We start from the raw sequence: 131,937 nt of genomic DNA, 5'->3' as shown, positions 1-131,937 counted from the left end.
GGAGACTCAGGATTGATGAGCAGCTAGAATTCTCCATCAGACAAGATTGGGATAACATTCTTCTCCCCAAAGTCCATTAATTGGTCTCAGTTCCCAGACTGTTGTTAAAAGAGCAGGGGATGGTACAGAGTGGTAAACATAGCCCACCAATTCAAGATGACTTCATATTTATCATTAAATGAGAACATATCAAATAATATGGCCTTATCTTTGGTGAACTAGAGTAATGAGAAAATAAAACTTATCCTATAACATAATGTACCAAATATATTGATAATACAAATTCAATTCTGATTTCTCAGCATGCAAGTGTGTGTTGTTTTTTTTTTTGTATGTTTCAAAATGTGAAAAGCACCACAGAGTCCAAAAAGGAGCTATAAACAACCAATGGTTGTCAAGGAAGATAGACCTCATTTGTCACCACAAACTCTATGGAAGAAGAGGAGTACAGACAATGTAGGAGAGGGCATCCCCTGTCTGCATCCCCTACGGGTTTCATAAGGGTCATGAGCACTTTTTTTACACCGCAGGAGATCAGGTACACTAGAGGCTACCTGGAAATCCTCTTTTATTTTACCTGACATCCCCTGGTGAGCTTAAAAGAGGATGAGACATTTTGTTGCTACATCTTCAGCTTGTTTTCAAGACAAAGGCTGGCAAAGTTGTAGAATTACAACCATGTGCATGCCTTTATCTTAATTTGCCAAAGCGAGGCAGGAGACTACGATTTCTGAAGAAGATATGATGTCATTTCACTTTCATTTTGGTCAATTTCCATCAAAATAAATAGATAAATAATTGCTGGTTTCACTCTTGGACTTCTACATGCACCCTTCCACAAACTCTATTTCACAATTAATTGTTGTGGGGAGCATCCGGCATGCTGTAGAATCAACCTGTGTAATGCAGTGCAGTCATGCAGGATGATCTGCGGTGGGCTGGATGGGTTTTCGGGGAGTCTCATAGTCTCACACTGACACTATGAGAGACTGGGATGGATAGCAAAAAAGAATTAGATCCTATTAGTTTCATGTTTCTTTAAGTGTGTGCCCATGTATGTGAGTGAGTGTGTGTGTACCTCTGACTCAGTCTGCCTCCCAGCAGTCCCCCCTACTAAACAGAACCACATTTCACCAAGCAATCTGGCTACAGTGAAAGCACACCACTGTCTGGAGTGTATTGTACTTTCAGAGCCTGGGGAAATACTTTTACTTTCCCTCCCTTCCCCTCTTTCTTGCTCTGTCTCTCGCTTGTTTCCGATCTCTTTCTTTTCAGCACGTACATTTGTAAACACATATATAAACACTCGCAGACATGCCATATGTCAACCTTAGATAAATACATGTTGCTCAAAGAGCAGGCTTACTAGATGACTAAACAGTGAGTGCTTTCATTGTTGCTCGTCTTTTCTCGTGAGGGTTTTTAAAGCGCAGGGAAAAAAAACAAAAACTGGTTTGCCTCAGGACATACTGGCACAAACACTGTTTATGCATTCTAATGACAAGAAACTGTCTCTTTCATTGTCTTTTCACAAATGAAAAATGGTCTCAGTAAGACTCGTGGTCGATGTTGTAGTAATTGAATGGGGCATGATGACAAAAGCAAGGTATTTGTGTGTCCGGTCCAGGATGAGCTGAAATGTGGGGGCTCGGTCAGTGGTGCAGTATCGAGCTTGGGGTCTCTCCTGTAGCTCACGTGCAAAGAAAATGACAAGCCAGTACAAAAGCTGTACATTGCCCTCACATGAACACACACTTACACTCTTTCACATTTCTACGCAAGCATACAAAAAAAACCCGCCCACCCTCAACATCCTAACCCTTACTCATATCCCATGTTATCTTTTCTAATCTCTATGGCTATCTGGTGGACGGATAAGTTAAAGTATCTCCTTGTCTTTTTCAAGACAGTCTGCAAAGTCAAATTAGCCATTTTCTTCCCTGCTCTTGTGCATTTGTTGAATTCTTGAAGCGATGCCTTATTTTCCCCTGCGCTAAACAAACCAACCAGGAGAGTCTACCAGTGCCTGATCGGGGCTTCAGAATGTCATTCGCTCAGCCAGGAGAGTCGTCACTGAGCTAAATCACTTCCATGACAGACTCCCGTCGGGGAGAGATTCATGGCCAGAATTAGTCATGCTGTACTGCTGCACATAGGGGTGAACCGGTGCATATCTGGGTCATAAGAGGCTGGACAAAGCTCAGGAAGTTTATTTTAAAGAAGTGTATGTTAAAGGATATGATTTGATTCTATACAATATTTGTGTTTTTTAAGCCTTTTTTTGGGATGGAGGGCTATATATCCTCCTCTGTGATTTGATATATAGCACAGGCAAAGGTCATTGTTCCCATAGGCATTATCTGTTTTAGTCCTGTCCAGAGGAAGGTTTGGGACAGACACATAAAAATTCTTTTCAACGTCACTCTTGACCATTCTAGAAAAGCTACATTATTGATACAGAGGTTGTTGGGAGGTTTAAAAGGTGCAGTAACTGTTATTTGCTTTGTCAAAAGTTTGAAGGAAGGTTCTCCATAGGCTATGGACATTTTGTAAATCACATGTTTATTTACAGCGGTGATGAAACATTGCCCTTTTACTTTTGTAGAAACCACGAATACGTATAATCTCTCAAGTAACTTAGTCAAAAAAGCCTGGTGTCTCTCTCAGTTTGTGACACTGTGAGGCGAGCATGCAGGCTTTCAAATCGCTGTGCTTTACACCAAAACATATTTTCCTAAATCTACATAGTAGTTTTCATCTTCTTGTCTAAACCAAACCAAACAGGAAGTAAAAACATCATGAGAAAAACTGTTACAGATAGGATTAAGAAAGGACTCAAACCAAGTTATCCAAGGAAAAATGGGGGAAAAGTCTCTCAGCAGACCTAAACCTTGATTTCCTAGTTTCGCCTCAGCATTTCAAGTTTTCCAGCTGCCTCTTTTCCAACCTCAAACTGTGCACTTGTTGGACAATGCCAGAGCTTTTTCGCTGAGAAAGACAGACATTATTCAAATTCATGGCTGAGAACCATTGAGATTGGGTGTAAATGCATAAAATAGTAGGGACAGGACTGCAAAGCCGAGGACAAACCAAAGAAGTGATGCTTCACATTTAGCTAGAAGCTTGCCAGGAGGAAAAAAATTGCCACTGGATCTCTGAAATCAGCATTGCATTACAGTACATCCACACTTTATAAATAAATACCAGACTTAATTATATGTTTGTACTGCACAAGAGAGAAAAGCAAAAAACACCAAAGGTTTAAATGATCAAAATATCTCTATAAAACCAGATTATTTTGGGAGTTCCAATATCAAATGTAGAAATATTTAGTGTCACTGGCCTTTTAAAGCCCTCAAAAATAAGACAACTCTAGAATTCCTGTTGTTTTAAGTGCATCCATGACTGTCATAGTTCACATTTTCCATGCTGGATTTACGCTCCCTGTTTCTTTAGCTTGTATTCTGTTCTGGCAAAAGCAAAATTGAAGGTCATGCGAGCCTGGAGTGTGCATACACAACTGTGCATGTGTGGTTGTGGTAAGTTGGAGCTGAGGCTTTAGAGGTTGGCTTCATAGTGTCATCATGGTCTTGGGGTTTGTGGTTGGAGCCTGTGGGGTCAGGGTGGAGTGTGACTGACTTTAGATTATCCCAGCTGGGAATCCTGTGGTCCACTTGTGGTTTTCCTTGCATGAATAAAATATGATCACTACACCTCATACATACACAGACACACTAACAAACATGTCCTCCTAGCTCTTCCTCCATCATTCTTTCCAAGGCAAGTGTTTCTTGCCTCACTTTACCTGGAGCATCACTTTTTTCAGAGCTTGACTCACGCAGCTGTGCTGTTCCTGTGATGTAGCGGGAGAGGAATGTACAGCTTTAAAGTCTAACTCGGGCATAGACAAAAGATGTCAGTGGTCAAGGCGTATAAGAATATGTGATCTCATAAAACAGCACACAAACACGTCAGTGCCTTTGCAAGGGTAGGCTACAGATGATGATGAGAAGGAAGGAAGACCTGCCTCACATCTCTCCAGCCTACTTTGTGGGAACCAAGGAAGGAAGAGGCGAGTATACACGTGATGTTACTCCCCAGTGATAAAGCACATTGTAGCTCTGCACAGTTTGCTTGGCCATGGTATCATGTCTCTTAAAACATAGAGTGAAGAGAGGAATGGAGAGAGGCTGATATGTGGCTGAATCTTGGAAGTCTTTAGTTTCAGTGTGCCATGGGGTAAAACTTTCCGGTAAAACTTTCCAAAAGACAGAGGTTGTAGTCACAAAAAAAAAAAAAAATTACAAGAGAAAAAAATATATATGTATAAAATATAAATATAGTAGAGTCCAAGAGAGCGGAAAGAATCCTCAGCCTGCTTGCTAACTGTTAAAGGAGCTAATGGCTTTCAGATGTGTGCAACGTCTTTTGTATTTTCAAAGGAGCATAAAACATTCTCTCTCAGAGGAATCCGAACAACGGCTGGAATTCAGCGCCTGAAAATTCACAACAGCACTTAAAAGTATTGCTTATCTCATGTTCGCTCATGCATCAGGCGTTATGTGTTTTACATTCACAAACGGGCCTCTGTTTCTCTGGAAAAAAAAAAAATCTTTAATTTTTGTGATCAATAGTGTTCCGTAAAGTTGATGTTTTCTCTTTGTGAGTGCTGCAGTGGCTGCAAGGGGCTGGGCGGGGGTTGTGCTCTCTATTTCCTGTTCAAACCTTGGGGGAGCTGGGACTGGGACGAGGTGAGGTCATTTCTTGTTCCAACTGTAAAGTTGACTGAAAAGGGAAGGGGGTGGTGGTGGTGGTGTGCTGCAGCTTTTCTGTCTATTCTCAGAAACTTGGATATTATGACTGCCCTGGACCAGACCGAGGGCTCCATTTCAAGACAGTTTATTTCACTATTGTACCATCATTTCGGTACAATTCTTTTTTCCTCAATGTACATCATCGCAGCCTCAAGGCAAAAGTCTGACATTTTTGGAAATATGTTTATGTACTTACTGGCAGTGAGTTACTTTCCTATCAGCCTGTTCAATAAAGCGTAAGGCTGCAATCAGCAGGAAATATCTGCCAGCTACCAAGTGGCACTTGGTATCTATCACTATCTATTTTTTCAAGACATACAATGTTATGTTTTGTAGGAATGATGTTCATGGCTGTTTCTCAGCTGGTAACCTGAAAGTTCATGGATGAGGTGAGATCATTTCTTACTTATCAAGCCACTGTCAAAGACTCAATCGACTTCTCATCTACCCTGAATAGTTTAAACAGATAAATCAGAGAAGCCTCATGAGATTAAAGAAATGTTATATGATCATAGGATCTTGAATAAGAGCAACTGTTCTTCTTTTTCTTCTTCTTGGCTCTTTGTTCTCGATCTTTCAACTCTTGATGAAAGGTAAAAAAATGTAATTCAAGAACCAAGAGACAGATGAAGTCCAGTTGCCCTTATTCATTCTCTTAGGGTTATCATGGCCTGGATGAGGGGGAGTCTACACCAAGATCTCTTACGTGCTCCTCCTGAAGGCTTTAAAGTTGCATTTATCTTCTCGTTTGATTTCCTTTCACAGACACAAAGTCCCAGCAGGATGGACTGATGGAGACTGTGATATGGGCTAATATGATGGTATGATGGTAATATGTGAAATAATCAGGAAATTACATTTTTAAAACAAATTTCCCAGTGTTTTGCAGTGCTTCTTATATTTCATGCCAGTGTCACATTTTTTTAGTCTTTGGTTGGAACATGGTAACGATCATATGATAGACATTTTGAATGGGTCCATCTTGCCTTCTTGAGGAACCTGAAAATTCTGAGCTCATGTTTTATTTGATCTGGCAGAATACATCCAACTAATTTCCTGGCTGGCCACTCTCGGCAATCCATCTATTATGGAGCAGGGTTTGATTTAACTTCCAGACTAATAATTTGCATTTGGGAATTTGTTTGGCAATGCCAAAACGAAATATGTGATTTTTTCTTTAACATAACTAAGTCATTCTGATGCCTAAGCAAACAGTGGGTGAAAAAAAAGGGGGGGGGGGGTAAAAATAAACCAAAAGTGTGTAAAAATAATGGTCCCACACTCTCAAGTTCTCTCAAGTTCTTAGTATCAGCCTGGAAATACTACCATACGTCACTTTTTTCCATGAACAAGTAGCTACCAGAAAAACATGGAAATACATGTACAAGGAAATTAACACTGGACAACGTTTTGCAGCTTTTACACAAAGTGAAACTCGCAGATTTGAAAGACCCAGTTATTTTCAACATAACCCTTTTTCCAATGTCCTTAGTGTGCATCAACTTTTCATACTTGTAAATCAAATGTGTTTTTGACAAGGAAGCTGTCCAAATTGAGGCGTGGGCCTGCCAAATAACTCATATCACTAAAACAAAAGAAAAAAAAGAAAAATTAAGCCGAGTCATGCTTGTCCCTTTCTCAATCTCGACTTTCTTAGGGAGAGTGAATGGGCATGAGAGGGGTAGGAAGTGGTGCTCGGCTGATGTGTATAAACTCTTTGATTTGTACAGACTTCCTCACGTCCTCTAAATGTTCGCACTTAAGCATACCATAAATGTGTCTTTTCCATTCCAGCTGAGGACAAATTTGCCCCACACCAAGTTTGATTCAAATTTACAGGGTAGCCTCGTGTTTCAGAAGTTTTAAAGACATGCTGAAATTCTTAAAAGGGAAGATTTATTCACGTATTATTCAGACTCAATGACTGCTTTCTTATGTGTTGTAGCCCCAGGGGTTTGTTCTGTGATTAAATGTTGTAATTGGCCTTGTTAATACCGTGGAACTTATCCTTTCTTACCTCATTTCCTTTAGAAATTGATGATTTTCTACATCTGTCAGAAACAGCTGTTGACAGAAATGATTTAAACTGCTCCAATCAACTGCAATGGGTTCCCTGGGGAAAAGCATGGAATGATAGCTTTAGCAAGAACAAGAGCCAAACAAAAGTTTAAAAACAAAACTCCATTTGAGAAAAAGCGAGTCAAAATGTGGTTCATCGAGTGGCTGCATTGCAATGGGTTGTGTTACTTTAAACAAGCCCTTTTTCTTCAAATGCATACATGAATACGTCTGACCTACTTGTGAACATACATGTAACCCTGGTGTAAATCCACTACAAGTCACGGTAAATACTTTTAACAACCTAAACAGTTAGGATTTCATTTTTCCCCACAGTTCACATAAATCCTTGAACAATGGGGTAAAGAAGAAAACAAATGTTTTCTGGGCATTATTTAGTTTAATGTCCCAACATTCCAGCACTAATCTGCTTACATTTCATGTGCTTGTTACTGCTCTAGTGTCTGGTCAGTAATATTACCATAAACAGCTGTCAGGAAGGGGAATTACTGAGGGACGGCAATTTAGCACAATGGTGCCACAAATAATTTTATATAACAGGTGATTTTACATCATATATTCCTATATCTCTCTGTTAACCACCAAATAATCCCAGTATGTTACAATCAGCTGCAGATAATGCATTTTTCTTATTTTGAAAACAATGGTAAATAAAAAGGGGGAAACCAACAAACTATATCAAGAGATCAAGTTGCCTATATAATTGTAAATTATCACTTACATAGATAACAACATTGGGTCCACATCTTTAAAACTTTAGCTGGTAGCTTAACCCAAAAATTTAAAAGAACTTCAGTCTAAATACACCATCTTGTCACACCATAAGAGCGTGTTTGTTCCATCTGAATTCCTCACATCTTTCAAGCATGTTTCAATCTGAGTCAGCATAATGTTTATCTGTAAAGGTATGATGACCATGTGCAGAACAGTGGAAGATAGCTGCAGCAAACGTGATCTTAAAAGCCAAAGGTTAGAGGATTTCATTTTTTGTTTCCTTCTAACTCACCAAGCCAATTTATAGTATATTACTGATCATGAGTTATCATTTAAATCAACCAGATAGAGGAACAGTTCGGCCTCACCTCACTGCGACATGGTAACAATCATCTGGATGTCCATGTGGGCATGCTTGCACCCGTGCTTGTGCATGTGGATGTGTCTGTGCTTACACACATACTGTAGAAGTACAAGTGTTCATCCGTGTGTTTTCAGTTTGTGTAATGGAAAAGCCACAAAATCCTCTTTATGAGTGTGAAGCTCGTGAACTCTTTCCTCTTGTAACGCAGGTGTACAGGACAAATAGGAGAACAGGACATCCAACTAATAATCAGCCGACTGCCTGGCCTGCTCTACTGCTGCACTGTGCTCATAAGATGTTTGGAAAAAAGAATAAAAGATCCAACTTTCCTTTCGGCATTCCTTCCATCTTTTATTCATCCCTATGGTCCTTCCGTCTGATGTCTCATCCTCATGTCTTGTTTGACTGCAAGTTTTTTTTTCACTGGGAATCTCAAAATATGGAGGAAGGGTAGATCTATAATGTAAAAGACTGAAAGATTATTTTGTGCTTCGGTAAAAGAAACTAGCATCTACAGTAAAAGTTCTAATAAAAGATATAAAGAAAATGACACGTCCTCTTTATGGGAAACTGACGTTATGCCTGTCTATCAATGCAAGCAAATCTTGTTGACTGTCTGTGACACATTTGCTTCGGGTCAAACTTTCATCGCCATAAGACATGCATATGTTGTGAGGTCTATTAAAGCTGCATATCAATGGACCACCCAGGATGTTCCCACAAACCAACAAGGAGGGGGGAGCTCGAGTAAAAACACAGAGTCAAGCATATGTACAGACAAGAGGGAAGATCTGAGTCAGTTTTCACACTCTGAAACACTTACATACACAAATGGTCCCATCGCATGTTTGTTTGCACAGACATAAAACACAATACAAAGATACAGCCACTACCGCATAGGTATGTCAGAGGGTTTGTTTCGGTTGAAAGCATCAGATGACATGCTGGGTTTTACACATCATAAAACTAACCCCCAGTTTTGTCTGTCCCTGCCTTGCTCTTTGTGTAATCAGTCAAAGTTGAAAAAAAGTATTGTTTTGAAGCACAAATCCACAAGTCTATAGCCAAGTTTATGAAAATGCCTCAGCATTTTTACTTTTATACTGCAAGGTTTCCCTTTGTTTTATACAGGTAATTATATGAAGAGCTACTTTAAAGTCTTCAGACCCGTAAAATCAAAAGCACCGTCATGTTTGTCTATTTAGCATGAAGATACAACCAGGAAGCTTAGCACAGTTTAGGATAAAGATTTAAAAAGACAGGCAAACATCTAAACAACCAGTCTGTCTGGAAGTGTAAAAATGTTCCAGAATAATCCTTATTGTTTTCACATTCGGCTGAAGCCACTGTCCCTTAGGTGTAGGTTTGCAACTTAAAGACAGTTCTTATTTTCCACTAAATTAATATATTAATTTATAAATGAAAAAAAATGTAGTGTAATGATGCTTCTTATAGTTTCCTGTATTGATTCTGCAGCGATAGCAAGAAGAAACATTTATTTCAACTACAAAACTCTGTTGTCTTGTTCAAGCTATAGTTGCTAGTAAAGAGGGGAATTACAAGCAAAACCTCAGTGCTCACATAACGTATTTAAAACCTGATTTCCCTAAAATATTAAGAAACTGTAGAAGCTGTAGATGTAAAAAGTGCAAATATTTGGTCCTGTGAAATTTTGTTTGTGACAAATAGGCTCATGTGCTACATTTGAATTTGATTTGAATTTCATATTCGTGCAATTTTTGTTTTTTGAAACCAAATATTTTCCAATGGGTGACAGGTCTGGGCTGCCGTCAGGTCAGTTCAGCATCTGGACTTATTTTTACTGCGAAGCCATGCTGCTGCAATTCATGCTGCATGTGGTTTGGTGTTGTCTCGCAGGTATAAACAAAGCCTTAACTGAAAAAAACACATCAACGTTACCCATGTCACATACACTGATGTCCCTCCATACCATCACAGATGATGAGTTTCTAGATTGTGAAAACATGCCAGAGTCTTCCTTTCCTCATCAACCAGGAGGATGCAATTCTTTTGAAAATAATGTCTGATTTGAACTTATTAGACGACAGAACAGTTTTTCCTCTTCACCTCAATTCATCTGAAATGAGCTTGGGCCCAAAGAAAGCAGCGACACCAACAAGTTACATAAACAATTTGCTTTGCAGTCCTTCCCAGAGCAATACATTTCTCCCTATCTTTTGCCTCTGAAAGCCTCAACCACTCTGATTTCACATTTTATATCAAATCATGTTATTCACCTGTTGTCAGTTAAACTAATTAGTTGTGAGTTGCTCCACCGGATGTTTTTGGCTTTGCACAACTTCACCAGTCTTTTATTGCCTTTGAAGAATATTGCTGACGCTAAATTTGAAATGAGCTCATTTTTTTTTTATTTTCCTTTGAATAAAGGTTTGATGGCTTTCATATTGTGCTTCCAAATTCTGTTTTTGATTGCATTTTAGACAGGATTTGGCCTTTTGGGGGCACAGAGTTGTGAATGAAACCTCACTCAGGAATGTTCATTCTTGTGCGTATCAATTTCAAGTATCAGTATAAGTTGGTCATACCCGGCCTTAAATGTGTTTCCTCTGCATTGACAAGTGTGATCCTGCTCAGCAGGGCCATAGCTGCTTCTCACTCCACCGGAGCTCTGACGCAGGCCACTTTGAAGTGTCAAGGGCCCCCCAAACAGAGAAAGCTGGTCTGTTGGTGCACATGCAGACAGAGCCTTGGGGGTAAGAGGGGAGGGGCTGTCAGGATGAAAGACAGTGCTGTGGCAGTCCAGCTGTTTGCTCTGCCAGCCCAACACTAAGGGACTGGAAGAGTCAATATTTGGTGCTTTGTGTGTCTGGTTAAGTCAGACTATGAACTCTTCAAAGAGCCTGTGAGGTGGCTAAACTGCCACTTCATCATTTTTGTGGTTCTTTGAATTTTTCCCTTCTCCAACACTTTTGAAACCGATATTTCATACTAAGTAAACCTGGTCAGTTACCCAAGATTTCCCGTAATGTTCATTTCGAGTAAAAGGGTCACAGACATGACAGTGGAGGTGTGTGGTCTTGTTGAGGAAGTGTGTGTGCGGCTTTCTATAACGTTGGTCTGCAGCATCTGGGACCACTTGGAGGTTGGTGGTTTGATTGTGCTCTGAAGATTCAGAAGGCCTTGATTAGCTTATTCTACATTTCTTCTGTATCGCCAATTGTAATAAAGGCTATGCCCAGAGGTACTGCCCAGATATTGGAGAGATACTTCGATAACTTCATTCTTTGACATCTTTGTGAAAAGGGAGTTCCTCGTTTGGCTTTCCAACAAGTTCAGTCAACTGATAGAGAACCAAGTGTGAAAAAGAGGAGTGTCCTTATCACTTGGGTCTGCATATGATTGTGATTAGCGCACACACTTTGAGGAGGGGTGGGGGACAGATCCTGAACAAAATGGGAAATGGTTCATCCTTCAATTTAAGGCACACACCACTGTTTAGAATGGTCTGTAATAAATTAGGCATTATGTTACAGTTAGAAGCCAAACGGTTATGTTTTAAGGATCGTGGATATGTGTGAGAGATCACCATTATCAGAGGACGAGTTTGAGGAATGTGACTCCCACTGTCAGTCCTCTCCCCAGCCTGTCCATCTTCATTATGCCCATACCTTCATACTGGTCATGTGATTTACAGCTACAGACCCCAACTCTGGAGATATAGGGCAAATTCCTGAATGGGATCAGAGAAGAGTTACACCCAGCAGGGGTCAGGAGCCTTGAAGGCAAGTGGGATGGTGCAAGGGAAAGGGAGAGGAGAGGAGCAGATAAGCTAAAACTGGTCTGAAGAAAATGGAAACCTATTGTATATTCCCGGATTCATCTTAGATGTTGCACGGTGCTGCAAGCATTAGATTCAATGATCTTTTTGTAGGTTAAAGCTGCTGTTATCATGATTTTTATGATAGCAGTGTATAAAATGACAATGTGAAACTAATGTGACATCACTAAAGAGCAGATAAGCCTTGTTAGCAACTAACACATCATTTAGCAGCTTGTAGAGCCTGATATATGCTTAAACATCTGGTAGAGACCAAACCAGAGCTAAACAGTCAAAACTGAAATAGGTGACCTTCAATGAAAGCTAATGTCACTGCTTGATGTGCAAAACAACTGCTTGCTGACAAGTTTGCTGAGTAAACCAATTCTTCTCACAGCGGTTTCTGAAATAGCTGCAATTTCCAATCCATTGATTGAAAACATGGTAACATTTTTTTCATATTTTTCTCTAAATAAAGTATACAAACTTTTAAACACATTTGGCGTGTTGGGTCAATTTCAGCTATTTTGAACTATTACGTTGCCTTTGTGAACAGATGAATTACCAACACCGACATCCAACAAACATTAGCCTCTTATGGCTGAGGCAGTAAAGCATTCATTACCTAATAACATGATTGGCTGTTTGATTATCACCTTATGAACTTGCCAATGAAGCCATTGCACAGAACAGGTACTCCAGATCGGCATAAGAGTCTTGAGAAAAGATTTTAAAAAGCCTTTAAACTATTTTACATTTGGTTAGCTACCAAGTCAGAGGTTATGGTCACAGTTAGGATGGTAGAGCAGTAATTTATCCATATTAAGTACCTACTGACAAACAAAAGAGCTTTGAAAGACAAAACACACAATTCAAATTTCCGCTCCCTGTAGATTTAAGGTGTTTTGCATGTCTATGACAACAATCAAAGACTATCAAATAATTGGGGAAGACAGACTATAAACCAATGAAAGGTGAACAAAATAATACAGAACAAGGGAGCAACCCCACAGACACAAGAGTCACTTCCAAGTCCAGGGTTTTCTCTGAGACGTGTGAGGTTTTACTGTGTTTAAAAACTCTCAGTTCTTGTTGACACAAGACCTCAGCAGAGGTTTGAGGCCAGTTCAGAGAAACAACCAGCTGTGCAACCCGGTGACTGTGGGGTTATACAGCTGTCACTGTGCTCAGATTTAGATTAGATATAATACTGTTCATGTATACAGCTGTGCTTAAACAGTTGTGTCTAAATCCACTTAGCGTTGTAGATTAATATTTGTTTTAAAGTATACCAAACAGGTTGTTAAGCGTGCACATATATGAAAAGTGCGTTCTTTAAGGTGATATAATGTATGCTCTGTGGGGGTATCTGTAATTATAATTTACAGCAGAAGTGGGGCTGGTTTTTGGCAACATTGTTGGAAATGACATAGTCTTACTCTTGTCTGCCTTATTTTGGCCCTTTATGGTAAGTCTAACCAACAAATTAAGTTGAAATTTATCATTTAAATTAATCAAATTGGAAAGCCTGATTTGAATTTGAGCCCCATCGTCAACAAATGAAAGGAACCCACTCTGTGCCTCAATAAAAAGCTGTAACTGTTCATAATTAAAAAGGGAATTAATAGTGGAAAAGTAGGGAAAGCCTGGAAGGCACAAGTCACTGGACTGTTTTATTATTTTCTCAAAAAGCTGGAGGATGTGCATATAATTGGAGTGGATCTAAAAATCCAAAGTTGTGATAAATGGTTTTTAAAAATAGGGGAAAAAGTATTAACATAAAGCTGAAACTCTTTCTTGGCTCCCTGGTGTGCAACTGGAGACAGCTACAGCTTCAGCTGGCGAGTTTCACATCTATTGCGAGGCTGCGTGTGATGCCAAGTATTCACTGGCGTGGTGCGCTGAGCAAATTTAGCCAAGACTGCTGAAAGTTATTGTGTATGGACATCGCTATCCAAAGTTCCACATTTATAAGTTGTAGCTTGCAACACCATCACGATTTTAATTTAGTTTGTCCAAAGTGCGATATTTCTTGAAACCTAAACATCATTTTAGGATCTATGATGTTTATCCTGCTCACAAGTAAAGAAACATTCAACATTTAAGACACAGAATACCACAGGAGCCACACCCTCTTGCCAGCAGGGCTATGAAAACAGCACAATAGGTCTGTAAGAGCTTCAAAACATTCCTGCCTGTTGCTGCTGATGCTTGATAAAAGTTCTGCTCTGCAGTGATCATTCTTTTCTCAGAGAGAGGTCAGTGCACAACAATGTATTGACAACATAGTCATTATCCGCAAGAACAAAGAGCTTTGCTTGTAACATGAGATAATGTAAAAGCCAGAGCTTGTAATTGCTTCTAACCACTTCAAAACTTGAACAAGTGCGGTGGTGGAAAAACAATCAAAGTAGCATCTGGTGATAAGACGCTGCGGAGATAGGTGGCGTGTCTGTTGTGGGAATGATGACGGCAGATAATGGTAATCACATGATGGTGAGCTTTATTTGCATGATAATAATGAGGGAAAGCCAAATACGATAAGTTACCACAGTTCTCAGGTGGCCTACAGTGCTCCTCAGAGCACGTAGCAGCAGTAAGTTACAGCAGTTTTTCCACTGGCCTCCCAACACCCCGTCCTCCTCCGCCCATCACCCCATATGCCCCTGAGCCACCCAGACTGGGCTTTTCCTCCTGTTACCCTGTTCCTGAACACTGGGAAGGAAGTCAGCCAAATATGATACATCTGTGCAGACTGGCGGTACGATAATGATAATCATTACCGAAATGAGGATGAGATGAGAGATGAGAAGCTGTGAGTAATTTGATGATGTCACTGGAAGACAATGAGAAGCTGAGGCAGGGAGAGGCAGATGTGCGCGTCCTGACCTGTAAAGCAGAGGGACGCGGCCAAGGGCAGCCAGATGAAGGGAGACCCACAAGACTGAAGCGGAGGTTATCAAAGGGAGCTATCTATGCAAAGTTTTTAAATGTTTGTTCAAACACTAATGTAGTCCGTGTGAAGTCTGGGGCCACGTCAGCTGTTGACAGACATGTTACAGAATGAAAAGAGGGGAAAGGTAAAGAGAGCTGAGAGCATAAGAAATGTACAGAAGTTAAAGGTCAAATTTATCATTGTAAGTAATGACAAATCTGAAAGTCCCGGGCTCCAGTATTAGCGTTTCAGTCTTTGTTGTTTTAAAATACACATGAACACAGAGGAACTGTTCAATGATAAGGCTGAATGGGTGACCGGCTTTCCATGGAATGGAAAAACAACAGTTCATTTCTTACATTTTCCTTGTGGCGTCAAATCCTGATGTAGCCTATTCATTGTTGTTAAGTAACTGTAAAAAACACACACACACATCAAAGAGCCATGCATTTGCTCATTGATGTTGTAGATAGTTTAGCTGTAAGAGTTTTATAGAGCAGTGATACATCCATTCAAGTTGCCTCTCGTTAGAAAAGTGCTGGACCTCCTCGCATTTGTTTGTTTTTTTTAATCGGAGAAAGTTACTCCTAACTACTTTTAAACTGAAAACATAAAGATATACAGTATTCTTGAAATGGGGTGTTACAGGCTGAAGGTTACTGAGCCAAACCGGTTTGTGGGCTCAAAAAGAAAAATTGCTGTCTGAGGATAGAAGCGATTCTCAAATGTAATGGGAAACTGTTTACAAAAAGAAAAAACGTAGAATAACTTTAACCCAAAAAATGTGGTTAAAATGTAAGTAATGTATAAATGAACATGTGTCTATTTCATGTCAGACATTGTTCTTTTGTGCTTACAGAACAAACATTCCTGATCTTTCTTCCAATTGAAATGACACCGACCAACAAATCAAGAGATCTTAACATATAAATAATAACAGGAATAATTATGGACAAAAATGAGCAGCTGAAGAAATGGAGAAACAACAATTTCTGAGGAATGCCATAAAAAACAGACCTTTACCTGTGAACATGCGACCTTTAACCTGAACAAAAGTAGCTAAGCACCAGGTATGTGCAATAGGAGGTCATTAGTGAGGTGTACCGTTACCTGGGAAAGAAGAGGCTAACAGCAATAATTTTACAGCTCAACTTCACCTGGTTTCTCTTTTCAGAAGCTTTAAAGTTGGTGAGAGGCCATCCCAAGCAGAATTTACAGTTTCCAAACATCAAACACTTAGGAAAGCTAATTAGTTCCGATATAGCCAGGTTTTGAGTCAACTTTTTCATTTATTCTCTTTCCTTTACTGTTCTTTTTAAAAAACCATGGTTCAAATTATGCAGAACAATTTTGGATGGTTGAATGTTTTCCTGAGGAAAGAGGTAACATTATTTACTTTTGCTCCAGAATCAAGAGCACATCTGCTAATCAAGATTCAACAAAGGATTAAGTTCAATGAAACTAAATCAGTCTGTAGGGATTGCTGTTCATTTGCATCAACCTACTTTTCTGATCACAATATCTAAAAATGGTGTCCTTTTATTGTCAAACGATGATGTCAGCACTCAGCCTTGGTTGGTTTTCCTGGAGGAGAAGTCTTTTGACCTGTGGGTCTCATAAATACTTCCAGGCTGAAGCCATGAGAAATTGACCCCCAGCCTGACGCCACCGATGACATAGCCTCCATCTGACTTGAAGTTTGCCTGTTAATTGAAGCTGTAAACAGGTGGGTGAAAGAGACTTTGTAGCTGACTTCATACTTGACATTCAAACTTCTTCACTCACACAAGCTTGATGGTCTTTGCCCCCCTTAAAGAAAGAAAAAAATTACTTTTACCTCCCATAATGATACACATCTGTTCTCAGACACACAAATACACGTGATGTGATAAACATCCATACAGCTTGGGGTTGAGTGGATCTGGAGTGATCTTTCAAAATTGTTGCCTCCGCGAGCTAAACTCGTTAAAATCAACAATGCTTCCATTATTCTCTGCATACGCAATTCTCCTGAAAACAATTATCAGGGCAAGTTAAGTCAGTAATATATAAGTTATAGGGAACCTCTTGGATGGCTATTCAAACTTTTATATCGGAATTTTTACAGAGAAGTTCAAATAAAAGAATAGATTTAATCTGAAGTTCATAACCTAAATATAAGAAACTGAAAAGTGTTTCCAAAGGAGGTATCTGTGTTCTTTTTCATCCTATAAGATGGTGCATTTGTTGATGTCTTTTCTTGATATAAAATACCCACAGACAGTTTTCAATGATTTACATCTCACTGGCAATGTTGAGAGTTTGACGGAAATCTCCTGTTGGTTTAAGATTAGAGCTGTTTGGCTCTTGCCACATTTCTATGGATACGATCTTTAAACTGTGAGAAACAGTATTCGTGTGCATGTTTTTACGAACAATAAAAGGGAAAAGTAAACACAGTGGGACTGTGAACAGTTTCAAAAATGGTTACCATGTTTTCCAAAACCAAAAACTTTGCATTCTGGTTAGGTAAAACAACACAGAGACCTTTTTTTTTTTTAAAATAGAATGTGTATTTTGGGGATGTGGTGCTTTGACAGTTGGAGCTTGGTTCTTTTTTTCCTGAAGAGACTGCGGTTAGCTTTAAACTGTTAAAACCGTTTATTGTGATTGAGTTCTATTCCATCGGTCCTCTGAGGATGTTGCAATATCTGGCGCCCTCTGCTGGGTCAAAGTTGTGTCAGTTAGTACTAGAAAGAGGTCAAACATTGCTCTCAGAGGAGACTCAAGAATCATAATTTTTACTGTGTGCCTGCAGCTGTTAATTTAGCCTTGTCTCATATAAATAGTCTGTTAAGCACTGTTGTTTTTAGAGCTTAGAGCTGCACAATAAACTAGCCTCACTGTGGGGGTCCGGGGGACAACTGACGCCAAGAACAACAGGCAAAAGAATGAGTAACAACAGTGGAGAGAATAAAGAATTCTCCTAAAAGGAAATTAATGGAGAGATAGATGGGAAGAGATAAAGGAGGGTGGAAATAGGATTAAGCTATCAGAGTTACTTCCACAATCCTCCACTGGGAAATGAAAACAGAGGCTTGTTTGTGTCGGCAGCCACAATATGCCAATATTCAAAAGAAGAAGAAAAAAAAACTCACAGAGGGAAAGAGAAGGAGATGGCTGGGAGTGTCAAAGTTCAGAGAAACCAGAGGATAAATGAGAGATCAAAAGAGCTTGTGCTGAGCTCTTTCCCTGGCTGAAACTTGACTGTATCCCAGCCAGGCCTCGAGCAGCTCAGCCCAGCTCAGCCAGGCTCAGGGCTGCCACCGCTGCTGCCGTTATTAAGCACTGGTTTCCTGTGCACATTCCTCCTGGCTGTGTTGTTGTTGGACTAGACAGAGGGGTGCACAGCTGAGAACCTCTGCTTTCTAATGGATATTTTACGTGTTGCGACGTTGTGCCATGCAGGAAGTGTGGCTTAGCGGATGGCAATCTCAGGCTTGTCTATCTGTCACCCCCAGAAGTGGCCCAGTTATGATAAACATGATGAACAGCCCAAATGTTATGAATGATAAATATTTTGTGAGCCTGACCCAGACTAAATATCCTAAGCTGTGCCTGACTTGGGTTATGGGTTAGTGTGATGGGCCCGATTTTGTCTATGGCTAGTTTTGAGGAACCTGGATATAACCCACATGTATTCAGATGGGCTTGACATAAATTATGGCACATGCAGCATGTCATAAACAGAGCCTGACTTGGGATACTCTATATGTTGTCTGGGCCTAATGAGCCATGGCCGAGCTGGACATGGTTTATAGCTAGTTTTGCTTTGGCCAGACAGGGCCTGAGTGTGACAAAACAGGTTTAACTTGGAAGGGCTATCCTGGCAATCAGAGCTGGTTTTAATGAGATGAAGTAGTCATGACTAATGTTAAAGTACAATACGAGATTACAGGCGAAACTAATCTAAAAACTCCTTTCACAGAAAGATTTTGACTACATTGCATTTGATTCCTTATTTATACTTTATTTTGTCAATTTTGTATTTTGCATTAGAGGAGAGGAGAATGCAGGATGGGAGAAGACAGTTCATTCAAACTCAAATTAAGTTAGTAGTTATTATCATTGATGAATTTCAAGCACTTTAGCAGCTCTGCAGGGTTTCCGCATCTCTGTCTAGAGACTAACTTACAGATCATTATACCAGTCATGTAGGAGTTACTGTATCCAACACACTCAAACACCTGATCTTATACAGGCTTGTATGGGCATGTACACGTCTAAATAAAAACATGATCTCATTTTAAAGTCAACTTTCAGTCCATTTTGTTACATTTTTGCATGGTTAAAATGTTGCAGGTGTTTCTGTTTAAATCAGTTACCTTCTTTTCTCTTCAGAAGTGCAATTGAATTAACTGAAAAAAAGTACTTTATTTATCCCAAAGGGAAGTTAATGTGTGTGTGGATGTTTAGTTTGCGCCATCCTGACAAAGTTAATATTGTGACATAATAATGTTTCCCAGATTTGATAAGGCCTTACAATAAAGACATTTCTAAATCATATGGCAATCGGGTAAAAAGAGAAGGTGCATGTGCACCTATCATTTAAAGCTGCCATCGGCAGGTTTTCAAAATTCCGAGTCTAAAGTCGGAAAATTCAAACTGATACAACTTTCAGGTCCCTCCCCCAACCTCTAACAAGCTCCTAACCGCCCCCCAAACCCCTCCCCCTCTGTGGACGAGATTGTGCATGTGAGTTCACACCAGTGTGGGCGCACACAAGCTGGGGCAGACTCACGCTCAGCAGCGTGTGCACAAGCTGTGATTGACAGGTAGGATTCCTCCCCCCTAACGTGATTGGTTAAAAACAGCCGGGAGCGCTCGGTTTTTGCAAGCACGATTACAGGCTTCAGAGGGAGCCACAGAATTCGGGATTTTTCCTAAACAGCCTATTTAATATTCTACTTCCAGAATCCCATGACAGTTCAAGCTAATATGACTAAAAAGAAGTTGCAGACGGCAGCTTTAAGTGGTGTCCCAGTGTGAGCCATTAGGAAACAGGATGGCAAGCAAGCATGAGGAGATGAAAAGCAATAGTTATGGTATGTGAAAATCACAACAGTTGGCCAACTCAAAAATAACAATAACGAAACCCTCCCAAGTCAGGGGAAATATCTGCATCCTCAATTTAGAGACAATGTCACAGTAATACGGTCATGTCTATCAGCCAAAGGGCTGTTGTAAAACTCTTCCAAGCAAAGGCAACTCATAAATGACTCGTAATCCTGAAAATGTTTCAAGATACGATTTACTATCCACTGCAATGAATGCATGTATTTGAGTGTTCACGCAACATTTCAGCACACAGTTGACTTCTTGCAGGAACGGTCGTAAATATCTTAAGAATTCCAGAAGTGCAGACAGAAAAATCTCTTTATCTCTCCTCTGTCACGACCGTATCATCAGTCACATGTCCTGTCAGCATTATTCTGGCCTCGTGCTCAGGCTCACATGCTTACATGTGAGCAGGTCATACAAAAGCAAGAACTAATACATCTGTTTAAAGATTGCACGAACAGCTGGTGATTCTTAGACTTGATTGATGAGAGCAACTGAGTGTGAGCTCGTGAGTGCAGGTGGAGATGTCTTCTTGAGCCCTACACTGGAAATTTGTATTGAGTGAAATCCAGTAAAGGTTCAGCTCTTGAGGTGGTAGTTACATGAGTCGAACTGTACTCACAGATCTAAGGTTACAGTAAATATCCTTCTTTTATTTTCCTCAAGGCTCTGCCCTCTATCCTTCATTTAGAGCAGAAAATGCGACGGAAGTTAGAGATGGAAATGCTTGTTGATCAAGACTTTAACCTCCATCGTCTGGAATAACCTTCTTATCTTATTACTTAAAGGGGTTAAACTGCATTCACTGTGCACCTCTCTGTGAGCGGCCTGAGCGATTGTATACATGACACCAGACTACACTTGTATCATATGGTCATATTATATTTGTGTGAGAAAAGGCAGAATTTGGGGGATATCTTCAGATGAAATTTGACCCTTTCGAATGTTTGTACTTACACAAACAGCTACTGGGTGGAGTGTTCTTCCCTGAGGCTTTTCTCTTTCAGTGGGAACTTTGCTGGAGTATGACTGGTTTGAAAGGCAGCGTCATGCGAGCATACCTGTCTTATCAGCTTTTCTGAACGCAACCACTCATTGATGAACGTTATCAGGGACAGGATGTACCCACACATTGCATTTCTTTTTTCGACAGCTTCTATATCCTGGGTCCAAACTGTGCAGAGGCAGCCAGCTGTGAATCAGGAGATAGACCGAGCTGTCCACTAATCTGTAGATCGGTGGTTGGATTCCTGCATTCTCTTGTCCATATAGTGAAGTGTTCCTTGGTAAGGCCAGTGCATGAGAATGTGTGTGCATAGATTACAAAGTGTTGGCTGAAAAAGTATGTGTGTGTGTGTGTGTGTGTGTGTGTGTGTATATGAGAGGATGAATATCACTTTTTTTTAGTGTAAAGTGCTTTGGGTTGTCAATAAGAATTAAAATACTTAGTAAATTTGACAAATGCACTTCATTAAAATGAAAATGTCTGAATTACTCTATGATCATGACAATGACATACAATAAACCATATTACTTCTTAAACTCTGTGGAAAGGTGGCTCACTATCAGTGGCTTATGTTGACAAGTGGTTTAAAGATATATTATCATAATACTGTAATGAATTAGTTCTGCTGTTCTCAAGTAATTGTCTCTACCAACTGTTAAAGAAAGAATATTTAAGCTAAATTACAGCAATATTCTTCAGCCCTCCGCTTTGTACATCTTTTGTGCTCTGTAAGGCGGTGCTATGAAGTCTTTTACAAAGCCATCCTTGATGAGAGCACCACCTCCTCTATTTTCTTGCACTGTGCTTGTTTCCTTTTTCTCACCTTTGGAAGTGGAACAAGAGGAAAGTAGGACATAATTCAGGCTCCTTCGGTTTTCTCCAGAAATTTCCAATGTATTGCTGAGTGCTAACGATGAGTCAGGCACAGTTAAACTCTCCATGACTGGTTCAAATTGTTACTGAATGTTTAATTTGACAATAGGTTTTCTTCTGGCTGATAATGATGTAAATATGTGACCAGAGATGGTTTTGTTTGTTTGTTTATAGTATTTCTAAAATAAGATTTAAAAAAGAAAGACATTTCCAAAAGCATTCTTATATTTTCTGCTACGTTCAAGTGGGAAAGCCTTTACTTGTCATCACAGCAAATAAACAAGTTAGATGATTGCTAACAAGCTTTGTCTTCAGTGGAATTTTGGACAACTTCTGGTTTGACGTTGTTTGCAAATCTTGATTGCCATGTTGTATGGTCCATTGCTGCCCAAGGGCAATTTTTTTCTGCTGACTGTCTCATGTTTTCTGCAGGATATCAACGTTGCCTTGTTTCTCCTGATGCTGTTTTTATGTTTGTTTGTTTGTTTCTTTTTACAATACTGCTTGGACCAGTGGCTGGAAAAAACATTTTAAAAATCAAGCCAAAATTCAAGACATTCCAACCACTGCATGCCTAAAGTGTTCTATGGATTGTGCACTTCGTCTCCCTTTCACATAAAAAAAAAATCCTTTCTAATCATATTCATGGGTAATATCCTGGTGGTGACTCTCGGACTTTCTTTGTAAAAGAAGAAAACATTAGGACTGCAGAGGAAAACAGTGGGCAAAGATAACTGTAGCCTATATGTTTGTTTGGCTCCGGAATATTTTTGGCAATTTAGGCTTTGAATGTGGATTCACTTCTTCACTTCTTCAATGTGACTTCTGCTTTTAAAAGTGAAATTTCTCTCCCGATTATCGATATGATCAGAGCAAACAGAAAGTCAAAACAAAACAGACTGTCTCGTGCAGATGACTGAAGTGATTATTATCTCCCATTGACGCCACGCCGTAGCGCATTGACATATATTTGAGTTTATCGCCATATTTTGTCTGAAAAGTTATGACGGTTACTTGTTTATCTTGAGCTCTGTGACGTGTAAAACCCAGTGATGTGATGTGATGTGATGTGATGTGATGTGATGTGATGTGATGTGATGATGATGATGATGATGATGTGATGATGATGATGCCAGCCTCTCTCCGCCCTCGGCAGGGTGCGTCAAACAGGCTCCTCCTCCTACTCCTCTCCCACTTGTACAGTTGTACATTTCCCATCCTCACCACAGGAACCCGGACAGGTAAGCACCATATTTATCGGCAATATTCTGTTACAGCCCATCCATACTGTTTGTAAAAATCAATCACTGTGATTAAAAAAGTGCGATGTCTGCCGATGGGGCTGTTCGGCTGTAGGATGTGAGAGGTGGGCTTTCTCCTGTGCGCAGACCGACTGCTTTAAATCACCACTGATGATATGATGTTTGCCTTTTTTTCTTTCTTAATATTTCATCTGATGTATTCATTTTCATGGAGAGCCAGCGTGTCTGCTGAAGGTGCTTCGCTGTTGTCCATATTGTGTTGCGGTTTGTCTTGCCTGCGAGCTGCCATGGGGCTCCGACATGAGCGCTCGTGCTGTAGGCTACCGCTACAGCCAGATCAATATGTCAGTGAGTCTATGTGGAGAAACATTTAAACCCAAAACCACAGTCTGCACACGTATTTACAGGTCGGATCGAAGCAATTGTATTTGTCTGGATTTGTTTGTGTTTCTATAAATATGGATATCTTTGCATGTGCGTGCGCGCGAGCACATCAGACTGCTTTCCGCAGGTCTTGCTTGAGTGCATGGGCAGACTCATGCCTTCTTTTAATCTTGTTGGTCGGTTTGCTGTTGAGTTGTAATAACATGGTTGTTGTTTTGTTGTGGTCGTTGCTGTTTATTTGTCCGACCAGTCAGCTGATTTAGAGAAACTTCATCTGCAACCAATTTGCTCCTTTTCTTAACAAAGTTTTTGTAGATCAAGTGTTAATGAAATTGCTGTGTAACAACCGCAGTGGTGCACAGTTTACCCTGTGGTTGTGCCTTCAAATCATGGCGACATGTTCATATGCAGGCTTGTATTCTTTCTTTTAAAATCTCAGATTGGCATGAATGTGAAACACACATCAGTGTTTTGGCAAGGTGTGTCCAAGCAAAATACAGAACATTGTTCTCCTCTTTCTCTCTCTTCCTCTTCTGTTCAGGATGGAGGCCCTGTTAAATGAGTGGCTGTGGCAGGAGGAGTACTGGCTTCCTCCTGGTGCCCGCTGGAAGGACATTGAGATGAAGCAGAGTGAGGGGCATATTCCTCTACCCAGGGATCTCATCTACACCTTGCCACTGGCCTTTGCCTTTATAGCCCTAAGATATGTCTTTGAGAGGTGAGTGACACTTTTGGATAATTAAATCACTGATGCAAAATCATTAGGGTGTCAATGCTTGTTTGAGGCTACCAACTGTCATCTTCAATGCTATTTGATAAAAGAGACTTTATGAGGGTTACGGTAACAGTTTTCTTTTAATTTTCCGTTTGACTTGCTGTGGTCATGCTGGTTGCCTGTTATGCTGGGTGTGTTGCTCAGGGATAATGCCTCCTCCACCCGGTAAGTGTTAAGTGCTCTGTTTATAAAGAGGGTGTAGATCAGACATGCAGCGAGAGATCTTGAGTAGAAAGTTTTAGCTGCTGACATTGCTAAAGGCCTTCAGGGTCCAGCTTTATAAAACCATGATTGAAGTGGTCAATTTGCACTATATCGAGTGAACTTTCTCATGCGGAACAGCTACTGATGTTGTGCTGATTCACTTTACTTTGTAAATAAAAGCCTGCGCTGGAGAAACCCGCAGGGAGCTGTCAGGGTGAAAAGACTTCAGAGATTTAATGTAAATTCCCTCCAGCGCTTATTAAGCAAGACTGCTGATGCACTTGGAGATTTCTTGGAAAAGGTCTAAAGACTTCCCCAATTCAGGCTTATCGTTTTTACAATGCTAATACATTTATTGGCTGATAATTAACAACAAACATGTCTTACAGGGTTGATCCACAGGATGTGTGTTTTATCATAGATATGTAGTTGACAGGTAGTTCGTCTCAGAAACCACTGGACCACATGATCATAATGAACGGTCTGTTTAGACTGCAGCACCATGCTCAAGTTTTGGAGGTAGTTTGTAATCACAGGTGTATCACATATCCACTAATGCCAGTGACGTTATCAAGATTTCTGGTTCTTGCTGGGAACTAATGTTGTTTGTTGTAAGAGAACCCGTTTTTGTTTGATTGCTGTAATATTTATCAATTAATGAGACGCAAAATTTCTCTTATCAGTAAAGGGTTGAGCGGTCCCCTTGCTGATTGGATAATATTTCAGAATCCTTAAAAACTACGTTTAACTGACTATTGAGGCAATTCAGAAACCCGGATAAGGTGAATTGTTTAATCAATTAGGACAAACAACTCAATGATCAAAGACACTGAGCAGTTCCAATTCTCTGTATTATGTAGGCAGTAAATGGAAAGGAAAATAAATAGCTGCATTTTCCCAAGTGAAACTTAATAATATTGGGGCAAGACTGCAAGTTGATGCTCGAACACAAGGCTACTGTAAGTAAGGTATTTATGAGCAGTAACATCAGCTGTATAAGAGGCAGCCATGCGTGAGAGTTTAATGTAAGCTCAATACCAGCATGCCTCTGTGTAGTCTTGGTTGTTGTGATGGACAGTTTGAGGTATTGCCTGTGTCCCAGCACATGTTTGTCAGCTCGCGAGGAAGAAGGTGTATCTTCTTTTGATCAGCTCTTGCCGCAGCTGTTTCCCGTGTTCAGGTAGCAGATTGCGAGTGTGTTTGCATGTTCGGGGTTCCTGTAACCAGAGACTGTGTGTGTCTCTGTGTAAAGCCACAGTGACCTTCTCATTCTCTCTGATCTCTTTCCCCATTTTTTGATGATTATCTTTGGGATAGAGTTACACACGTGGTCATAGATGTGTGCACACACACACACACATTTACCAAAACATCTCACCCATGCTTGCTCACTCACATTGTTCTCTTTTTCTGTCACTCTGTCTGTCTCCTCTCTGTAACACACATACAGATCAAGTGTCTTTTGATGCCATATCAGCTAATGACAAAGATTATCTGGCCAAATGACACAATACACCCACATGAGCAGCTCTGCAAGCTGTCAGGGCCTGCATAATGAGCTATCTTATTTCCATCTTCTGTACTGTACTGAGTTCAAACAGCTCATTGGACAGCTGATGATGACATCTCACATTAATTCACCTTGTTGTTCTACCAGTGCAACCGTTTTGAAATTACTTCTCGTATTCCTCCTCTCTCCTGCTGTTTGTCTCCTCAGGCTCATCGCTGTCCCTTTAAGCAAATACTTAGGTGTCAAGGATCGCATTCGGATTCGAGCCCCATCTATACCAAAGCTGGAAGCCTTCTACAAACAGAACAGTCGACAACCATCACAAGTTTGTATTCCCTCTCCTCCTAATTCAAAGTTGATACTCAGAAAAACACCAGATCTGATAGCGCTTCATTTGAAAATAATGATAATTCTGATTAAAAACTATTGGTTTATTGACGGGCTTGTCACAGCAAGAAGATTCCCATTTCGAAACTCAGCTGGGGTCTTGCATTTTCTCCCCATGCATACTTGGGTTCTCTTATGGTACTCCAACTTTCTCCCAGAGTCCCAAATGTTAGTTTGAACTTACTTTTCGGTGACAGTTGGAGGAAATAACATTGTGTCTGGCAGAAGCTCTCTGTGCCAAACTAGTGCATAGATGTGCTGCAGTGTAAATGCAAATGGGTGTTCTCACCGTTAGGTTCCGGCTTGGGACACTTGTTTGTAAAAATCAGGAGGACACAAATTTAAGAGCCACTAACATAAAAATGCAGAAAACAGAAACATATACTGTAGAAAGTGAAATGATAAAAAGGTTCTGTTACTTTTTTTTTTTTTCAACATACAGTGTTATGTGTGTTGGGTGTGGTCTCATCATAGGGGAAAGCACATTTATGTTTTTTTTTTGTGAGAACAAGGAACTGTTTGAAATGCGGGAAGTCCCCGAGGATGAGTACATACAGTACAGCAAAGATTTTCAAATGCTATGTAGAAAGTAAATCATGCATTAACTGGATCTGGCTCCATTTTTCATTGCACAATCACTGAAAAGGTTACTTAGAGCAAATATGATTAAGTCAGGTGTAACATTTGGAAGGTTTAATTTCTGTTGCAACATATTCAGTGCATTTTTTTATTTCTTTTGACAAAATGTTCCTTTCTGCTTAGCATCTTACCTTCTACTGGTTAAATTTATGGAGATTCTTCAGGCATACGTTTCATTAAAAAAAATCCCCGGGCTTACAAGGACTTATTTGCAAACCTATTTCCATGTGGGCTGGAAAAACAGCCAGGGTCTTTGTTGTTCTGCCATGTGAATCGCAGGCCACAAACTCACTTTACATGGAAGCTGCAGGAACTTTTTTTGCACAGGTCACCGTTGGAATAATGTATTACCCTCCTAATGGTGTCCCATTATATCATTTGATGCAACATGAGTAATTTTGTAGCCAAATTTTAAAAAAATGGGTACGTGTTGCTGTTTTTGCTTCAACTCAGAAGAACAAACTCTGCAGCAAGTGCAAGGGCCTCTCAACTGTACCAGAAGCCTGTGTAAAGTATTCGGTTGCAGGAAGAGAGAGAAGGAACCATCACACTAACAGTATTCTTATTACAGAGTCATCAACAGATCGCTAATTGTTGGATTAAGCACATCTGTTATTGCAGAGGCACTCCTTATTGGCATGACAAGTCTGAAACTCGTTCAGTTTTGCTGTAATCATAACTGTCAGGTAGAGCAGCAAGGAGCTGAAGAAATCATGTTTGAAATGTTGTGTTTATTCGTTCATGTGTTTCTACTGTATTATCTGTGCAATACATCACTGCCTAATGTGCAATATCAATCTGATTCTCCTACCTTGGCAACACACTCATATAGAACTGTACTTCTTATCGTGTTTTTATATAACTGGGCATTTTATTACTGTGTGCGTTTTTCCTGTTTTACTTTGCTAGCACTAGTTGCGTATGCTAATATATCGTCATTGTGTGTACGTACACGTGTGCAGTTGTAACTTGAGCAATTTCCTCCAGGATCAATAAAGTTTTCTGATTCGGATTCGGATTCTGATATTTACTGCGTATGTGTACTCAGAGTGAAGGGGTGAGCTTGGGGAAGCAGTGTGGGCTCTCGCAAAGAAAGATCCAGACCTGGTTCAGACACAGAAGGAACCAGGACCGGCCTAGCAACACCAAAAAGTTCTGCGAGGCATCGTGAGTTTCTTGTACTTTTCTTTTTAAAATTTTTGAACGTAACATAAACACAAAGTACAGAAACACAGTGGTTTGTGCAGAGCAGAATTTGCTACCTCCTGTTTGTTACATGAGGAAACTAGTGCTGCTACTTATGCTGTCACAGGTGTGCAAAATGCTTTTTAGTAATCACAAAGAGGTGAAAGTTGTTCTAATACTTTTTCTACATGTTGCTCTTTTTTGCTGAAACTGGATTTAAAAGCAAATGTTAACTTTCAGGCTAATTCTTAAAATCATGCTGTACAGCTAACAACAACTTTTTGTCTGTTTCTTCCGATCACTGAACAATTTGCCAATTTCATTGAGACATCTAACTGATGATGCTGTTTATTTGTGTCTGTGCAGTTGGCGGTTTGTGTTCTACCTTATAGCTTTCACAGCGGGGCTCGGCTCGCTAATCAATGTAAGTGTATTCTTCAAATTCTTCTGCTAACAGAAAATCTTGGGCTTGCATTGAATAACACATATAGATTATTTATGTTGTATAATATACGAGAATATTAAAGGTATGATTGTTGATTTAAGTGGGAGGTTTAATTTCCTTCGATATCACTATAGATGCATTGTGGATTGTAAATGAGGTTTAGGTGATATCCAGACCAGGACATGTTTCATCAAATGACTGTTTCCTGGATCTTTCAGACTCCGTGGTTCTGGGATCACAGAGAGTGCTGGCGGGGTTATCCCAAACAGGTGAGTTGGAGATGGAATGATTGAAATATGTCTTTGTTGATAAAAACTTTTCTTTTAGTTCATCATCAGCAGCATTGAGTTACAAATTCTGTCCATCTTGCAATATGAATTACAATGAAAACGCCTCACTGCATGACAGTAACATTTTAAAACTGTTGACAGTGAAGCTGTCAAAAACTTTAGGGGGTTGTATAAACCGCTCAAAAATGTTTGTAGCTGGCCAGTAAACGTTTCAGCAATTCAGACACAAAAACTTGTCCTCCGTGAATGTGCAGTTTATCAATTCACTCTAGCGGTCAGCACTATCGGATAAAAGTGCGAGGGCACAGTCGTGAGTGTGATTGTGCATGTTTGCCTCTATATGGGCCGACAAAAGGCAGTAGATTTGTTCAAGGTGTTTCCAGCCCCTCATCAAAGGTCGGCTGAGATAGATGGATCTACCGGCAACGAGAATGTGAAGCTGATGTCGCACCATTTCGAAATTTGGGTGATCTGCATAATAATTTTGTTGTGAGGGTCCTGCGTTCAATGAGGTCTTCTCTTGTATGCTGGGAGTCTTCATGCTTACCTTAAAGGTTGTATTTTCATGCACAGCGTGTAAGACTAACCTCGAAAATAATTTCTCAGTTCACTTCTTTTCAATTTAATCAACTGTGAACTCGATCTGTGTGTTGAAAAACAGAAAACATGTTTTTACAAAGTCAACGAATAATGCCATTCTTCATTATCAGTAATGCAACTGATTTAATCCAACGCTATGACTCAATGAAATAAACAGAGCGACATCATTTGTATTTTTTTGGCAAAAAAAAAAGGGGGCATCCAAATCTGAAGAAGATCCAAAACAACACCCGGTTGAAAATTAGCAGATCTCTGCTACAGAACTGTTCCTGAGCTTTCAGGGATTTGTAACTTTTAAACTCATGAAGGGAATCTACTCAAATGAAAAACATAGTTTGCAATGTGTAGCGCATCAACATTAGAAGTCCAGTCCTCTGCATGAATGTTGTTGGTCTTGCTTAGGTCATTCAAATACCTTGTCATTCAGTGTCTCCCGCTAAGGTTCCTCATCTTTCTGTTTTGCCGTGAAATTTTCCCCCTACCTTCACCACCAGATTAGAACATTTTTAACAAACTTCAGAAAAAAATTGGAAGAACGCAACAGATAATCAGGTAACCATAGTAAAAGCACAGATAAAAGAGGGCTGCCCTCACAAGATACATGCAACACAGCGTGACGTACCTTCACTTTCCCTATTTCTCACGTTCTCAGTTGTCCATTTTGTGCCTCTTTTCTGCCAGTGACTAGGAAATTGATCTCTAATGATGTCACCGCTCCTAAAAAGCACCCAGAGGAGTGAGGAGCTTTGCCGGGAAGAGCTCTGAAGGTGGATGTAGATTTGTACCCTTTGCCGTATTTTCAACAGCACCAGCATAAACCATGAACTGAACTGAAAATAAAATGATATCAGTTGGCATGAACATTGTTAATGCTTATCGGACAGAGATAATGAAATAAAGTGGTAAGCTGGAACAAAACAATGGAGAAATGATGCAGCTATGTCAGAAATCATATTCGATCGACATCTGTTTAAATTCCAGTGAAAGAAGATTACACTTAGATTTTGATACTTTGATGTTACATACTACCTGCATACAATAGGAAGATTCTTACTGGCTGCAGCAGTTTTTAAATTTGACGTGCGGAGACAGAAGAGACAGAAGAGACAGAACAGACCATAACTGTTTGTGTGACCAAAGAAACGTTTTAAAAAATCTCACTTTTGATCCATAGAACCTGTGATTAGCATTTTCCAGTCACATTTTCTATGAAAATCTCTATATTTAAAAACAAAAAACACTAATAACGAAATGAGAATTAAGGTCATTTTTCAAAAATCAGTCTGAGCAGGTCTCTGCTCTGTGGAACTCATGCAGTATTGATTTGCAAAATCCAACTTTTTAATGGGTAAAGAAGAATTTGCCTTTGATGCTCTTTTGATTTATACCCCAGATTGGTCAGCACACCCCTCCTAATTGTTTAATTTTGTCTCCATTTCTTCACTTCCTTTACAGCTAAGCTGCTTTTGTATGTCTAGAGTTTTTTTTATACCCTCAGCTTGAAGAGTTAATATCTCTGCAGTGTTGATGACAGCTTGGTATGCCTGCATGGCAGTATTCCCCCCCTGGAAACCAGCCTTCCTTGTGGGATCACTGCCAAGACAGCTCTCTGTATCAGCAGCTTGACCGATAACAGCTTTTGCAAGCCACGCTGCATCTGACTGTGCTTTCTTTTCTAAAACCTTGTGGCGAGAAAGGATGTGTTTTTATGGGTTAAATACTTCAGTCCACTTCCTGCCATTGTGTCGCTGCAAACCTTGAATGTTGTCTGTTCAGAAAGTGTTTTCATTTGAGACAGTGCATTAAGACACGTCCTCTTTTTCAGAGAAGGGTGGGAGTTATGTTGATACATATATTAGCGCATACTCTAAGCAGGAATGTGATGTCGTTTTCATACGAACACTGAATTATTTCAGCTTTATTTCTATACTTTTTCACATACAGATCATTCAGCTGAGCTGCAAATGCTCGGCAGTGGGGAATCCTGGGTAGTTTAAGGACAAAGGAGTCTTTTTGGGGTCCCATTACTTCCAACCCCCACCATCAACTATCCAGATCTTTCTCAGCAAACACTTGAGGTCAAAGTCAGTGTGGAATATCAGTTAGTTCTAATGTTTTAGCTCTTGAACAGCTTCGAGTTGAGCAACACATACTGTACCCTATTTGCAAAGCTGTGTCTGGAGCAGTATCACCAATGTTTGTTGAGCTTTGTTGCCTGTAAATGCTTCCACAGTATGATTTCCACTGACTGCACACATAAACTGGTGTTTGAAATGCCACTGTTTTCACACTGATTATTAATGTTTACTCACTGCCACTCTCTTCCTCTCATTCTTCAGTCTGTAGCTGATGCTCATTACTGGTATTACATCTTGGAGCTGAGTTTCTATTTGTCCCTGCTACTGTGTGTTTCTGTGGATGTCAAGCGCAAAGTGAGTATGAGCTTGACCAATGATTTTTTGTTGTTGTTGTTGTGTAAAGTTTCGCTTTTTCTCCAGACCATTTGAATTTTGAACAGATTATGGGCTGGATTATCTGCTGATACATCGTAACAATGCATTTTTGCTGGTTTTAGAGTGGATGGTTGGAGATTTTAGAGTTTCAGAACGGATTAGCACAGATTTTATATTCACTGAAATTAAAATTAAAAGAGTTTGACTCAGAAATGTAAGCTAATCAGTTACATTTAGCTGACTGCTGCCAGATAAATGTTTTCCTGAGAGTTTTCTTCAGTCTGTAGAAAAACAACTAAGGTGGTTTTGTGTTATTTCAAACTATAGACAATCTGTGCCAATGTGCTTTACCTGACCTTGGATGAAAGTGACCATCAATGAAGCAGGTAAGTTGTCCTTAAAAGTCTACAACTTTTTCTTTTTCTGTGTATGTGTTACAGGATTTCAAGGAGCAGGTGGTTCATCATATCGCCACCATCTTTCTCATCGGTTTCTCCTATTGCACTAACTTTGTGAGAGTTGGCACGTTTGTGATGCTGGTGCATGATTCTTCTGACTTCCTCCTCGAGGTAAAGCACCTCGCCTGATTTCAAATGGCAGTTGACTGACAGCAATGACGTTTTTCCTTCTTTCCCCCTTTTCCTGAACAATGTGGCAGAAATTTTCACAAATCTGATCTTTCATTTGTAAACTCAAGCAAAAGGAAGGAGGAAATTCTAAATCCATAATTAAGATGCAGAAAGTTGTTCAAATGTCAAAAGTGAAAGTTTCCTCATGCTTCCACAAATATGAAGCATCTGGTGTGTAATGAGCAAAACACGGAAGCCTTAAGGTAATAGTAAAAATCCCCTAAAAATATCCTTTGTGTCTGTAAAAGTATCACCTGCTAGTCAAAACAATTATTATTGGTGTCATGGAGCTGATTTTCCTGGTTCTAACATGTCACTGATAGCATCTGTAATTCAAGGGTGTGATTGTCGTTTCCGAGCCAAGGAACATGTAAAGCTGGTCATGTAACCTCAGGCACGGCCTCTGATAAAGAGTCATAATGGTATGACGACGGTGTTGTTTTCGGCAATTAACTGATTTTGTCCTCATTTCAGAGCGTAGGCAATCTATGAACTATGGATTTTTTTTATCAGTGCCTGGGGTGAATGTTTAGTTTTAATATTAACAAAAACAACAGTAACATAACTCTGTTTATTCCGCCATCTTCCTTCAGCTACCAGCCTTGGACAGGAAAGACTAAGCATTTAGTAACTCACAGCCTGCTTCTTTGGGAAATCTACCTACATCACCAAATACGACAACACATGTAAATACAAGAGGAAAATAAAGTTAGAACCTTAAACGTCTAGGAGATCAACACAAGCTAAGAATATAGTAGTAACTGGATGCAGCGCTGGTTCTGTGAATACACTTTGCTGAAACAGAAATTTGTTTCAGTTTATTGACTAATATTGTTTTGAAAATTATGTTTTTTGATTTTATATATATCTTTTTTGATGAGTCTGTCCTCTGATTGTGTTGCTTTGCATCATCTGAGGGGATGCGCAAGAGCATCTGCATTTGTTTATGATCCACGAGAAACGCCATCTCTTTGAAAAGACAATTGGTGAAACTCTCCAATCACAGACTAGGTTTTCTGAAGCTGGATAGTGCCAAGAGGAGGTGCGGAAGCAATATTAGGCTGTAGTATTGCTATAAAAAAATGGTGCTGCTAGTTTAGATATAGAATGGTTCCATTACCTTATCACAGGACTGAACCTGAGTTATTTGGATATTCTTTCATCATTTCTTTTTTTAATTTTTTTTGGTTTGGGGAATCAAATATTCATTAGTTTGTAATTTGAAAATAAATGCCACCTCATCTTAGGTGTCCATCCATACTTTAGGTCACAGCAGTATATGCCATGCTTCCATTTAGCACTCTGCTGTCAACTAAACAACTTTTCAGACCCCTTTAGTGACATTTCCATCAGAAAGTCCCTAGTGGCAGTCTCACAGCCTTCTGCACAATTGGACGCAATGTCTTCTATCAGCAGAGTCTTGCAGTTGTTCCTCTCTTTACCCGGTGTTCAGTAGCAGCACAAAGAATCTACAATCAGCAACTGTAAAATGGGCTGATTGCAAATGTGCCATATAACTGATGCGATTTTTTAATTTGGAATTTTTGGAATTGCACAAGGTCTAATTTCTAATGCGATGGTGATTTTAGTGTTTTTTTCTGACTTCAATAGTTTCACAGTAGCACAGCAATTTTTGGTCAAGTTTGAAAGCTTGCATTTCCTCTGAGCATTTCTGAATCTTAAGCCCACTGAAGATTTTCTGATGCAGCACAAACATGAACTCTTTGTGTTTCAAATAAAGCTTCGGATTAGTGCGTTACATCGCTGTCATACTGAGGCTTGATTGCGAAAGGGCCTCTCTGCCAACAGAGGCACTACTGTATGACGTCGATGTTACATCATGAAGTAATTCGTGCCTATTGGGTGCACTGAAAACGGACAAGTGGCGTGAGCCTGAACACAAACATACACAAAATGTTTTTACGGTGAGGTGCAGGTCTTTATTCTTTTGCAGCTGTAGTTTGAGTTGTACTTTTGCGTTTTGAGGTATCTTACAGTTTATGATGCAGATGTGCCCGAAGTATAATGAGGATTCCCACACATACAAGGACAGATGGACAGTAAAACTAAGATGACAAACTTTGAGGACTATACACACTCAACACCTTTTTCATGAAAATAACATGCAATATTATTTGTTTTTGCTGCCAAATTGGTTTTGGAGCAGTTGTGCTTTTTTAATGATCACATAATATTGGTTAAATTAAAAAGATAAGAAAGTAGCTTTGGATGGAGAAAACTGAGAAAGATAACATGCAGTAAAGTTCACTGCAGTATAGTCGTAAAGTAACTTGCCCAACACAAAAATTATTTAGTTTCCTTTGAAACCTCTTGAGTTGCAATATTCCTAAAGAAAATCATGTTATGGCACCAAAAATGTATCGCCAGCCCCAGCTTCATATACTGTCAGGATACATTTGCAGCGAGCGGAATTATCATGTACCTAAAAGATTTTTGGTTCTGTTCCAGTAATATTCACTGGGTTCTTCCTTAATGCTTGTCTCAGAACAGCTTCTTCTTTCTTTCCAGTTACTAATTTAAGTATAACGTGGACACAGTTTAGTGTATCCTAAGTATGGTCAATATTTTTTGCAAATTGCAAAAACTAAAAATTATTTTCATTTTACCCTTTTTCCCGGCCAGTCTGCCAAGATGTTTCATTATGCAGAGTGGACGAGGACGTGTGACTCGCTGTTTGTCGTCTTCGCTCTGGTCTTCCTGGTTACAAGACTGGTGGTGTTTCCTTGCAGGTATGTTGGCTTTAGACCAATTAATACGATACTACAACGTTATTCATGTGTGCCGGCTAAAACAAGTTAGCAGCATGAAACTTTAGCACATAAACTAGATTTTAAGCAATTCAGAAAGCAGAGAACGGTCACGATGCACAATGAGCGAAAACAAGCAATCTGCATCCTTAGGAGCTTTAATGCTGTGCTTTATAAGTGTGCAGAACTGAGGAAACACCTCAGTAACAGACCATGTTCCCATTACTGTTTTCCAGAGTGGTCCACTCAACCCTGGTGGTATCTCTCGAATACTTCCAGCCTTTCTTTGGTTATTTTTTCTTCAATGCTCTGCTGTTCGTGCTACAAGCGCTACACATCTTCTGGGCCTACCTCATCCTCCGCATGGTCTACAAGTTTGTCTTCCTGGGCAAGGTGAGTATTGTTAAACTAGCAAATGACAGAGGAGGAGGTACAGAAGTGATCTTAACCTGTACATTCCACCCACAGGTTGAGCGTGATGAACGCAGTGATGAGGAGAGTGAGGTGGATTACAATGAAGAAGAAGATGAACCTGAGGAAGAAGGGGATGAGTGCAACTGGGAGCATAGGAAGGGGACAATCAACTCCAAACTGGCATCACTGGCTAACAACTGTGTCCTGAACAACCTGACCAACCAGAGGAATATAAACAGCAGAATGCCTAAAGCTAGATAGTGGAGCAGCTCCCCACATACATCCACCAGGCTCCACTGGAAAAAATAGTTTAATCCCCTGAAGATAATCTCATTTCTGCCATATGATACATACATAAGGATCTGTGTGCATCCAACATGGTTCATTGATGATTTCAGGTCAGGGTAGGTCTGCATCCTGCTTTTCTTAAAAAATAAAAATAGGGCATACAAGCACAGATGATTGTAGATTTTCACAACCAGTGTGCGATTAGGAGGTAACACTGTTTTACCACCTGTAAATGTAAAAGTAAATCTGGCTAAAAAAGGAGACAATGAGATGTCTTTCATGTCTAATTGTAGTTTGTGCAGATTTTGTATTTATGCTGCTTGTTGTCATGGTGTTGCAACAACTTTTTTGTAAATAACCAAGGAGAGAAATTGCTTTATTCCTTTTCATTCATTCTCAAAGCTTTATTGTTCATTGTACATAGATTATTTAAAAACATTGATTGTAGTGATATTTTAGATTATTTTTATGAATATTTAACTTAAGAAGTCGTCTTAATTTTGTAATTTGCGTCAGAGTTCAAAATGCTACTGCTGAAACCTCATTAGACATATAAAGTTAGATTTTTCAGTTCAGTCCTATGTCTGAGGTTTGCTTCCTGTAAGAGATATGGCGCCACCTAGTGTACAAAGAAGTACTTGTACCATTTTTGAAAGGATGATGCCTTTATCAAAAACTCTACTGCTCCTAGAAATATGAATCTGAACCATATTTGTGTGTTTTGTGTCTTTTTCCTACTTGTTTTATAACTGTGACAGGCAGTGGGATTTTCTCAAGGAGGTTTTTCTTATATGGCGATTCACAGGACTTTTCTTTTGTGCCTTAGGCTGCTGTTTTTACACTATTTTGTCAAAAGCTTTCAGTATGAAGTCTGTGTGGAAGTGCATTACCTTTACTGAACAAACACATGGGAAATGCTGCAACATGACTTGTGCCGGCAGTCACAGAGTAAGCCACGAATAGGCATTTGTGAGATATTTTTAGATAGTGGACATAACTGCTTTAGGTCTCAGAGTCTCTGTGACACTTCGTGACCAGAGAATCTGTGATTTTCATAAAAGTTGATGGCATATTTTGACATGAATAGACTGGCTTTGTGTAATTCACTGGGAACACAAGACATGTATTTGTCTTGAGCACTGGAGCACAATGAAGAAACATGAGTCAGTGTCTCTACAGCAGCAGAAAACATATATTCTGCAAATCTGTATGTGTCTGCTATCAGTATGCACACATACAACATCTGCTGGTTTGCTACTTAAAGTTGTATGTCATAGGAGCACAAAAAGTATTCATATGTATGTATATGGAACTTCAAATGCAAAGGGCTGATCCACTGAATGGCACACTTAGAGACCCATTTTTTTGTTTATAGTTATAAAAAGCAGAAGAAATGTTCCGTGAAAGTTACATTTGACTGTTCTTCACTGAGTACATGTGGGTGTCTTGTTTATTGTGCGGCCTGTTGAAAGGTTTTAATAAATGACGCTTATCTAATAAATTAGCACTTGACTTCTTGATAATGTGTGAAAGAGATCCACTTTTAAAGGGAAGCCTCTCATCTTTGAATTTCACTCAAATGAAGTGCTCTGTTTGTTGCATCTCTAATGCACATAAACACAAATAGACCTGTAGAAGACATTCATTCAGACACATGACATTATGGGACCATTTTCATAGTGACACATCCTCTGAGGGGCACAGGGCAGGGAATTGCATCATCTATCTCAATGCAAGTGTCTATGTAAGGGTCCAGCAGCATCATGTTTGGGAATGCTTTGTTAATCTTTCTCTCACTGACCAGGTAGATTTGACCGGTGACTGTGGTGCAACCACAGAAGAACTTCCTGTCCAGATTTTCCTCTTCTAGCACAGTCCACTCATCTGTCTCTACGTCAAAACGAAGGGCTTGGCCTCCAAACAGGTAGATGGCACCGTTGAATTCAGTGGCAACCAGGTCATATCTTAGAGAGAGTTTCAAAAAATTGTATAATTTTCTGTTTAATTCTTAACCATTATTCTGTCACCATTTCACTTTGACAAAGTCAGAAAAACAAACTAAGGAGTCTTTACATTTCTGAAGATTCACTCACCGTGGAAATGGAGAATAGGAGACCACATCCCATTGATCTTCCTCCACCACATACCTCTGAATTCCAGGATACACCTCCCCATTTTCATCCAGGCCACACGCTACGTAGATGCACGACCCCAGAGCAGCAGTGGCTGCCCTCTCCACTGCCCAGACCATGGGGCTCACTTCCTCCCAACCCTCCTCTGACCCCAGGACCAGCTTCTCCACGTCACCCACAAGGCCTTCATCCATACAGCCTCCCAGAACATATAGTGCTGAATCTAGTCCTATGGAACAGTGGCTGTGTCTAGACTTCTGCAGGTCTGGCCCATCCACCCAACGCTGGTTCCCACATTCGTATATCCTGACCCAATCCACACAGAACCACAGCACGTCCCTAAAGTAGCCGCCTGTCACAACCACATTGTCTCCTAAACAATGAGAAAATAAATAAGATGCTTGGTCAAAAGATGTAAGACTATTCTAATAAATGGTTGGTTTTATATGAATTCATATTCAATTTCATAATAAAGACTGATGAAATCTTGCATAAGCAATTTACAGACATTCAGCTCCTTAATCGATATCATTTTCATTCCTATTCTTATCACAATTAAGACACACAAACATTACCTACTGCTGCTACAGAGTACTGAGTTAAATTCTTCCTCTGCAGAGGTGGACAGCTCTGCCATCGGCCACTCAGAGGGTGAAACTGATACAGTGCCTGTTGTTCCTGATCATGAGGCCCACCAAGGACATAGAGGGCCTCTCTGGCCCTGGTCCTCGTCATTGATCTGCCCACTGACCAAGATGCTGGGAAATGTTCATTTATCTTGACGATGAGCCTGGCTCTGGGATCAGAGCTTGTTATTCTGCTCAAAAGTTGTGTGATAAATGGTAAAGAGAGAGACTCAGGCCTCACCAGTTCTATGAGCTCCAGGAAATGTTCCTCTCGTTTAGGGTCAAACGATACCCAGTGTAGGGTGGCCTCCAGGGCCACATCATCTTTATGAATGGCCAGGTCATCACTGGCAAGTAGATCTGCTATTGTCTCCTTAGAGATGGACAAGAAATCTTCTTCAGCTGAGACTGCAGGGAAGTGTGTGAGCACCACCTGTCGTGCTGCAGAATACAGCTGAGCGAAGCCCAGCTGCCAGGCATAGGCCATCATTCCCAAACAGTTACTGAGGTGGAGCTCACGCTCAAGGAACTTGCAGCACAGCAATCTGGCTCGCTCCAGTTGTAAAAAGTCTGCTGTCTCAAGTATCCCCAGAACATTTTCCTTGTCCAAGGCAAGGCTGCATGACCTGCTGTATTCCATCAAGACTTTGAAATGTTGCAGGCCCACACCTTTGATCTCCACTTGCTTTTTGTTGGTCTCCACACCACAGCCAAAGAAAAGAGCCCTGAAGTAAGGACTCTGGAGGGCCAGATGTTGGCGGTTGACAAAAAAGCTCTCTCCTTCGACTAGTAAGATTGTATCAGGGATTAGTTCAGACTCAGAGTCCTCCACTTCTAAAGCAGATTCATCCTCGTCCATTTTGTTCACTGGCTCAGAGAGAAGTGTCAATCTACAGCCCTGAAGTGTCAGTTCAGTCTCAGCTCTACAGGCCATGTCACAGCAAACAGTCACACCAAATGTCCTCTGCCCAGTCCCACTTCTGGTTTACAACACACCAGCTCATGTGCAGCCTGAGTGTATTAATAGAATCGCGCTCTGACTTGCAAAACGCAGCAAGGAGAAAACGGTGAGTTCGGAAGGTGACCTATTTAAATCACCAGGATGCTAGGACATTATCAAACTAAAGAGCATTCAACTAAAAAGCAACACTAAACTTTCATACTTTAAATAAGCATTTTTTAAGTGATGACATCAGCTACGTGCGCTCAATGATTTGATTGGAAGAACGCTTCTCGGGTCATAGTTAAACTTCCGGGTCACACAGCGAACATGGCGGTGAGTTCGTAGTGTGTTACCCTCCATTCAAACATCTTTTGTACTGTTGTACCCAGTAACACTATCAATGTTATTGATGGGCACTAACGGTGACCCAGGCTGGGGAATATTTTTACTTCAAAGTTAAAGAAGGTGTTTTTGTTGTACATTTGCTAACTTGGTTAGCAAGGCGAAGCTAAGCTCCAGCTAAGTTTTGTTTGTGAGCGGTGAGCTTGCATGTGACATAAAAACAACATGCCGCTTTCTGTTTGCAGGATAAAGAAAAGAAGAAGAAGGAGAGCATCTTTGACTTGTCCAAATACATCGACAAGCCGATTCGTGTGAAGTTTCAAGGAGGACGAGAAGGTATGTGGATTAAGGGTGCTAGTAGGCTAATGCTAACCAGTTTAGGCAGTGGATGTAATAACCGTAGCCTATGTACAGTTCCTGAATTGGTCAGAATTTGTGCAAACTTGACACTGTTTTTCCCTCTCAGCCAGCGGTGTCCTGAAAGGGTTTGACCCTCTGTTAAACCTGGTGCTGGACGGAACAATCGAGTATATGCGTGGTAAGTGGATATTTATTATAATATTTTCTGTAATAAATGTTGGGGATATTTCTCAAATTCAACTTCGAGGATAAGTAAAAAACTTTGTCTGTGTATTTGAAACAAATCAAATCTCATCAAGTTTTTATTGGAATATTGCTTAAAGTTTTCTAAATTAAGAAATAGATCAAAGGCTACATTTCCACTTCACCTTATTAGAAAAAAGTATTTTAGTGATCTGATCCCCCCCAAACCATTTCTTAATAATTATTTTTCTTCTATTTGAAATGAGAATTTGATTTGAAAGCAACAAGACCCATACACAAGAGTGAAGGAATCTTAAGTGAAGGACTGATTTAAGATGGGTTGCTGTTTGTGTGCTGTCTGTTTAAAACGGCCCTATTTGATTTGAGGGCTTTTTCTTTCTTTTTTTTCTTTTTTTTTTTTTTTAAACAGACACAATTGCAAAATTTTGTTTAGTATTGATTACACTGATGCGCCTGACATTTTCAGCGCTATTTTACATACCAAATGTTTGTCAGTCCACAAATAAAATGCAACAAAACTCGTTGCCCTGCACTTAAAAGCGATCATCACACAGTAGAGTCGCATAATGAATGATGTAAGTCGCTGCATGATGTGACGCACCTGGAAAGGGAGTAACATCAGTCCAGATGTGTAGGGGTGATAACACTCTTGGGTAGAAGCTGTTTCTCAGCGTGGAGGTGCAGAATTGTAGAGCTCTGTAGCACTTTCCAGATGGTGTGGGTTTCATCTCTCAGGGTGTTGTTGTCTTAGTGGGAAAGAAAAATTATGAGTGCTTTGATCTATCTGCTGAACAACTCCACTCTCAGAACAGCTTTTTTTTTTTTTTTAAATATTTCAAATTATTATATTAAATATTTATTTGAAGGGGCTTTTGTGAAATAGTAAGCTACTAGTTACCCTTTCTCTTCCCCTCCGCGGCATTTTAAAATGTCGCTTAACACAAAAGGAGCATCGTGTGGGTTTCATTTTCCGAGTTCAAAGTTAAGAAATTGACTGAAGGATGTTAGCAAGAGGCGCTATAGGCTACATTACACGTGGCTGTAATAAACGGAGGAAGACAAAGAGATGGCTTACCAGAGACAAAACCTTGGAAAGAAGACACCCAAAACAATGAAAGTCTTTTTGCATGACATACAAACGTAAACCCCTCGTGCCTCTTTGTGTCCAGATCCAGATGATCAGCTGAAGCTGACGGAGGACACCAGGCAGCTGGGGCTGGTGGTCTGCAGAGGAACCTCTGTGGTGCTAATCTGTCCTCAGGATGGCATGGAGGCTATACCAAACCCCTTCGTACAGCAGCAAGACGGCTAACTGACAGGCTGCTAAGTGATGCGTAAATGATTTATTTTTTTTTTTTTTTCCTCCATCTTTTGTGCTGTTTTACTTTTTGTTTTAATACTTGCAGTACAGTTATTGTTCATACAACAAAGCTGTTGTCTTGAGTTAAGAATCATGAGCAAAATAATGTTCAAATGCTCTTCAACTTTATTTCTGTCCGTGGGGGGCAAATTGTGCAGATTTGTGTTGTAAAGAGCCTGTATGTTTAGGAAGTGTTAATTCCATTTTTCTTTTTATCTATAAGTAAACTTTTTATTGTTCTTTCTTTTGTTTCTTTCTTTTTATAAGAAAATAAAGGGAAAATCCTGTTTATGATGCGTCTTGTGTTTGTTTTTGTTTCCTCTTCTGTGGCAGTACACTGATCTGTGGATGCAGAACTTACCGCTAAGTTAATAAACGGTTAATTAAAACAGTTTAACATATTTATGCATGAATCCCGAGTGAAACAGGCCAGCTGCTTGTTGACTGTCCACTTGCCCCTCTAGTGTGATTATATGTTCCTCTGCAGCCCTGAGTCCATGCTGTGTCGGCCAAAAAGAGTGACGGCCATTGGAAGCCCCTCACAGACGTCGCATCCACCTGCTGGTTGGAAACGATGGGCCATGTAAGCAGCCTGTGATCTGTTGACGGATCACTGGACTGGATACAGCACCATCCTTTTTTAAAAAAAAAAAAAAAATTATGCAGTAACAGACAAATCTGTTATCTTTGAAAGTGTTAGAAGGGATAAAGGGAGTTTCTGTGTTTAGAAGATGAGCAGTTTAAGCCCGTCTGTACACTCAAAAAGAGTCAACTGTGGAATTAACTGCTTTAAGTCAGAGGTACACTAGACAGGGTGGGGAAATTTTGTAACTGCTTATTTAGATTGTTTGTTTGGGGTGTGGGGGGTTGAGGCTGGAAGATTGAATTGTGGCATAGGTTTAACACTGATCATTTCTATTTTGATGAGGATGGATCAAAGTGGTTTAAGATGAGAGGCTGTTGTTAAAACACGAGACATGGACACCATTTTCCTCGAGAGTACCTCATCACATGCCACCAGTTTACCTGAAAATAAACAGATTTGTTGGTATTGAATAAATTCCAAAGAAGCTGAAATCCTGATGAAAGGACTGATGGTTTATCAGGTGTTGTGAGCTCAGGATCTAAAGGCAGGATTACAGGAGGCTTCGCCCCTCCTCTGCTGCTCAGTCACTGTGTCAATGAAGCCCGCAACCCGTTGGACGGAGCGCAGGGCTCCACTGAGTACCATGCAGATATTTTGATGCACCTTTTTTTTAATCATCACATTCTAATGAAATGACAGATTAGCGGGTGTTTGATGTTTGCCTGGAGACTAAAGGAGTTCTCAGATGACAGGAGAAACGCCTGTGCACACCGGGGTGTGACCAAAGGGCTCAAGGCGGATGGAGTTAGAGTAGGCCGGGGGTTTCTAAGGCTAAAGTGAACCTCTTAAAGCAAACAGAAAGGGTGAGTACCAGCGGGACGGACGCGGCACGCCCCTGAGCAGGTGAAACAAATAGCGGACCCTTTGGCCGCCTCGCCTCGTCTTCCAGCCGTGTGTCTGCTGCCGTGCGCTCCGTGAACCGTGGAGTGTAGTCAGCGTCGGTGTTCAGAGCAATGAGTGAGGAAAGAGGTAAGCGCGGCTGCTTAGTTCGGAGCATAAAGTCTGTTTGGTTTATCTCTGCACAGACTGATGCCTCTGGAGTCACCGTACTTAGAGTAACACCCTTGGCATTCAGCTGTGCGTAAAACGTAAGAAAAGTTATGTTGTGACCTTTTCTTTTCTCCAAAACTGGTTTGTGATTGCTGAGCATCATGGCCTCCTTGGTGTCTTTTACGCACAACCAAAAGCAACCTCAGTCTACTGCGCGGAATTGTTGCTGATGTTTTTAAGCCTAATCCCTTTAATATGTGCATTAACTTCTATACAGCACGGATTATTTCCCTCCACAATGCTCTGCATCGACATGCTTTTAGTAACTTTTTCCCCCCTTTTTTCCCCAACTGTGTGCATCTTAAATTACTACCATGTATAATTAGGGGGTTCACGGTTCAACGTGACAGAACATTTGAGTCTTTTCTGATTACATTAATAGAAATAATACATTTAATCTTATTCAAACTGAAGTGTAACTTTTTGTGTAATGTAGTGCCTAATATATAATGTGTTTCTTTTCCACACACTTTGTGTTCTACCACGACTAACAATACATGATTTTACTGCGGGGGGAGCCCTGACCTGTTGGAGCACATTCATTTTTACTTTTAAATCATCCTCCAAAAAAGGTAGCATAGATTATGTTTATTTTTTCACTGCTGAGGTGTAGATATGCAAAAAAAAAGACCAATTAACCAATTTTGTCTCAGCACTAAAGTAAATACACTTTACTTTAATTTTAATTGCCTTTGCATAAGGAATTAGTTATTATATCGGGACATGTCTTTTCTAATCCATTATACAGGCAAACTGAAAGTAAAAGGAACTTTGCATTGCACATAAAATATTCAATTTGTCCACATCTAATATTCTCTGCATTAAAACTTTTTTACAAAAAGTATGTTTTTTATACAAAAAAAAGTATGTTTATTGGTAACTAATATAGTGAACAGAGACCATTATTTGATTATGCTCGTTTAAATGTAATTATTTATATCATGGAAATATTTGAATAAGTAAGTTTGTCAATGCAAACTAATCGGCTCAATGGCAACAGGCGATTTTCCCAGCAGCAATTGAAAATTGACATTTAATGCTTAGTTTGATCTTTTTTTAAAGAAAAGAAATGTAATGATATTTGATGAGTGTAGAACTGAATTTAAATAATTATATAATTATAGCTGTTTTTAGTACTATTTACATCTACAAACTGCACAGGTCATCCTCCTCATCCTTTACCACAAGACACACAGTGAACGATTAGTGTTTTCTGTATGCTGGAGTTATTTTCTATATGCTTGAGGAGAGAGCGGGGGGGGGAGGGGGGGGTGTTTAGTTAGTTTTAGTATGCCTTTTTACTGCTGGATGTCACTACATTATGCAAATAGGTCTTTCAATTAAGGCTGCATCTTTTTTTTTTTTACATGTTTGATGTTGCAGAGTGGCTTCAAGATTTTTTTTAATGACTCACAGATCATTTTGTGTGTCAAGCATTATGAGACTTGGGACAGTTGATTGTGAGCTGTGAGGTCAGTGCTGTTATTCTAACATGGACATGAAGAAGGATGGCGGAGGAGGAGAAGGGTCCTGGTCGTCTTCAGGGGCGTCGCCTGCTCCCTCCAGCTCCAACTGCTACAGGAGCACCCTCGTAGTCTGCCTCCTCTTCTCCCTTATCATAGGCATCTTTGTAGGCCTTGTTATAGGTGAGTCTGTGCACAGTAATGTGACATTCACAACAAAATCACATTTTTTAAGCAGAAGTTATAACGGTGCATAATTTATTTTTTTTTAGATAATTTAAACAACTATGTAAAGTCCATTTTTAAACAAATCAAGCAAACTTCTGTTTCCATACTTTTTACAGAAACTTTCTTTGAGCGTTAATACTTTCCCTGTTTTTTTTTTGCCAGCATATCTCGTGCAGGAGCCGCATTATTTCATGGAGACAGTGGAGCTGAAAGGCCTGAAGTATAGCACTGCTCTGCAGAATGAGAACTCTGGTTTCTCCATTTTACTTTCCTCAGTTATAACGTCCAAGGTGAGCGCTGAATTGCAACACTGGGAAATTACAATATATCCCTGAAAACAAATGTTAAACTAAATTCTTCTGGTCTTTTAGGTCAAAGATACCTTCACTGCTTCATCTGTCTCACATCACTATGATGGTTGCACGATTGTTGCCTATGGGTAGGTGAGCGCTGAAGCGAGGTCATTTACCCAAGAGATGTGTCTGGTGAATGAAACGCAACATCATCTGTTTTTCCTGTCTCCCCAGTAACATTAATGGTGACGTGATGGTAACATTTAGACTGGTCTTCACGGTGTCTAAAATCCAGCAGTATTCAGACAACTTTGTTCGAGACCTACTAAGAGCAGGACTCAGCTCAGTAATGCATGGGAAACCAATGGAGGTGCCAGGGTTTGGACAGATCAACGCTATCTTCTTATTAGGTAGAAAACTGTGCTTGCAGCATTTGGCTAACTGGAAAAAATGCCCTTCCAAAAATAAGTAAGAAAAACAACAAATACAAGATGTTTTTGCTTGAAATAAGCAAACAAATCTGCCAATGGAACTAGTGAAAATTGGCTTGTTAAGATTTTTTAAAATAAAATGTGATATTTAGGACTTTTGAGTTAAAAGTAATCTTGAAATTAGCTTAAAAACCTCTTCGAAAAAGAAAAGCTTGTTTCATATGAAATATGACTCAAAACACGACTTTTTCACTTAACAAGATATTCAAGATGTAGTGTATTAAAACAAGTCCCTATATCTTGCTGAAATGGTACTTGTTAGGCAATTGTGTCTTATATCAAGTGTAATGAGATACTCAATGAGACAAATATACTTGGTAAGATTTAGATTTTTTCCAGTGCTGTCCGTGGCACTGCAATAGATGAAAGCAGTGGAAGTGACAGCGCATTGTCTCAACGCTTCCACAGTCTTCACAGGATCTAATTTCTTTCTCGCCCTTCCTAAAGGAGCCAGTGGGAAGTCATTTTACGCAATTGGAGATGAGCGGATAGGTGAGTTAATGCTCAAAGTGTTTGTTCACGCCTGCTTAGAACTCTAAATGAGATTCCTTTTTTCATATTGGGTCAAATATTATGAAATTGCTCATCAATTGCAGGTGTTCTGTGGCTCTGACACCTTGTGGTATTATCTGAAATGTACTGAATCACTGCCTCCATTTTCAGTCTGAAACCTTTTCAGAAGCAGCCCTCTTTAAAGGGATAGTTCGCTTCTTTTGACATGAAGCTGTATGACATCCCATACGAGTAATATCATTTATGAATATTTTCTTGGAGCCGAGTTCCAGCCTCGTTTTGCCGCTGACGAAGGTAGTCCGGTTAGTTGGCTGGGGCTACAAAAATAAAGCGCTTTGCTTCTCAAAACAATATGCGTTCAAAAGAATAATACATTTGCTTCACAAAATCGTTGTGAAGGAAAAAGTCAGACCTCACAATCGCTTGGCGCTATTTCTCTCCCTTCGTATCATTGCGTGCTGTGTAGACCGTGCAGACCGAAGAGCAGACCGAGCAGTCCCCTGCTTCCGAGCAGTAAACACCGTAACAGGCGCGGCTGTCGGCAAGTGGCAGCACACAGTGATACGAAGGTAGAGAGAAAAGAGCGCCAAACAATTGTGAGGTCTGACTTTTTCCTGGAGAACGATTTTGTGATGCAAATGTATTACTCTTTTGAAAGCATTTTGTTTTGAGAAGCAAAACGCTTTATTTTTGTGGCCCCAGCCAACTAACCGGACTACTTTTGTCAGCGCCAAAACGAGGCTGGAACTCGGCTCACAGGACGCAGCAGGGGGTAAGTCAATGTTCATAAGCGATATTGCTAGTATGGGATGTCATACAGCTTCATGTCAAAAGAGGCGAACTATCCCTTTAAGATTGTCATGATATGTTTTTGAGCTAATATAATCAATTCAGATTTCCCATTTATCTCAGGAAATAAGACTTCCTTTTCCATCTAGAGGCATTTAGTAAAAAACCCTCAAACCATGTTTTTTGAATACCTCTAAAATGTTGTTGCAGTTCATTATTTATTTATCTGACGCATATGCCCTCTTCTTCTATTCACATCTTACTACCTCTCATTTCATGTGGATCCTCCAGCCCGGTGTCCTGACAATGCTTTCACTTGCGACAACGGAGAATGTGTCACAAAGTTAAATCCAGAGTGTGACTTCGTCCCAGACTGTGCAGACAAATCTGATGAAGCTCGTTGTGGTAAAATCAATTCCTCAGCATGTAAAAGGCATCGTTGTCCGCCGTGGCTCCATAACTCTTTGTTTCCTCCTTCTTCAGTTGATATTAAGCATGCATTGTTCCTACGAACTACAGCAGACTACTACGTTGATACTGACTATAAACATGCCTTTACTGCTCACCTTTATTCACTCATTCGCTCCACCTAAACCCATGTGATCCCTCTCAGCCTGCGGTACACGCCCCGCTATGGGAAGTCGGGTGGTGGGTGGTGAGGATGCTCGGCAAGGGGAGCTGCCGTGGCAGGTCAGTCTGAGGTTCCATGGAAGGCACACATGCGGAGCCTCCATCATCAGCGAGCGCTGGCTGGTCAGCGCAGCACACTGTTTCGCTAGGTAAGCATGAATTGTTGTCATTTTTTTCTTTCTTTCTGCTATTGTATGTGCCATTCTAAGAATTGTATTCACAATAAAAAGGGAAAAAACATATTCTCCATTTTCATGTATGGTTTTATCGTATAGTATACTCCACGATTTGTGTCCTTTCTTGTGTTAGAGAGAACGACCCCAGAGAATGGACAGCACTGGTTGGGGCCAAACTGGTGAGCGGCCACGAGTCAGTCTCCCAAATAGTTAACATCAAGACCATAATAGTGTGTCCAGATTACGACCCCGCGACCACCAACAATGATGTGACGGTGCTGGAGATGGAGAAACCTCTCAGCTTCAGCTCTTACATCCAGCCTGTCTGCATACCTTCCCCATCTCACGTCTTTGCGACCGGTCAGAGCTGCATGGTGTCAGGGTGGGGCGCTCTGGACCAGTTTAGTAGTGAGTCTGCAAGCGTGCATATACCTCACAACAAAGATTAGACATTTAGAACAAAAATGAGCTTTCTGCCAGACTTAAATCAGTTGTAGTTGTAAATAGATCATAGTTCTTCCCCAAATGCAGTATTTTTCCTAAATGAAGTTTATGTGCTTTTATGTTCAAAAACATTACATTATTTTTCTCAGAGTCTGCTTCGGTTAGTCACAGATGGAGGAGTGCATGGCAGCTATTAATACTTTGTTTGAGTCTAGCAACAAGGCAGATATTATTCAAATGTCTTTTAATTGTCCGGTCATCCAGTCTAAGAAGAAAAATCTGGACAGACTGTATTTCCCTCTTTAGAAAAAAAAAGGTTAAATTTAAGCTACACTGAAAGGCACTGTATCTTGTTAGTAAACCATGAAACGTCTCTCCAATATTAAAGATTTTTTCAGCAATGTGGCCGGACTTCAATTCCAAGTACCAAGTAAGTAGTAGTTATCAGGAAGAGACAATGAGACATTGATATGTGCTGTGTTCTTCTGTCGTTCAGTCGAGGTGCCTTCCACGCTGCAGAAAGCAGTGGTGAAAATCATCGACTCCAAGGAGTGCAACAAATCATCTGTGTACAGAGGTGCTGTTACTCACAACATGATGTGTGCTGGGTTCCTGCAGGGCAACGTGGACTCATGTCAGGTCGGTGACCTCTCAGCAGCTCTGTGACAACAGCTCACATAACTTTGTTTTTTTTAGCATGAGCTATCCTGTGACATTTTCTGACAGTACTTCCTTGTCCTGGGGCAGAGTCTGTATTTGTAGACTGATGATGTGACTGAAATCTGTACATTTATACTTTTTCCCACCCTAAAAAAGAGCCCTGCAGACAGTATCTATTGCCATCGTCTCAGCTTTTTGTTCTATGTGCTTTAAATGACGACAGTACAGAGGAAAAGCTGTTACACCTCAGCAAAGGATTATCTATAAGACTGCAGAAAGTTCCAGTAATGTCTAACTAACTCTTATTACCTGCAGTTAAAGCTAACTTCAGTGGACTCTTACCAAATAATCACTTGCAAGTTTTTCACAGGTTCCATCAGCTCCTGTATTATAAGATCAGAGGTCTTGTGTTTTATGTGCAGGGCGACTCCGGAGGGCCTCTGGTGTGTGAGGGGGCGCCAGGGAGGTTCTTCTTAGCTGGGGTGGTGAGCTGGGGTGTGGGGTGTGCCCAGATCAACAAGCCTGGGGTTTATTCCCGTGTCACCAGGCTCCGAAACTGGATTCTAAAGCACACAGATCCCAGCCTGGTCCAAGATTATACCCAGTCTGTTCAGACTGTGCCAGTTCCAGCGACACAAGGGTCCTCTGGTCCAGTGCCTGGGACTGTGGACGTTGCTGTATCTTCTGCACCTGTATCACCTGGTAACATCATCCTGAATTTACACAAATTCATGGGCTCATTCATCGTTTATTAAGACGAGAGCAATAATTACTTCTGTGACAGCATAAACGGAGTCCCATAAATTTTTTTTTTTTTTTTTTGCTTGTATATTCTAGCTTCAAACTGCAGTGGAAACTTCCAGTGTAGCTCAACTTTGTGCATTAACAAAGTTAACCCAGAGTGTGACAAAGTCCCCGACTGCCCCGGTGAGGCCGATGAAAGAAACTGTGGTAAGTTCATGTGTATACAGAGCAGTGTTTGCTGGAGTTAAAGAGCGTGCTTTTGAGTTGTGTTTGTGTGCCAGAGTGTGGTGTGCGTCCTGCACTGGGCTCTCATAGGATTGTAGGTGGAGTGACAGCTCGGAGGGGAGAGTGGCCTTGGATTGGCAGTCTCCAGTATCAGAGACTTCACCGCTGTGGTGCCACACTCATTCACAATAAGTGGTTACTGACTGCAGCACACTGCTTCAAAAGGTACAAACATTTCTCTGAAGAATCGTTACACTGTGAATGGTATCAGTCCTGCTATAACAGTATCCATTCATCCCACACACCCACAGTGACCCCAGTCCCACTAACTGGGTTGTAAGCCTGGGATCTGTTCTGCGATCTGGGCTAGGTGCTCTGGTCATTCCCCTCCAGAGAGTGATCATCCACCCGGCCTTCAATGGCACCAACATGGACCATGATGTGGCTCTGTTGGAGCTGCAAGTTCCAGCCCCCATGTCTTACACCATCCAGTCTGTGTGTCTCCCCTCACCAGTGCATCGCTTCCTGAAGAACGCAGAGTGCTACATCACAGGCTGGGGATCTATGAGGGAAGGAGGTGAGAAATGAGCTGTAGACTCACACTGACACCATGTCCTGGTTTCCAAAGGAAATAAATGAGATAACGTGTTAAACAAACCCAACAGAACATAACCACCTCTGCAGGGAATAGTTTTTGACCACATGAAAAAAAAAAAAATTCCCAGTGGAGTGTTTTAACTGAGAAATTAAATAAAGATAAACATTGTGGATTAAAAGGGATGGATAATGCTTTTTAGGTTTTGAACTTTATTCGGTGCACTATGTTGCTTTTTGTGCATGTAAATCTCTTCAGACAGAAGACACAGCTCCTGATTGGCCTTTAGTGCACAACAACATCACCGAGAAACACATTTGCATAACTCATGCCTAGTGGCTGATTCGACACGCCTCAGACAAAGAATGAGCAGCTGCGTTGAATACCGCCACTTTTGACCAACCAGCTCACCAAGCAGAGCAAACTGAGTTTTTATTAGAGGGTACTGTCTGCACTGTCCGACTCCAGCAACGTTTTTTCAGGATCAGCACCAGGTCTGTCAGTGAGTGAGATCACTCTCATTGGCTGTAAAGTGTAGCAAATGAGTGCATTCCCCACGAGAAAGGAGAGAGAAAACTCTAAATCAGCATGTCAACACAATTCTTTCTTATCTGTCATCTTCATCTCTCCAAAAGATACTTTGCACACTAAGATGGTCATGGGAAGTGATCAAACCCAACTGCTTGAAGAGAAACCAGCTTCAATGACTTTACTGGAAAACTCAAAGCTTATTATGGCATACTGCCACTACTTTCTCTCTCCATGCAAAATGATACATCCAAGCTGAACGCTGGACATGGTCTTTGTGTTGTGTTAAAGTGCTATTTTCTTTCCGGCCACAGGTGACATGAGCAGACACAGCAAGGGGGTCTGTCATCCCTGCTGGCTCTTAACATCAGTTCGGTGCAGGAGCTGAAATTAAGCATTTTAGATATAAAGTGGCAAGAGGTGCTGCATCAAAGTATCGAAGGAGAAGAAAAAAAATGTGTTTTTGAATATTGGGTTTAACAAACCGGAAGACCCCTGAAAAAAAAAAAAGTCTAATTTAACATAATTTGAGCCCTTAAATAGATTCTACATTAATTAGATACTCTACTCAAGATTAAAAAAGATAGAAGTGACAACAGGTTTTTTTCTTCTATAATCACGTTTTTTCACATGGATATCCATGTGCTATTTAGCCCGCTCACAAGTAAATATGATAGGAAACATCCTCAATGGTTCAGAATTTTCAAACATTCTCTGTGTTTCACTTGTCTGTTCTTGGTATGCAGTCAAGCAGATGGTGAGTTTCTAAGTTATCTATCACTGAAACTGCAACAAAGGAGGTGAAAGGAATCTAGTTTGGCAAAGTTCACCACAGCTAAAGCCATATTTAAGGGTAGCAGTCATATGTAGTTTTTGTGAAAATGCATAAGGTGCTAAAAAGGATAATTCATTTCCGTTAGGATCATTGACCAACCTGTTGCAGAAAGCTACAGTGAACGTCATTGACCAAGCAGACTGCCAAAGTTCTTATGGAGACGTGCTGACCCCTAACATGATGTGTGCTGGACTCATGGAGGGCGGCAGAGACACCTGTTTGGTAAGATATGTTGTTTGAGACAAATACTTTTTACTTACCTGGAAGTGGTCTGGAGATAAGCGGTTTGTTTTGGTCCTGGCAGTCTCTGAGCTTTGAGGCTGTGGACCATAATTAAACTAGATCTCATGGGCTCTGGGAAGTCAGACCACACCTCAGGTGACTCTTTCACGAGAGCACAATTAACCAGGTCAGAGAAAGCATAAAAGGAAATTTTGACCTTTATTATTTAAAGGTTTTTAAGACTTGCAGAACTTTCCTCTGGAAAAGGCAAATGCATATGAGTAGGGAATGCTCTGAGAAATACTATAATAGAGAAAGCAAAAACACTAAGTGTTGCACTAATGTGGGAGATGCTTGTCTGATGTAAAAGTATGACTTCTTTCTTAAAAATACAGACCCCCCACATTGCACCCTCTCTCTAATCTTCTTATGTAAGTAAACCCTCATGCATTCCTGTCTCGGTCAAAGCACCCGGCATCTCAAAAGCTATCCAAGTGACATTTTCCTTGTACCTGCTTCTACTTTAATACTCTACTGCTTCAAACCTCCAACTTGATCAATTAGTATATCCTACTTTATTTGCGGATGACCTCCAAGCCTTGCAATGATCTTGATGTATATTAAAATAACTGCACTTTTAAACTTTCTCACTACTCTTTTCAATCTTTCAGGGAGATTCTGGAGGCCCGCTGACTTGTCGCCACCTCTCTGGTAAGTGGTTTGTTGCCGGAGTGACCAGCTGGGGACACGGATGTGGGCGAATTGGCTTTCCAGGGGTTTACACTCGTTTGACCTCTGTCAGGAGTTGGATATCTACATACCTACCTTTCTGAAGAGGAACATAAAAATAAACCACAGCTGTGCCTTTTGGAAGGATTTTAATGATGCATCTTCTCCACAAAACTGTACTGTACAAGGACTTATGTCCTGCCAAAGGCCAGCACACATATGCTCAGTTAACACAGTGTTGGTCTGTGTGACCAACTGGTCATGGGTGCTGTTTATAGTACTGTGCAATTCTCTGAACTGGGACCATTTTCTTTTATCATGTACTGAAGAAATAATCATGAACTGTGGGTTTTGGAAACTTAGCCAACACATGCATGAAGTATTTATTACAGTTATTTATTTTCCTAACTGGTGAAAAAAAAAAAAAAAATTGGCAATTGTGATTTTGTGTGGGTTTTAGTATATACACAGATTAGCCACAACATTAAAACTACTGACAGGTGAAGTGAATAACACCGGTCTTCTCTTCAGAGTGCCCTGGCATTCATGTGGCAACCACTGACTGCAGCGGCCTCCCTCGGCAGGATAACATGCAACGTCACACCGCAAAAACCTCTCAGGAAACTTCAAACACAATCCAGTCGAGGCTCCAGGTTGTGTGCTAAATGAAGCCCCGTACAAGCGGCTTCACGAAGCAATCCACAATAACCGAGAATCTGACTCCAAACACCACATGATGCCCCAAAAAGCCCAGTGTAAACGTCCAGATGGGTCACACAATATTAGGCAGCTGGTTTAAATGTTGTGGGTGATCAGGGTGTGAGGTTTATTTATGGATACATTTTCTTGTCTATTCCATATCTGTTCTTAGAAAATAAGACTTTAATTTTTACTTAAAGGTGTTTTTTTCTTGGGGGAAACGGTTTTATTTGAAAAAGTCCTTTTGGAATCGACTCTAAATGATTCACCCTCTCACTTGAGCTTGATGAATGCAACTCATGTTTCATTGATAAGTTTAACTCTTTTATTGATGAGAAACAAGAAAGTTACCAGATTGACATGACTTATCTTTTTTTTCCATTAAAATTCTCATTTTTTGCTCACAACCACACGGCAAATGTATGTTCAAAGGCATTTCCAGCACTTACTTTGCTACAAAAACTGCAGGAAAAAAGGGCCCCGAGGTTCCCAAAACATCTGACAACCTGCACACTAAGCTGTCTTAGGTGCAATATCCCATCGAGAGCGAGGCAGACCCCTGCTGAAACAAGTCAACTACTGTGGAGGGCAGCAGATAGAGTGACACCTAAAAAACATGTAAGACAAAACAGTTTTGTTCTCCAGATGTACTTTGATATAGGGCTGTCTGGAGCTTGTGAATGTCAGACTCAGAGCTGTGAAAACTCAAAGTTGCTACTCAATCCTTCCGTCTGATTTTAAGGACCCCTCGCTCTCACATGAAAATCAAGTTTGATCTTATTAACAAGTCCGTACTGCATTTATTTTACGTTACGGAAACAAGCAGAAAACAATTAGCAGTATGGCTGAACAAGACTACCTAGGAAAAGTATATATGTATATATATATATATATTTTTTAAACTGGATAGATTTGGGGCTCATTTGCATACTCAAAATAACATTAAATGAGGCAAGGTGGTTAAATCTTTCAAAGGCATACAAGCAATCGTTTCATGAAAAAAAAAATCTAAATATGTAATTTTGATCAACAAAGACATTTTATGAGTTCTGGGAGACGTTTCTTTAAATAAGTCTCCGAATCTTATACTCAACTACTGCAGTGTTACTTGTGCATGAGCAAATATTTATAGTCTCTCTGAGCACAAATCAGAACTGTAAAGAATACAGTTATAGGGAAAACGTGTATTGACTGGGAAAGGTCCTGTTTACAGCTATGTGTCCTAATTTGGCACGAGCAAAACTCAGGCTCAGGTTGATTCAAGAGTGAGCAATGCCTTTCATTCAAGTCACATCATTCTGCCACTCAAAACACACCACCAGTGTATTAACAGATTCACACTACACTTGGAAAGGACACGTGACTGTATTTCTTACATATAGTACACACATAATTGAGCTTTATTGGTGATCTGCTCCTCAGCAAAAATAAAAAATGTCCACAGAGACACTGTCATGGCCAAGAGTCCACAGGCCTTGATTGCCTGTCTGTGAGGTATTATGACAGAAGTTAATAGTGTGCTGCTGCCATGACACGCCTGTGTGCGAACAGCTTGCGGCCTCCAGTGCTGCGCTGCACTCGTCCTCACTGTCAGCAGCAGCAGCAGCAGCAGCAGCCCGGGGAAGGGAGAGAAGAGGAGAGGGGACGTTCACATGCGAGCTCTTTCCCTCTGTAATCTTGAGTTGTATGTTCGGGACACAGTGTTCCAGGCGTCCATATACCGATCCATACACATGGCAATGCATTTCTGTGGGAGGCCGAAGCAAAGACGTTAAAGATGCTGAAATCAAACCTAACACAAAGGGGGCGGGGCTACAATCATTGCTTATTATCACTACTCATTAAACTGATAGTTGGTGTTTGGTTTATCAAAACGTAAAAAAAGGCAACAACAAGAAAAAAAAATTCACATTATGTCTTCTGATTTGAAAAACATGAATATATGTAGCTTAAGTCAATCAACTCGTAGTAATATGTTCAGTCCATCTGAATCTGAGAGCAAGCAGCTCAGCTCATCCCAACACATACCTGCTCAGAGTTGTCCAGGGTGCTCCCAGGTTTACCTATGCACTTCTTGAAACATTTGTCTGTCATTCTCTGCAACAGAAAGACACTTATTACTGAAGTAGCTTCCTAAAGACCAATGCGTCTGAAGTCGAACTGTTTGAACAAGAGTTCATCTGGTTTAAAAGTCGTTGATTTCATACATCTCAGTGACACCTTAGTATGACCCATGAAGTACAACAGAACATGGACTGTATCCATGTAACTTGCATGTAAGATTAATAAATCCATCCAAAAACAAACTTAACTCCTGCTGTTAACAGTTTACTCATGTAATCCTCACCTCAGTCTCGCTAGCTTAGCACCCATGCCCATTGATTTACCTGCAGAAGCTCCTGCGCGTTAGCCACCGCGATTTGGACCTTAACTTGCTCCATGATGGTACCGGTGTCCACTTTACCACCCGAACCTCCTGCTGAGAAGTCTGAACCAAACCCGTCCATTTCTACCAGATAGTAGCTCAAAAATGTGGCTTTATGGGGCTTATTAGAGGTACACGTGCAGACAGCTTTAGCTAGGTTTAGTAAACGATAGCTTTCGATGCCCTTGACAGAAGCGGACGTCTGTTTACGTCATTTCCGTAGAAGAGTTTCCGAGCCATGGGAAATGTAGTTTTAGTGAGTGGACGATACACATATAACACTTGTTACTAATCCGTTACAGAATCTCTTGATTAACTCAGCGATAGCATTCACAAGTTTCCCTTCTAATTCCAAAAAAAAATCCAAATAATTTAGGCCTCCTTATTAGCCCGGTGTGTTTTTATCTTTCACTGTTATTTATATTTGAAAAGGAAGCTGACGTAATCCACGAGTGACACGTCTGAGGTACACATAACATAACAAAAAAAACCAAAAACACATAACATAACATAACAATTTGGCCACGAGCTACAAATCTGATGAGTAAAGGATTGTGGATACATTATGTTGCCTGCTTTTCACACAGTTGTTCTGTAATACTATCTGCACAAGGTGTCGGTATGCAAACATTTGGTACGGAGGCTGAGGGAGGAGGACACAGTTATTCGGTCTAGAAGTAGGAAAGAAACAAAGAAACAAAGAAACAAAATAGTCCCCTATTTAACTAAATTAAAACTTAAAGTAACTACTAAACAAAAGTCCAGCTGAAGGTGGCGCTAGAGGAAATTATCCCTAAAGGATCCATGATTCATGTGCGGTAACCACAGATATCTGTGGATTGATTTGTGGACTGAACAACATTTAATCATTCATTTATCAGCTTACAAAGTATGACTGCATAGCTGATTGACGTTGAAACATTTTAATTTAGATTAGATATAAACAACGAGCTTTCCCACACCTTCCCCACCACGCGTACGCACAGAATCACATATTTGCCACAAGGTGGCGCTGTACTCCATTGAATCTCACAGCCAGATACACAAGACTGAATCAAAATTCCAGTTGGGAGTCTTTCCAAATACGCTACCAAGCATAGCTTTTTTCAGCCTACATATTAATTGACTAATCACTACAGACTAGTCAATGAACAAGATCGTTGGATTTTTTTTTCTGTCTGAGATTGTAACATAAAAATTCTGCCATCTTTTCATTCTGACAGTGGGCCAATCAATCTTGCCCAGCTGAATTGCAGCTTAGCTGTAGATATTACTTGAATCAAGATCGTCCCTTTTCCCTTTAAGCATTGCATGATTATTTTGCGTCTGTCGTTCTAAGGATCTCACTTAAAAATAAAAATCCGGTTGGTCAACTTTCTTGATCAAAGCGTGATCACTCTAAGGGTACACTTGTCAGCAAACCAAGACAAAACGGTGAGTGTCTAAATAAAACATTTTCCCAAAACTAAAATTACATGACGAACAGGAGCCTGCTGCTGAAATAGAAGGTCACATGAACCTCTGCATTGTTTGGTCCTGAGGCCTTGGGAATGAGGATGACCCCCTCCAAAGACCGCTCGCCTTATGTTTCAGACGCGATGACCTCACTGAGAAGACCACCTGCCTTGAGTGCACAAACATAGGCTACAGTGAGTACGCTGGCAACAATAAAGTGACGGTTACTGTCATCTAAAAGGACCCTCACTCACTGATTCATGGCAATGCTGGGGGCTTTCAAGAATAATTGTGGGGGGTCTGATTAGTGGCGGGCCTGCTGTACAGTAATTAATGACCAGTTACACAATGCTTGTGCACACACACATGAATATATTCTTCAGAACCGTTTGGCTTTGAGCCGCGGGGCTTGAGGAGGGGAGGGTTAAAGTGCAGCAAAATGAATTAACCCGAGATTATAATCATGAGTTCATTAACCTAATCTTCTTAGAAATCTTAATCTCCTTAAGGCACACTTGTGTGTATGAAAGCATTTAGCCCAGTCAGCTTACAAAGAAGGCTTCAACGAGCTGGGGCAACAATGTTATAAAAATGTGTATTACGAGTGTGTGTTTGCTGATGTCAAGCGTTGAGGTTCCAGGAGTAACCAAAAGACTGCAACCCCTGGATTTTCTGGAAACTTGAGATGTTAGCGGTGCTAAAATGTGAATCTCTCGTCGTTGGAAACGGTGGACAATAGTGAAGAAAAGGGAAGATTATCTGAAAAACACACAGATATCCTCTCAGCCGCTCTGACAGCTGAGAACCAGCAGTGGCTTTTAATCTTCAAAAGCAGCTGTTGAGTGACAGTAAGAGGGAGTGAAGAGGAGGGAGAGACGCCGGGGAAACATGAGATGTGTGGCATCCACTTTGGAAGTGCTGCTGGAGCTAAGTCAGTTCAGTGCAAAGACAGGCTCTCCCGCGCAGTCCGCCTGTTGTTTGGGCAAAGATGATACTTCAACTGCCAATCGTTGAAGAATGACCCTGAATTTTCTTAACCTTTTCCTCCTCTGGTGACTTTTAGATCGCTTCCCCACAGGAGACATCTCGACCTGTCAAAGCATGAAAAGCACAGGTGCAGCTAATAACAAGAACAATAGCTCGGCTGCATTTGTAAACCAAAGAGGCAGCTTGCACAATGGCCGGGCCTTGAAACTGGCACACCTAAATGAAACAGAGCCCTTTTTTTTGATTGTCATTATTTAAACTTGGAGACATGTCGGGGCAAGCTCTCATGAAGAATTTTCAACAGAAAAATGATTTAATTTCTCAAAGACCTAAATATATGTCACTCGTGATTCATGGGAAACGTATGCACCTCCATTCTTTGAAATCCACGTCGAAATGTTCAAACAGCCCTCCATTGTTCAGTGTGGTGCTTTGTTTGAAATGTGCGCTGGCTGACTTGGCTCACTCTGAACTGACCTGTTACTCTGAGAGTCCGCCTGGATTGGAAAGACATTCTTGATAAATTCTTGTAAAACTCACAAGAACTCAAATCCTTCAAAAAATGCCAGGAATTCAGCTGAAGAAAGAATATCATGCTCCTCAGAAGGACTTAACCTGCAATCATATGATCATGAAGGCCGTTGGCTATGTGGAGTTGGCTGAGCCACGCCTGGCCCTGCTGGAGTGGAGATGCCGATTCTTGTTACTGATTGCTCCATTCTGATCTGTGTACACTTGCATGAAAATGCTTAAAAACCATTAAGAGACAGCTACTGAGAACACAGGGATCATGTGGCGAAATGCCAATATTTCATTTTCATTTTATGAGCTTATTGCAATCGCCTGTGTCACAATGTACCGATACTGACGAAACTTGTGATATTGAATGGATAAAATATCGATATTGTGTGTATGATAATGTCATGATTTAATCTCACCTGACAAAATCATGATTGATTCAAATCATTCCATGAATATCAGATATCATTATAGCCCTCATTTCAATGTCTTGAAACACGTTCTACAAGTTTTTTGACAGATGCAAGAATGAAAATAGAAAGAGTGATATTTTTTTCGCTGAAATTTTCATTCTCGGCATTGGGAAGTTTTGACCTTCGTTGCTGGATTTTTAAATTGTACAGAGAGCATGACTCAACACTTAACTGTTAAAAGGCGATAATGTAAATGATTTAGGAATTTCAATGAGATCATAATTGTGTGAGAAAGGTGATGGGTGTGGCGGACAGACACTAGACTTTCTAATCCTCTGCTGCAAAGAAGTCTACCAGTCAGTGCAAGATGCTTAACAGCATTCTCAGTGTTTTACGTATGAACAAATACATTCTGCAACGATTACCAGATGAGAGTTTTCACCAAGGGAGTATCATCATTGCAAAATCTGCCCCTGGTATCAACCACTGTGGCAGGAAGCACCCAAACATGCTTAGAAGCACTGAGTTAGGTGTTTAAATGTCTGGCCAGCATTGTTTTTCAGTTGAAGTACAGATATGATTGACAGTATAAAGCAACTCTGGTGTCTGGTGTGTAAGTGCATGATATTTCCCATGTTGATGTGATCCCTTTGCAAGATTTTTCTTTGTTTGTTTTTTTGTGGCTTAATTTTAATTGAGACTGATAATTGAGCAAAGAAGTGGCATGCCATCCTTTGTTTTTTCTTTTTTCTTTTCAAACTGACAGTCACATTAGGGCAGATACAGTGTTGGGTTGACTTTATGCAGCTTGAAGAGAACACACATTTTTACCCAACATTTGTATTGCGTTGTGTGTTTCAGTCAACTTATTCATTGATCCATTTTTCTTTATTCGTGTGCCTGTTATCAGAGCTGACTTTCTCATTGTCTCTAATGGATTTTTAGTCGTACAAATTGAGATGTGCGTGCTGAAGAAGAACATAAATGAAAAAGTAAGGGATATCTGAAACATTTGAGGTTTCGCATTACATAGTCTATAGAAACTATTCTCTTAGGTGCCATGTTTCATTGTTTTAATAGTGTAAACTTAGCTCTGAGTATACTTTAATATTCAATGCCTTTTCTACAAACTTTCTGTTGTTTGATTCACTCCTCTGTCTTTGCTTTAAACATGTCACTGCGGGTAAACTTGAGATTTCCTGCATGAAAGCCGAAGTGAAAGTTGAATTCAAGCGTCAGCGGGAGGAAGAAGCAGTGACAGGTGTTTTCGGGTGATTTATGGTAATGATTTGTGACTATATGGATGGATATTTTGCCTCAAGTTGAATGGAAAGAAAGAAACTGTGGATGCAGCCCATTGGTCAGCCGCGGCAGGAGTGGGCGGAGCCACAGCGAACACCACCGCTGCTTGGGCTCTTTCTCTCGGCTCAGAGTCGCAGACTGCTGCGTGGCTGTAACTATTGTCCGCGGAGCTGCTAACTTTTCACACTGTTCCTGCGCGGACGAACGAAAAGTCAGAGGGTGGACAAATGGCCCCTCCGTTTCCCAGCTGTTCAGGGCGCGACGCAGTTTTCAACTCGGACGGCAGGTTTGTCTGAATTGCGGCGCACCTTCAAACAACTTGCGACGACGGATCAAGTTGTAGCCGAGATAAAGGAACCCGGATCGGCCCTGCTCCTACCAAGGTAAGCATTAGACGCATAATCCTCCCAAAGTATCGATCGCGGAGATTTGTGCTCGTCTGGCGTTTTTTTCTCCAACTTCCGAAATGTGAGGAGTTTAGTCTTAGTTACAGGCTTGCAACTCGGGACCCTTAGAAGTCGGATGTTTGTAGCTGCAGCCTGGATGTTTTCAGCCTGCTGCTAACTTGGGAGGAAAGTTGATCGCGTGGGGAAAACGCTGACCAGAGTTTCGCAATTACTGCACTAAACGAGCTGGGTTTCATGCAGAGCACCTCCACGGAAGTCCATCGTCCCGTCCAACCCTTTCAGTGGCGCTGAATGGCCGACTTAAATTTATCTGCTTTGAAACAATGGGGGGGCTTTAAGGCGGAAGATATTTATTTGGTCGTTTCCAAGCAGAGTGCATGCTTTGTCAGCCCTCCGTGCCGTGCCACGACTGTGCCGACAGGTAAACCGGGCAAAAGAAGGTGTTTGCGCGGCTGCATCTTTGCATCTTCACTGAATTTGAAGCCAGATTGGGAGTCATGTTTTCAACATATCCTGCCTCTCAGCGTGGTCAGCCTGTCGGGGACCCTCTACAGATGATCAGGAGAAGGAATTCTGTGTTGATTTGCTGCAGTGGGGGGGGGGGTTACATAATTTTATCCTTCAGGAGCTGGTTTGAGGTGTCAAATCATATGTGGGCTTGAAAGCGTTGCCTTCAGCACCATCATGTATGGGAGCAAGCTGGCAGGAATGTATAGGCTCTCCCTTCATTTGGAGGTGAGTCACAGCCCTGATGTGTTTATTGGGGCAGAAAGATGTGATTCAGGATAACACACCCAGGTGTTGCTTCTTTTCTTTTCTTTTTTAAACTTAACATTAATTACAGAAAGCTGTCTTAAGAGACAGTAATGTGGGTCATTTTTTCTCAAAGGTCTGACAGTGATGTATGTTTTATTGATCTTCCAGTGTAAATCTCTGTGGCTCACAGTGTGTGTGTACACACACACACACACCGGTTTTCTGTTGGAGTGCTCCCCATCTGATCTCCTTTCATCTATCGAAAGTCTGAAGTTCATGTCCGTTGCACTGATAGAAGTGTTTTATTTCGCCCATTCATCAGCTGCTGGCTTATTTAATCATAAAACGGGACGAGTGTTTATGGTCGCGTTCGCATCAAAAGAAGCTGCGTGACATTTCTGGTATCCCTCCCTCCCGGCCAGCTTTTGTAAAAAAAATAAATAAGAAACGGTTGACTTGACTTGATGTAAAGTGGTGACTGTTTCCCTCTGTTCCTGCTACCAGGTCAAAGGCAAGATGTCCGTCAGCAACCACGAAAACAGAAAGTCTCGCTCCAGCTCTGGCTCCATGAACATCCAACTCTTCCACAAGACGTCGCACGCGGACAGCCTGTTGACTCAACTCAACCTGCTGCGCAAACGAAAAGTCTTCACCGATGTCGTGCTGAAAGCCGGCAACCGCTCGTTCCCCTGCCACCGGGCCGTCCTGGCCTCCTGCAGCCGTTACTTTGAGGCCATGTTCAGCGGCGGGCTCAGGGAGAGTCGCGACGCCGACGTCAACTTCCACGACTCTCTCCACCCAGAGGTGCTGGAGCTCTTGCTCGACTACGCCTACTCGGCCAGAATCCTCATCAATGAAGAAAACGCAGAGTCGCTCCTCGAAGCGGGCGACATGCTTCAGTTCCACGACATCAGGGACGCCGCAGCAGAATTTCTCGAAAAGAACCTCCACCCATCTAACTGTCTGGGGATGATGCTGCTGTCGGATGCCCACCAGTGCCAGAGACTGTACGAGCTGTCGTGGAGGATGTGCCTGGCAAACTTTGCGACTCTCTTCAGGACAGAAGACTTCCTCAGCCTGCCCAGAGACAAAGTGCAGGAGCTCATCCTCAGTGAGGAACTGGAGGTGGAGGACGAGAGCCTGGTGTACGAGGCCGTTATCGACTGGGTCAAGGCGGACATGGAGCGGAGGCACAATGAGCTCCCCGAGCTGCTGCGCTGTGTCCGGCTGGCGCTGCTGCCCGAGTCGTACCTGCTGAAGAACGTCGCCTCCGAGGAGCTCGTGATGTGCCACAAAGTGGGCCGAGAAATAGTCGAAGACGCCGTGCGGTGTAAGATGAGGATCCTCCAGAATGACGGCATCGTGACAGGGTTCTGTGCACGGCCCAGAAAGGTCAGCCAGGCCCTGCTGCTGCTGGGGGGACAGACTTTCATGTGCGATAAGGTCTACATGATCGATAACAAGACCAAGGAGATCACCCCGAAAACAGACATCCCCAGCCCCAGGAAAGAGTGTAGTGCCTGTGCTATTGGTTGCAAGGTATGTATGTGATTGCAACCCAGCAATTTTTGTACATTTTGTAAAATCTTTTGAGGATGTTTACATATTGTGATTCCTCTCCCTGTGCTTTAGGTTTATGTTACGGGAGGGCGTGGCTCTGAGAACGGCGCCTCCAAAGACGTGTGGGTCTACGACACGTTGCATGACGAGTGGTCCAAAGCGGCGCCGATGTTGGTAGCCCGATTTGGACACGGCTCTGCAGAGCTCGACCACGTGCTGTATGTTGTGGGAGGACACACGTCTCTTGCGGGGTCTTTCCCCGCCTCTCCATCCGTGTCTCTGAAACAAGTGGAACAGTACGACCCTCAGACCAATAAGTGGGCCCTTGTGGCTCCGCTCCGAGAAGGAGTGAGCAACGCTGCCGTCGTCGGCGCCAAAAACAAACTCTTCGCCTTTGGGGGCACCAGCGTCAACAGAGACAAATACCCCAAGGTGCAGTGCTTTGACCCCTGCCAGAATCGGTGGTCCGTGCCGGCCGCCTGCCCGCAGCTGTGGCGGTACACGGCAGCGGCTGTGGTTGGCAACCACGTAGTTGTGATCGGAGGCGACACAGAATTCTCGGCCAGCTCTGCGTACCGGTTCAACAGTGAGACGTACCAGTGGTCAAAGTTCGGTGATGTGACGGCGAAGAGGATCAGCTGTCACGCGGTGGCGTCGGGGAACAGACTATATGTGGTCGGAGGGTACTTTGGAGCTCAGAGGTGTAAAACACTAGACTGTTACGATCCATCATCGGACTCCTGGGACAGTGTGACCAGTGTGCCGTACTCACTCATTCCTACTGCCTTCGTCAGCACATGGAAGTACCTCCCAGCTTAGAGACGCGCTGACTCCCCAAGGTGTCTTGGTGAGTAATTGTAGCTTTCTTAAAACCAACACAAACAAGCAAGACGTCTGTAATGCTGTTATTCTCAGAGCCTCTTCTATTATTATTATAAGATGATATATGAGAGCTTACTTCAAAGAGGAGGTATGTGCTGATATTAAATTAGCTTGTAGCACATTGTGACATAGCTACCATGCCTAGGTGAGAGACACTTTGAACCAGATGCAGCCAGTTTAAAGTCCCTCACTGTTTTCATGGTTGCCAGTGGTTACCTTAGTTACACATTATCTAGCTGCTGTGTGTTGGATAAACATGGTGGAGCCCTGGTTTAGAGAGCTGGAGGAATGGCGGTGGTGCTGATAATTACAAAGCTAGAGCTACAACGTGAGACCTCCATCTCTGACAGGAGTGAGGCAGAGAGGCAGGGGATCACGCCTGTGCTTGCAGTGCCAAGAGGCAAGTGAGCAGGATGCTCTGCAGCGGCCAGTGCTTCATGACATAAGAGGTAAACGGGTACGAGCTATAAAGGGGAACGTGTCGTGTTTAGTGCGTTCACGATAAGATCGAGGACATGCCTCATTTCTTGTTTTCAGGATATCTTAATATCTCAAGCTTACATGACTGAGAAACGAGTTTCTCCCCCAAATCTTCTGTATATTTTACCACACACGTCATTAAATTCTTTCTTAATGACTATAAGACAATATCTCGAGGTCAGCATGATTTAAAAAAAAAAAAAAAAAAAAGAACAATATCGGTGACAAGTGTGACGCAGCGATCCGTTCAAAAGAAAAGAACGTCGATTCCAGAATTTTATCAGGAACTCAGAAATTGAGAGGAGAGAGGGACTCCATCTCAACTGAGGGGAAAATAGGACTTGGTGACGGATATCGTGTCAACCCACTTAAGAATTGCTAAGCCCGATCTGCCTGAAGGGAAGACAGGTGGCAGTTTTCACAGTTTCGTGTTAGCTGAGATATTTCCCTGAGGTGTTTCTCAGTTTCTGCACAAGGACAGGAAGAGGTAGGCTGCTGCTACAAAAAAAAAAAAGTGGAAACATGCAGGGACATTTTGTAGCTTTGCTGGGAGTTTTTTTTTTTTTTTTTTGTAATACATATGCCACATGGTTGTAGAACAAGTTTTTGAATTTCATGACACAAGGTGTGTCCTGTGATCTAATTTAGACACAAAAGCAATCAATAGAAACCTGTCAAATGCAATCGATTTGCAATAAAAAGAAAAAAAACAGACTGCTGCGTCTTTTTTTTAATTGTTTTTGTGGTTTTATCTTTCATGGAGGGATGAAACTTTATAGGCCCAACAGTTTAATGTAGCGTAGCATAGTGAAATGCTGCAGCCTTGCAGGTTACCAACATGTTTTGTTTTGTCTTTACATAACTTCAAACCAGAGATAAGATAAGAGTTATGAAAGTTTTAATTATATGTTCTCCTGAACACATGATCATAGAAAGAAAACAACACAGTTTTTTTTTTAAAGGCTCTCAAGTTTAAAGTCATTTTTAGAAAGACAAAAATCCCAATAGTATCCCTGACACACACAGAAGTAAATGAAATATTCTTCAGGTTTGCTGTGCATCTTGTTATTTTCCATTCGTCTCCAGAGAAGTTTCTCCTCTGCCAAGGAGTTTGAGAGGACACATTCAAAGGGCTTATGTGTGACTTGTGTTCACAGTAAACAGCTGGAGATGATGGAGCTGGGGGCTTAACATTATGAGGCTGCTGGTATGGGCTGCTGTATCCATGGTAGCCGAGGGTTTTTAGTGCCAGGATGGAGACAGACAGGCTGACGATGAAAGATCAAGGCGCCGCATCTTTATGAATTCTCGCAGTTACGGGAGCCACCAACCCGCTGCGGACTGCATTTATGTTTAATTACAGCAGAGATGGAAACAGCTCAGGTTTCCAGCTCGTCAGGCAGACTTCCTGACCCTGGCTGCTGCTGCCTTCTTTTTTTACCCAAGATGAGGAGGGGTGAAGTGTCAAAAATGTTAAAACAACAAAGTGACACAGGGCGTACATATGCTCACACATTTGTTCCCACGGGGACTCTCCATTGACATAATGCAATTCCCAAACCCCAAAATCCAAGACTTAACCCTCAATAAAAGCAGCCTGGACTGGACCACTCGGTGGTCCCCAGAGTGACCGGAGGTCCCCGTCCGTTGGCTTAGTCAGCCTAAATTTCCCATTAGACTATAAAGACAAACACACACACACACACACACACACACACACACACAGAGGGGGAAGACAAAGTGGAGCGTGAGTAAGACCAGCAGAAGCGAAGCTATATTTTGCACGTTTGGCAGCCGGGACTAACGCCTGCCTAAAAATACATTGCTCCTGAGGCTGTCAACTTTCAGCTGGGGTTAGAAAGGAAAGCGAGCGTGTGTTTGTGTGTTCCTGTCCCCTTTTGGCGTCGTTGCTGCCAAAAACCGCCAGTCAGCTGTTCAAGTATTCACTAGTAGTATTGTAGGTTTTTACGCAGTTGTAAAACCACTTGTTTTCCACTCTTACTACCCTCATCCACACAGTCACATTGCTGGCATTGCCCGTCCTTTAAAGAGCCAGCCGACCTTACTCTAATTTGGGAGGAATGAAGGTGTGGCCTGCATTTCCATTAGTAAAGATTTGTCAGTGTTGCCTTGTGGTCCAGGCCTGAATGGGATTACCATTCTCTCTGCTCTTTTTGTCACCACCTGCAGTGGTTTGTTGCCCTTTGCGTTTCCACCAGACATAACTAACCACAGACTGTGTCGCCAAGTCGGAGACCATTGCTGACGGAAAAGTATGGGTAAATGTTAAGGCACTAAGGTTTATAGCTGTTGTGGTCTAGATGGGAGTAAATACATATTTAACTTTCTCAAACAGGATTAACACCTGCGGAACTGAACATAATTAATTTTGACAGCCCTGACAGTCGGCAGTATGACTTTACGTAATGTGACATCGGGACAGTGGTTGGTATTAGACAGCAGGCAGACGGGATGTAACGGGAGACCCTTCCAAAAGTTTAGCACAAAGGCTCTCCTCTTTAAACTGTAACGCTTTAAAATGCCTGGTATCCATGTTTGAGTCTTTGTCCCCTCCTCACTCCTCCTCCATTCATCTCCTCTAACCCCCCCCCCCCCAAAAAAAAAAAAAAAAAATCACAGACAGAAGCAGCCCTCTCCTTTTTTTTTTTTAACGGTTTTAACTGAAGCTCATACAAGGTGGCCACGGCTCTGTGTGATCGGGTACACCTGGAGAGGTCAGGGGCCACAGAGGGCCTCCTTGGCGGGCCCTCTACATCCCCAGACAGCTGCTGTAAAATGGAAAGGTCACGGCAGGATCAGGGAGGAGGAGTGCAGAGGCCCCAGACACTCAATACTAATGTTTTATTAATGCCTCGCTGTGAGGGCCACCAGGAACACAAACTGAAAGAGGCTTTTATTGTGGCATCTGTGTACAACACCCCCCACCGCCGCCGCCACCTTAGCTGGGATACACACATACACAGTTAGAGTTAGCACGTGCACGCACACTTCGTCTCCATTCCCTTGAGTAATCAGTTTGCCACATTACAGCCCTCAGCGCGGCTGCTTAAATTTGCATAAACCTAATGGAGTTTTTATTGGCCTTTTCTCCATGCCGAGAGCAACAAAAGGGAGAAGGAAAGGCGATGCTTAAAATGGCTGAATAATCACCTAGACTAATTTGATTACACCCTTAAAAAGGGACGCGCTGTCATACAGTTAAGAAAGCCAGCTGGGGCAGGGATGGAGCGGGTGTCTGTCCGGTAATTTATTACACGTTTTCTGATGAGGAAGTGATCGAGTAAGGCTTATTCTGTCAGAGATGCCCTGTGTTTCAGCGTTAAACTTGACTTTATTCAAGGATCCGTCCATGCAGGCTACATTATATTTTAGAGCTGTACCAAGATGATTCTAACCTCACCGCTGAGCCCTTAGTGTATGAATCCAAACTCGTGTAAATCCAGCAACTGTGGATGATATGTTGGTCAATAATGTGGTATTCTAGGTGGTCATTAGTAAACATGGCACAGTCCTTTTTGCCCTCAAGGGACTTTTAAGGAGAAATGACTTAGCTTTTGGTTTGGATCTTCATGGGTAATTGGGCTTCTCAAGGACACAGATGCGATTCAAGGTTTGTGACCCGGTTTTATTTTTAGAGTTGGACAAAAAGTTTGGACTTTGTTCCTCATTTTTATTCGGTTAAACCAGACCATCTGTTCGGTCCGCTGAAGGTTTGCTGCAGTGGACCACACGCGCGCACACACACACACGGTATCTGTGCCATTATTAAGCATCAGTGAATAAACTTATTGAATACTGTTCTAAATCCAGAATCAACCTTTCAATACATTTCAGAATACATGTGTCCGTTCAAATGACTGTAGCTTGAAATGTGGGTGAAAGGTGACCACTGTAACCAGTACAGCTCAGTGTTGCATAAAATCGTCCTTGAAGTGGCAGGTAATAAAAGCAGGGACTGTGAGAGTGTGCGGAACTCTCTGCAGAGGACAGCAGGACTCTTGTTGTGGCTGAGAGCTGAAGTTTGATCATGTGAGACAAGAGGGGGGGGGGTTATTTGGAGGATGTTACGATGAGCGTGTGTAACTTTCTTTCTGAATGAGTGTATTTCTATGGAATACATACTTAACAACATAACGATTTTCTTTTCACCTCCTGGTCTAATTTTAAAAAGCTGTCATAGGAAAGAATCCTCGTACTCTGAGCACACTTTCAGCTCATGCAGGTGGCCTGATGGCATGAATGAATCCTGTTAAAACTCACTGCAGAGAAGATGGATGATTTTTTTTTAATTTAATTTTATTTTATTTTTTAAAGTAAAGCTGCCACTCGTATGAAATGGTGTTGGATTGTTGCGGTTTAAGCGGCTGTGGCACTTCCTCCATCACCTGCGCCTGAGATCAGACGAGTGGCAGCAGCAGAATGCGGACGTATCGCAGTACAAGTTGAGCAACAAATTTCACAAATCTACAAGACTCTGTCTGATGTGACATAATCCGCTCAAGATTGCTAGCCTGGAGTGCTAACGTGCTAATGTGTTTTGCTCACTGAAACCATTCGTGTAACATTCAAGTTCATATCGGTTTGCAGGTTTTTTCAGCTTTTTAAAAAAAAATTGTCATATTTTTCTATGCAGCTCTAATGCAGATATTGTATTAGCGAGTGATTGCATTTGACCAAACACATCTGTTTGAGTTGGTCCTTCGGTATTTATTTCATATCTCGATGTATATTTTAAGAAATGATTCATTTAAATTTTTTTTTTTTCCCCAATGGTGTGCAGCCGCATTATGATAAGTGCCAATGTTGGCGAGATCCCACTTGCATGTATTCTGCATTGTTAAATTGTAGCTTGGGGTGTTTTGGTATTAAAAGTTGGAAGAATCGACACACTTGAGGCTAAAGAAAATAGCAGAATTAACACTCAAACTTCAATTTGAACACACCAGTTCTTCCAGAAAGTTTAAATGCACCATCACCGGGAAGTATTTTTCTGCCAGTTTTTTTTTTTTTTTTTTTTTTTTTCCAACTTGCAACCTGTTGTCGCCTCCCTGTTGTTCCAGTAGCACAATGCTCTGCCCGTGTCCTGCTGTTACCCTTCAGGCAAAGTATTCTTAACAGCAACAGACGCGTACGGATCAGCGAAGGCTTCTGTAGCGTCGGTCATGGCAGTGGGAGCTCATTAAGGTTATCCAAACAGACCCCCAGCAGAGCCTGAATGTTACCGCTCTTCCCTCCATCGCAGGGCACAGAGCAGATTTACCATCCAAAGCATGCAAATCAGAGGCAAAGGCTTCCATTCAACCCCCCCCTGAATATCCAGTGAAACATGCCTTCATAAACAGCAGGCGTGTTAAATTAGATGCCGAGTTATCTGAGGTTGCAGAGAAAGCCAGAGATGTCATTACAGTGTTTGTAGTGAAAAATGCTACTTGCAGATGCAGGAATTTGAAAATTGAACCATGAAAGAAGCTCGTGCAGTACGAGCTATATCTGGATAAAACGGATGAGCAGATGGTTTTGGAATATGTGTTTTTTTTTTCTTATCTGATTCCAGAGAAGCCTGTTTTCACAGTGGGGGTTCTCTCCACCACCACCCTCAAATATTTATTACCTAGCAACATAAATGGCTCGAGCAGCTTAATCTCACATGCCATGCCTTTGGTTAAATAATGCCCTGTCCTGAGGCATTATTAATGCTATGTGGGTACGCCTGATAAAATGGCACAGTGATAAGCTGTTATGTCGTATGAGGGACTGAAGTCTCTGCGTTCCTCTCCGTTCCCTTGAAAATGTCCACCCCTCGGGTCATGTGCCTGGCGTTCACACACGAGCTTCTTGTGCAGCAGAAGTTCACAGGACCTAAACATTAATCTCCCTTTGTCTCTTTCCCCAGATGAGCTACGGTGTCTGGTATGCAGGCTTGTGTCTCCCTTCACTGGCCCTGAGGAGGAGGAGGAGAAAGATGAAGAGGAAGGGGGTTTGTGTGCTTTTGTTGCGTCTCCATCCAGCCTGATGGACATTATCTTCAGCTGCAGAGGAGCGATGGCCTGGAAACGGCCCAGAGACTGGAAGTCTGCGGCCTCTTTCCACCTGATCTGTTTACTCATACTCCTTGTGTAACTTTCCCATGCTGGCCGCGGTCTGAGCGAGACTGGTTGCCATGCCAACCGCAAGGACCTCACAGCCATCTCTGCTCGGAAACCTGCAAACTTCTCCTTTTCCTCCTCTTGGGGCAAATAAGCTACTGTGACTGTATCAGCCTTGCACTGCTCAACTGACCTACTCAGCCATTACTCATGTATCGTCTCACCGGTGCATTACCAGTTCAACTGGCGGGTTGTCTTACAGAAAGTGAAGCTATTCCTCTGTTGTGCTTTTCTCCCTCCTGACACGTTTACTCAGGTGTAAATTATTTGGACTGGACTGATGGGCTGAATTAGACCCTTGTGAAGCCAGGCGCATGGAGAAGGAGAGGAGACATTTGTGGAAGTGTATGATTTTGTGCACCGAAATGATCTTCCTGTCTGTATTTTTAGCTTTTGGACTTGGGTTTCCCTCAATTTTGGTGAGCTAAATTTGTACCTTCCTCCACAACTTAAAAAAAAAAATCCGAGCTCATGAGAGAGAATGTGGCCCATCGGGGCTGAAGGAGATATTTATCTGTTTCAGGATCTTATTTGAGACTACGATTTTGTTTTAGCTGTTTTTTTTTGTCTCAGGGTTGTGTATATTTTTGCCTGTTTTTGTTCAAGGAAGGGTTACATCTATGTCTGCCTGCCCTTAATTCTCTTTTCTCTCTGAATGTACCATTTTTGTGAAACAAATTTGATGAAACTCGTTTATTTTTTTAAATATTTCTTTCTTTTTTTTTTTTTTGCTTTACATCAGCGGTCATGATTAGACAATAAATATTGCCAAAATATAAATAGCTAACCTTAATGTTATTTTGGATTTAATTAACAGATGCTATGTGTGTCCTGAGTAGTAAGCGATGTAGCCGTTATTATTTTTATGCATTTATTACAATTATTTTTTTTTTTGATATAGTGGAAGTCTTTTGTGTATAGTTTGTACATTTACTTTGTAATTAAGTTGTAGATGCCTTTTTGATTTGCACAATTTGTTTAAAGAAACTTCTCAATGGTCTTAATTGTTTTTTGTATCTTTTTTTTGTCTTAACCCATCCTGGGAAGTGTGAATAATCAAAGCCTTCTTGTAGCATACTTTCAAGTCGCGTCTCTTTCCAAAATGTTAATTCTCGTTCTGTGCAAGTCGACAATATATCAACGTATCCAGCAGTTACACTGATATATTAAGCTATTACTGATGCAGCCTGTTACTTCTAGTTTCACTGCTCGTCAATAAAAATGATCTCGTTGAAAAACCTTTTCAGTTTCAGTCCTCTGGTTTGTTTTTTTTGGGGGGGTTTTCAGCCGCTGTGACTTTAAACAGCCGTATAATCACACAGGTGCTCTTAACGTGCTTCACATAGTTTCCTAACTCGGGGTAGGAGAGATTTTGGTATTTACCAGGAACACCCGTCTCCATCCTCTTGTCTGTACGCACTGGAAACTCAAACAGTTCGTGCTCTGTCTTGTGCAGCCCCATCGCATGTTAGGGTTGTCTGCGGTGCAAACCTTTCCACATTAAGTGTTAAACCTTGAGTGTGCAATCAGGTGATGCCCTTCTATACCTCACGCTGCAGAGGCCATGTTGACATGAGGAAATGCGGCATGGATGTCGGGTTGAAAGAAAGGGAGGAATACTGAGCAGTCGAGTGTGAACACGCTCCTCGCAGACTCAAAAGTTTGAGGATGTTTGAGATGCAGCTACTGAGCCCTCGGCGCTGCCGAGTCTACCTTCACTTTGAAATCGGGCATCGTGGCTGCTTCAGTCGCACTTTCATCAGATTTTCCCACATATTTCAAAGAGAACTGCTCTCATGGATGTCAGAGATCTGAACTCCAGAGGACCTGGCAACAGAACATTCAAACACAAAGAGGAGACGGCTTTGAAACTCCAATCAACTAGATTGATGTTACATAAATTCTTTTACCAACCAATAAAAAATATTGTAGTATAATAGTCAAATGTTTTATCCCTCATTAAACCTGTTCTGGCATTTGAACAGTAAAAGATGTTTAATTTTTCACTAGTGAGGAGGGAAAGGAAATGAGACAGTCGTCAGCTGGGTTACAAGTCCTGTTTGATGGTATTTGTGGTCATATGATTTGCACAGAGGGCTCAGTTTCTCAAAGGAAAATGTAGCTGCAATGGTTTCCCAAAAATCAAACTGTTGGGGTGGAAAGCTTGTTTTTGATCTTGAAAACCCAAAGGCAGAAATAAGAAAAATTTAGTGCTGCATTTTCAAAAGTGCTGTTCAGCTCTTTCAGTTATGGAAATAGATTTCCATCAATGTGATGACGATGTTACAGGGGGAAAAAAAGATCCTACAAGTCAGTGTTGAATTCTCTCAACAGCAAAGGATAAAGCAGAACATAAACTCCAGAACGTTCACACGGGCCTCAGATCTCCACAGCGCCAGAGAACTGAGGATGAGTTTCCTCCCTGGACAACTTGCTGCCTGCTTCATGCTTGCTGCTGGAAGTAGTCCTTTTATAGGCTGTTGACGGCGCTCACATGATAGAACTTCACTATTTACATGTTATGATACCAAACAGGTCAGATTTTACAGTGATCTCATGACAATATGAAGACTAACCCCATCAAGTTTTCCAGGCAACTGACCACGAAGATCCAGATGATGGGAGCGGCCACAGATCTGCCAAAAAACATGATTTTATTTCAAAATTTGAATTTCGTCTAAGTCAGTGAAATTGCTTTTATAACAGTTTGGTATAAGGTCGGAATTAGAGGATTTTTTTTTTATATATATATATATATCTCCAAATCACCTGGCAGAAATCAGATTCCTCACTTTGACTTGAATCTGACTGTTCAGTGACACACTGACTCCTGCTGATCAGGGTCTGGTGGACACACTGTTGGTTATAATGGAAGTTCAACATCTGCGGAATTACTCAAACTCTCCTGTGAACCATCATTTGTTTCATCTCCCCGGCGGTCTAGCTTCCACTTCCTTTTCATCACTCCTTTAATCTCACTTTAATGGAGACCAAATGAGTTATGACGAGGATGTTTGAGGAAGACAGATGAATGAAGATTATATCAGGGGATGTTTGTGTGTCAGACAGAGAAGGGGAGAGGTCAAGGGAAATTTAAGACACTTTAAGACACCGGGGATGAAGCCTACTGAGTGTTTGATAATTTGTTTGCAAGTTGCAGTTTAAATCATTTCAATACCAAATAAACATTTCCTCTGAGATCATGATCACTGCAGTATCATATAAAAAAAAATATGCAAATATGAGATGCAATGCTATAAAAAACTACACATTTGCTAAAGCAGAGTTAAAATATTGCCTTTCAAAAGACTTTGGGTCCCGAGTGCACCAACTGACTTCCCCTCAAATGAAATTATTTGTCTAACAAATTACATAAATTCTTTCGGGGTTGCCCTGAAACAAGTGGCACAATGCGAAAGCTTTGTTAAACCTCTTCAAAGACAGCCGAAAACCTCAAAGTGCGCTGTTAATTGGATGTCAACAAAAGGCGGCTAAAAAAAAATCTCCCTCTGCGGCCATGACATCATGCCACTAACAGGCTCTGTCCAGTCAAGCATGTGGACACATTTGTGCCAGTACGGGTACAAAGATTCAGCACAAGGTTAATTTATGGATTTTTTAAACACAATGCAGACGAGCATAAAAAGATGAAACGCTCCTCTCTGAAAAGAAGACCTGGCACTGGACAGCAGGACGAGCTGGTCGTTCAATGGCTCCTATTATAATGAAAAAATGTGCAAAACGGTCAATTTCAAACAGAAGTTGCCCACAACACAATTAAACCACAGCAAATAAATAGACATCTGAAGTTGGCCAGAGACAAAAGAGCGTCAGAGGCAGCCAAAACAAAAACAATAAGGAAAAAAAAAGGGCGGGGTGGCCAAACTGCCATAACAATCTGGATCCTGGATTAGAGGCTGTTCAAGGTTTCTGTGTAAGTGTGCGTGGTTTGTATGTGCACACTGATGTATGTGCTTCATGTTCTTGTGTGTTTGTGTGAAGAGGGGGTTAGTTCTATGGCTTCATGGGAACCTATAAGAAAGGAGGCAGTGAGGTGGCACAAACACGGACGCCGCTACCCTCTTCACCCAAATATCGGCGTGTGTCTGCTGGCCTGAGACCCCCAGCTGAGCCCTCTGCCTGCTCTGGACAGGGACAAAGATGCTTCGCTGAGGCAGGGATTAACCTTCTCTCACCTCCTCCAGAGGGCCCGGAGGCTGGCCCTGAAGACTGGCTCACGAAACCCCGCTGTGCAGGAACGGATCAATACGGACCTTCTGGCCTATTCAGATCTGATCAAACGCAAACACTATCAAGAGAAATCTTCTCATGTAAATACAGATACAGATGCAGTGGCAGAAAAAGATGCATTCCCGCGAGTATAAGTTGAATTGATCTCTCAGTTTTGATTTTGTACTATTCTAAACAGGGAAAAATGATAATGGAGATGGAGCACCATGCAAAACTTCTGATAGGGATCAGTAAGTTTAATCAAGCTCTTTGACCTTCATTTCCGTTTTGCTTTTACGTTGCCCATCAGGAAGTTTTCAAAACATTGACTCCTCAAACTGGCTCCCATCAGTCAACCATAGGCTCCTCCGGAGCTGCATAGCACTCTGAAAATTGTAAAACAGTCTCGTTTGTCTCTGTATGACCCTGTGATGGACTGGCGACCTGTCCAGGGTGTACCCCACCTCTCGCCCGATGACCGCTGGGATTGGCTCCAGCCCCCCCGCAACCCGCCCAATGGATTCAGCGGGTATAGAAAATGGATGGATGGATGGATTCTTCTGGTGAAATAGATTGACAGAACAGAATTCAAATGTGAAGTTTAAGTGCCTGTGGATCTGTGTGTGTGTGTGTGTGTGTGTGTGTGTGTGTGTGTGTGTGTGTGTGTGTACTGAAAATACCAGCAGGCGCCTCATCATAAAAATTGCAGTCCATCTGAGAGGAACCTTCACTCTCACTCTTATGTAAGACTCCCCCGCTGCAAAGCTCTGTAGGCAAATGTCAATCTTCTTCTTGAATATTCTGCATCTTTTTCCGTCTCACTTTTCGAATGATGTTCTTTTCATTGTCCTCTGTTGGCTCGAACACCAAGAAGAACACCGCAAGCCCTGTAAGAATGAATAATTACTAAACAATGGTGTCCCGCTTCTCTGTTTTGGTGCTGCTGCGGGATTGAAATGTGTCTCCACATCTTTGTGCCCCCTCACCTCCCCTACCCCCCTCCCTCCGACTGTGGGCATCCTGGTTGGCAGCAGCTCTAAGGTTTCAGAGCTGACTGGCTAAGCACATGAGGAGTAAACAGAGTGCGAGACATCCAGCCAGACAGTCTAACCACTGGAGCGAAAGCAGGGGTTGTTTCGTTTCTGCAGTCTGAGCAGGAGATATGTGTGTGTGTGTGTGTGTGTGTGTGTGTGTGTGTGTGTGTGTGTGTGGAGGGGGGGGTCTCTTGGGAGCTGACAGGTCAGTCTGTACCGAGAGCAGAGAGAGACCTGATGCTTGTGTATTGAATGTACGCACAGCAGACTGAGTCACAGACATTGTGTTATGTGTCTGGAATGTGATTTCCTGTCATAGGTGTTACTGTGATATGTTCTGGCATTTCCTTTTATCTTGTAGGATTATGAGTATGTTGAGATATAAGCAGTAGGTGCACTCGCATTGTCTATCATATACAGAGGAATGAAGTTGGAACGAAGCAGGATCCTTATCACATGCAAAAGTGAAATAAATCAAAAGTGGCATAATAGGAATGGGATATTATAGTTTGGAAAATGCCTGAAAATGAGTGTCTGAATGAAAAGGAAGAGACGCTGGGCTCTTTCAGCTGAGAGATGTTCACATTGTACATAAAAAAAAGAAGTGATGAGATAACTCGTACCCCTGTTTAACACTTTTACATTAGAGATCATATAACATACATAACAGCTTGATACAGACACGCAGTCACAGTGGGTTGCAGACGCAGTCTGTTCCTGCAGACTAGTTCCTTTGACTAACACTCTTTCTTTCTCCGCACCAGATTAATTTCACCACCACTATTTCGGAGTGTGTTTGAAGCAAGGACCTCTGGGTTTGACAGAGAGGAGGAGAGAAATGTGAGCACTGTGAAAGGAGAACGCTTTCAGACTTGCCAAGATTGAGCCGCTGAAATAGCCGTTTATACAATGGAATAATTACCCAGTAAATTGGAGAGGAGAGGTGAGGTTTTGGTTTTAAAGGCTCATTTTGTTTAAACATTCCAGTGGAAATAACAAAATTCACGGTAAAACCATAACTGCAAATGCAATTCAAATTAAACAATGATTCCTCATATTCTCTCCCACAGAATATAAAACATCTCCACTCTTGAGACCAAACAAAATAACTGAAAAATCAATCTCCATTTTTTTTTTTTAAGGAAACCAGAAAGACCCAAATATGAGGGCATAGGACAAATAAATATGCCAGTGGCTCAACCTATGAACAAAATAAACCCTCCCAAACGTTTCCCATATCAGGATTCAGGTGATCCTGGCAAATCAAGTATATCTTGAGCCACAAGTTTGCAATTCATCCGTGCAGAGAAGGCCTTTTTGTAAAGTAAAGTGTTAAATAAAGTGTTTGTGGGATACTTTATTTGGCTCACTGAGCACTTAAGCTCCAGTCTTCTGCTCTCTCGTTGCCAGATCATTAGTTGTCCGAACGTGAAGGCCTGATATTCATGGCGTTTACTATCGTGTTGGATCCCAGTCACAGCCACTTGGGGCCACCGCTGCCTCTGCTGCTGTCCCTGCATAAAAAACCTTGCTCCAGGAAAAGTCAGCCTTTGTTTTACACACTGGACCGATTGTGACTTTTGCTTCCTGAGTCTCCTTTTGGACTTCAACGTTTTTTTGTTTACCCTTTTAAATAAACCTGTTACCTTTTACCTGCTTGCCTCTGCTCATCACTGGGTCCGACCTGTAAAAACCACTGAAAACTCATAACATGTCCATTTATTGCCTTTGCCCTGAAACAGGCAAACAAATATCCAGCTACTTTACTGCTAAGAATCAAAATGCAAGTTGCCTTAATGATAACAAGAGAAGCTGATTTTCTTATCCGGTTGATGGACCTGATCATGGGTCATTTTATAGCATTTTGTTACATTGCAGCGATGAAGTACTTTTTACATCTCCAGAAGGTGCACCACAGTGGCATTTCCTCTCTGTTCTTCTGAGATGCTTTCATTTAAATATCTCCGGTTAATTATTCAACATCACACAAAATAGCAATGACTGGAGAAAAGTTGAGAAAACGTGAGTCATATTTGTTTATTCATTGCTGCCTCTTCGTTATTTCATGGTGTCTGTGGACTTGGACAACCTCAACAAACTATTCATCTCTCCGTTTGGTACGTTTTTATCAAATGTGGCCTGAGACAGCAGCGGTCTAAGCAGAGCTGTGCACTCCTTCCTCTTTCAGGCTACCTCCTCCAGCTCTTCCATTGGGTCAATTAGGCGTTCCCAATGAGCAATCGACAACGCATCTGGGAGGAATTCCTTGATAGATACCTTACTTGCTTAATTTTTGAAGCAAAGGAGTGGCAGCTTCCAACTAAGGGGGTATGAATTTTTCTACAGACCAAGTCTTTTTACTTTTCATCTTTTAACAACATTTGCCTCTAACATTTCTGACTATCTCTTATAAAGCATTTGTATTATAAGAGTTTTATGTTGATGTGTTTGTGTTTCACTTAAGGGAGGAATCTGTGTTCTCCTGCCCTCTTTTTAATGAATGTGTAGTTCTCTGAAAAACAGCATTTTTGAAATATTTCTTCTCTCCTTGCAAACAAAGGTAGGAGGATCATCTGAAATATGTGCTTTGTTTGGTCAAGCAGCCATTGTGAAATCCAATCACGTCACAGAGTCAACACGAGGATGGTTTCATTCACAGGAAAAGCACACAAAGGCTTCGACCATTGACCATAACTGATGAGCAAAGACTGTGGGCTGAGTGGAGTCGAGCCAGCAGACATTCCAGGCAAGCTTGGCATACTTGGATTCATGTGACACAAAAAGACGCATTTCCCTTCCTCTAGTCACAAAGACACTCTGAAGCTCTTTGTTCTTTGCATGAACAGGGATTTTTATATATATATATATATATAATTGCTGCTTCCTCTGACTCTCATTAATAAAACAGAGACTAACTCCCAGTTGGGTTGAAGCAAGGCTCAAGGAGGGGGTTGGTGGAGGTTGGGATGGCATGGAGGGGTTTGATACGTTGCCTGAGGTGACACACACGTGCTCTTTCTCTCTAACGCATACACCCACCCACACACACCCATGAAAACACACATGTACAAAGCTACAAAAACCTCTCAGCTTCTCCAATCAAAAGCCTCTTTTCTGTCACAGAGAAAAACTTCAAAAGCATCCTCCATATCCTGATGAGAGGCCCTTGAAGCTGGAGTGTGGCAGATGTAAACCCACCCTCTGACACATGCACACACTTTACAGAAAGGCGAACCAAACAGAATTATGAAAATAAGCCACATGCTCGCGTGTGTGTGTGTGTGTGTTTGAGGCGACCCCTTCTGTTGATCTGTGTTCAGTTGACCACTGCCGATGAGATGTGACACTGAGGATGAATAATACAATAGAGAGATACTCGGACGTGTCAGCAGCATCTGTCTCTGTCTGCGGCTGACGTGTGTCATCCTCCCTCCTCATTCAGAGGAGAGTGCGGAGGCTTATACAAAACTAATGAAGCAGACACACGCTGTATTAACACACACTCCCTCTTGTGCGCGCACGCATACAAAGACAGGCAAACAAGTAGCTTCAGTTGAACAAGGGGAGATAGTGCCATGTGGCCACATTGTGACCAGCATCTCATCTCAGATTTCTCATATTCCCCTAAGAGTCTCACTCGCTCAGTTTTGTGATACACAAAAATGAGTGTCAACTCATGGAGCGGAGGTTCAGAGCGGGTTGGTAGCTGCAAGAGAGAGCAAAACGCTGAATGATTTATGACAGGACTGTCGTAAAAAGCTGGTTGTTGCCAGGTATATTTCTTAGGGTTGTAACTGAACTGAAAGGGAGTTTGTTGTTACTTTCAAAGTAGGCGATGGCCCCTCAGCTGTGCTCCGATTGGCTGAGGGTCAAGGGAAGGATACTTAAAAGACGGAGGATGGAGAATAAAAGACATACACTGAGAAGAAGAGAAAAAGGCAGGAAGAGATTTTGTGAATGTGAACAATAGCACAGTCTTCCTTTTGTGGCGGAACAGGTTCTGGTGCAAGTTACACTAGATGACAGGGTTCTCATAGGAACTAATGTCACATTATCTTATTATCCTACTTAATGCACCTCAACACAGCCAAGAATCTTTGACATGTTAATGGACTGAAATAAGATCCACAGGTTAAAAAAGGAAAGAGATCAAATAAAAAACGTGCAGAATGTGTGTTTGGTGATATCACTCCTGAGCAAGCACGTACACGCACACTGCATACTCTAAACACAGAGTATGCAGTGTGCGTGTACGTGCTTGCTCAGGAGTGATATCACCAAACAGCATTATGCTCTGTTTTATAAGTTAAGTCGAGAGGTGATGAAAAATCCAACATGAGTATGAATAGAGCTTCGCCATGAATAAGCACTTTGTGTGTCTGCCTGTAAGGTCGACTTCAGACAGTGTTGGTGGAAAACAATAATAATAATCACATTGATGCCAGCAACTGTTTTTCAGTGTGTTGCTGCATCAAAGTCAGATTTTTTAAAAATTTTCTAGATGAAATGAAATTGGTCAGTGAGGACATTGAAAATAATTTAGCATTTGAAACGTCTAGATTGATAAAACATTGGAAGGGGATAGATCAAGAGCTGAGTTGGATCAAAATTGAAAGGGAACTAACTAGTCCGTTTGAACCTCTGGATGTTTGTTCACACGGTGTAACAATTCCTGGACGTAATTATTTTTCAAAACCAGTGTTGTCTTATTCTAAAGCAGTTTGGAGAGAAATACACAAGATGTATAGTATTTCCCACTTGAGACAACCTTATGCATAATACAGCCATCCGTATTGGGAAGAAACCCATTAATTGGAATCAATGGCTTGTAAGAGGGATACGCAAACTGAGCGACCTGTGTGTGGGTGGAGTATTAATGTCGTTTTCTGATATGATGCAAAAATATAATCTGGAATATAAAGGTAATTTTTGGAAGTATTTGCAAATAAGAGACTGTATCACAAAGGGTAAATTTAGTCATAATAAGAATACACTGATGGAAGTTTTGGACCTACCCAGTATAGCACACAGAGCAGCCATATTCTACAAAACATTTAATGGTTTACGAAAAGATACATGTAAAAATCTGAGGATTGTTTGGCAGAAAGACCTAGGGTGTGATTTAAGTGAGGAGGACTGGTTAAATATCTTATCAAATACAGGGAAACACATGAGAGAGGCGAAGGGGAAATTTATTCAGTACAAGATAATTCATAGATTTTATTTTACTCCTTCAAAGCTACATCGAATGGGCTTAATAGGAAATAATTTATGTTGGAAATGTCAGAGTGAGATAGGGACTTTTTTACATGTGATTTGGGGATGTAAACTAGTGTACCCGTTTTGGGAGAAAGTATTGAACCATGTGAGTAAATGGCTGGGTGTGGCAGTACCTCCATCCATCCATCCATCCATTATCTGCCGCTTGTCCGGGGATCGGGTCGCGGGGGCAGCAGCTTGAGAAGAGAAGCCCAGACGTCCCTGTCCCCGGCCACTTCCTCCAGCTCTTCTGGGGGGACTCCGAGGCGTTCCCAGGCCAGCCGAGAAACATAGTCTCTCCAACGTGTCCTTGGTCTTCCCCGGGGCCTCCTCCCAGTGGGACGGGCCTGGAACACCTCACCGGGGAGGCGTCCAGAAGGCATCCTAACCAGATGCCCGAGCCACCTCATCTGACTCCTCTCGATGCGGAGGAGCAGCGGTTCTACTCCGAGCCCCTCCCGGATGACCGAGCTTCTCACCCCATCTCTAAGGGAGAGCCCAGACACCCTGCGGAGGAAACTCATTTCGGCCGCTTGTATTCACGATCTCGTTCTTTCAGTCACTACCCACAGCTCGTGACCATAGGTGAGGGTAGGAACATAGATTGACCGGTAAATCCAGAGCTTCGCCTTCTGGCTCAGCTCCTTCTTCACCACGACGGGCCGGTGCAGAGCCCGCATCACTGCAGACGCCGCACCGATCTGTCTGTCAATCTCCAGCTCCATTCGTCCCTCACTCGTGAACAAAACCCCGAGATACTTGAACTCCTCCACTTGGGGAAGGATCTCATTCCCGACCCGGAGAGGGCATTCCACCCTTTTCCGGCCGAAGACCATGGTCTCAGATTTGGAGGTGCTGATTCTCATCCCAGCCGCTTCACACTCGGCTGCGAACCGCTCCAGTGAGAGCTGAAGTTCACGGCCCGACGACGCCAACAGAACCGCATCGTCCGCAAAAAGCAGAGACCCGATTCTGAGGTCGCCAAAACGGACCCCCTCAACGCCCTGGCTGCGCCTAGAAATTCTGTCCATAAAAATTATGAACAAAATCGGTGAAAAAGGGCAGCCCTGACGGAGTCCAACCCTCACAGGAAACATGTCCGACTTACTGCCGGCAATGCGGACCAAACTCTGACACCGGTCATACAGAGACCGAACAGCCCATATCAAGGAGTCCGGGGCTGTGTTCGAAACCGCCTACTTCTCCTACTATTCCTACTAGTCATACTTTTTTAAGTTCCCGCATGTACACTAGATGCATACTAGATTCGCCGAAATGTTGAGAATTCATCATGAGGTTATTTGTCACACTCAAACTACCCAAGATGCAACGTAACGTGACGTTGCCCGTCGCCATTTGAACGGTCAAATTTCGTTAACTGGATGAGAGCAGTCAAAACGGCATAACCGGAAGTGCGTTGCTCACTGCGGCTAGCTTTAGCAGCGCCGAATTTGTGGGAACAAAATTATAAATAGCCGGTATTTTGTCAGATTTTCAACACCTTGGGGGTCTAAATGACTACTTTCTCGCCTGAAAATGTTTCAAATGTTGCTAAAGTTATATATTTACAGAGTTTATAGCTTAAGCGAAATCAGCTTTTCAGGCTGGCTGATTTCGGCTCGGGCAGGAGTGAAGTGCACTGTGTGTAAATGCTCTGCACACTGTCTGATCGATGAGTATGCCGTTTTCAAGTATGTAGTATGTAGTAGGCGGTTTCGAACACAGCCCGGCACTCCATACTCCCGGAGCACCCCCCACAAGAGTCCCCGAGGGACACGGTCGAACGCCTTCTCCAAGTCCACAAAACACATGCAGACCGGTTGGGCGAACTCCCATGCACCCTCCAGGATCCTGCCGAGGGTCCCTTTTAAAGAGGGGGACCACCACCCCGATCTGCCAGTCCAGAGGCACTGCCCCCGATGTCCACGCGATGCTGCAGAGGCGTGTCAACCAAGACAGCCCCACAACATCCAGAGCCTTGAGGAACTCAGGACGGACCTCATCCACCCCCGGGGCCCTGCCACCGAGGAGTTTTTTAACCACCTCGGCAACCTCCCCAGTACCTGTATCACCAAAACTGTGTTTGTTAGGGGACCAAACAGAAATCCTAAATATATCTAAATATGAAAGAGGGATTTTAAAAGTTGGAATGGTCACTGCTGCCCGAACAATCCTCAGAGTATGGAAGAGTACAGTCGCACCAGATGTTAAAAAGTGGATGGAAATGATGTCAGAAGTTGCATCATATGAACGCATGTTGGCTAGAGTTAACAATGAAGAGGAACATGTTAGGAGGGCCTGGGAACGTATTTTTTTTGTAGGTATGGAAAATGAAAATTTGTAGATATGGTGCTGATCAATGCAAAATGTAAAATGTAAAAAAAAAAAAAAAAAAAGAAGAGTCTATGTGTAGGAGGTCTTTGTGTACAGGGCTATAAGCTGGATATACTGTCTGTTGATGTTGGTGTCAGTGTTTGTTTTCTAGTTGGAATGTTTTGTTTCGGTGTGTCTGAATAATTAAATAAAAACTTTAATGACAAAAAAAATTAATAAATAAAAATAATTTCATTTGTGATTCCAAACCTTTCTAGAAATAGGGCTGCTACAGAATTGTTTCTGATTGCTGACTTTCACCCTCTTATCCTCATTATTCATCAACATTAATCCCAGCTGGTGCGACTGTATGAAAATGACTGAATACTGCTTTGAATGCCTTACTGAACTGAGGACGTCAGCATCCACTGAGATGTACGACAAAAATAAGCGGCACAGAATCCCAAATGTTGGCAGACCTCTGTCTTTTGCTAACTTGTTATGTTTCACATTACATTTACAACATCAAGGAGTTCCCCACAACCCACAACCAGCCTCCCTCTCAAGACAAATTACCCACTATATAAAGACTAAGACCCATTCAGTACAAATAAGGGGTGTGCTTATAATCACGGCGGTTACAAAAACACTTCTGTACAAAAATTATTTTATGCGCCATCCCCAATTGACTGTTCCTTTACGTTACACCATTTAATCAAACCATCAAAACAACAAAAAATACCAACAAAGCAAAACAAATCCCAATCCTTCCCCAATTTCCCCTTCTCCTGAGGCCATTTGGTTTGTGCCAGCCAAACTGCACACCAGGCCCTTGTCAGCAGCATTCATGGGCGTGCCTCGATAACAGTGTTAATCTGCAGAATTACCTCAGGGAGTAATTAGAAACAAAGTAAAAACATACTAAATAAATAAATCGAATTAATGCAAGTTTTGAAATATGTGTGTTCGAATTGAGCACCTGCTTGGTGAGGGGGGTGTCTGCATCTCCTTCACAGTTTCAGAAAGTACGGTGCTGTGCTTCTTTTGCTAAGTGAGGTGATAATAGAAGCTGTAAGGCCCCCCCTTTTTCTTTCTTTTTTTGAGGACTTGACCAGGTCCTATTATGGTTTTCCACAATTGTGGGTTGTTTCAGTCAGGAACCTCCCTGAGCAAAAAAGAGTATTCAAACTATTGTTTTGGTACCTAGTGGTTAGTTCTGTTTGAACTTGGAAGTTGTTGTAAGTTCGTGGTGAGAAGAATCAACTGGAAGATGATTTTCTGGCTCAGAAAGTGGGAGGACCCTCACCAGCTCCAGCCTCAAAATATAACATGGCTGCCCCCATGCAGCAGCATTAATAAACTTATCATCTCTATCAGTATGTTACAATAAATCAGCCGCATACATAGTACCTTGAATCCCTCTATCAGTGAACGTATTGCCTTGGTGTTTGCATGTTGTTAGCCTAATAGCAAAATTGCCTAAGGCATTTTTTGGCCAAATTGTAATATCCGCCTAACTTTATCCTCCTACCATTGCTGCATCACCCTGCCTTATTGCCTATGTCCTCAGCCTATCAGAACACATTTTAGAGTCCATAATCACTATCTGCCTTAGTCATCTCTTTGACTTGGGCAGATTGGGATTTCTTGTTTTCCAAAAACGTTCAAATATGACTTAGGCAGTTATGCTGTCAGGCTAACGATGTGCAAATTGCCGTCTAATATGTTAGTGTCAACTTGTACCAGTAATAGCAAGCCCTGTCAGTGAGTACAACAATTAGCAAACAATACCGTTTCTCCTACTTGCAACTGGAGCACAGTCACCTCGGGTGTGATGTCACTCCTGACTCAGAGCTCTGACTCCTGAGGCCGATGGAACCCGGCCTAAACCTAAGAGATCGAGGAAAAATGGAAGTGAAAGGGAGTCAAAATACACAACATAAGGTAGTGAGACAATGAATTGAGCCAGAGCTTTCAAACTCAGTTTTCACGATTCAAAGTCCTAGACCTAATCCAAAAAAAATCACTCAAACCTGATTAAATGTATCACTTGTTGCTAAGGTCATATCCAATAATGATTTCAGATGTTTGCTTTTGGAAGCTTCCCCCTCAAAGGCTTTTGTGTGCCAACAGCAGGTTACACTTTGCGTATACTGTGCAAGAAGCTAGCAGTATCTGTTAATCTGACACAAACACAGATGGCATTTTCTAACTCGAACTGACTGTACAGAAATATGGGCACCGTGAATGAAAAAGTTAAGCTAAGTAAGTACAGTTGAAAAGCCCCTGAAGTTCTCATCGACAGGTTTATTTTGGGGATGATTTAATGTTCAGTAAGGTGTGCCAAACCAGCTCCGAGGCAGGTATTAACAAAAAAATCTGACACAGTTCAGTAGCGTTCAGAGTGTTCTGTGTGGAAGAGAATAACTTCGTTTGGCTGAGAATTTACTCTTTGCAGACCATGCACATGCATGAAAAACTGTGCAACAAAATTAGGTCAAACTATAAAAAAAAATCAATTCATCAATGCTAAATGCAAATATAATATTAATGTGGATATTTTTCTGTATGTAAGCTCTTCTGTTGAAACTAGTGAAATATGTTTCGCTAATAAAACTTTTTATTTATTTGTTAACTTTTTGGACACTTTATTTTAGAAATAAAAAACACAAAAAATGCAAACGTGAGCATGTGAGTAAACTTTTTTCTTTTTTTTACTTTAATTGATATTTGCTCTTCTTTTTGCACTTGTGTTGGTTTGTTGTTTTTGTTTTAGAGGAACATTTTTGATGGGTGCTCACTGCAGAACCTTTGAGTGTTTATATAACACAGATTTTCACATTCAGTGTAAGAGCACAAATCTACTCAGCCCTTTCTTATTCTGGTGTTTGCAGCAGTTAGTGGCCTTTTGGTCTTTTGGCAGCGTCTTCCTGTCTCCACTCATCCACTCCTCCCCCTTTCCCCCTTCATCAGCAGCCAGACAGCCATCCAACTCTGCCAGCTCTGGTTGGAGGCTGGCGACTGCTTCGTTCCAGCTCTTAAATCAGAGAGGCTGTGTTTAGATCCCCCCCTGTAGAGCATAGCTACACTTGCAATACGAGCACTGCTGAGCTCCACTCTTCCGAGATGAAAGAAGGATGTGCCGAGGAAGCTTTGTACAGTTATTCTCATCCCTGTTAGTCCATTAAAAGCTTCATTTCAGTCTCTCTGGTTTGGCAACCCCTCTGAATTCCCCTCTCTAGGAGCTCATAATATAAAAAACTATCACTAACAAGGAGGCGGTTTCCTAGCTGCAATGAACTCAAAGAAAATATCAAAGATACAACACAGAAGACAAAAAAAGAATATTCAAGCAGAGAAAGAAACTGCTTCTGATGATGTCGAGAGGGTCATACCGGGGTAAAGTGCACCACTTCAGGCTATATTCTTCGAAAGGGACAACAAATCCTCACAGAGAGCTATTAAAGATAATGCACGGAGGTTTAAGTGCACCATCGACAGAAGTGCATCTGTTTTAAGCGCTGCTCCTAGTTCTCATATACTCACTTTAGATCCATTTTCTTTCAGTAGCCTCATTTTAGGGCTCCCCTCAGGTCTCATATTCCCTTTTACTCTTGTGTACATGCGACAGTTTTTCTACATCTTAGTCCCAGTGCATATATTCCCCCTGAGTTGAAAAAACAACTTTGATGATGGCAAGAAACTTTTACACAAAGCTCCTGGGTCTTTCCAAGGAGGGCTCGACTTAGCAACTTAAATTACCTAAATCTTCCAACATAAAGAGACTTTTCCATGCAAGCTGCCAAGAGGCTATTTGCCTTGGCTCGACTGGCATTTGACTTTAGCAACAAAAAATGTGTTACAGTGTGCATTTGAGTGTGCATGAGGGAAGTTCTACTTCTTTGAAAATGCCACAAAGACCTCCCACACTGCACAAACTCGAACAATACTGGATCCTGAAACAGATGGAAAATGCTTGCAGCCGTTGACAGCGGGATTGTATCACCTTGTAAAATGTAGACAGGCCCATTATTAGTGATTTAGCTGTTGGAAAACTGACCTGGGTTTATATACCGGTACTATGATCAACCACTACATAAAAACCGCTGACATGCAGGTGAAGCCTGTAACATAGTGATGGAGGGGGGAAAAAAGATGTCTACAGAGGTGGCTCAGAGTTTCTCCAATATGGCAGGTCTAACTTACCAAAAATGGTCCAAGAACAACTGGTGAACTGGCAGCAGTCGTGGACGTCTATGGCTCACTTTACTGAAGTGTGTGGTCTAATACCGCATGAGAGCGCACACGAGTGAAAACCTTAGTGCTGCTATGATAGGAAGGAACACAGTGAAATCTCAGCAGCAGCTGAGTATGTGACTTCATAGCTGCAAATCAGTCAGTGTGTCCACGGTGACCCATTTTCACGGCCAAAAGAACCCACAATAGGTACCTGAGCTGGATCACGGAGCAAAGCGAGAAGGTGGTCTGATCTGATCATCATGTTTTCTTTTACATCATGGTGGTGGCCTCGTGCCTGAGCTCGCAAGAGAAAAGATTGCAGCAGGATGGACTGCAGGAAGATGAGAAGTTGGCAGAGACAGTGACGCTCTGGGCAATGTTCCCCCGGAAAACGCATTGGGTTCATGTATTTCTGTAGATATCACTTCAGCACAAACCTATGTGAACATTGTACTCATGGAGGTAATATTACCTCATCACACTGACTTCTTTTGACAGATTAACGCTCCTTGATACACAATTGTTAGGGAAGGTTTGATGAACATGACAAGTGTCCAAGATGTTGACATTGGCCTAAAAATCTTCCAGATTACCATCCGCTGCCCACAGGACTTCCAGGATCGGTTTTATGTCACGGTGCCTGACACCACAAAATGCTTTCAATGGACTTAGTTTTCAGTGTCCATGTCTCAGCGGCTCAGAGCAAATGATTTACGTAATATTAGGCATTTCGCTTTAGAGTTTATCAAAGGAATTTCTGGGAAATAGTTGTGTTAATTCTCTTAAGACTGGTGAAAAGATGGAGGCTACTCACATTACCATGCAATAAACTATAGTGACAGCTTGAAATAACCTGGATCTGACTAAAGACATTTCACCAGAAAGCAAAAAGCTAATCCAAGAAATTTCATCAAGTAAAAGGTAGTTGTTGTTTTTTTTTCCCTTGACAGATGCAGGCAGGCAGTGTCCCACTGCTTCCAGTGTTTATGCTAAGTCGGGATAATGAGTGAAGCAGCAGGCAGTAACTACAGAAGCAGTTAAGTCTAGAAAACAGGCTTCAGACAGCACAAAAGATTAAATTTAATGTCATTTCATGTCCTCTTAAGCTAAACGTCTCGTAAATTCTTCGACACAGTCCATAGAATATAAAAGGGAGTACAATCTGGAATGAAATCTATAGAATAGATTTCAAGTGATTTATTCAATTCAAATGTGGCACCAGTGAACTTTACCATTCATCAAAAACGTGAGATATACTGTGAGCGACAATGCTCATTATTGGGTTTAGCTTAAACTTCTGCTTATTAATGAGCTTTAATCACCATAATATTGATTAAAATATAAAAGTCAGGAGAAAATCTCTGCAAAAATACAGTTTTGCTTCATTGTCAGCCAGGGTGAAATATGGCTACGTTGTTAGCAAAACTCTCCTGTGACGCTTGTAAATCATCTTTTACCTGAAACGTCGACTTTCACAGAGAAACAGTTTGCCAAAGATTTTTGCTTTTGTAACTGGAAAGAATGGTCAAAGTATCATTTTCCTTTCAAAAGAATGTATTGTTTAGACTCGTATAAAAAAAAAAAAAACACTCACGATTACTTGATTAATGAGAACATTCAAAACAGTGAGGTCTGGAGAGGGATTGAACAGCCACAAGGCAGATTCCCCCGCTAGTTTACCAGACCCTCATCCTCCAAAAGCAAAATTGTCTGGACGTGTACTTTTTCTTTCTTCTATTTGCATTTTGTCCTCGTTTGTGAATGTGTATGATTGTGCAAGATTATGATTCTAAAAGACACATGCTGAAAAGAAAAATTTAGATTTTTAAGGGAAAGCATTTGTCACGCTAAAAAAATAGATATTTATCTATTTTTTTCACGAGTTAGATGAGGAAAACAGTACAAGTGCTTTAGCTAGTTTCATAGAAATTGTCAGCAGGCAGATGTACCTCAGTAAAAGTCAAACGGACGCTAGAACTTGAGAATCTAATGTTTACTGTTCTCTGGAACTGGCTGATCTTTATCAATGTTTGCCATTCATCACTTCCTGATACAGTGTAATCAGCACTCGGGCATATGGGAGTAAAACTGGCTCAACAGGACAGTCATCAGGCTACACCTGACTGCAAAGTGCAAATCCTGTGAGTACAAAGGGCGAGTCAGCACTAAGCACACTTCCTTTATAATCCATCTTTTATATTCACCTGAGGCGTCTCTTGTGAAAGAACAATGGCCCTCCATCTAATCTGATTTCTACCTGGCTTAATCTTTCTCTGTGGAGGCCTTCTCACCACGGGCCCCCACACAGGGACTTCCTTTGTTGATGTACAACAACAGATCAGTTGAACAGGTTGGAGGAACAATGAGTCTCATTCATCCGACCAAAAACTGTGACAGCAAGTTTGTATATCACACTTTTACAACCCATGAGAAATATCTGCAGCAACATACACTTTGTAGGAAGTATACAAAGATTTCACTGTTCTGCTCCTCATCTATCACTGAGAACCGCCACTGGCAGCCTGAAATACTCAAAATGTCTTATCATGCACTAGCAAAAAAAAATTTCCAGACTACCAAGGGGGTTATGTAAGCCGAGTTTGAAGCAGAGACATGTTTTACTGCTGGCTATCTTCCTGTTATCACCTTGGGTGTTTGAAAAGAGGATAGATAGAGGATTTGTGTTAGGCAGGAAGAATGAAACTCCACTCAGATAAGCAGCCAGTAACACATTCCTTCATAGCATCACTTGCAAAAACAACAATCTTAAAGTTGCTAAAGACACAATGACCTAATGGGCTGGAAAGATGAAACTGACTTCTGATGTTTCTCCAAGTTTCGCTTTGACCATGTGAGACAATGATCCACCGGTCATGTAGGTTCCAGACTGAAACATCTGGACAGTAATTTCATCAGTGCAATTTGGTGCAGACTCATGGAGCCCAAACAATGCATCCTACTGACTTTTGTGATCTACTCATCCCCCGTTACTATCGTAACGGTGCGTTTTTATGGATTTTCATAAAACTATTTTCAACATTTTTTTTGTCCTCCGACACTTTTAGTCGGAACTATATGGGTCAAAGTGCTTTAGCTTTGTGACCAATTTACCAGCTTTAGCTGCTCGTTGAATTTAGTGTCAACTGAGATCATGTGAGCCAGTCGGATCACATGAGAACGTGTACATTTTCGCGTAAAACCTCTAAAACTAGAGAACAAAAACATTATTGGCTTGCAGCGACTAGAAAAGTGACACTTCGTTTTGAGAAAACTGCAGGCATGAAATCCTAATCCTAATAAGAGCAAAAACAAGTAGAAAACAACTGCTGACACAGAGTCCATCAAACCAAGAAATGCCTCCGAGTTTTATTCGGAAGTTTGTCTGCACATCGGGCTCCGCGGAGAGTCAGGCTATTTGTTCAACTTTGTGGTGAGTGCAGCCTCTGACACAGAACAAGAGCAGCCAAGACTCCGGACTTCCTGCAAACTGCATTACATAAAACGCCTCCGAGCTGCGAAGCCGCCGCACTGAGGTAGATCGGAGACACTGGACGTGAGAGGAAGCGACAGGGAGCGTTGAAATGGCAGACAAGGGGAAGCAGCCTGGAGAAATAATTGTTGAGAGGAGACAGAGGAAAGCCACTAATGACAGCAGACAATAAAAACCGGCCACTACTGTAGCGTCTCCCCTGCCAGAATGACAATAAGGCAGGAACCGGCAGCCCTGCTGTTAGTGAGGTCTACAGAGGGATTGAACAGCCACAACCACAGGGCCTGAAAATAGAGCTTTGTCTGGGAGCAGGCTGTTATTAGCTCGTCTAAACATGGGGTCAATAACACTGTTATTGCACCTCCTAGACACTGAGCAATGGCTAGTCAGCCATCTAATTGGGTGGTCAGGATTATTTTGATGAGCAGGGAATAACAACCTCAATAAGGAGGCAGAATTACATGTCACACAAAGTATGCATCATTTGATGCACGCTCGACTTTGGGCTTAACAACAAAAATCTAAAAATTGAGCATAAAAACACAATTACAGAACTCATATTGGAAGAAATTCAGACGAACAAAGTCATTTCAAGACTTTTTATTACTAAATATCTCTAAGGCAGCAGTTTGTGCTCACAGGTCTCTAATGTGGCGCAGTGGATAAGACAAAATAGTACAAAAATCAGCTTTGCTGTGTGCTACAGACATGTCTTAGTAAATAAAAGTTTACGGACAATAAAATAATAATAATAATAATAGACATTATTAAAATTCATTTTCCCCTTCAAGTATGCTACTATCCAAAGTGACTAGTGTAAAATTGGCCGAGGAAATAAAATATGTTCATGATTATTTACAGGTTACAGGTCCAACAGGTGTGCAGATGTGTGGGAGAAAAACTGGGAACACCTCAGTTCGGCGTGTTTCCGCGTCATTTCTTGTTGTTCGCACACAGTTACACGATTACACACACGTGCATGCGCACAAAGCGATGTGACCGACTTGCTCCTGCATTGCACAAACAGAGCACATTGCGTTAAGCGTTTGGGAACAGCACAGCAACATTTAAGACTTCTTTTGATCAGAACAGTGGCATCCTCTGGCAGCCTCCGCCTCTCCTGCCGAGGTTCAGTAAAAGTCTGGAGCAGAACTAAAGTGCTCTTGCACAGTTTCTTTCTGTCGCGCAGCCCCTCTCCTCCGGATTCAAAAGCAGGAAAGTGTAGCCATGAAATTACTCTTGAACCTGAACATTTAAGTTTGCCAAAGCAATCCCGACTCAAGGCTCAGCTTTCAACCACTGGAGATGGTCTTCGTGGAGTTTCCTTGGCTGTCATTGAAATAGATATGTTAGCGAACGAGTGTTAAAGGGATAGTTCGCCTCTTTTGACATGAAGCTGTATGACATCCCATATTAGCAATATCATATATGAACATTTTCTTACCCCCCACTGCGTGCTGTGAGCCGAGTTCCAGCCTCGTTTTGGCGTTGACAAAGGTAGTCCGGCTAGTTTGCTGGGGCCACAAAAATAAAGCGCTTTGCTTCTCAAAACAATATGCGTTCAAAAGGGTAATACATTTGCATCACAAAATCGTCCTACAGGAAAAAGTCAGACCTCACAATCGCTTGGCGCTATTTTCTCTCCCTTCGTATCACTACAGGCTGTGTAAACTGTGCAGACCAAAGTGCAGACCGAGCAGTCCCCTACTTCCGAGCAGTAAACACCGTAACAGGCACGGCTGTCGGCAGCACGCAGTCTGCCGACAGCTGTTCATAAACGATATTGCTAATATGGGATGTCATACAGCTTCATGTCAAAAGAGGCGAACTATCCCTTTAACAGCATTTGGGGCATCGCTGAAATTATGGGGACCGTTTCAAGGCTTGGTTTTGGCTTAAGTTAGCAAATAAGGACTATGAGGTCAAAGTTGGAAGTGCAGGAGGAAAAGAAAAGCTCGTAAGTGGGCCTTGAGCTTGGAATGTTTCGCCAAAGTCTGGAAAAGGATTCAACTTACGAGTGTGTCATCATGAACATTAAGAGTCCATAAACATAAATCTTCTACAGCAATGTAAGAGCCTGATAATCAATAATTCAAACACGCTTTAGATGCGCACTAAATATTGTAAGCCAGAATACTACATTCTAAAGCGATTCTTTAAAGAGATAAATCCAAAAAACAGATCCGAAACCGGGTACGACTACAATATGCCTGTAAACACACTTGTTATGGACACTTCCTTAAGTAAAAACACTTTGATGACCACAGAACCAGCAGGGTGTCATTAATCCTTCATGCAAGAGCACAGAGAGGAACTGAATCAGCAGATTGTTTCTTTGGTTGAAACCCACTGAAACAAGCAGACTGCTTTGTTTTTGTTTTTAAACTGCTACATAATCTCGGTGAAAACACCGCTCATGAAACCGCGTCAGAGCCAACGGGCAATGCATCTCAATGCAACGACACCAACACAGATCAGGAGTTGAAAAAAAACAACCAAAAAAACAAAACAAAAAAACAACCACCTTCAATTTTCCGTTCTTCCATATGACAGCAACATATGATTATGGATTCGTAAACGGCCAGGGGTCTCCAAAGAGGGTACATACACAACAGTGTGTGTATATTTCAAAGTGTACACAGATATCTACAGACTTCTGCTCGACTTTTACGTCTGGATTCAAGTCAAATCTCTGTTTTTAAACAAGACTGTGGAGGAAAAGGGTACCTTATGCCCACGAGACCACACAGTATGTACAGTAATATACATAATATACACAAAACCTGCTTTAAATCCAGCTTGTCATTTCAGCTGTTGTCGTTTTCCCTCTGAAGACACAAAACATCTTAATGTGCCAAGCTACTTCATGATTTCATGGGATGTCTCTGCATGCAGAGAAAAAAAACAAACAAAAAACAACCCAGATGAACATCTCCACATTTGTTTCTTTGAGGAAAGACAGACAGACGACGGTCGTTCTTGCCGGAGGACCGCTGCTCCTGTCGCAGTAGGACGCAGCGATCAATAAACACAAAGCTGGCTTCTTCATATTGATCTGAGATGCAGACCAGCCAGCAAAAAAAAAAAAAAAAAAAAAGAAGGAACCCGACAACTTTGCAAAGTGTCAGATGAGTAAAGTGAGGTCCAGTGAGACGAGCTTCTAAAAAAACTTGTCACTCACATTAACTTTTCATTGGCTTTCAAAAAAAAGTAGGACAGCGGTGGGTTGAGCTGTGGGACAAACTGAAAACTGCTTCAGTTCTGTGTTCTGTCTGGCATCTGAGTTTATTACATATAGATACTGAAAGAGCCGGGTGGAGGGGGGGGGAGTGAGGGAGGATGATGCATGATACAAGTGGTTTCATGACTGCCGTTACTTCTCATTCATCTCATGCAGCTGGTGTTGATCTCCTTCTACATTTGTGTCCCAACATTTTCCTCTTACAAAGTGTTGGGACTGCATTTGTCAATGCACGACTATCATCGTGTTGTCAACTGAAGCAGTTTATAGTAAGCTTTGCACTTAAAGCGGCACGCAGAGTGAAATGCTATTAAATGTACGGTACGCCCACAGTTACAATGAAAAAAATAATAGATCAAGGGGACACTTCAGGAAAATGCACCTCGGGTGAGACAAACTCAATAATGACCTTCATCATGTTTGCGAGGTGCTAAATTTAGCCACGTTCTGCCGAGTTCAGCCGGAACTCCCGTTACCCGAAAGCTATTTGATATATTCTATGAAAGCGATCTTTATCATGAGGCAACTTTTAAAAAGCTATCAAGGTGAAAGAGGCAGACAGGAGAGGATTCTTTGAGTTTGTCTCACTCCTCATAAGTAGCAAAACGGGGAAAGAAAAAAAGCCAAACTCCCTTAATTTGAAATGAAGCATAATTATCAACAGACAGCTTTCACAACCGGTGCCGACGCTAAAGGCGTGATCCTCAATTCGAGCGTCCTGAAATAAGCACGACTAAGACGAGTACCGAAAACCAAACCAAATGGCGCTTCACAATTTTACCAGCTGCACAAATCAGACTGCATGCATTCTTCACAGAAATGTTCATTCATTAGTCGGGAATGGAGTATTTACACGGTGTAGTTGGAACTTCACGCAGAGTTGGATCACTCGTGCTGAATTATTTCACGTTGTCCCACATCCAATGGAAACGTGCGGTAAAGGCCACGGCTCCATCGCCCGACTGCGCTCCTCACAGGAAAAACAACCGACAGTTTCTCTTCAACCCCTTCAGCTCTCGTGGCTTTATGTCTTTGGATTGATAAAACTTCATTCAAAATGTTTTGTTTCCTTCTTGTTTTTTAAAAAAAACACACGCGCTGCAGGACACCTTTATTTTCCTACAGCTTCTTTCCTCCGTACTTGTGCTCAAATTAAGTTCAGATTTTTAAAAAACAACAACCTACAAATTAAATTAAATATTGGCGGATAAGAAGCAGAGGTGGAGAAGCGGCGTTAAAAGATAAACATTCTGGAATAAAATGTTGGGAAATTTAGACTGCCTTTACTGTACTAATCATCAATAACAACGCCACATTGTCACACCAAAGTCCCTCCTTTAAACGAGCCTTGTGGACATCTGGGGACCAGTAACTGCCACATAAATGTCTCTTATTTTGGAATCAGCGCTAAAAAAATATGACATCCTCCTTATTCAGGTCTTCTGTGGTGATCGTGTAGGCTGGTGGGACGCTGTGGCTGAGCCCATGAACGTGGGCTTGTGAGTTTGGAGCGAGGCTCTGCGGCTGCGCGTGCGGCTGGAGGTGGAGACACCCGCCGCCCTGTGAGAGGGGAGGCTGAATGGAAGTTTGAGGATGGGACTGCGCGGGAGGCATGGGGGGCTTCTGCACATTGGGAGGGTGGGAGGAGGTGATGGAGGAGGCGGGCTGGGGGTCTAGTCCAGTGTTCTCTGGAGGACTCAGCTGATCTGTCAGGCACAAGAAAAAAAAGAAAGGCCATTAGAGAACAAAGGATTACTCCAGAAATGGTATAAACAGCAGATTAGTCAGTAGTCCCTGTTAAGCACCGCCGGGCTAATTCATCCAATCTTCAATCAATCATATGAAATCCTGCCTCTGTTTCTTTTTTGTTGGTTGTTATTGTGAGAAAGCAGGATTAAAATGTCAGTGTCAGCTGCACAGCCGGCTATTAATCAAAGGGGAGCATTCGAAATTGATAGGTGTTTACGGAGGGCGAGGCCAGCACGAAGCCAAGCTCAGGAGAGGAATGTGATCGGGCGGGGTCAGGTTTGCCCAGGTGAAGAACTCATGTTTGCGTCTGTGAGAACCGAGATTAAAAATGCAGCAGGCAATCAGAGACGAGAGGAGATTGCTTTCGAAGTTTGTCCAGATCGAGCAGATGACGCGGTGTGTGTGTGTGCAGAGATACCTGCGTGGTGATGCAGGGAATGGGGCTGAGGGGGGGCCGACAGGGGGAGCTGCTGGTGGGGGCTGATGGAGCGCTTGGCTTTGAGGGCGTTGTCCTCTCTGGCGGACAATTTCAGGGGAAGCATCTGCTTCATGTCCACCGAGGCTGAGAGGAGAGGGAAGTTGGAAAGGAGGCAAAGAAAACGAGAGAAAAAAACTGAGTCAAGTCATTCAATTTCAAAATTACATTTCACCTAAACTGGAGCAATCTAACCTCTCGAAGGCCAATATTAGATAAACAGTGGCTTTACCCAATTTAGACAGCTAATGTAATTTTAATAAGGTTGATCTGGTCAAGCTTGGGGCAGACCAGGAGCATTTGACAAAAAAACAAACAAATAAATCCCCTTTTAACGAGTTTACTGCACTGATTAACATCACCTGCAAGAATAAAAGCAAAGCGCCAAGAATCTATAAAAAGCCGTACTTGTAAAACAATGAACAACTCACGCAACTGCTGGAAAAACACAAAATACTTGTTAAGAGTTCCCCAAAACAAGTACAGACAAGCATCAAGGAATCTCATATCAATCATTCTGTTTCGCATATTTGGTCCGAGTTCAAAAAGCAACTCAAAACTTGTTTGCAGCCCTGATATACATCAGCGTTTCCCCCAGGCTGACAGCGCTGACAGCAGCACTGCTGCCACGCCATAGGTCCTGCAATCCAATATTAGCGAAAGGAGCAAATACCCGTCAGGGCTACATTTTCTGTCGTTTCGAACTTTTTGTTGTTGCTCAAAAAATGCGAGATTTTACAACGCCAATTTCAAAAAAAAAAAAAAAAGGCAATAATTTACAAATCTCGTGAACCAAAATTTAATTGACTATAGAACATAGAAAACAAATTAAATGTTGAAGGCGAGGTATTTCATGGAATACAGCTCATCTTGAAGTAGATGGCAGATAATTTGATGCTGTAGCAACAGAAGGCTGGAAAAGTAAGAGGTACCACATGATTCTGTCATGGAAATCACTGCATGAGCTCAGGGGCACTTCCAGAAATCATCGTCTGTGAACGAAGTTCGTCGAGCCATTCACAAATGCAGGTGAAAAGCTCTACAATGTAAGAAGAAGCGATATGTGAGCATGATCCCGTTCTCTGGGCCAAAGCTCATTTAAAAGAGACTGAGGCATAGAGTGGGATTCTTTTTGGAAATCATGGGACACCGCAGAGCAGAGGGACCATCCCACTTGTTATCAGCATATATATAATATTGTTTTTCATTTACATTTTAAACGACAGCCCGACTTTTTGAACTGGGGTTGTATTCAATGCCAACAACTCAGGGGTGTCAGTACCTGGCCAGGACTGCACAGGATAGTGTCCTTACCAGTGCTGTCAGTGCGATGTGAGGCTTTGCCTCCTTTGCCCCCTTTCCCTTTGCCACTGTTGATGGCGGCCAGTTTGGTGGGGATCTGCTGCTGCACGCCGACCAGTTTGTGCTGCTGGTTGGTGGTGCTGAAGAGATGGAGCGGCACTTCCGTCTTCAGCGGCAGCAGTAGAGTGGACGAGCCTGCTTCCCGTCGCAGCGTCACCTCGGGGCGCTCGGGATAGTCGGCCGGTGCAACAGACAGGCTGGCACGCACTAAGGGCTTCTGTGGCAGAGGCGAGTCGGAGACACTGGTGGAGCTGGTGAGAACAGAGGATGAGAGGAGCTCCCCGTTCAGACTGCCAGACAGAGGAGCCACCTTGAGGAGAAAGAAGAAGGAAGATATTATTTGCAGAGACATGACTGAGGGCTTGTTCTTGAAGCAAACATCATCTCTAAAAAACTTCAAACTCAGCATTTAAGTTCAAAGGGTGGCTTCCCAACTCTCCACTGTAATTATCTGTATCTGTGGTCCGATTCAGTTTGGAAAAAAGAGTTATGGAAAATCATGTTTGTACACTGTGTGTGTGTGTGTGTGCCACAGCCAGCCTGTACTGTGGGTTATGTATGTGAGCATTGTATTTTGAAGGGGAAAAAAAAAAAACTTAAACAGCTCCCAGAATGAGAAACACATTTAACTCTTTCTGCTGAGCATGCATTTTGGCAAGTTCTGAGCAAGCTTTTTTTTTTTTTTTCCCTCTCTAAACCCTCATCTCAAGGTAGCTTGAGGACAATGTGCACGCACACACAAACACGCGTACAAAATGAGAAACATAAAACCGCTGATGGTCCCTGTGCACATAAAGGCGTGTCTGACAACGGGGACAGGTGTGGGGCAAAAAAACAACAACAAAAAACAGCTTAGGTGACATCAGTGGATTAAAGACACGGACCGCATTGTTTGCTAAATCACGAGAATGAAGGAAAGATGATCCAGAGGTCGAGTCAACATAATTATCAAGTCTGACTTCAATGAGACTGACTAATCTCACGTGTGGCATTATGGGAACCTTAAACAGTCTCCAATGAGCTATCCTGGGAATTACTGAATGACCAAACACAGCTACTCTTTCCAACAGCATTCTACACAATAATTCTGTGCTTCATTGAAGGTGAAGAGGTTTCATCAAACATGAAACACGACTGATTTCTGGCTTTTCGTGGTACGTCTTTGCAAATGTTGAAATGCTTCTTTGCACGACCACACCGATATGAACGTTTGGGATGAAACAACTCAGACATCAGTGCTGTCTGTTGGTTTCAGCTCAGTATTAAATAAGATCTCCTCCAGAAACTGAGCTCTCTGAATTGATATGATAGAGATGTCCCATATTCTTACAGCCGTGTGAAAGTTATAATTCATACATATTATTATTATTATATTATATAATCATAACTGTGGAAGTTATAATTACTTATTTTCTCATAAAGGACAGATGTTCGGGCTCTGCAGGGCCCCTAATCTGTTTGACATGTTTTAATGGGATTTTTGCCAAGTGCAGACACCCAATGGGCCGCAAACCATGCAAAAAGATAAGTAAATATAACCAAACCTCTGTGAGGTGAGCTGTAAGTCAAAGCTTCAGACTGGCTGAGGTCAATATCTGTTCTGTTTGGTAAGCAGTCCACATGATGGATGGTGGTGATAAACACTTCCTACAGCGATAGAGAACACATGATGACAATGTTTTTTCCCCACACCTGTAACTGCAAAGCATGACGTGATTACTTCACTCTCCAACCCTGCCTTTCCCCTTTCCCTCCGTAATTTCTCTTCTTTCTGCAGTAACTCATCTTGGCACACAGATGTTCAGCTGTTCCCAGAACAAGGTGATCGGCCTTAAGTGACACAAACAGCGGGTTTCCAGGTTAGCAAAATGTGCAGTTTGCACAGCTCAAAGAGCCCTGACTGACGGCACATAAACAATTAGCAATAACTGTCTTTCAGGGGGCTTTGGTAATAACGGGTTTGGACTGGTTTATTATACAGCCAGGTTTCTCTCATCCTGAAAACTGCCTGGATCCTCCCATATCATAGAGATCTCCACTAACACTGCACAATGTGTTGCCTTGTACATAACGCCTGGGGGGGGGCATAAAGGTAGGTTAAATCTTATCCGAACTGTATTTTGAGTTTTTATGGGCCATCTGCAGCTCTGATCTGGGGTGAATTAACAAGATTAGCAAACAATGTAGGCTAAACACGTGTAATCCAAATTCAAATAGTTACGCTTTATAAAAGGAGAGGATTTCTCAGAGTAAATACTGTTCTGTACGCCACATTTAGGCTCAGTTACGTTGGAATGCACAAACAATTTTAATAACTGGTCAATCCAATAACTTATTCATCAAAAACTGAAAAGATTCTTTAGAAAAACTGCCTTTGCATAGATCAGACAAAACGAGACCATCTTAACCATCAGCATTTGTTAATGTGTTACATACTGAAGAGCTGAAAATAACCAACCAGTTAAAGAGGACACGTTGGGCTTTTAGTTGCTGTCCTTTAATTTAGTTTCTTATAGTTTTCAGAGTATGTAGAAGTTCTGAAAAGTTCTAAAGCCTAATGTTCATATCAAAAGGGAGTTATGTCTCTTATACTGAATAGCTGCAATAAGCATCACTAAGTATTAGCAGCTGCGTGCACCTCACTATGGGCCTTAAAGTGGAGATGTGGGCCTTAAGGCTGATTCTTACTCGGCGCAACCTTGCTCTTACTAGCTGGTCGCAAATGGCGCAAACGGTCACGTGACCCAAAATTCCGCCACGCCCCCCTTCGCAAGCTAGAAAATCCTCGCGCGTTGCAAGGTCGCGCACACAACTTTTTTTCTGACTTCGCGCGCGCTCAACCGGAAACAGCTGACCAAGAAAAAGAAAAAATGAACACTGCAGAGACCGCGGTGACCGAGAGGGTGCGCCTCTACAAACATCTGTACGGCACGTCTATGAAGTTACACTGGGACAACGTTTGACAAAGTTCGTCTTGTTGCAAAGGACGAACATTCCACCTTCTCTTCTGTTTTTGCCGCAGCCGCTTAGCTCTGAGATACATATACAGTTCTACACCCAGAGTAAATTCATTCCGCATCAGATGTGCCAGCCTCTGCTGATGTGACACCACAGGTGGCATTGTGTATGCTTTCTTGTGTGCTTTTCAGCTTGTTTCCTCAACAGTGACGCCCGCTGGTCTGGAGAGAACTGCAAATGTGACGCATACTCGGCGCAAACTGCGCTTATGAGCTGAAGGAACTGTGAAGGGGCTGGCGCTTTCGATGACGTCATTAATGGTTCTCGAGCCAGAACAGTTGCGCGTTTGCGCCGAGTATGAATCAGGCTTTAGAGGCAACAGGAGCTAAAACTCAAGAGACAGGAGGTGTTTGGGTCAAAATGGGTTTTTGAACGGTGCAGCACATAAACCAAAACTTGTAGCTTAGGTTTACCGCCCCCCCCCCCCCCCCCCCAAAAAAAAACAAAAAATGTTCATTTGTAAGTAACCTTTTGAATATAACATGCAAACTGAAAAGTAATCACCAGGAACTTTACAAATAAGCCATTAAAATCACAAATCTAGTTTCAACGTTTCTTATTTACATATAAGAAAACTTATGCAGTCTTAAGTCTTATATCACTGTACATGCATAAAACAGGAAGGTGGGTTTTTAGGTGATTGATGACCAATAATGATGTCAAATAGCTTCTGCATTAAAGCCGTTTACACTTCCTCCAGCACAAATCATCTGTGGAACACCGTCAGCGGTGCTTTCAAATCAGTCCGTGTGGCCGTATATAACGTGTTATGTGGAAGTTACACTGTGTGGAACTATCCGATGCAGAAGTGAGGCAGTGTAAATATCCATAATATAGCATTATTTATTATTTAGCATCTATCAGCATTGAGTCTTTTAAATTGAAAAAAAAAAAAAAGGTTGCTTTTCTACTGGCCTCGTTCTGAGTAGCTTTTAGCTTTAGCTTGCTCGTCAAGAGAGATTCTGACTCTCCAAACTAAGACCACCTCTGTCTGCTGCAGGTAAAATACTGAGCACTCAAATGTACAGCACACTGGCCCACTTAAACAAGAAGAAGAAAAAAAAAAAGCAGATGCATTGCTTTTAGTTTCAGTTCCCTTAAAACCAGCAATTACCTGCACTGAACAGCACTTGCCTCTGAGAGAGAACAATATCGATGAATGTGTTCCACATCCGATACACTAATGTGGCTCCCTGCTTTGCAGATGCCTCTGCATTCACTCATTTTTATGTGTAGTGTTTACATTTTTATGTCAATGTAATGGTGATTATTCTGATCTCAGTCTCGAAGCAGGAAAATATCATGACCACCAATTAATGCTAAAAAAAAAAAAAAAAAAAAAATTACAAACAAATTGATTACCTAATATTCAGTAGCAAAGCAAATCTGAAGCAATCTTTTGCTCGTGGTTCTAATTCAGTAGGATTGGTCTTTGTCAGAAGAGGAAACAGACCTCGATAAGGTAAAAAATAACAACTGCGGTGGACATCCACAAGTGGAATATGGAGAGAACTGTTCTTAAAGACATACTTAGATCCAGTCAGTACAGTATAAGATGCCAGTCAGTCGGGCGAGGTTGTCCTATGTGGCCACGAGACCAGAAACAGTCACGTCGTTTCAATCTTTGCCAGGTCGGACGGGATTCGCACAATTGTTTCAATTTATCTGAAGGCCAGAAGGACACTTCTCCCTCATGTGTCCTGCTGTTGTTTGGAGTGCCGTTTGTGCACATCCTCAAAAATAAACACGTTTGCGAGCTGCAATGTACAGGTGACTGGTAGGAGCAGCACAGGGCCAAATTTGACTGGACGTGGTTTCAAAGGGTCGGTGGTAAAAAAAGAGCCAACAATTACACAAATCTTTACAACATGTTTTTGCCACTGCAAAATGTTGGAGAAATTGATTGATGGCAGTGTTTTTTTTTCCCCGACTAGTCACCTGGTGTGCCCTTGGGTGGAAATCCTACGGTATGTGAACAATTACACCCACGATGAGGCAAGTTGCTTACACGAACGTGTGATTAAAAAGCAAGTATATTCCTGGCTTAACGGGTAGGGAAGAGCTATCGAGAGACAGATTGAAGAAAATCTGCTACCTTAAGCATTGTGCTCCGTCTTAATTCAGCAAAGCAAAGACTACAGGGTGATCGGAGCAGAAGCTAATCGTAGTCATCCGTGTGTAGACATGGTGTGGGTGTCCATGAGAATAGATGTATTTATTGGAAGAGCACAGAGACCACTTGATTGTGTACAAGTCAGGAGGCTGAGGCCACATATAAAACCTATTAGCAATGTATTATTTCCCATCTTTCCACTTTTCCATCTATTGCAGCATTCTCCGTCATGTTTATGTAGCTACTTACATCAGGTAATAACTGTTTGGCGCTACCAAAAAGTGCCTGAAGGAATCTCCAAACAGGAAAATGTTGAGGGGTAAAGCAATAGTTATTTATTGATGCACTCAAAGCAGGCTGCAGGACAGATCCTTTGAACTCCCTGTCATGAGACCAGTTTCTTCCTTTTAGGTCTTCAATTAAATATGACTGTTTACTGCCATTCAAATCTCTGCCTGCAACCTTGAAAAAAAATGGATGTGCTTTATGACTTAACATTCACAGGACAATTGTGCAATCAGACACATGGTTCCGCCTGGGTCAGGCCAATAAAAACAGAGGCCAACTATAATCAGATGAGATAACAGATGAAAGGAAAGTTCTTCTGAAGTGAGGGCATGCCGCAACTCGCACTGCTATTGCTCACATATGTTAAGAAACACACCCAAAGACACACATGGTGTGTCTCTTTTTTTTTCCTTTTATAAAAGGCTAATCATAGCTCCCTCGGTTTGCTGATGAGTCTTAATTTTGGGCGGTGGTGATTAAATGTCTCTTGATATCAGGTTGGCTCAGAGCCTGGAACAGATCCTGTGGTTTTCAGCTAATGAAAAGACCATTTGATGTTGTTTTGAAGCAGAGGGGGAAAAGAACACTTCCAAATCTTCCCAAGCCGCAGCCAAGAAAGCCCCATCGCACAGCACTGAACCCAATGCATGTGATCAGAACACACATCGCTCATCTAAAACGTATATTACTGGCAGGATTCAGGAGGAACCAAAGAGCAGTTTGAGTTTAGGCATAATCCAGCAGGTCACGTCACAAACAACCCTAACCCTATTCACGGCCTGTTTCTACAAAGCCTCTAAAATTAGAAGAACATTACTCGTCACAGCAGATTAAGTCAGTTCGTGCAGAGGCTTCCGCTGCTTTGAAACACCACTGGATGTGGTTTTCCATGAGCCGCTGTGATGTATTCTGGAATCAATTCCCATTTAACGGCCTTCTGTGGCCAGCAATGAGTTGATAAGTGGAATCATTTGTGTCTCTGTACGTCTTAAGACTCCAGTTAAATGACGCATCGAAAGGCGAAGATGAAACACAAAAAAAACAAGCGGCCTCCGGGTTGTCTGCTTGTTTGATGAAGTTTTAAGTGAAGTTACAGCAAGTAGAAAACCGAATAACTAAAAAAAAAAAAAAAAACAGCAGGGTAGCTTTATTGAGGAAAGGCTGTGATGTGAACTGACAACACTGTCATTCAGTCAACTTGATAAAGAGGATGAGAGGCAGCGAAGAGGGACTAATGGCATTACTGGAGACACCATTCCAACAGAAATCACATGGGTATGAGATAAAGTATCAGTCGCACCAGTAAACAACTCAAGTGATGAATTGTTATTGAAAAACAGGTACAATGACTCAGTGTGCTTAGAGGTTTTGTCCTTATTTGTGGAAGCAGCAGAGTAAACAACATTATTAGGAGTGTTCCTTCCCTCCAATGATGTTAGTCAGGTAGTGGAGCTGCTAGTTTTAACGTTCCTCTCTCCCAAACAGACTAGATTCTTCTTGTCTGATGCAAAGATCCCCAAGATAAAACTTCCCAATCAACACGGTAAGCCTTACCTCTCCTCAGCTTGTCACAAAAACGCAATCAACTGAACAGTGATTGGGTGACATAGGCCTCTGGAAACACTCGAGGCTTGTATCAAGCAGCATTGCTGTGGATACCTGACAGATCTGTTAGCACCGGGCATGAAATTACAGTCGGTGGATCTTTCTCAAAACTCCTCTCCCATGAAACTCACAAACAATGGCCCGCATTGTATTGCAGGGAGAGCAAGAAAGATACAAGGAAGAAAAGATAGAGGGGAAAAAGGAGGTAAAGGGAAGTGAAGACAGGCTCGATGACTAGTTGGGCTCCTGGGTTGAGCGGTTACAAATGTATCCAGTTGTTTATCATTTGCACCCATCTCTGAGACAAGCTGTGTAAACTGAAGTTGATTCCAAGCTGTTATTCAACTAACAGCAATATGATGTTTGCACGGATAAAGAATTGTAAAGAAATGATTTCAGATTATCTTTTAACGATGATCAATCTAGATTATGAGACAAGAGCAAATCTTCTGAAGGGAGAGGTGTCCCAGATAGTAACAATACCGGGCTTCACAATGACATGAGTGTACATAGTGCAATGCAATTGCTCACTTGGTCATTGTTGCCAAGAACAGCAGAAGGATCTGCAGTCTCGAAGCATACTTGCTAATGAATTTATTCATAGAAATTGGCGCTGTATGAGCTAACAATGCAAATCTTAAAAAAAAAAAAAAGTAAATCAGGATATTACATTCTTGTGATCGCCCCCCCTGGATGAGCACACACCGAGTCATTTTTCTAAGGAAACCAGTCTATGACACCATCTTCTGATGACGGTACGCAGCCTGGTTAACTCGCTTTCAACAAAGAAATGCAAACACCTCTCATGCGGATATTCAAACTACCAACATTTCAAAGTTCACTTTAAGTCAGTGTGGATAGTATCATATAGCATCTCCATGACTCTCTACATCCTGAATCAACTGAAGCAGAGTTTGGTGGAGGAAAATAGCAGTCTCATGCTGTATCAGTTCCAGCAATTGGCTCCGGCCCCAGTAATGCCTGAAGCTGGAGCTCTGGAGCCCAGGCAGATGCTACATGGTCTGGGTGGGAAAGAATGCAGTTCGCCAACACCTACCGAAAAGCAAAAGTACGAACCACTTCCCTAAAAGTGAAATAGTACTCAAAAATACCAAAACTGACATCAAATCGCTTGCACATCAGTCATTTTTTATATCAATATTAGGCCAGTTAAAGTCTCTCCACTTTGGTGACCTAGTGTGCCCCAAAGAAACTATTGGAAATATCTCTGTCACATAATCACTTCCACTACTACAGACATCCAACCTCAATTGTCTTCCTCTTGATCTTCTTCAGGTGTTCCAGGCGTTCCTTTTCTCTCTCTACAGTTCTCGTGGACTCTCTCAGTCTCTCCAGATCGTGTTGGTACGTCTCCCTCTGTCTGTCCAGCTCCTCCTTCTCTTTAGCCACATGCTCCTGCAAAAAAACAAAAACAACAAAAAAAAAAAAAACAACAATTTAGGTTTGACATCCAATCAGCACATTGGGTCTAAAGAAATAAAGACGGAAATGTTTTGGACTAAAAGTTGAATCAATTCAGTCTTTTGCACAGATCCATCGCTATTAGAAATCCGCACCACAGCCCGAAGGCGGTAAAAAGCCTTTCACCTCCAGCCGCCTGCACTCCTCTTCTCTTTGTCGTAGCTTGGCCTCTGTGGCTTCGATTTGGTGGCGGTGCCTCTCCCTCTCCTTCTCCCAGCGCTGCTGCGACTGCCTGTGCTGCGACTGCAGCTTATGGAAGCTAGCGAGCTCCTCTCTCTGCAGTGCCAGGGTGCGCTGTTTCTCCTGCTCCAGCAACACATTTCCTCTGTGTCGGCCAGGCAGGGAGGCCCGCTCCGTCAGTGAGACCCGCTGCAGCTCAATCTGACTGTCCTGCTGGGACACGATGGCCTGAGGACAGACAAGAGAATAGAAGACACAAATATAGTTTTTAAAGAACATTTGAGACAGCGCTGATTAGCTATTGCAGAGCGAGAAATATATTATGTATGTATTATAAAAGCTTCAGAACATATATATATATACTTTTTTTTAAAGAGTTTGGTCATATTTTCAGTTATCAGAGCATAAATAGTGAAGAGGACACAATTACCTGTAGACTATAAAGCCTCTGGGAGAGCATAAGCACTCTGTCAAAGAACTGCAATGTAAAAAAACAAAGTCAAATTACAACTACCGTCACCAAAACAACAACAATCGATTGAATCAGTAAACATGCGTTCCTTTCAGAAGGCACAGCGATAAAGGTCAAAGACATAATCTGACAGTTGGTGAAACAAACCTCAGCCTCGGGGAAGGAGTCGGACCAGATGCGGTTCCATCTGACCGGAGAGCAGCAGCTTTCATCAACCTGAGCCACAACAATCACACACAGAGCAGGTCAGACACCATGTCTGGACTGCATAGTGACGCTATTACAGAAAGTTAAAAGAAAAGAAGAGGACAAAGCCTCCAGGTCTGAAAGGCGCATTCTTTCTAACTACCAGCAGGGGGCATATCTTATGATTGCAAAGAGAAGGCCAACATTGTTTAAGATCACGAGAAACCAACCTCAGCACATCTTTTACTTTTTAGTTTATGGTCTCGCTAATTTCAAGTTTTCATCAATACAGTATCACCGAAATTTTGTAGACTATTGTCCCATTTACAGTAAAAATGAATGACAAATAAATCATCCTTTGTGTCCTTCGGCTGTTAATCAGATCCACTGTTTTTAAAAGAAAAAAAATCTATCACTGCTATACATTAGATACAAATGAAAAATGGATCTCATGAAAATGCGTGCTATGATGTCATTTTCATCTCTTTTTTTGTCAGAGACGAGTGGAGTTGCTATTGCAGTGTTATTCTGCATGCCAAATGATGTTGAAACATGTGCGATGATGTCGATCAAACATTTTCAGTAGTTTTTCTGTCTCTGTTAGAACTAAACACACAATAGAGAAAGAAGACGAAAAGAACAATATGCAAAGTTTATATAAGCCTTTTCACAGCACAGTAATTCAGCCATGCATTAAACAGAGGCTGGCCCCGAAACTAAGGGTGTCTTTGTTTCACAATCACCAACACGGTGTTATATTTAGTCAGGATTTACAAGAATTACCTGAACGTTCCAACTAAAATGTTTAGCAAGGTTTTATCTATTTATAAACAAATGAAGTGACCTGTGTGACCAGTAAACATGAAGATATGGAAACTTTCCAGATGACTTGGCCTGGTTATTACTGTTTACAGGAAATAACACTGTGACTCATCAAAGATACTCAGTGTGTGTGTGTGTGTGTATATATAGTCCCTACTGTCTGCTCCAGGGTGTGGCTGTCACAGAGGTCTTTGAGCTGAGGGTCAGAGCTGGCTCTCTGGCTCCTGTCTCTGTTTCTGGACTCGCCAGAAAAGTTCTTCTTCACAATACCATCTGACACAGACGCACAGACACGAATACACATCGACACAAACAGACGACACATGATTAAAACAAACTCCCTTGAATACATAAAACCATTTATAAAAAGTGGTGCACAGAAACCACACACACACATTCCAATGGAAAGTCTTTGAAAATTATTTTTTTGTGGTTTATTAAAAAGGTTCATTGGCTAATTTAATACAAAAAAAAAATCCATTAGAGGGTAGATCTCCTCAAATCATTGAGTGTGCTGGACTCACTCTTACTAAGGATGGTGGGGCTGCTGTCATAGCCTCCAAAGGTGTCTGCTCGCCTGGGAAGAAGTGCAGAACCACCGCTTTCCTCTGTACGAGGGCGCTGAGGCTCTTCTCTCACTCCAGACTGCAGCAGGTTCTGCAGGTTCTCAACTAAGGTTTAAAAAAAAAAGAGTGTTAAAAAAAAAAAAAAACTCACAAAGTGAGGCCTTTAAACAAGTAAATTCAACATTAAAGGGATAGTTCGGGATATTTGACATGAATCTGTGTGGCATCACCATAACCAGTGTCGTGCATTCAAACTGACTTACCCCCGACAGTGTCCTGTGAGCCGAGTTCTTGTCCAGTGTTGGTCAAGGCGAAAGTAGTCCGGCTTGTTTGCTGGGGTCAAGAAATTAGCGCGTTTTTCTTCCCAAAACAGTACGTGTGCTAAAGAGTGATTTATTTCATCACAAAAACCGAAGCCGGTAAAAGTCACTCCTCGTTATCACTTGGGCCCTACTGTCTCTCATTGTGTATCAGTGCGCACGTCATTCTGACCGCGAGCTGTGCGCACGAGTCGATTCACTTTGTTTACTGCTCGGGAAGATGTCTGACTACGAGAGCGACGAGGAACATATTGACTTCCGTTCAGAGCCAAGGGGGTATCTTTATGAACCCGTTTATACTGAGGAGGAAGTTCGCCAAATGGACTTAGATCGGGCAGAAAGAGAGAGGGTGGACAGAGAAGTGATGGAAACAGAAGCTGGAGCCAGTGCTGGAGCTGCGATACCCAGGGTGGCCGACAAATCCTGGTGCACTTGTTTGAAGTGCGAAGTAATGCAGACAGAGGTGGAATGTTACTGCTGCCACGAGTGGGATTTAGTTATGCCCCAGATACAAAACCTTTTCATAGATGAGGATGTCGGCGGCCGCGGGACAGCTGCTGCCTGCATCACAAATAACGGTGACTTCCCTGCACTCCTGAATGCAGGCGTCTGAGAACTTTTTTCCATGTTCCCAAGATCAACTGGAAGAGGCGTCCCAGACCAGCTGGACCCGATGGCCAGTTGTCTGCAGAGTAAGACAGTGTTGAGCACTGCCAAAGAACAGAAAGACTCGTGCGCACAGCTCGCGGTCAGAATGACGTGCGCACTGATACACAATGAGAGACAGTAGGGCCCAAGTGATAACGAGGAGTGACTTTTGCCGGCTTCGGTTTTTGTGATGAAATAAATCACTCTTTAGCACACGTACTGTTTTGGGAAGAAAAACGCGCTAATTTCTTGACCCCAGCAAACAAGCCGGACTACTTTCGCCTTGACCAACACTGGACAAGAACTCGGCTCACAGGACACTGTCGGGGGTAAGTCAGTTTGAATGCACGACACTGGTTATGGTGATGCCACACAGATTCATGTCAAATATCCCGAACTATCCCTTTAACACAAACAATCTGTTTATAGCAGCGTTTCAGTGAAAGTAAAGTAAACAAAACGTGTGTCCAGGCATCACATAACGCAACGGCTTAAGCGGAGTTTATGGTCGGAAACCAGGTCGTCTGCGTGTGTCGCAGTTAACGCAGACATGCCCCCCCTTCCGCAGACACTCTGGTGCACCTCCCCAAAATTGTAACTGACCGCAGACAGCGCCGCAGATATCAGGGAGGAGAGAAAGGAGGCCTCTGATTGGTCAACTCTACATCCGCTCTACACTATGTGTATTTCCGGTTTGCTAACCGGCTAATGGTGACGCTAACCGTGCTAACCGTGACGATTCTTTCGCCTCTCTGCCAGCTCCAGTAGTAGCAATATTTCTTCTATTTCTAGATCGATCAGCTGCATCTCAATCAAAGTGCGCATTCATCCAGTCGCCATTGTTGTTGAATGACCTCCGTAACCGGAAGAGAAACACGCCACCCACCACACCCACAATCCTAGCTTGTTCGTGATTGTCCCTCTTGCGTTGTGGCGTGGGATTAACATAGCGCAGACCGCGCTTCAAAATTGGGCATAAATCAAAAATAACTGCGTCATACCTGCGACAAGCTCACTGCGACACACTGCTGCGAGAGTATACACGGCCCTTTAGTGTCTTTGATCTTATGGCAGATGCACAGATTGGACGGTGTCATCCTACCCTCTGTGATTGCTCCTTTGAGCAAGGTCTCCCCCTGCTGGAGGTCGGAGGCATCTCCTCGAAGCAGAAGTCTGGAACGTGAGGCTGTATCCTCCAGGCTGGCCACAGACTCTGCCATGTCTGCAAACAGCTGCAGCTTCTCAGTAAGAGCTTGCGCAATCACTGCATCCTTCTGGCTCAGCCGCTCTACAACAGGAAAACATTACATTGCATGAGATCTACACCCAAAAAAAAAACGAATAAGGGCTCCTAATGGTTTATAAGCTTGTTTTTCAAAGTATTGTAAGGTCTTCTGAGCAACCTAAGCTGCAAAATGTAATCATGGCTAAACTACTTTGGATCCTCTGAAGTAAACAAAATTTTACTTTAAAGTATTCTGAGCTCAATATGGCACATGGGCACCACCCGGTGGACAATCATGTGTGTTTTCCGGGGATGTTTTTATGCCAGTGCCTGTGTGATCTGCAATTACCTTGAAATTCTTTAAGCCTGGAAGCTCGTGCTTCTTCTTCCTCGCTGAACAGCCTCTCCTCTGTGTGAGGACAGCTAATAGAGGAAGGAGGACAGATGCCATGGCAGATGTAGAGTTGGAGAAACAGAGAAAGCCAACTGAGCAATGCTTATGCATTCTTTGTTTAATCTTGGTCAACTGTACAGCAACATCTATGTCTTTACTTTTTACAGCATGCAAAATATTATAGCGAACTTTCCACGATGTTAAACCAGCCGTGATTTTGGGTTCGCCTAAATAATTGGTAGCAAAGGCTGGTTTTCTAAATGCAGTTACCTTTCTACTGCTTGTCGTATGTGTGTCATCCAAGTGTTTCGCTCCTCCTTAGAGGTGGTGTGGATCTCATACATCTCTGGCTCATTGGAGGAGGCACAGATAAGAAACATAGCTTTCTCTTCATGGGCCACCTCCCTGACTATCAGCTTTTGGAGAGATATCACTGACGGCTTGTTATCCTGGGTAGGATAAAGGCAAGGAAAGGAGGAAAAAATGATAACAGAGACATCCATTTTCACTTACAGACGAATCCCTGACATAATCATGGTCATCACGTTAAATGTATTACTCTGACACACATTTTGTTTTTGATATTGCCGTACTGGCAGAGGACAAAGCACTCACCACCGTAGCAAATGCATATCTCTGATCCTTCTCTTGTAGTAAGAGCAACACATCTGACAGGAGGACAGCAAGAATATCTGGAAGGACATTTAGAAATGATACCTTTAGAAAAGCAGCTGATAATGGACTGAACAAATGATGCAACATCAATCTATTAGAAACAGGATGTATCAGAGTATATCTGCATATTGCTTAGGTGTTTTTATCTAATACAATTGAATGTCACTGAGGCTGCCTTCACTAAAGACCAATAAACAGACAATAGAAACACCCATCTCTTAGCAGAGGTACACATCGGTTACCCTTGAGTCTGCCAGAAGCAGCTTTCCAGCTGACGGTGCCCTCGTGAAGCAGTCGTCTCCTGCCCTGTACGAGGTCCTCCCTGCGAAACACTCGATCATCTTTAATTTTTCCCGATGCCTTTGGCTCCAGCTTGTTGTGTATGTCTCGAAGTCGCGACTTCTTCTCGTGGACATTAACCAGCGTATCCACCTGTACGATGGTGTCTTTAATCACACCCAGGGCCCGCGTCAGATCCTCATGCTCCTCCGTTCCCGCTAGAGATGGGAGGGTGGGAGAAAAAAACTGATTAAAAAAATCTGATTGTGGACAACACAGCCGCTTCTGTTGTATTAAAACTATTAATTTCAGGCTGAAGGACCTTCAGTGTTGTGCAGAATACGCTCCACCAGCACTGGATACTTTGTAATCCGCTGCGTCACCAATAAAATGCACTCAGTCACTCCTAACCTCCGCACAATGGACAGGTTGTTAATTTTCTGAAAGAGAAAACAAAAAAAAAAAAAAGATTTCTTGTAAGCATGCAAAAGCATTTAAAATGCTGTGAAAAGGAAGCGTAAAAATGTTTATGCATCTCACCCTTATGATGTTTTGAAATTTTTTGTTGTTCTGCAGCTGATCTTTGTAGTAGCTGACAGCCTCAGTGTGGTGACTACAGAAATCTCCATAACTGTCCTTCATTTTTTCCCCTATTTCACCTGAGAACTGGAGAAACAAAACAAAAAAAAACTGTTGGCCTTTTCACCCAAACAGGCGTTTGTGTTATGCTTCCTATTGCAGGGTGGCACCACTATCATGTTGCTGACATAAAGAAATTATTCCGATTAATGATTGCACACGCTGTGGCATAAATCTCCTCCCCACCTGGGTAATTAGGAGGTCTGCCACTCTGTTGATGGTGTAGTTCCTGTCGCTGGGTGGGACGAGGTTTTCTCGTCGACGCTCTTTGAGACGGTACAGGAAATGTGTGTGAAGGTCAAGGAGCTTTTCCAAGCGGGGGAACAAACAGTCAAGCCTGCCCGAGTCCATCTGGAGATTCTCCTTCAACTCTCGGACGTACACACGCAGCATTATCTTCAGTGTCCGCACGTGGTGCATCTCTGTTTGCATCAGCTCTGTATAACGACATATATTATGTTAAATACAAAGCAATGCTATGGACCCTAAGAACAGGTGCTCCAAGAATATCTCGATATTTATCCATCATTTGTTTTGATGCTGTCATCACTTTCCAATGATTAAGGTATTTGTTAATCCAAAGGCAGCTCACCGATTGGGCAAATACAAGCGTGAATGTTACCTGAGAATACAGACTTACCATAAATCACATCCTGCCTCTTCACTACTTCTTTTGAGTGCTTCTTAAGATACTGCTGATCAACTGCCAAACTCCACGAATCCGCCTCCAAGTCCTGAGCGTCAGACTCCAGTTCAGCCCGCACTGCTGCATAGTGAGCTTCTGTGGAGGGGAGCAGAGGCAGCAAACACTATAACAAATCCAGGGATTACTGGTTTACTGAGGTAAAGTTCAGCAGAACAGCAACCAAAGAAAAGCCTAATCTGAACTGGTCAAGTTGAAGCTGAAGGACTCGCCAAGATGGCACCAGTGAAAAACCCCAAACGAAAGTCCTCGGACTAATTTGCACAGCCTTTTCTAACATTCAGAAATATTTAAGCACCATTTTCTAGAGATGATTCACTTCGAAAAGGTTTCTAATTACTTATTGTGAAGGATCCAGGTCTAAGGAGAGTTCACTGCTGACTTCATGCCTTTTGAGTTTTGGCAAGGCTGAAAATGATATACGAACATAGTGACAACTTGGCAATATGAACCAAGAACTCTTCACTTAAACATTTGTCTTGCTAAACTTTGACTCACACTCCATAATAATGACACTACTGGGAGTGTCGAGAGATTCTCCCTCTGCCATGTGATACATCTTGAAGAGTGTACTCATTAAGACGGAAAAAGAACAAAATGCATAAGCCTTGCACGTTCAGTAGCTCTGTCACGTTAAGGGTGTTTCTTATAAAACATTGAACATGACAGTGAGGTATAAAAAACGGAATGTTTGTGTCCAGTTAGCCCGTCTTTCTCTCCCACACACTTCAGTTTAATTAGGCAGGCTGAGGTCACGCCTGACTCCACAAAACACTCTCAACACACACTCCTCTCTGGTTTTATGGAAACATTCTGATGGTAAATGGAGTTGGAGGACTCAAAAGTCAGTCTCGGTAGGAAACGGTTTTACCACAATAAAGACCACTGAAAGTTGGCGATGCCAACAAGAGTGAAATTGTTCAAATAAAATGTCAAGTCCTACGTCAATGAATCAGCTCACCTTCTACTATGATGGACTCGGCAGTTGAAGGAGTGAGGGAAATGGCGTCTTCGTTGCAGCGTTTGGACCGGAGACCATCCGTCTCATCCATTTCCCCAGGGAGAGATCTGAGGGAAGAAAACCACAGGTCCAAGGTGGCATAGATGCTGAAAGTGATATGGCTTATTCCCACTGCCTCCCAATGGCCCAATTAAACCTTTGAGTTGAATCTGAGGCAGGAGGGAAAAGCCAGCTAATGCTTCTCCTCACTACACTTTCTTTCAGGAGAAAAGCAGCCTGTGGAGAACCATCTAGACTCAATCTCAAACAATGCTTAATTAGACAAGACAGCTGGCATTTAAATGTAAGCTACAAATACACATCTTACGGCAGCACAGCGAGGATATTAGTTGAGCTGAAAAGACGAGAAACTAAAAATATTTAAGCATTTTATAAGATGCAGCCGATCTGGCAAACATCTACAGCTCTGAATATTTGTGACCGGGTATTTTTGTGGTGGTTCTTTAACCTTTCATCTGCACCTAAAAGAAAAACTCTCATACACAATACAATTATCTGAAAAGGAACTAGTTATGGCCGGGGTACTCACCCTGAGCTGTTGTGGTGACGGAGGCTGTAGCCAAGACTGCAGGTAGGGGCTAAGGTGGTGCTAGTGTTATAGGCAGCAGTTGGTTGAGTGCTAGATCCCCAGGAACTAACGGTCATGCCTGGGGCATTGGGAAAACCTCGGTGGCCATCAAGGGCCTGAGACAGAACTGTGACTGCCTGATCCTTCTCTCTGTCCCGGTCTTTTAGTGCTGGGAAAGAAAGACGAGACACGGGTGAACGGAGGAAATGAGATGTGATGGACGAGGAACGTGGGGACAAACGGGAAGAGGACACAGAGAAAGGAGAAGATGACCAGCGGTGTGGAGATGACTTGTCTGAGTCTTGTCCCAGTCGACCCCAGTACTTTTTCAGCCAAGATCGAGGAAGGGATCGGAAGAATCTGCAGGTGATCATATCGCGGTGCATCAATGCCCGCATACCCACGCGGCCAGACAGACCCCGCGATGAGGCAGAAGAAGACGGGGAGGTTGGCTTTACAGTCCTGGAGCAAGCTTTGGAGGAACCCATTGTTTGTCTAGTGCCTTTGGAAACAGCTATGTCCATCACAAATGGCTCAAAGACGGATGAATAGCAGTAGATTAATCTAAACTTTAAGGTAAAGTTCAACAGTCTTAGTTACTGATACAAAGTGGATATCACTACGCAAGTAGTAAACAATGCGACTTCAACAGCCAAAAACCTGGTTTTATATGTGACCTGACCAGACTCTTCGCATCCAGGATCTTGTAGCAACTTCTAGAAAGAGGTGTGCCCCTTTTATATTTCTCGCACATTCTGATTTCATAACCATTCTTCAATATCTCTCTCTCCTCACGTCTTCCCGACCCCCTGCACAAGCCACTGATTGGCCGGAGGAAGACACAAGGAGAAACCAAGTGTGGCTGACAAGACTCCAGCTGTTCACAGAGGAATAACAACTGGTACAGGAGATTAACTAAAGCTGTCGCTGCTGCAACCGCTCATGTCTCCTGTGGGTTCAATCACATGCAGCAGCACCTGCTAAATGTTACAATAAGCCACGATTCAGATTTCCAAAGATGGACCACTTGATAAAATTCAGCAATAAGGAATTAAGGCACAAAACATGAACTCTGGGGCTTGTGAATATAAATAAAACTTGGCTGACTTATCTAGTTTGGGTTTCATCATAATAATAAAAAAAAATACAACATAAATCAATGAGGAAATGATAAACTAACCATTTTAACAAGTGTTATTTCGTGCCGACGCCGTTTCTTACAACTCCACTGTTCACACTTTCGCCTTCCAGAAAAGACTTTGCAGGGATGTGAAAGTGATTGCTGTTAGCCTAGTAGTTAAGCTAAGCTCTTTTTAAATAAATAAACGTTGGCCCCCATATTTATCAGAATGAGGACAGACATCACCCAGTGCAACTGTATGGCTCAGTGACTTATTTCAATAGTTTTGAGACCACATTGGAGCTCAGTTGCTCTAAAGAATTGCCTTTAAACTTTAAATTAAATCAATATTTGAAAATAACATTCTTAAAAAAAAAAGACTTGAACTATTTGCTTTCCAGTCTGACATACCATTTTTGTACATTTAGTTCCTGCAACATTCGGAGCTCGGACAAGAAGGAAACCACATGTACATCACCTGACTCCTCTTAACAATGGCTAATCATCACCTTTGCCTACTGACTGCTGGAGACCAATCTCCCCCCTCGACACTGTTGGCAGACACACATACACCAGAGACCCAGACCTAAATACACACACACCCAGCCAGCTTTTTAATTAGACATAAGGGCTACTTAAGCCACCTTCTCATCCATCAATGCATCCCCTCTGGCTAAACTGATACCAGAGTCAGTGGGATTCTGAGTGTTACATCTATGCATAAATACTCTTCTGCTTACCGGGGTTAGGAGATCCCGACGTGTAAGCCCTCTGAGGAGAATCTCTCTGTGTGGACAACAAGAAAGTGTTTTTAAAGGCCAAGCTCCCTCGCTTTTCCAAAGTTAGCGACATTAAGCAAGACAAAAACGATAATGAGACCCTTAAGTAGGTTACACGGTTGTTGTACTTTATTTACAGGACAGGATTGCTCGTATGGCTAAAGTAACACTTAACAAGCAAAGCCAATCGCAGGCATATTTATAAGAGTGAGCACAGCCAAGCAAACCTAAGCTTTTATATCCAAGCAGCAAAGGAAAACACAAAAATCTCTGTCGAAAGAGGATCTCTGCTTCCCTGCTTCCCTTACATAAAGTTACATAAAGATACAGATGTTCTTTCAGAACTGAAAAGAATAAAAGGTTTCTTTTATGTCTTAACACGTCTTTTGGTTATCTGTTAAAAAGCATTTTCAGAGCAAAACTAAAATAAGAAAAATGTCTAAACTAAATCTAAAATAAAATAATTCTGATATGTGTGTGTATGTGACACTGGAAATTAAGGTTCCAATTTGAATTCAGTGCAGGTAAGGTCCTCATTTGTCCATGCGTGTTTACCTTGTTCTTACTGCTGGTGCACTCCCCCAGCAAAGACTTGCAGCTCTTGTGAACATTCACAGCACAATCTGAAAAACAGGAGGACAGGAGCTTGGAGTCAGTGTCCTATTAGTCTGGCTGGATCAGATATATGAGAAGACGCACGGTGTAGCTTTTAACACTCTACAGACTAAAAGGTGCTTGAGTGATCAACTAGATTAAAAAAGTACTATATACGTACATAAATACAGTCCGTTTACCCTTTTTTTTTTTTCCACCATTTTATAAAGAATGACTTCAGGCTACCAAAGATTAGTGCGAAAGCTTCTGTTTGTTTACATGATACAGAATCGCACAGTAGTAGGGCTGGTCAGAAACTCCCTCTTCGTTAGTGTTGGGTTTTTCTTATTGTCCAATACTCTCCCTGTATGGAAACAAGCCAAGTGCCATAAGGTTTACTTGAAATGTATGATTTGTATCTTTCCTGATAAGCAGAGATACAAATCAGAGTTGTTATGGATAAACATACTAAGGGCAACTTAACTGCCCCATCTTTGTCCGGAGTTACTGGAAAGACCAATCGCTGTTAAACAACCCCACGTCATTCTTGCAGCACGGCCAAATGCTGTGTAAGATAAACAACAGGAGCCTTTCCTGAGGGATTAGACTTCCAAACAAATAAGTCATCCATATGCAAACTACGATCCCAACCCTGCCAGGTAAAACCGGGTTGATGTAGACAGAAGACGTTAGAGAAAGAAACGAATGCACAGTGTAATGAGACCAGCTCCTCTGTAAATCCTTATATAATGCAGCAACCAGTAAAAAAAAAAAAAAAAAAAAAAAGCAAACTTAAGCTAACTTTTTGAAGTGGGTCTATCACTAAAAGAAAATCTAAGGATCAAATGCAATTTGTTTAAATGAGTGACCACAGAAACAAGCTCCAGCAAACTTTTCAAAGACATTAAACTGCAAGAAAAAGGTGAAATCAACTCTCCAACACTGTAATCCCACATTTAACCACAGTAGCGTGGCAGCATAATAACTGTATAAATCGTAGCTTGTTGACAAAAGAAAAAATACTCCTGCTCTTAAAGCAACACAATGTAAACATGAGCCACACTGGCAACTTCCACCAGCTGCTGCGCAGCCCACTGTAAAGGTTTTCCACGTCTCCTTTACTCCAACAAATTGACGAAAAAGAAAGACGATCTCTCTAACAGCTCCGATATTTTATACCAAAGAGAAGAGCACAAACATACCACCAATGACTGAGGAAGTCCACCAGGACAATATAGCATCTTTGCATCTTCAACAAAGCTTAACCACAATGACTGGGCAAGGTCGAGAAAACCATTGCATAGAAATGGGAAGAAACAGAGCGCACAGCAAGTAAGGGGATTGAAGTGACGAAGCCATGTCCTTGCGATAACTTCAGCTGAAGTCACCGCTGACAAACTCAACAATAACTCCTTTCTGTCTGGTGATTATACTCCAACTCCATCTGAGGAATTTTTGTTTAATGGAAGTAAAATGTTAACCAAAGATAAGCAGGAACACCATGTTTTCCGTTTACTGATACGCTGGACCTTATCAGTGCCCATTGCAGCTACAGACCACCTTGATGCTTGGCAATACCGCCCTGTTGAGCGCCATTTCAAAGCATCGTCTCAGCAGAAATAAGTCAAAACAGGCTAATCAGGGTATGCTGACACGGCGCAATTCATGAGGCTCATCAGGTGAGTGTATTGCAGTAGGTGAGCGTTAACCAGCTCATACACTCTTGGGCAATGCGATCAGTTTCAGTGACTCAATCATGTCAGCAGCTCATTCACGGGACACTTAGCCCTTATCAAAACCACCACCACACCCAACATCTGCTGACTGGTAAAGTCCCTGTCACATAACAAGCACAATCGTGGTGCACAGTGCACAGTTCAGTAAGTCACTCGGTGAAGTAGAACTGCAGATTAGACCGAGCTCAAAGACATTCCCAGTACAGTGCATACTCCCTTGGGTTATCTTACAGAATAAGGCCGCTCGAATCATGCTCCAGATAGCAAGGGGTGGGTTCTTCTAGAAAAACAGAAGCTCATACAAACAGTATAAGAGACGTTATCATGTAACCTATGAACACAGTGAAAGTCAAGACTGTGTGTGAAATCGCAGTTGCACCGACACATAGATGTGCAGGTCCCATTCAATTCAATGGAATGGAAAAACGTTGATATGGTGTCACACAAAAATGCCCTAATATATCAAATCTGTTCCCGCACTAACACAGAGGCATGCATTACTTTGTTAAATTATTATTAACTGATTTCAGTTCAAGTGCAACATGTGAACTTAGTCAGTTTTGTTCAGTTTAGATGTTGGATGAGTGTTCACCACCATTAAATTCCATGTGTGGAGTTAAACGTAGCTATCTTCCACAATATAACCTTAATAGTAAGACTACAAAATCAAATAATAATAAAAAACATATACGCCTCCAATCACTCTTGGCAGGTGAAAGAAAAACCTCTCCCGCCGCAGAAAACTGACATGAAAGAGCTTCGATTTAATCCCAGAGACAACGGTGACAAAAACACTTTGATCGTCTCTGCAGTCGCAAGCCAGCACATGACATCATCCTGTAAAACAGAGGGAAGTGGAGCTTCGAGGAGACACAAACACAAGTGAGGCAAAACATCTCTGGTGGTGATATTTATCACCCAAATAGACAGCTGACATACACACCATAATTAACCTAATAAGACAGGAGGTGTCCTGTAAACATGTGAAATGGTACACTCATATGTAACACCGAGTCTTATCCCTTTAAAGTCGTGCTCCATCTTTTGGTCGAGCACATTTTTCAGTGACTACGCTAAATCCTTTTTAAACTTTTGAGAAAGTGTGAACTGCTAAATGTGAGCATTAGTTAAATGAGTCATTTTTCCATTTTTGATATCTATACAATAAAGATATCTCTACGATCTTTAAAAACAAAAAGCACAGATTCCTTTTGTTCTTGCCTCAAGGAACATAAAAAATACAAAGACATCTTTCGATTGCTTTTTCACCCCTTAGTGAGGTTCTTAAGAGGTTAAAGTGATGACGATCGAATACTTTGTCATATGGTATAAACCGTCCCTTGATTTCCGTTTTAACTATTTCCAACAATTTCCTGACAACATTATCTACTAAGATTAATGAAAGAAAACTAACAAGAGTAACTATTCTATCCTTTTTAACAAAGGTTTGTTTATTGTACTTAGGCCCATCGACTGGCTAATGGCGTTTTAAAGAAACCACTAAAGGTAGATGTGGACTGCTCAGGTGGAGCATCTTCAGAGAGGCAGTCAGAACATTTCCTGTTGCGAGTCAGACAAACAGAAAAGCAGGCGTGCTGAAAAGCAAAGCAAAGCAGCGATGCGTACACAAGGGGTGTGCTATCAGGGGGAGTTGGGTGAGACAAGGAGACCAGTGGATTGGGCCGTTATGCACAGGCAGACCTCCCAAGCACAATTAGCACCATGTGACCCAGTCAGAGAGAAAGCTCAGTCCATGGTCAAAGCAGGGAGGCTGAAGTGTGAGGGGACAGGCTGAATTGTCACCCCTCAGACTGAGACATTCCTGTTGCCTCGGGCTAATTAAGCTCCAGCAGAGGCCATCACCTGCCCGGAGGAATGCCAGGAATTTGACACAGGAGCGTTAGTTAAAACACTGGAGATAATTCAATGCCATCAGTTTGGAATAGCTAGCTGCATTAGTCTATGATCCAAATGCTAGGTGCAGAGGGAATACGTGAGACAATTATACAAAGGGAACTAATTAACCTCAAATTGCACCGACTCATGTCTGACTTCGCGATTAGAATTGTGGCTAATGGATGCCTGAGATTTACCCACAGTACCACTGGCCATATATAGAACAGCAAAACAATTTAACAGGTGGCTTTATAGTAGAGGATGGAAGGTATTGGAAGCTAACGTTAGCCAGCGTAGCTATCACCTGTTGAGCTTCTTCCAAAGTCTATGCAGCATCAGTGACAGACCCCTGAAACGGTACTTACAATTAAAAGTTGAATAAAGTTCCATAACTTCCAGAGACTTTGACAAATGGCATTTTGCGGTATTGTGCGTTCACTGTAAGTGACTAACTGCAGCTAACTGCTTACCCAACTAACCTTGTTTTTCAAATAGAGGCGCAGCTATTAAGCTAGCTGTGCTAACAGCTAACTCGGATCTAGTTTACGGCAGTTGATAACAAATTAAGTTCAAAGTATTATCCTTTGTTCTGATGGCGTACTTTAAAGCTGACATAATGCAACGCAGTTGGAAGGAAAATTTGATAAGCACTAGTATTTATTATTAGCTATTAGCTTCCCAGCTAGCGGCAGGATGTATGAGAAGTCCGTTGAGGGAAACAACGGGAGTTCATCCACCTGATCCCACTACAGCAACTGCTTCTTACCGTTCAAACAAGGCTTGCGTTTGTCTCAAACGGCTGCATCCGAAAAGAAGTTTAAACTGCCAGAGAGCCCAGCAGATCACGTTGCCCGAATAGAGCCAATAGAAGTTAGTATCCCAGATTCTTGGTTTTGTCCAGTTTTGTGTCTCCACTGGGAACAATCTCTGGCACACAAACGACGCATTCCACAGGCTGAATCCCCACAGGGCTCGGTTCAAATTAAAGGGACACTCACTTGTTTTCTCACGTCTGCGTGTGAGTGAGTGTGTGTTCCAGTGACACAACAACGTTTGGGTTTTTGAAACGTTATCACACACGGGAGTGATGCTTGATGAATGGAGAAATAATCAGGGAGAGATTTGTTATTGTTTTCTGGTGAATGTCAAAGAGAGACAGTACTCTTATATGAATCACTTGCAATGTGTGGTGCCCTGCACCCAGTGAAAAATGCCAGGACACATTTGTTTGATAAACAACCTGTTAAAAACAATCATACATTATGTCCCCTCTCACAGGCAGAAATAATTATAAATATTCTGGACATAATGAGGCCTCGGCCTCAGAACATATTCAGTTGCAGTCATGAAATAAAGAAGTGAGAGCAAAGGATGACTAAAGGTTCCCTAATACACTTCTGGACATGGCTCAGTTCACTTAAGGAAAAATAGATGCCACCAATACTGAGAGCAGGGTGGTTTTTTTGTTCTTTTTGTTTGGTGATGTGAAATTCTTCACCAGCGAGCCACGTGGCTTACAAGAAGACTGTCTCCAGTTACAATAATGTCAAAAGACGTGTAGCGAAAAAGTTCTCACAGCAGATTAGACATAAGTCTGACTGCGTCTGAAAATATGATGGAAACGATTAATGGAAATAAGGTGTGGGAGCATGATTTCAAATCAAACATAGCTGAAAAGATCGGTAAAGCCTGACAGAATATTTAGTCAAATTGCAAGAATGATACTTTGATTTGGAAAGATAATACTTGTTTTTCTTAGGAGAACGCTTAAGTACATCAGAGTTAAATCGATGTGTATATTCCATGTGTCTCTCAGTAAAAAGGCCATTAGAGGATTTTGCTGCTTTTGCTCCCTGATCTTTTATTTATATACACTCATCATAGTGATTAATGATGTTTCCATGTTGGGCTTCCACTCACTGACTCATTTTTGCTTTTAACACACAAGCTTGGAAATATGAAAACATCCTCAAATTGTAACTATAATTCAGTGGTACAGAAAGTTCCAGATGTTTTAATTTACCATAGCCTCTTAGATTAACGGAATTGATTTCCACTTATAGCCTCTGTGTGCCAACCCCACTTTGATACCCTAAATTGCCACTCTAAGCTGAAAGAAAATGGGTTTGTTTTCTATCAAACGGACAGAGATGAAACACCTGTAGAGTTTTACATCAACATGTTCTTAGGCTTTTTTTTTTTTTTTCACTGCCAATTAAACTGACACACTGCATTAACTGTATGGAATACTGGAGTAATGATAAATGAGGACTACATCTGAATTCTTAAGCACAACCTCAAATGGGGACAACGACCCCCGACACTTCTCACTGTTGGCTGTGGACTGGACACAATTTCTGAAACTGTATGTTTAAATTTCTGACCTGATTTCAACAACCCGTGGATTGTGCTTACAGGAGCAGTCCCTGCTTTTAAAAGAAAGTTAAATTAAGTTGTTAAAATTCTGCAGAGAAATGTACTTCAGGACAGTCAAACAAACATTAGGTGTGCTATCCGCATTATTTGTGAATCTCTCCAATTTTTCACTCATTCACAGTGAATGTTTTTGCAAAAGCTAAAGCCAGAGTGATGAAACATAGCTAATGTCTGCCAAAGTTGAACAAGGTGATTAGCTAAATTTACACCCAAAAAAATTATTCCTTAATAAGTCTGAGATTTGCTTAATTTATGGGTTTAAAGGGGTTCTTCCACACAGAGTTTTGGTCACTACTGTATCTACCACAGCCTGTGCTAAGCAAACAGTTAACTGTGTCTTTCCTGAGGTATCGCATGCTTATCAGCTGACCCGTGGGCTGCATTGGAGTGGCTTAAGAGGGACGGACACGGGAGCCTCAAGGTGTTGAAATGTCTAGTACAGACCTACTACAAAAATGCTTTCAGACAAAGCAGGACCTACTTTCATAGTTGACTAAAGTTGTGTAACATAAGAGCAATGATGCAGTGTGAAACAAGGTGCAAATTACATCAGGGTGTTTTGGTATGGAATGCAAGTTTAAAGAGGAACTGAAATTCAACACCATTTCTATTTGTCAGAAAAGTGCAGAGGAAAGGCCACAGTCAGCGTGATGAGAGGCAGTTTCTGTATTGACTCTTGTGAATGAAACATTCTCGTTACTGTACGGTGTTTTCATGCTGTCATCTGACATATGAGTTTATCTAAATGACACAAACTCAAAAAAAGTTCATATCTGGTTTCTTGTGATGTGCGTTTGACTGTGTCTTTTTTTCCGTGTGTGTTACTGAGCTCCGGCACGTGGGTGAGTGTGCATGCAAGCGGCAACGTGTGTTTAACTAGATTCAAGTGGATGAGCGTAGCACCTGTGCCTGTGTGTGTCAGGCTGTAAACAAGCGTGGGTGCGTGTACACCTGTGACTGTGGCGTTACTCACTCATGCACTGCAGGCCATGCTTTTTCTGCAGGGTCTTGCTGCACAGAGAGCAGGTAGCACAGCTGGAGAAGGAGCCCGGCACCAAATGATGCCCTCTACTGCTGCTGTGGCGCACTCTATCTTTCTCTTTGGCCTCTCTGTCCCTCTCACTCGCCCTCTCTTTCTGCTGCTCTTTTTCTCGGCTCTTACCCTGCAGAGGAACAAAAAGGGCAAAAAACAGGAGGCGTTTTTTTGTTAAATGCAAATTTGTGTATTCTGTTTCACGTTGGTGCATGCGACACAGCTGCAGAACACATCACATAACCGTGTCAGAGGCAGGATATAGGGTTTGTGTAAGAAGATTAAGGTGGGTTTGCAACATGCACACCAGTTATTTGTTTACACATTTCGTTTTTTGTAATATTACAAAACAGTAACCAGGGCAGCAAATGAAAATCCCTTTTCTGGAGCTTTTTGTCACAGAGAGACTAACTGTAGAACTTATTTGTCATTCACTTTAAGGCCCCACTTGTCTGTGGCATTGTTTACCTTGTCTTTGTTGAAAGAGCCAGTCACCCTGCTCCTAAAAGAGCTGAGGGTCCTCTTCACCTTGGTGCCCTTTTCCACCTTCTCTGTGCGGTCCTCCTCCTCGTCACTCCTTGTAGACGGAGAAGAGAACAGAATTCAATACAATACAAATCAATTAATCATGAATGTTTGTTTGAAATTTTGCGAACAGACAATTTTTTTAAAACCTCCAGCAAAATTACAATTTTATTTCCATTTGATAGCTTCAAAACCACAAAAAAAAAAACAAATAAATGAAAAATCTGGGTATACTGCTGGGTGGGCCCACATTAACATCCTCCTTTGGCAAATATCACAGCCTGTAAAATGTTTTAATAGCCAGCAAGCTGTTATTTCAGTTCTTATTTGGTTGATTGGTTGACTGGTGATACAACAACCTCGCACTAAGTATACTTATAAATCACCATGTGCTCAAACATGGTGTCATGGTGTCTGATTTTGAAAGAGTTCCAATAACTAAACATCGCTTGGGTTAAAAACAAGCATCCACAGCCCTCCAGGTCACTCTGTCATTGCTCACATGGGCTTTGAAGTCCACTAGGGGAACAGTGGGATCCCAAAGGTGGCATCCTGTCCCGATAACCACCCAGAGACTCCAAGAAGACCGGGTAATCTAACAGCTGTTCGGTGCGTGTGCACAAACCACAGTCGGAGCCTTTCCTTCTGCTTCTCGTAGATAGATGGGTGGGTAAAACTCTGCCGTGTATCAAAGTATCCGTCTCCCTGTCCTTTTTTGTCCAAACAGTCTTTTTCTTCCTCAAGGCCAAAAGGTTTTTTCTTAACTCTTCAATCATTTCAGCCGTTTAAAAAAAGCATAAATTACTTTTTTAGATGGTCGTTTGTAACTTCTGATGGTGAGTGTTGCGGTGTGGAGCAGCGCACTGCCGCTACAGAGTCTGCTAAATCTCCCTAATAGTCTTGCAGTCACAGGGAGTTTGATTTACCCATCCAGCAACCCAAAGAGCAGGCCGTAGAAAGTTTTATTGATCCTACGAACCTTAACTTCACCTCCATCATTCCAGTTAAATGCCTTTAACCCATTACACAACACACAGAAGAAACAACTACCTGAAAACATCTGCTTTGAAGAGAACCATGGCGAGTGATTGTTGGGATGAGGTTTGAAAAGTCAAATTATATATTTTTCTATGATTCACAGTATTAAAGTCTATGTAATTTAATGTATCCTATTTTCAATTCAGTTTTATTACTTTGGCACAAAATTGTAACATGAAATCTGAGAAGATTTAGAAATAAATCGGCAGCTCTAGACCTTAAGTCTAAAATACAGAACCTAACGAAGTCTAACAAAGTCTCACCTTGTTAGGTTTCTACCAACCGGCTAATAAAACGCCTTTACACAGATAATTAGTATTGTGAGGATTTATTTGATGCCAGACACATTCAGTAATGTGAACGTTTATGCAACTTTACTGATGACAGAAGAGTGATTAGGTCAGTACTCACTGTTTGGAGAGGAACTCGTACCAAGTGACACTTCCTAAATCTTTTGGGTCTGATCTGTTGTTTCTCTGCTTCGCTCTGTGAGAAAAAAACAACGACACAACTTCATGCAGTTCCAGTTTCAGTGGAAAATGGGGCAAAGCACAAACCGTAAATGATAACAAGTGATGAGCTCGCCATAGTTTAAAGTTTAAAACGAGAACATGGGCAGTCTGAGAATACAAGGCGATTTCTGCAGTGAGCTTTCACGAGCTGAAAATATTGTGATTTTGTGACAATAAAAACACTTTCAGTGCTCCACAGATTCTTTCCAGGGATTGTGATATACAGTACTGTGTCAGTGCACAAACCAACACATGCAAATACACATGCAAAAAGCATGCATCCACTCATAGTGCAGGTTTGCGCACACAAAACTACACTCTCTCTCACACACACACACACACACACACACACACACACACACACACACACACACACACACACACACACACACTTCATAGTCACAATGTGGCTCTCCTGCTGCTCTGAAAACTGGCAGGATGTTAGAACAGCAGCAGGAGCATGCAGACCTCCCTCTCCTGTTTACTTACCCGTGGTACAGCTTTAGCTCCTGCAGAACTTTCTGTACCATCAGCCTAAGACAAACAAGACACTGACACTGAGTGGTGGCTGTGAGAGAAGAAGAGAGGACGAGACTGCTGGGAACTGAGTGTCTAACTGTGATTTAAAGAAGTATCCTCCCTTGTCTGCTGCCTCCACACAATTGCCAGAGTACACATATATATTACAGACAGACACACTCATATAGACTAAGGGGCCATCTAAGGAGCTAAAATAGAGACATGTGGGAGGGGGATGCTGCACACATATGACATGGACCAGAAATGTCAAGAGAGAATGGGGAAAGCCCCTCTGTTATGTGGGAGTTAAGTAGATGTAACAGACTATTTACAACTACAGAGCAGTATGTGCACAAACTTTTCAAGAGCTGCACGCATAATTTACAGTTGCATCGTGTAAATCCAACCAGCATCCTTCTTCTCTTTCAAGCGTGGTTAAACCTGTACTGCCATTCAGGCAGAGGCAGAAATAAAATCTATATTCTGCATGTTCCCTGAGTCAAAGAGGTCGCTGTGTTCTCGCTCAAGTTGCTGGTGTTATTCATGACGTTGTGGCCTTACATATGGTTCTGTCCTTCCGTAGAGTGTAGGTTTTCTTCAGGGTCAAACTCCTCTGCCACTGGAAAGAAAGACAAACACATTGAGTATGAAAAAAGCTGCCTGAAAAGTGTAAAACACAAACCTTTATTGGATTGGCTCTACATGCAGAAACACTTAGGGCCACACCTCCTGCTGCCCTGGCGGCCTGTTTGGATGTCTGTACAACTCGAGATATGTGCGCCGCTCGGGAATATTCATCTGTGGCAAGGATGTCTGAGCGAGAGTACAGCTGCCTGCCAAGAACACCGGTGGCCTGAAAGAAGAATAAACACATATGTATGTCTTGTGTACATCTGATCTGTTTTACGTCCCCTCGTCGATGTACAGCAGATGCTGTTCAATGACACATTTTGCTTACAGTGACCTTTATTAAGTACAAATCTACAGTACATTTAGTTACTTCTTATCCCCTTAATCATGATGTTCTCTGTAGTTTAGCAAAATACTGCAAATGATACACATTCCTCGTTGTGTACTTATTTGGTATCAAATGTCAGTTGTCCTTATCTATTGTCCTTAGTTGTTTAAAGAGCCAATGTTGTTCTTATGTAGCAGGTTCATGATTTTTTTTGTTAATCTACTCGGTAACTTTTACATGCTGTACAATTCAAAGTTTGTCTTACTGGACATTACTGCTGCACCTTTGCCGTTGTATGTCTGAAAAACTTTGTTACAAATCTTCCTCTCTTTTAAAGCCCAGTGTAATCTGACTGATCTGGTGATTGGTTGAACTGTGTGGGGCAGCTGCACTCTCTTTGTTTGCAGCATGTTGTCTGTGGGGATCATGCAGATGTGTTACATGCTGATGTGTTACATGCTGATGTAGATAAAGAAAGGATGGTAAATGGACTTTAAATGAGGTATATTCAGTCATTTGAGCAGCAGTGGTTTCTGTGGTAGAGTGACTTTGGTGAGGGCTTTGGGTTTTCCAACTTAGCAGATGTTGCATGTAGGCAAAAAGCTATAATTATTGAAGCAAAGGGAGAGTGATGGGCAAGTTAAAAGACATTTAAACTTTGGGATTTTAAGATTATTATCCAACGGTTCTTTATAAACTCAGGATCAGATTATTGTAATACTATGGTGCCTTCTGCTCTCAAGTCCCATCCACGTAGGGTTGAAGCACTGCCTGACTGGAGGATCGACCTCATGTGAGGAAGCAGAGTGTTTGTCACGTGATCTCATATAATCTCAAGATTATCACATGATAAGCAATATAAAACGGGTCCGAAACTGTTTGACAAAAATCTCTTCCTCTATAATTGCATTTTCTTGTGGTCCACCTGACTCAAGTGTTAGCTCTTTGAGAAAAAAAAGCATTCACACATAGGTGATACCTTTTTTTTTTAGTCATTCTTGAAGTAAAAACATCCCAGACTGATAAACAATCAGTTTAAAAGTCAGAAGCTTTAGTTGTCGGATATTAGATCTTGATATCTAGAAGTTTTAAGAAGAAACTAATCCTCAACGCTGGTGGAAAGTTAAAAAACTATTGGTACTGGATCTACTGGGTTTTGGACAGTTTACCTTCAGGCCAGAGCTATCTGGCTCGTCTCCAGGATGTGCAGAGCAGCTGTCAGACTGCTGCTGGGAGCACTGGAAAAGACTATTTTGTCTGTCCTCATCGTCCTCTCTCTCTTCATCGCTTTCTATGGCCATGGTATCCAAACTCAGTCTGGCATCACAGCGTAGAAACAAACAGATAGCAGCGGGTTAACCAGGCAGTGAAATATAGCTCTTAACCACACTAAGGGTTTGAGCAAACAGCTCTATAATGTGTGTTTATTTTTGTTTCTCGGAGAATATTTTAGTGCACTGTTCATTTTCACACTTCAAAGTAGTTTCTGTGGCATTATATAAAAAGCTGTGAGAGACTAAATGTCCCCAAACACTTAGCTCAGTTAAATGACACAAACAGAAAAGAAATGGTGATTAACACCAGAGAGTAATGTTGAGACTCAAGATAAATATTAGGACACTACAGTTTGAGTTTAATCACAGAACTTCATCAATTCATTTATCCTACCTCCTGCCAGAGTTAATGGGCGACAGGGGGACACCCCAGCTGTGCCTTCGAGACGTTGACATGGATCTGACCAGAATAGGAAAACTGTCCAGGTCTGGCTCTCCACCGAAATCCATTGTGGGTTGGTCCTCTGCTCCTTGCGCTGTTATTGGATTTGCTGTTTCCATTGATCGCAGTAGTCCATTTAGATCAATTGTCAAGCTCAAATCTTCTGGAGCGGAGTCACCACTATCATTGACACAACCTGCCAGCAACTTAGGGCTGAGCTGAGAGACCAAAATACTGTGAGGAAGTTCCTCTGCAGGCTGTTCAGAGGAAGGAAGGGATGTTGTAATGACCTGCAGGGCGTGTGTGGTCACAGATGTCTGTGAAGGTTGGTTAATGTCTGTGTTTGGAAGCACCTGTGATCCAAGAGTTTGCTGGGTTTTGCTCTCTGGGACTGCAGCGATTTCTGTGGATGCAGTGGTCTGTGAAGCCAGTGTAACCCCCTCCAGGTCTCTGAAGTACTCAGAGTCTCTGAGAGAGGAGCTAAGGCCCTGCAGGTCCTCCACACTGCTGCTCACCTCCACACAGGGACAGTCGTAGTCACTGACTACTGAAGATGTGTCCTACATGTTAGAGTGAGAGAAAAGTAGTGAAAAAAATGTGAGGAATGAGAGGGAATACATTTTTCAAGTTATCTAAAACATTCTTTTTAATTTCATGGTTGTTTTTTCTTGTTGTTGTTTTTTTTTAAGTCTGAAAAATTTTGTTTGTGACATTTTCTTATCAAGCCATTTCAGTGTTGGATTAGGCATATTTTAGGCACTCCCTGAATTACTCGTTTAAGTGAAAGAGGTTAAAGCAATCTGAAAACATGGATTTTTCCAAATGGAGAGGACAGAGCTTTACCTGGTCATCACTGGTGCTACCAAAGAAGACATCCTCACTGATAGAGGTTGGGGGTAATGAGCAGGAAGATCCTTTCTCACTGGGCGCTTGAGGCTGGACACTGAGCTGGGCACTGAGATTTTCACTGGGTTGACTACATGGCTTGCACTCGGATGCTAAACAGCAAAGGATTAGATTTTTCTTCATTACAAACCTCTCAAAAATTCAATAGCTTCAGCAGCTTCATAAGAAGAAAAGATGCACAAAGAAAGTCTGTGTGATCAACTGAACCGGTTCTGAGCACGACAGAGAAGAAGCTTGCTCAAAGCTTCTTTACATTTCCATTAAATCTGATTCCTTGATTCACATGATGCCTAACCACCGTAACCACCAGCACCCGCTCAGTGAGCCAGCATAAGTCTCCTCGGTCAGCGGTGGAGAGCGGGAGTTCACATCCACA

General features: G+C 42.0%; 7 protein-coding genes across 8 annotated transcripts; 4 read left to right on the top strand and 3 right to left on the bottom strand.

Moving 5' to 3' along the window:
- Positions 1 to 22,840: 22,840 nt before the first annotated feature.
- Positions 22,841 to 37,418, top strand: cers4a (ceramide synthase 4a). Its single transcript, XM_075485391.1, has 11 exons — positions 22,841 to 22,925; positions 23,872 to 24,048; positions 26,027 to 26,144; positions 27,894 to 28,012; positions 28,397 to 28,454; positions 28,694 to 28,744; positions 31,705 to 31,797; positions 32,259 to 32,387; positions 35,091 to 35,197; positions 35,452 to 35,608; positions 35,684 to 37,418. The coding sequence occupies exons 2-11, from the start codon at positions 23,873 to 23,875 to the stop codon at positions 35,888 to 35,890; spliced, it is 1,215 nt and encodes a 404-aa protein (XP_075341506.1). The 5' UTR covers positions 22,841 to 22,925; position 23,872; the 3' UTR covers positions 35,891 to 37,418.
- LOC142400479 (kelch-like protein 23) lies at positions 34,434 to 39,632 on the bottom strand. Its single transcript, XM_075485390.1, has 3 exons — positions 38,625 to 39,632; positions 38,011 to 38,422; positions 34,434 to 37,881 (listed from the first exon to the last, which is right to left on the bottom strand). The coding sequence occupies exons 1-3, from the start codon at positions 39,607 to 39,609 to the stop codon at positions 37,578 to 37,580; spliced, it is 1,701 nt and encodes a 566-aa protein (XP_075341505.1). The 5' UTR covers positions 39,610 to 39,632; the 3' UTR covers positions 34,434 to 37,577.
- A 243-nt stretch (positions 39,633 to 39,875) lies between these two features.
- Positions 39,876 to 42,175, top strand: lsm7 (LSM7 homolog, U6 small nuclear RNA and mRNA degradation associated). The gene is made up of 4 exons (XM_075484370.1): positions 39,876 to 39,951; positions 40,206 to 40,296; positions 40,427 to 40,498; positions 41,694 to 42,175. The coding sequence occupies exons 1-4, from the start codon at positions 39,946 to 39,948 to the stop codon at positions 41,834 to 41,836; spliced, it is 312 nt and encodes a 103-aa protein (XP_075340485.1). The 5' UTR covers positions 39,876 to 39,945; the 3' UTR covers positions 41,837 to 42,175.
- Positions 42,176 to 45,072: 2,897 nt separating this feature from the next.
- tmprss9 (transmembrane serine protease 9) lies at positions 45,073 to 53,249 on the top strand. Its single transcript, XM_075484368.1, has 15 exons — positions 45,073 to 45,226; positions 45,434 to 45,561; positions 45,643 to 45,710; positions 45,799 to 45,974; positions 46,503 to 46,547; positions 47,649 to 47,762; positions 47,971 to 48,136; positions 48,297 to 48,571; positions 49,104 to 49,246; positions 49,690 to 49,969; positions 50,105 to 50,218; positions 50,293 to 50,461; positions 50,548 to 50,813; positions 52,280 to 52,416; positions 53,088 to 53,249. Exons 1-15 carry the CDS (start codon positions 45,073 to 45,075, stop codon positions 53,247 to 53,249), a joined length of 2,397 nt encoding a protein of 798 aa, XP_075340483.1.
- Positions 53,250 to 55,190: 1,941 nt separating this feature from the next.
- timm13 (translocase of inner mitochondrial membrane 13 homolog (yeast)) lies at positions 55,191 to 56,448 on the bottom strand. The gene is made up of 3 exons (XM_075484367.1): positions 56,232 to 56,448; positions 55,873 to 55,941; positions 55,191 to 55,591 (listed from the first exon to the last, which is right to left on the bottom strand). The coding sequence occupies exons 1-3, from the start codon at positions 56,349 to 56,351 to the stop codon at positions 55,493 to 55,495; spliced, it is 288 nt and encodes a 95-aa protein (XP_075340482.1). The 5' UTR covers positions 56,352 to 56,448; the 3' UTR covers positions 55,191 to 55,492.
- A 4,605-nt stretch (positions 56,449 to 61,053) lies between these two features.
- On the top strand, positions 61,054 to 72,443 carry enc3 (ectodermal-neural cortex 3). The gene is made up of 4 exons (XM_075485388.1): positions 61,054 to 61,328; positions 62,613 to 63,647; positions 63,741 to 64,515; positions 70,945 to 72,443. The coding sequence occupies exons 2-3, from the start codon at positions 62,625 to 62,627 to the stop codon at positions 64,485 to 64,487; spliced, it is 1,770 nt and encodes a 589-aa protein (XP_075341503.1). The 5' UTR covers positions 61,054 to 61,328; positions 62,613 to 62,624; the 3' UTR covers positions 64,488 to 64,515; positions 70,945 to 72,443.
- A 19,904-nt stretch (positions 72,444 to 92,347) lies between these two features.
- On the bottom strand, positions 92,348 to 130,848 carry arhgef18b (rho/rac guanine nucleotide exchange factor (GEF) 18b). Of its 2 annotated transcripts, XM_075485386.1 has the most exons (29): positions 130,608 to 130,848; positions 130,109 to 130,256; positions 128,708 to 128,834; positions 128,543 to 128,600; positions 127,362 to 127,436; positions 125,856 to 125,964; positions 125,328 to 125,517; positions 118,248 to 118,315; positions 117,654 to 117,699; positions 115,755 to 115,962; positions 115,166 to 115,272; positions 114,142 to 114,282; positions 113,688 to 113,938; positions 113,403 to 113,528; positions 113,185 to 113,302; positions 112,826 to 113,080; positions 112,524 to 112,600; positions 112,179 to 112,357; positions 111,864 to 111,937; positions 111,392 to 111,577; positions 109,280 to 109,426; positions 108,913 to 109,028; positions 107,895 to 107,963; positions 107,706 to 107,753; positions 107,222 to 107,503; positions 106,880 to 107,029; positions 98,542 to 98,899; positions 97,171 to 97,314; positions 92,348 to 96,709 (listed from the first exon to the last, which is right to left on the bottom strand). In XM_075485386.1, the coding sequence occupies exons 1-29, from the start codon at positions 130,772 to 130,774 to the stop codon at positions 96,411 to 96,413; spliced, it is 4,323 nt and encodes a 1,440-aa protein (XP_075341501.1). In that variant the 5' UTR covers positions 130,775 to 130,848; the 3' UTR covers positions 92,348 to 96,410. The 2 variants fall into 2 exon arrangements, with proteins under 2 accessions (XP_075341501.1, XP_075341502.1); XM_075485387.1 differs by lacking the exons at positions 125,328 to 125,517; positions 125,856 to 125,964; positions 127,362 to 127,436; ... (2 more) ...; positions 130,109 to 130,256; positions 130,608 to 130,848 and adding an exon at positions 122,685 to 122,701.
- Between the last annotated feature and the right edge of the window lie 1,089 nt (positions 130,849 to 131,937).

The sequence above is a fragment of the Odontesthes bonariensis genome, chromosome 15 (assembly GCF_027942865.1).
Source record: "Odontesthes bonariensis isolate fOdoBon6 chromosome 15, fOdoBon6.hap1, whole genome shotgun sequence".
NCBI lineage: Eukaryota > Metazoa > Chordata > Actinopteri > Atheriniformes > Atherinopsidae > Odontesthes > Odontesthes bonariensis.
The sequence above is the reverse complement of the archived record's forward strand: the minus strand, read 5'-3'. Positions and strand labels throughout refer to the sequence as shown.

What these genes read in the sequence shown, in the direction of transcription:
- cers4a (XM_075485391.1), top strand. Translation starts at nt 23,873, where the DNA reads ATGGAGGCCCTGTTAAATGAGTGGCTGTGGCAGGAGGAGTACTGGCTT. An exon ending in GGCTCGGCTCGCTAATCAAT is followed by an intron (nt 28,455 to 28,693) that starts GTAAGTGTATTC and finishes TGGATCTTTCAG; the next exon opens with ACTCCGTGGTTCTGGGATCA. An exon ending in GGCGGGGTTATCCCAAACAG is followed by an intron (nt 28,745 to 31,704) that starts GTGAGTTGGAGA and finishes CTCATTCTTCAG; the next exon opens with TCTGTAGCTGATGCTCATTA.
- LOC142400479 (XM_075485390.1), bottom strand. Translation starts at nt 39,609, where the DNA reads ATGGCCTGTAGAGCTGAGACTGAACTGACACTTCAGGGCTGTAGATTG. An exon ending in GTACTCTGTAGCAGCAGTAG is followed by an intron (nt 38,423 to 38,624) that starts GTAATGTTTGTG and finishes CTCATTGTTTAG; the next exon opens with GAGACAATGTGGTTGTGACA. An exon ending in TCCTATTCTCCATTTCCACG is followed by an intron (nt 37,882 to 38,010) that starts GTGAGTGAATCT and finishes ACTCTCTCTAAG; the next exon opens with ATATGACCTGGTTGCCACTG.
- lsm7 (XM_075484370.1), top strand. An exon ending in GTTTCAAGGAGGACGAGAAG is followed by an intron (nt 40,297 to 40,426) that starts GTATGTGGATTA and finishes TTTCCCTCTCAG; the next exon opens with CCAGCGGTGTCCTGAAAGGG. An exon ending in AACAATCGAGTATATGCGTG is followed by an intron (nt 40,499 to 41,693) that starts GTAAGTGGATAT and finishes CTTTGTGTCCAG; the next exon opens with ATCCAGATGATCAGCTGAAG.
- tmprss9 (XM_075484368.1), top strand. Translation starts at nt 45,073, where the DNA reads ATGGACATGAAGAAGGATGGCGGAGGAGGAGAAGGGTCCTGGTCGTCT. An exon ending in CCTCAGTTATAACGTCCAAG is followed by an intron (nt 45,562 to 45,642) that starts GTGAGCGCTGAA and finishes CTGGTCTTTTAG; the next exon opens with GTCAAAGATACCTTCACTGC. An exon ending in GCAACGTGGACTCATGTCAG is followed by an intron (nt 49,247 to 49,689) that starts GTCGGTGACCTC and finishes TTTTATGTGCAG; the next exon opens with GGCGACTCCGGAGGGCCTCT.
- timm13 (XM_075484367.1), bottom strand. Translation starts at nt 56,351, where the DNA reads ATGGACGGGTTTGGTTCAGACTTCTCAGCAGGAGGTTCGGGTGGTAAA. An exon ending in ACGCGCAGGAGCTTCTGCAG is followed by an intron (nt 55,942 to 56,231) that starts GTAAATCAATGG and finishes TTTCTGTTGCAG; the next exon opens with AGAATGACAGACAAATGTTT. An exon ending in CCCTGGACAACTCTGAGCAG is followed by an intron (nt 55,592 to 55,872) that starts GTATGTGTTGGG and finishes GGCCTCCCACAG; the next exon opens with AAATGCATTGCCATGTGTAT.
- enc3 (XM_075485388.1), top strand. Translation starts at nt 62,625, where the DNA reads ATGTCCGTCAGCAACCACGAAAACAGAAAGTCTCGCTCCAGCTCTGGC. An exon ending in CCTGTGCTATTGGTTGCAAG is followed by an intron (nt 63,648 to 63,740) that starts GTATGTATGTGA and finishes CCTGTGCTTTAG; the next exon opens with GTTTATGTTACGGGAGGGCG.
- arhgef18b (XM_075485386.1), bottom strand. Translation starts at nt 130,774, where the DNA reads ATGGAAACAGCAAATCCAATAACAGCGCAAGGAGCAGAGGACCAACCC. An exon ending in CAGATAGCTCTGGCCTGAAG is followed by an intron (nt 128,835 to 130,108) that starts GTAAACTGTCCA and finishes TTCTTCTTTCAG; the next exon opens with GCCACCGGTGTTCTTGGCAG. An exon ending in TCAAGAGGAAGACAATTGAG is followed by an intron (nt 98,900 to 106,879) that starts GTTGGATGTCTG and finishes TTTCTCCTCAAG; the next exon opens with GTGGCTCCTCTGTCTGGCAG.